This window comes from Macaca thibetana, chromosome 2, assembly GCF_024542745.1.
Source record: "Macaca thibetana thibetana isolate TM-01 chromosome 2, ASM2454274v1, whole genome shotgun sequence".
NCBI lineage: Eukaryota > Metazoa > Chordata > Mammalia > Primates > Cercopithecidae > Macaca > Macaca thibetana.
The window spans coordinates 160,657,615-160,799,733 of NC_065579.1; the positions used below are offsets into that span (position 1 = coordinate 160,657,615).

A 142,119-nucleotide genomic window follows, 5' to 3' on the forward strand; every position below is an offset into this window, starting at 1 on the left:
TCAGTGACTGATTGGGTTCATGAATATCCAGCTTGACTATTTCATAGTAATGTTTTTCAAATCAAGTGAAATAACACACTCATTCACTTGTTCATTCAACAATTATTTGTGTACCTCCACCAATCTGTAAACCACAATGCTCTTCAAAAGATATGGCACTGACCGCAGTTCTCGAAAAGTAAAATATATACACACAAACCAATGTAGCAGGAGGTGTTCAGAATCGCAGGCGCCCCTCCAATAAAAGCGGGGTTTCATCCTGAATATTAATAAGAACGCTTTTGTCAAGTAAGGTAGTAAACAAATGACAAAACTAGACTAGTTGAAATCAAAACTTGGCTGACAGCACAGTGATTTAAACTATCCGGACGCCTGTAACAGGGCTGAGAATGAAAAGAAGGGGACGAGGCTGGAAAAACGTGACACTGGGTCAGAATCACGACCATGGGGCCTGACCCAAGGGGCCTGGGACTGAGACATCCGCACCAGGACATTTCGGGATCAAATTCAAGCCCTCAAAGCCCACAGGGAAGCAGATGTCCCCACCACCGCCCGTAGGGAAAGCGCTCGCAGAGGCACTGGAAACCGTTTCCTGCGTAACAACTTTCCACATTACTCCCAAGAGCACGAAGGAAAGGGAAGGGAGGAATTAACTGTAATCTGAGAAGGTTCCAGCAATCACCGTGAGAAAAAGTCGGGTAAAGCCACCGATGGGAACCTACCCCAGCGAGGCCCGCTTACCTGGCGGACAGTCGGAGCGCCCTCCATCGCGGCTCCGTGCGCCGCCGCGGCACCGCCCCGCGCCCACCTCCAGCGCGCGCTGCGAGCTACGGACTCCGCGCGCCTTCTCCGCCGGCCCTCCGAGTACTTCCAGCCGCAGCTCCTTGCGCCCTCCGGCGGCCGTGAAGGACTCCTGACGAGGGTGTTATGGGTTAGCCTGGAGGCTTGTCTTTCTAGGGGTCACAAGGAGCCTTACCTATTCCCAACCACAAACTCCTGTGCCTCCCAGGAAATGGCGTACCCTGCCCCGATGTAGGAAAACGTGAATTGCTCGGGAAACTTTTTTTTTTTTTGAGACGGAGTTTCTCTCTTGTTGCTCAGGCTGGATGGAGTGCCAAGGCTAACTGCAACCTCCGCCTCCCAGTTCAAGCGATTCCCCTGCCTCAGCCTCCCGAGTAGCTGTGATTACAGGCGCCTGCTACCACGGCCGGCTAATTTTTATATTTTTAGTAGAGACGAGGTTTCACCATGTCGGTCAGGCTGGTCTCGAACTCCCTACCTTAGGCAATCCGCTCGCCTCGGCCTCCCAAAGTGCTGGGATTACAGGCGTGAGCCACCGTGCCAGGCCAGGAAACTCTTGGTCCTTCCAATAAAGGATTGAAATTACTGATTAACTGCTGTAAGTATTGCAGATTCTTGGTTCTGTAAACTAAAAATAAAATGCTAAGACTCCCTACAGCCATCTAAATGGACCTCTCCTCTTGGCCAAGAGCATTCCAGATTTAACCTGAAAATCTAGTTCAGGCCATGATGAAAGAGGGGATTGGACGTGTCTTATTAACATCAACACAGACCTTAAGTCTGGTAAGAAATATTTATCATCTATTCCCTCGGAAGCCTGCTACTTGGAGGCTGCATCTGCATGATAAAACCTTGGTCTCTACAACCCCTTATTGTAACCCAGACATTCCTTTCTACTGTTCATAACTTTTTTTTTTTCTTTTGAGACAGGTTCTGGTTCTGTTATCTCAGCTGGAGTGCAGTGGTGCAATCTCTGCTCACTGCAACCTCCACCTCCCAGAGTCAACCAATCCTCACACCTCAGCCTCTCCAGTAGCTGGGACTACTGGCGCGTGCCACCATGCTTAACTACTTGTTTGTTTGTTTGTTTGTTGAGACAGGTTTTCGCCATGTTGCCCAGACTGGTCTTGAACTCCTGGACTCAAGCAGTCTGTCCGCTTCGGCCTCCCAAAGTGCTGGGATTACACGTGCAAGCAACAGCTCCCGGTCAATAATAACTCTTTCAACCAATTGCAAATCAGAAAAATTGTAAATGTACCAATGACCTGAAAGCCCCCCCTTCTCCCCCTTGGAGTTGTCTCCCCTTCCAGATTGAAACAATGTAAATCTTACATGTGTTGATTGATGTATTAGGTCTGCCCAAAATATATAAAAGCAAGCTGTACCCCAACCACCTTGGGCACATGTCACTGGGACTTCCTGAGACTGTGTCACAGGTGTGTCCTTAACCTTGGCAAAATAAATTTTCTACATTAACTGAGACCTGTCTCAGATATTTGGGGTTAGGAGTTCTCAACCAAACAGCTATAAAAAAGACATTCTAGGCCAGGCACAGTGGTTCACTCCTGTAATTCCAGCACTTTGGGAGACTAAGGTGGGAGGGTTGCTTGTGTCCAGGAGTTCAAGACCAGCCTGGCAACATAGCGGGGCCCCATCTCCAGAAAAGAGAAAAAGAGAAAGAAAGAAAGAGAGAGTGAGAGAAGAAAGAACGAGAGAGAGAGAGAGAGAGAGTGCGTGGTGGCTCATGCCTGTGATCCCAGCACTTTGGGAGGCTGAGATGGTAGGATCATCTGAGGTCAGGAGTTTTAGACCAGCCTGACCAACATAGTGAAACTCTGTCTCTACTAAAAATACAAAAAGTAGTCGGGCGTGGTGGTGAGCACCTGTAATCCCAGATACTTGGGAGGCTAAGGCAGGAGAATCGCTTGAACCTGGGAAGTGGAGGTTGCAGGGAGCCGAGATTGGGCCATTGTACTCCAGCCTGGGAACAAGAGTGAAACTCCGTCTCAAATAATAATAATAAATAATAATAATAATTTGTGACTATGTTGCAGGGTGTCTTTATTATTAGAAAACTCACACTAAAATATTTAGGAGTTCCCTGTTATCCATGGGGATGTAAAAAAAAAAAATTTAAGTATGTAGGAGTGAAGTATCCCCATGTCTGCAGCTTGCCTCCAAATGCTTCCATGAAGATGAATACACAGAGAAAACAAAATAGCAAAATGTTTATTACTGGACCTAAGTGGAGGGTATACTACTATTCAGTTATTCTTTTACTGTTTACATATATTTAAAAATCATAATGTAAAGTTGAAGAGATGGAAAAGAGTTGAATCTAGTTCCACAAAATGTCAGACACTGAGTATATTTCTTTTTTGTTTTGTTTTGTTTTTGTTTTTGTTTTTTTGAGAGAGTCTCGCTCTGTCACCCAGACTGGAGTGCAGTGGCACAATCTTGACTCACTGTAACCTCTGTCTCCCGGGTTTAAGCAATTCTCCTGCCTCAGCCTCCTGAGTAGGTGGGACTACAGGCGCCCACCACCATGCCCGGCTAATTTTTGTATTTTTAGTAGAGATAGGCTTTCACCATGTTGGTCAGGTTGATCTCAAACGCCTGGCCTCAAGTGATCCACCCACCACAACCTCCCAAAGTGCTGGGATTACAGGCATGAGCCACTGCACCCAGCCATAAGCATATTTCTTAAATATATATGACATACTAAAGAACAAATTACTTAATAAGATAAATCAATAAAAGACAGGTTTCCATCCTCATTCTGCAAAACTTTGCATAAACTGTGTTCTGTTAAACATAAAAAATGTCACAGAACACCAATATTAAGCAAGGCCACTGTATGATCATGATAGAATAAGACAGAAAGAAGGCCACTGGGTAATCATGTCTAAACACAGACAAAAATGTGGACATCATTCGAACCACAGAAATGACTGTGTCCCTATGCTGCGTAATATGACTGACTGCTGCCTCTTTCCCAACCACAGCTTTAGTTTCACTTTATTCCACCTACCTTCTAGATAAGAGGTATTAAGATACCCAATCCGAATAACCACATCTTATTGACAGTATGTAATCCGGGACAAAGCTCCACTTCTTGAATCCTCCTCGCAAAATCACTGAACACAGACCCAAATCCTGTAGTAAGATCTTTCTAACACCCTTTCACTGAGATGTCCTCATGGTTCTCCATGGTGTTCTTTCACCCTCATTGCAATGAGTCAATAAACACAGTGTTGTCCAACTACAGCTGTGGTTCTCCTGGACTTTGGCTGAAGAGCATTGATATATTTTGCAGTGAAATAGAACATAAGGTGAAAGTGAATGTGGAAGAAAAGTTGTTAGAAGTTTGAAGAGAAAGGAGAAATTATGAAATACTTAGGAGCACAGGAGAATGAACTGACTAATGTTTTAGGAAAACAGTAAAACAGTAGCATTGCTGGGCAACACAAATGCCTACTTGAGATTAATGGTCATGTATTTAAAGTGAGATCACACTAATACGTAAACAGCTCCCAGAAAAACATATGGAAAAATCACAGTCAAGTTAAAATTGTTAAAGTATATGTCAGAAAGTTCATGAAAAAGTAAATACAAGTGTCTTTTTTTTTTTTCTTTGAGATGGAGTTTCGCTCTTGTCACCAGGCTAGAGTGCAATGGCACGACCTCAGTTCACTGCAACCTCTACCTCCTGGGTTCAAGCGATTCTCCTGTCCCAGCTTCTGGAGTAGCTGGGATTACAGGTGCCCACCACCACGCCCAGCTAACTTTTTTGTATTTTTTTTTTCTTTAGTAGAGACAGAGTTTCACCATCTTGGTCAGGCTGGTTTCGAACTCCTGACCTCATGATCCACCCTCCTTGGCCTCCCAAAGTGCTGGGATTACAGGCGTGAGCCATCGCACCCGGGCAAGTGTCTCTTAAAAATATAAAAGATCCTCAGTTTCACACAGAATAGCATAGAAATTAAAACCACACTGAAATACTATTTTTCACTTATTAGATTGACAAAAGTACAGAAATTTGAAAACGCATTCTGCTGACAAGACTGTGGGGATACAGTACTCTTATAATAGAAGTGTAGAGGCTGGGTGCAATGGCTCATGCTTGTAATCCCAGCACTTTAGGAGGCCAAGGCAGGTAGATCGTTTGAGGTCAGGAGTTCAAGACCAGCCTGACCATCGTGGTGAAACCCTGTCTCTACTAAAATGCAAAAATTAGCCAGGCATGGTGGCAGGTGCCTGTAATCCCAGGTACTCGGGAGGCTGAGGCAGGAGAATCGCTTGAACCCAGGAGGCGGAGGTTGCAGTGAGCCAGGATTGCACCACTACACTCCAGCTTGGATGATAGAGTGAGACTGTGTCTCAAAATAATAATAATAATAATGGAAGTGTAAAGTAATGTAGCAGATTTGGCAATAGCTACAAAAAGTACAAAATGCATACACTCTTGCAGCAATACCAACTTCTGCAGTTTTTCCTATAGATTTAATTGCATACATGCAAAATAATCCAAAGTTATTCCTAGAAGAATAGTTTGTAGTAGTAAAAATTGAAAACAAATCATCATCAATAAAGGACTGGTTAAATAAATGACATACCTCCATCCATTAGAATTTGAGATCCTATGTAGTTTCATAATAATTTTTAAAAGAATGAGGAAGAGCAACATCAACAAAAATGGCAGAGTGGGGAACTTCAAAAGTCTGTTCTTCCACGAAAGCAACAAATAAGGTGGCAAGAGCTGTCAGAAACAATTTATTCAGAACTCTGGAATGTCATCAAAACCTTACCACAATCAGAGGAATGCTTAATTAAGAGAAAACAGCTGAGTATCAGTAAGAGACTTTTGTGACATTTTATTTTAACTTACCCTGGTACCATCCCCCACTCTACAATAGCCCACATTCCTGGTACTGATTCCTAGTATCAGAGGTAGCAGTACAGACCTTATTCTCGAAGAATTGTTATCTGTTTGCTTTGACGTGTTTGGTGGCTCCCTGAAGGCTCAAGGACTTGTGTGCCTGATTTTATCTCAGAACTCTCCCAAGAGTAGGACACCTGCCTTGGGCAGGTGTTGGTGGGGGAAAGTTGGTAGAGGGGGCAGGTAGACTGTTTATTGAAAACATTTGGGCCAGGCACAGTGGCTCACGCCTGTAATCCCAGCACTTTGGGAGGCTGAGGGGGCGGATCACCCGAGGTCAAGAGTTCAAGACCAGCCTGACCAACATGGAGAAACCCCCGTCTCTACTAAAAATACAAAAATCAGCTGGGCGTGGTGGTGCATGCCTGTAATCCCAGCTACTTGGGAGGCTGAGGCAGGAGAATCGCTTGAACCCAGGAGGTAGAGGTTGCAGTGAGCCAAGATAGTGCCATTGTACTCCAGCTTGGGCAGCAAGAGCAAAACTCGTCACACACACACACACACACACACACACACACACACGAAAAAAGAAAAGAAAAGAAAACATTTGAAAACAAATATATTACCAGTATCACTTGGGGCAAGGGATAACAGTTCAGGCAAACAATGGACAATCTGAAAAGCTTAACAGGAATACCTGGGGAGTGAGAATCTTTGGGAAATAAGGGCTTTGAAAAACTCTCACAAATTCCTGGGAATCCAGAAGGCCACATCCATCCCCAGAGCTGGGAACATGCTCAGAAAAGACCTAAGAAGGCCCTAAACTTCCACCCTTGGCTGACTTTCTGCTCAGCTAAGGCAGAGATATGAATTGCCTGGCTGGGTGTTACAGGTATACCCAACACACAGAAAGCCAATCTGCACAGTCTGGAAGATAATTCCTTATTTCTGTATGTATTTTTCTTCTTCTGTTTTTATTTTTTTCTAATCTGACAGAACAGAGACTTATGTGGTCACATATAACAAAGAATGCAAACTTTACAAAATTAGTTCAACTTGTATGAGGTACCTAGAGTAGTCAAATTCACAGAGAAAGAAAGTAGAATAGTGGTTTCCAGGGGCCATGAGGAGGACAGAATGGGGCTTTATTTAACAGGTTCAAAGTTTCAGTTTGGGGTGAAGAAAAAGTTTTGGAGATGTGATCATTACACAATATAAATGCACGTAATGTCACTGAACCATACTTAAAATAGATAAAATGGTAAATTTTATCTTGTGTATATTTTACCGTAACATTAAAAAGTAGTTTATAAAAGATACTAGCAAACCACAAATAAATGCTAAAATAAGCAGCAACAATAAAACCTGGGGAGGTGTACAACCTGATTTTCCAAGTTGCTGCATTATGCCGGGTGCAGTGGCTCATGCCTGTAATCCCAGCACTTTGGGAGGCTGAGGCAGGTGGATCACCTGAGGTCAGGAGTTCAAGACCAACCTGGTCAAGATGGCAAAACCCTGTCTCTACTAAAAACACAAAAATTAGCCAGGCATGGTGGTAGATGCCTGTAGTTCATGAGGCTGAGGCACGAGACTTGCTTGAACTGGGGAGGCGGAGGCTGCAATGGATCGAGATCGCACCACTGTACTCCAGTCTGGGCAATAGAGTAAGACTCTGTCTCAAAAACAAAAACAAAACAAAACAAAGTTGCTGCATTGTAATATTCAAAATGTCCAGTTTTCAACAAAAAATAAAGTATGCAAAGAAACAAGAAAGTTTGACCCGTATACAGAGAAAAATAATAGAAACCGTCCCTAATGAAGCCTGAGCATTAGGCAGACAAAACTTTAAATCAACTATTTCATATATCCTCAAAGAGCTAAAAGAAATCGAATTCAAAAGAGACCCATGAGAACAATGTCTCACCAAATAAAGAATATCAATAAAGAGATATAAATTACAAAATGAACCACATAGGAACTCTGGAGTTGAAAAATACAATAACTGAAATGAGAAATTCACTAGAGTAATTCAAATAGACTTGAGCAGACAGAAGAACAAATCAGCAACTTGAAGGTGGGTCAATTGGGATTATTCGGTGTGAGGAGCAGAAAGAAAAAAAAAAGCAAAGAAAAATGAACAGAACCCATGAGACCTGTAAAATGCTACCAAGTAGACCAACATATACAAAATGAGAATTCCAGAAGGAGAGAAGAAAGAAATAATATTTGAAGAAATAATGGCCAGGAAAGAATGAGGAAACTCTTTATGTATTGATATATAAAGATCTACAAGAAATTTTGTCAAATAAAAAAAAATAAGGTGCAAAACAATATATAGTGCCAAAAATGCATACTCTGAATCTAATTGTGAGGAAACAGACAAACTGAAATTGAGAGACATTACTTGAACTCTTCAAAAACATCAAACTCATGAAAGGCAAAGAAAGACTGAAGTGTTGGTTCATACTAAAGAACAATAAAGACATATAGCAACTAAATACAATGTGTGATTTTGTCTTGGATCCTGAACCAGAAACATTTTCTTGTTGTTGTTGTTGTTATAAAGAACATTACTGGGACGACTGGAAAACTTTGAATAAAGTGTATATTACATTGACTCAATGTTAATTTCCTGTTTTTGTTTTTTGAGACAGTCTTGCTCTGTCACCCAGGCTGGAGTGCAGTGTTGCGATCTCAGCTCATTGCAACCTCTGCCTCTTGGGTTCAAGCAATTCTTTTGTCTTATACTCCAGAGTAGTCCCAGGTGCACACCATCACACCCAGCTAATTTTTGTGTTTTTAGTAGAGATGGGGTTTTTACTGGTCATGCTGGGTTTGAACTCCTAACCTGAGGTGACTCACCCGCCTTGGCCTCCCAAAGTGCTAGGATTATAGGCGTGAGTCGCTGTGCCCAGATAATTTTCTGTTTTTTATAATTATACTATGGTTGGGTATGGGGATGTGCTTGTTTTAGGAAGTGGAGTCATGCACTACATAACAATGTGTCAGTCACTGCACTCAACAGTGAACCACAAGAAAACAGTGTTCCCATAACTTTATAGTACAGTATTTTTACTGTACTTTTTGTATGTTTGGATACACATACTTTCCATTGTGTTACAGTTGTCTTCAGTATTCAGCATGGGAACACGCTGTCCGGGTTTCTAGCTCAGGAGCAGTAGGCTATTTCATATAGCCGAAATGTGCAGTAGTAATACAGGAGATAGAATTTAGGCAGATAGTAAGGGTAAAAGAGTCCTCGGTGGAACTCTCCTTTTAACAAAAAGCAGCCACCAAAACATTTCTTTTCTAACAAAGAGCAGCCTGAAAAATCAAGCCACAAACATAGATAAGCAAGCTAAAAAGCTTGCACAGGTGAATTCCGGCCTCTGTGCCAATAGAAAAGGGCTATCTGGAAGCCAGGCATGTTCAACAGGGAGGGTCCGTCTTCTCTTTTCTTTGTCACCATGTGTACAGTAAAGAGGCAGGTAACATGGTGCCTGGCCAGGTAGAGAATCCATCTGCATAATAAAAGGTTAGGGTGGGGTGGCCAGCTTCTTTGCACGCTATGCAAACTGCACACCTAGGCCTAACCAGTTCTTCGCGTGCTATGCAAATGACACACCAATCTTTTGTGCTCTATATAAATCAGATACCACCTCCCCAAGATCATCTATACAACCTTCTGCATTTCACCATGGAAGCAGCAACCCATATTCTCCGGGGCCCCTCTCTCTGCAGTGGAGAGAGCTTTTCTCTTTCTTTCGCCTATTAAGCTTCTGCTCTGAACCTCAGTTTTCTCTGAACCTGCTCTGGTTTGTCCACGTCCTGGTTTTCCATGACCATGGGACAACGAACCTCAGGTATTACCCCAGACAACATCACTTCAGTAGGCTCTACCATTTAGATTTCTGTAAGTATATTCTACGATGTTGGCACAACAGCAAAATTGCCTAATGATGCATTTCTCAGAACATATTCCAGTTTTTAAGTGACGTATGACTTTGTGCACTGATATATTTGATCTAGCTCACTCAAATGTTTCAGAAAAAAAAATGTGTGCCAAGAGAGAATAATAAATAAAGCAAACATGAAAATCTGAGTAAAGGTTTTATGGGAAGCCTTTGCACTATTCTTGCAACTTCCTTATTTCAAATAATTAAAAACTATTATAACTCAATAAATAAAGTGAAGTCAGCCTCCACAAATGTGTGATTTTTTTTTTTTTTTTGTAGTTGCACAAATGCAAACGCAGAATGGACACAGTTGGATTTAATTAGAGGTTTTGGAGGGTTTCTTGAGACAGGGTCTCTCTCTATTACCCAAGCTAAAGTACAGTGGCATGATCACTGCTCACTGCAGTCTTAACCTTCTGGACTCAAGTGATCCACCTCAGCCTTCCAAGTACCTAGGGCCACAGGCCCACACCACCATACCCAGCTAGGTTTTGGGGAGTTTTGTTTGTTTGTTTTGTAGAGACTGGGTCTCCCTATGTTGCCCAGACTGGTCTTAACTCCTGGCCTCAAATGATCCTTCCGTTTTGGCCTTCCCAAGTGCTGGGATTACAGATGTGAGCCACTGCACCAAGCCTAAGGTTGATTTTTACCAGGCAAGTATGCTAAGTCACAAGAGAAGCAAGGGAGATAAGTATGTATGCAAGGGTTTGGCAATAAGGATTGCCCCTGGAGTCCAAGCAGGGTTAAGAAGCAAAATAAGGTCATAAGAGTGTGAAGGCTAATGAAAGTGTGAGGATTAAATGTTGGTAAATCTAGTTGAAATTAAAGGACTGCTGGTGATAGAAGTGATGAGTCGGAAAGACACAAATGGTACTTGAAACTGAGATTGTGGACAAATTACAGTTGTAATGGTAAGTTCTGTGATATGAGCATGAGAGTGGGTGGCTGACTAGAGTGGTGGTTAAGATTGTTGGGGCAGAGGTCAAGGCCCTAGGAAACCAGGAATTGAAAGTATAACATTAGTGGCTGTTGAAATCACCAAGTACAGAAGAAGAAGTGTAGAAGAAAGTGACCATGAGCAAAGAGCAAAAATCTTCAGTGAAAAAGGGAACGTGAATTGTGAGTTTATAGATGACTCCAATAAGAAAAGGCAACGGGTGGCATAGTGTTCCGACATGAAATCAAAGCTAGAGTATTAAGAGTGAAGGAAAAGAGCCTGGAAGTACCAGGAAAAAAGACAATCACTTTTTCTCGGGCCCATTGGTGCTCCAGCTACTATAGTTGCATGACAAATCACCCAAAACCTTAGTGGCTGAAAACAACAATAATCACTAATTATTTCATGGTTTCTGTGGGTCAGGAACATGCAGCAGCTCAGCTGGTCAGTTCTAGTTCATGGGCTTTCAGAGGTTGCCCTTAATCATGTGGAGATCCAGTCATCAGAAGACCTGATAGTGGCTGAAGGATCCACTTCCACGGTGTCTCACTTACATGGCCAGGCACCTGGTACTGGCTATTGGTTTGGGACCTCAATTCCTCTCCACACGGGTGTCTCTACAGAGCTGCTTCAGTCCTCATTGCATGGCAGTGCCTTTCCTCAGAGCAGGTAATCCAGGATACCAAGGTGAAGACTACAGTGCCTTTTATGACCTAACCTTGGAAGTTATAGACTATGATTTACACCACATTCTATTGGGGTCAGTCAGCTCTGATTCACTGAGGGAGATGACTCCACAGGGCATGAATGATAGAGGCCAGGATCAATGGAGGCCTTATTGATTGGAGGCCAATGGAGGCCAGGATCAAAGGAGGCCAGATCAATGGGAAGTTACAAGTGATGTGACGGTGTGGGAGAGGAAACAGACACCACTTGAGAGGGCTTCAGGGAAAGCCGTTTCCTGTCAAGTTTCAGGGGAAAACCAAGTATCAGTGCGTTTGTCCAACCCGTGGCCCACAGGCACATGCGGCCTAGGACAGCTTTGAATGCAGCCCAACACAAATTCGTAAACTTTCTGAAAACATTATGAGATTTTTTTTGTCATCAGTTATCATTAGTGTTAATGTATTTTGTTTTATTTTATTTTATTTCATTTTATTTTGAGATGGAGTCTCGCTCTGTCACCCAGGCTGGAGTGCAGTGGCGCAATCTGGGCTCACTGCAACCTCCACCTCCCGGGTTCAAGCAATTCTCCTGCCTCAGCCTCTCTAATAGCTGTGACCACAGGTGCATGCCACCACGCCCGGCTAATTTTTTGTATTTTAGTAGAGATGGGGTTTCACTGTGTTGCCCAGGCTGATCGCGAATTCCCGAGCTCAGGCAATCCGCCTGCCTCGGCCTCCCAGAGTGCTGGGATTACAGGCATGAGCCACCACATCCAGCCTAGTGTTAGTGTATTTTATATGTGGTCTGAGACAATCCTTCTTCCAATGCAGCCCAGGGAAGCCAAAAGATTGGACACCCTTGAGTTAGAGCAAGATGAAGAAAGATTTTTAGAGAATTTTCAGAGAAAACTCAAAGAACTTAGGTTATAGAAGATTTTGTTAATGTCTGATCCTGAATTTCACAATGCACCAAGGAAGGAATTTTGGAGTTAAGGACGGGGTGGTGGGGAAGAAATGAGTGCTGGGGAAATAGATAGGGTGCTCAGAAGCACGCAGCAGTCCTAGGGTCACCTCTTTATTTTATCCCAAGGAGGCCCAGAGGCAGACTACGGATAGTATGCCACTTTTTGCCTGTTCACTAAGTAGAGTTTTCCTGAGGTACAGCTCTTTAACTTACATTTCATTATTAGAAAGAGCTTGAAGGAGTTTACAAACTTCACTCTTTCAAATTTTTTAAATGTTCAGTATGACTAGTTTTAGTATAGATCCTTAGGAAATGTCATTGTTAATTTTTATCACTTTTTTCTAGTTTTGCTAACCCATAAATGGTGCATTAACATATGTTTATAGACCTAATGAGGGGGGTCATGCCTGTAATCCTAGCTTTTGGGAGGCTCAGGTGGAAGGATTCCTTGAGGCCAGGAGTTCAAGACCAGCCTGGGCATCACAGCAAGACCCCATCTCTAGGAAAATTTTTAAAATATGTGTGTGTGTGCGCGTGTGTGTGTATGTGTGTGTACATATATGTATCTAATTTTGTTCCTTCCTGAAACCCACCCAAACTGCAATAAGAGGAGTTGTGGACAGAGAGAACAGGAGAGGAAACAAGAGCAAGAAATTTGTAAGCTGAAAGGCAGGGAAATGAATGGCAACTGAATTATAAAACTCACTCTCTCTGACCATATTTTTGCCAGACATCTAGTATCTGGTCCAGGTGCTCAAAGTCTGGTGAGTCCTAGGCTTTCCAGGACTCCCTGTAGGGCTCCTGCTCACTGACTTCCCAAAATGACCTCTAGGACAACCAAGGACCAAGCTGATTTATACCTCAGAATGCCCAAAAAACATGGGACAACACCAAAATACCTGTGAAACGGCTGATTAAGTAAGGAAAGAAGTAGAATAGTAGGTAAAATAAGGACTCAGGTCAAAGCTCTTTGTTTTATTTTTATTTTTTTATTTTTAAGATAGGGTCTCCCTCTGTTGCCCAGGCTGGGGTGCAGTGGCACGATCTTGACTCACTGCAGCCTCCACCTCCTGGGTTTAAGCAAGTCTCCCACCTCAGCCTCCCGAGTAGCTGGGATTACAGGGGCATGCCACCATGCCTGCATTTTTAGTAGAGACGGGGTTTCATCATGTTGGCCAGGCTGGTCTCAATCTCCTGACCTCAGGTGATCCACCCGCCTCAGCCTCCCAAAGTGCTGGGATTACAGGCATGAGCCACCACGCTGGCCAGGTCAAAGCTGTTTGGAAAGCAGTTATATCCCTAGGTCATCTCCTTGTCTCCAAGCTGCTAGGCAATTTTAATTTTCAGATGTATATGTCTCAAAAAATATTGCCACCCACCATGCTTAAGAAACAAGCTACCGGAGAAACAGCTCATTGAGAGACCAGTAAAGACAACATGTGGGTGATGAAAACCAAGCACCAGGATAGAGACAGCAATTCCCAAGTGGTAGATCCCAGAGTGACAGCTGCAGACTAGACATAGAAGGCAAGTAGTCCAGATTGGAGCCGTGCAATTCAAGAGACAAGCTGATTGAGTGCTGTCATCACCAAGATCCCTATTGCCATTTATCTTCTTTTTAGCTGAAGACAGAATTTCCCCATGAGCCATGTTCAGATTATTTTCCATACTTTGCTTGTGAAGTTCCTATTCTCCCTCCATGCTCTGCTGCTTCACCGCACGGATTTCTGGTTTGACTTACTCCTGAGAATGGGAGGTAGCTATAATGGGTTTAGAAGCAGAAAACACAGAACAGTCCACTTTCTCTGACCATATTTTTGCCAAACATCCAGAATCTGGTCAAGGTGCTCAAAGTCTATGGAGTCCTAGGCTTTCCAGGACTCCTGAAGGCTCCTGCTCACTGATTTCCCTAAAAAAGACTGTTTATTAACTCTCCGGGAACCTAAAGCCAGATTTTGATCAGTTTCTTTTCTCCTGAAAGGCTTTAAAAATCCGATAGTGACACCAATTGCCCTTTGCTTACACAGGAACATAGGTGACATATCTATAAATTAAGACAAGGCACTGATTAACTCAAAAATCACAGTAATGTTTATCTTTGGGGAAAGAAGAGAGATGCAGTTTGGGAGGGCTTCTATGTTACTCCAATATTCTATTTCTTTCTCTTTTTTTTTTGGAGATGAAGTCTTGCTCTGTCTCCCAATGGCATGTTCTTGGCTCACTGCAATCTTTGCCTCCAGGGTTTAAGCGATTCTCCTACCTCAGCCTCCAGAGTAGCTGGGATTACAGGCACGCGCCACCATACCTGGTTAATTTTTAAATTTTTAGTAGAGACCGGGTTTCACCATGTTGGCCAGGCTGGTCTCAAACTCCTGACCTCAGGTGATCCACCCGCCTCGGTCTCCCAGAGTGCTGGGACTACAGGCGTGAGCCACCCCACTTGGCCCCAATATTCTATTTCTTAATCTGAATGATGCGTACATACATATGTATTTTTTTAATTGTCCATGTTAACACTATATATTTTTCTGTATTCATGATACATATCAAAATATTTTAAGTAAATAAACAATTAATGAAAGTAATTATGTTTTTATTTAAATGTTGCTTATTGAGTGTTGGGTTGACAAACATTTTTGTTTTGATTTGAATAGTTTTTGTAGGATGAATGAAACTGGAATATATATGTATATATATCTTAAAAGGAAAAAGCCAATAGAGAAAAATAGGCTTAGGTTGGGTACAGTGGCTCACGCCTGTAATCCCAACACTTTGAGAGGCCAAGGCGGGAGGATCATCTGAGGTCAGGAGTTGGAGACCAGCCTGGCCCACGTGGCGAAACCCCGTCACTACAAAAAATACAAAAATTAGCCAGGCATGGTGGTGTGTGCCTGTAATCACAGCTGCTCTGAAAGCTGAGGCAGGAGAATCACTTGAACTTGAGAGGCTGGAGGCAGAGGTTGCAGTGAACTGAGACAGTGCCACTGCACCCCAGCCTTGGCAACAGAGCGAGACTCCATCTCAAAAAAACAAACAAACAAAACAAACAAGCAAATGGGCTTAAATTGGGTAGAGAAAGGGACACAATTTCCAGGGACTATAGAATGAGATCCACTGAACAGAACAAAGTTTAAGGCTGGTAAAATAAGGATATGTGCAAAATAGAAGCCAGTATTAGAGTGAAAAGAGAAAAGTACAAACTGAGAGAGTTCCTACGTCATTTGCTAAGGATATTAGGTTTCCAGATTCACATTTCATTAAACTATAAATTATTTAAATGCACCTTGTGTCAATTTCTGAAATGAGATGCCTTGTATTATCTAATGTTGCACTGTAACCCATGGTGTTAAATAAATTAACCTACCTAAATTTGACCTGCCATGTCTCTCGTTCCTCTCTTATCTTTCTGCCTCAATGATATCCATCGACCTCTCAATTTTAGCATTGCTATTTTAAGTAAAAATGCTTTGCCTTTACAAAGAAATAAGCAAATATTTTCCAATAGACTATTGATAGTGTAATTAAATTTAGAAATTACCAAACATGTTGAGACCATGTTTTCCTTTATACTCTTCCTGGAAATTAGACATTTTTAGAAATGACATTATCTATTTGATTGACCCTAATAGGTCACAGGAGTATTATTTAATAAAAATCTCTAGCAAGATTATTAATAATTTAGCAGTTATAATTCATGGATAAGTGTTAATTCAGCCAACTAAATGTAAGAATAGAAATCGTGTTCATTGTGATTAGAAACCCATGCTAAAAATATGTAAAATATAAAATGTGTAGTATTTTTTGAGTAGCTACGTTGGTTGGAAACAGAGGCAAGAATACAAATATTCATGAATATCTTTCCTTGGATCACACAATAGTGCGTTTAAAAATAAGTATAGGCCAGGTGCATTGGCTCACACCTGTTATCTTAGCACTTTGGGAAGCCAAGGTGGGGGGATTATTTGAGTCCAGGAGTTTGAGACCAGCCTAGGCAACCTGGCAAAACCCTGTCTCTACAAAAATACAAAAATCAGCTGGGTGGGGTGGTGGGCGCCTGTGGTCCCAGCTACTTGGGAGGCTGAGGTGGGAAGATTGATCACTTCCGCCTGAAAGGTGAAGGCTGCAGTGAGCCATCATCATGCCACTGCACCCTAGCCTGAGCAACAGAGTAAAACCTTGTCCAGAAAAAAAAAAGGGTTATCTAGGCAAAATAAAAATGATGCTAGGCTGGACGTGGTGGCTAATGCCTGTAATCCCAACACTTTGGAAGGCCAAGGTAGGAGGATTGCTTGAGGTTGACAGTTGAGACCAGCCTGGCAACATAGTTAGATAGATCCCATCTCTCCAAAAAAAATTTAAAATAACTGGGTGTGGCAAGTCCCAGCTACTCAGGAGGCTGAAGTGGGAGAATTGCTTGAGCCTGAGGTCCCAGGCTACAGTAAGCCATGATCACAGCGCTGCACTCCAGCGTGGGTGACAAAGCCAGAGTTTGTCTCAAAAAAAAAGAAAAGAAAAGAGAAGAAAAATTTGGTACTGTGATTAAGAAGCCTGTAATCCTAGCACTTTGGGAGGCCGAGGAGGGAGGATTGGTTGAGCTCAGGAATTTGAAACCAGCCTTGGCAACATAGTTAGACCCTACAAAAAATTTAAAAATTAGCCAGGCATGGTCGCGTGTGCCTGTAGTCCCAGCTACTCAGGAGGCTAAGGCATGAGGATCACTAGATCCTGGGAAGTCAAGGCTGCAGTAAGCTGTGACCACGCCACTGCACTCCAGTCTAAGCAAGACCCTATCTCAAAAATAAAATAAAATAAAAATAAGTACAACCTTTGGAAAACAGCATTTATATGTGAATCAAATTCTAGAATAGAAGAAAGACATTGGAGAAAAAGATGTGGGCCATCCTGGGCAACAAAGTAAGACCCTGTCTTAGAAAAAAAAAGTTTTTTTTAATTAGCAAGATGTGGTGGCGCATGCCTGAAGTCCCAGCTACTCGGGAGACTGAAGTGGGAGGATTGCTTGGGCCCAGAGCAAGCCCATGTCAAAGGAAGGAGGGAAGGAAGGAAGGAAGGAAGGAAGGAAGGAAGGAAGGAAGGAAGGAAGGAAGGAAGGAAGGAGGGAGGGAGGGAGGGAGGGAGGGAGGGAGGGAGGGAGGGAGGGAGGGAGGGAAGGAAGGAAGCAAGGGACTGACTTGAATTCTTAATTCTCTCAAAATGAAGGCTGACACGTTGAAGAAGCTTTCTATAAAATGATGCAAAAATGCTCAAAATGGGTAGGTATCTTAACGAAAAAATAATACATTCTCTCTCTCTCTCTCTCTTTTTTTTTTTTTTTGGAACACAATGTTTCTTTTTCCTTTTCTTTCTTTCTTTCTTTTCTTTCTTTCTTTTTTTTTTTTTTTTTTTGAGACGCAGTCTCGCTCTGTTGCCCAGGCTGGAGTGTAGTGGCTCTATCTTGGCTCACTGCAAGCTCCACCTCCCGGGTTTATGCCATTCTCTTGCCTCAGCCTCCCGAGTAGCTGGGACTACAGCGCTGCCTGGCTAATTTTTTGTATTTTTAGTAGAGACAGGGTTTCACTGTGTTAGCTAGGATGGTCTCGATCTCCTGACCTTGTGATCCACCCGCCTCAGCCTCCTAAAGTGCTGGGATTACAGGCGTGAGTCACCGCACCCGGCTTTTTTTTTTTTTTTTTTTTTGAGATGGAGCCTCGTTCTGTCACACAGACTGGAGTGCAATGGCACAATCTTGGCTCACTGCAGCCTCCACCTCCTGAGTTCAAGTGAGTCTCCTGCCTCAGCCACCCAAGTAGATGAGACTACAGGTGCCCACCACCACACCCAGCTGATTTCTGTATTTTTTGTAGAGATGGAGTTTCACCATGTTGGCCAGGTTGGTCTCCAACTCCTGACCTCAAGTGATCCACCTGCCTCAGCCTCCCAAAGTGTTGGGATTACAGGTATGAGCCACTGCACCCAGCCCAAAATAATATATATATATATTTTTTTCTGGAGACAGGGTGTCACCCAAGCTGGAGTGCAGTGGCACAATCTCGGTTCACTGCAACCTCCGTCTCCCCGGTTCAAGCGATTCTCCTGCCTCAGCCTCCTGAGTAGCTGGGATTACAGGCATCTGCCACCACATCCGGCTAATTTTTGTATTTTTAGTAGAGATGGGGTTTTACCATGTTGGCCAGACTGGTCTCAAACTCCTGACCTCACATGATCCGTCCGTCTCGACCTCCCAAAGTTCTGGGATTACAGCAGGCATGAGCCACAGCGCCCAGCCTAATACATTCTTAATACATCACTTGAAGGCCTTCTTTTAGTGAGAACTTCCTGGAACAAGACAACCCTATGATTCTGTTCAATGTAACTGTAAAAATCACAGTAGTTATTTCTGCTCAGTGAGAATTTTGTGGAAAAGGAAATGTCTTCAGTTCAGTTCCCTAGGAACAGAGCCTGAGAATGAGATTCCTATGAAAGTGGCTTATTGAGGGAGTGCTGCTTAGGTGAAATTCATAAGGGAGTGAGGAAAGTAGGAGAGAGACGGAGAAATAAGACGCTGATGTGGGTGCCACTGAAGTTTCTCCTCAGCCTGGTCCCACAGGGAGCTCAGGAACATCACAGACTGGCGTCACCTTGAGGCAAGAGGATTGGTCTTTGATACCCTCATATTGATTTGGGTGCAGTTGGGTGTGTGGGTGGGGGAAACAGAGGGCTTCAGTTTCCAGGCATCGCCAGATGTGACAGCTGCTGTTGGTTGAGGGCAAATACAGTACAGTACAGTAGAGTACAAATACGCTGCTGCGAATTCTTATCAGCCAACACTCCATCAGAATATGTGAACTGGCCTGGCAAAGGGAATATGTGCATTTCACCAGTAGGAGCTATTACAAGTAATATTTCTTTTCTTCTTTTTTTTTTTTTTTTTGAGACAGAGCCTCGCCGGCCAGGCATGGTGACAGACACCTTTAGCTCCAGCTGCTTTGGGGGCTGAGGTGGGAGGATCGCTTGAGGCTTCACCCAGGAGGGAGAGGCTGCAGTGAACCAACATGGCGCCACTGCACTCCAGCCTGGGTGACAAAGTGAGACCCTGTCTCAAAAAGAAAAAACAAACAAACAAGCAAAACCAAAAACTTATTTGGCAGTAGTTTAATCGAAGTTAATGCCAACAGGTTATGATTCAAATATCAAGAAATATGTTCTATTAATTTTGAAGTAGTTATTTCCTGAAGAGTGTTGCATTTGATGATGAATTTCTATATAATACAAGGCTAACATTTACCTTGAATCCTTTTAAAGGTATTCAGTAGGCACTTGTATTTTTTAAATTTATTATTTATTTATTTATTTATTTGAGCCAGAATCTCACTCTGTCACCTAGGCTGGAGTGCAGTGGCGCAATCACGGCTCACTGCAACCTCCACCTCCCGGGTTCAAGTGATCCTCCTGCCTCAACCTCCCAAGTAGCTGAGATTACAGGCATATGCCACCATGCATGGCTAATTTTTGTATTTTTAGTAGAGATGGGGTTTCACCATATTGGCCAGGCTGGTGTTGAACTCCTGATCTCAAGTGATCTCCCCGTCTCGGCCTCCCAAACTGCTGGGATTATAGGCATGAGCCACCATGCTCGGCCTAAAATTTTTTTTTTTAATAGAGACAGGGTCTCACTAGCCCAGGCTGGTCTTGAACTTCTGGATTCAAGCAATCCTTCCATCTCTACCTCCCAAAGTGTTAGGCTTACAGGCATGAGCCACTGTGCCTGGCCAGGAAGCACTTACATTTTAACTGATACTAAAACAGTCAGTCCGATTTTTGACTTACAAGCAGGGTTGCTGAAGTTTCTGTCATTTGAAAACTACCCTTATTTTTGCCATATCTTTTTACTTCTGTGATTTTATATACTTAATAGTTTTCTTTAAAAATGACTCACTTTTAAAAATACTGGTTTGACTGCTTCCTTAAGCAAATCCTTGAAATCATGGATTTAAAGTGCTAAATGTTTGCCTCCATACATTAAAATGCATACTATTCATCTGTCTCTTTCCTAAAACCATCTCACGGCACTGAAGTGCACTGTGCAGGTTTCCCTTTGTGGAAAGACTTGCTGCCCAGCTGCCAGGAGTGTGGTCAGCAGACAGCCTCCAGCTATCAGCGCCTTCTTGCTCTACAGTTGCTGAAAACCACCCAGTCTGAGATGACATTCTCACAGGTATCTTGAATCTGGGGACCAAGAGAGGCAGGGGTATAAAGGCCAGGCCATTTTAGGCTGATGCATGTCAACTCTGGCAAACTCCAGAGGTTCTGCCTAGGAGTGGACAAGTCTGTCAGGCCTGCTTTGTACTTTACTTATTTTCTGCCCATTCCTGCTTTTGCTCCCTTCCTTTCCAACTTGTTCATTGCTAATTAACAACTTGCATCCCAATCTCCACCTAGATGAGCTCTGGAAGTTCATCTGCTTCCAGAAAAAACCTGTAATTCCATGCTTGGGGAAATACTGTCATAAATCATATAAGGGTAAATGTCGAAAGGGCTTTATAAAGACTTTAAAATGAAACATGCGATTTAAAAAATTAAGGCCAGGGCCGGGCGCGGTGGCTCAAGCCTGTAATCCCAGCACTTTGGGAGGCCGAGGCGGGCGGATCACAAGGTCAGGAGATCGAGGCCATCCTGGCTAACACAATGAAACCCCGTCTCTACTAAAAATACAAAAAATTAGCCGGGCGCGGTGGCGGGCGCCTGTAGTCCCAGCTACTCAGGAGGCTGAGGCAGGAGAATGGCGGGAACCCGGGAGGCGGAGCTTGCAGTGAGCCGAGATCGCGCCACTGCACTCCAGTCTGGGCAACAGAGTGAGACTCCGTCTCAAAAAAAAAAAAAAAAAAAAAAAAAAAAAAAATTAAGGCCATAAATATGATTTTATGTGCCGAGTGCAGTGGCTCACACCTGTAATCCCAGCACTTTGGGAGGCCAAAGCTGGCAGGTCACCTGAAGTTGGGAGTTCGAGACCAGCCTGACCAACATGAAGAAACCTGTCTCTACTAAAAAATACAAAATTAGCCAGGTGTGGTGGCACACGCCTGTAATCCCAGCTACTCCAGAGGCTGAGACAGGAGAATTGCTTGAACCCAGGAGGCAGAGGTTGCGGTGAGCTGAGATCACACCATTGCACTCCAGCCTGGGCAAGAAGAGTGAAACTCCATCTCAAAAAAAATAAATAAATAAAATAAATAAAAATATGATTTTATGTGATTTAAAGCAATTTGGGACTTTTATACAAGGTGTCCCAAGACTCAGTACAATTTTAAGTCATCAAGGAAAAACTAAATGTATTAGCTTTTTGGGAGTTATAACAATGCAAGAGCTATTCTGATGATTTTTGAGAGTCAAACTAGGTCGAGCGTGATGGATCGTGCCTGTAATCCCAGCAGTTTGGGAGGCTAGGGTGAGGATCACTGGAGCCCAGGAGCAACACAGTGAGACCCAGGGTGGGAGGATCACTTGAGTCTGTGCAACATAGTGAGACCTCTGTCTCTAATAAAAAAAAATTAGCCAGGCATGGTGGCATGCACCTATTGTCCCAACTACTCGAGAGGCTGGGGTGGGAGGGTTGCTGGAGCCCAAGAGGTCGAGGCTGCCATGAGCTGAGATTGTGCCACTGTACTCCAGCCTGGGTGACAGAGCAAGACAATGTCTCAAAAAACAAAACAAAACAAAAAACAAACAAACAAAAAAACCAGAAAATTCAAACTAAAAAAATTTATCTTGATGGGTTAAAAAAATTTTTTGAATCCCAGGAAAAATGCCAGGTTTTTGTGTTTTTTTTTTTTTTTTTGAGACAGGGTCTCACTCTTGTCACCCAGGCTGAAGTGTAGTGGCATGATCATGTCTCACTGCGGCCTTGACTTCCTGAGTTTAAGTGATCCTCCCACCTCAGCCTCCCAAGTAGCTGGGACTGCAGGCATGTGCCACCATGCCCAGCTGATTTTTAATTTTTTTGTAGAGAGGAGGTCTTACTATGCATGTTGCTCAGGCTGGTCTTGAACTTCTGGGATCAAGAAATCCACCTGCGTTGGCCTCCCATAGTGCTGGGATTACAGATGTGAGCCACTGTGCATGGCCAACAAATGCTATTTTTTAAAAATCAAACTAAATTATACTCCTTTATAATTATGTTCACAAGCTATGTTGCAGAATTTTTATTCCTTTTTAAAATCTCCCATGTGTAGATAAATGGACAGAAAAAAACCTGTTGGTCCATTCAGTAAAATACCTGAAACTACTATAATAGAATCCTGTTTAGAATCCATAGGCATTACAGTTATTATTGCTAAAATTTCATGATTTAGGAAAACTTTGAGTGCCAGGCTATTCTGAGTCTAAATGAGTCAGAATACATGTGAATCAGCAGAGCACAGTTTAAGGCAAGTACCAAGGTACCTCATAAAGGATAAATTGTTCTGCAACATCTTATAATGCTGAGATTATGATAAAGCTAGTCAACATTTGGGAGAATGCTTATTTAAATCTAAGTCTCTCATGCTACTTTTTTTTTTTTTTTTTTTTTTTTTTTTTTTTTTTGAGATGGAGTCTCGCTCTGTCGCCCAGGCTGGAGTGCAGTGGCACGATCTCGGCTCACCGCAAACTTTGCCTCCTGGGTTCAAGCAATTCTCTTGCCTCAGCCTCCTGAGAAGCTGGGATTACAGGTGTGTGCCACCACGCCCAGCTAATTTTTGTATTATTTAGTAGAGATGGGGTTTCACAATGTTAGCCAGGATGGTCTCAATCTCCCGACCTCGTGATCTGCCTGCCTCAGCCTCCAAAAGTGCTGGGATTACAGGCGTGAGCCACTGCGCCTAGCCTCATGTTACTTTTCATAGCTAAGCATGGAATAAAGATAGCTGTTTCCCAAAACTTGCCACATGGCAAGAATCACTTGGAATGCTTGTTAAATCGATTCCCCTACCCTTTCCCTAGACTAGAGATTCCAATTCAGGTTGGTTTGGGGCAGGGCCTGGGAATCTGTATTAACACAATTCCACGTTTCTTACATTCGGACAAGTTTGGGTAACATCTAATTAAGATGTATAATTATTTAAAACATTAAACCTGTTTCTAACAGTCATCCATTGCTACTTTAGGGGGCTGTGATATGTATTGACGGACACCTGAGTACATATTTGTATGCAACTGGCTACAGCACTGTGAAGAGACAACAATTTATGCATTCTGTGTTCCAAGAACAGACTATTCTCCAAATTCAGGTCAGCTATCCGACAAAGCAAGCTATTGATTGCAAAGAGAATTGAAAGTGCCTGAACTGAAAATTTTAAATCTATTACCACTGCTAGGAAAGTGTAAGTTTAAAAATCAAACAAACAAAAACATAATTTTCTTATTAGGTAAAACCTAAAAGTATTTTTAAACCACCACTATATATTTCTTAATGCAAAAAATACTTTAAATATAAACCTCTTAAGTATAATCATTACTTGTTTTTGTAAACTTATTAGTAAAGTATGACATATATACAGGAAAGTGCTTGAATTGTGTGCATGAATTTTTACAAAGTGAACCCATCTTTGTTATCAGGACCCACATCAAGAACCAGAACATATCAGCACTCCAGAAGCTCCCCTTCTGCTACACTCCTGTTATTTTATTTACTTATTTTTTTGAGATGGAGGCTTGCTCTGTTCCCAGGCTGGAGTGCAGCGGCATGATCTCAGCTCACTGCAACTTCTGCCTCCCAGGTTCAAGCAATCCTCCTGCCTCAGCCCCCCTAGTAGCTGGGATTACAGGCATGTACCACCATGCCTGGCTAATTTTTGTATTTTTAGTAGAAACAGGGTTTCACCATGTTGGCCAGGCTGGTCTTGAACTCCTGAACTCAGGTGATCCGTGCGCTTCGGCCTCCCAAACTGCTGGAATTACAGGCATGAGCCACTGCACCCGGCCTACCCTCCTGTTATTAACATTCCCCTCCCCACCATGTGTAACTGCTATCCTGACTTCAAACACCATAGATAAGTTGTTTTTTTTACATTTTATATAAATTGAATCATTCGCTGTTGTCGGGCTTCTTTAAACATTATGTTTGTGAGATACATGCATGTTGTTGTGTTAACTTTCATTTTTGTATAGTATTTCATTGTGCAAATATACCACAACTTACTTCAGTTCTTCCAAACTGTTAGCCAGGTGGTTCCCAGTTTGGGGCTTTTACTAATAGTGCTGCTATGAACATTTTGGTACATGTCTTTTTGTGAACATACATGTATGCATTTCTGTTGGATATAGACCTCAGAATGGGATTTGTGAGTCATTATTTATTCCCAATTCAATTTTGTAGACTCTGTCAGAATAGTTCTCCAAAGTGGTTGTACAAATTTATACTCTTGCCAAATATGTATGACAGTTCCTGTTGCTCCACATCTTCACCAGTACTTGGTATTCTGTCCTTTCCATTTTAGTCATTCTAGTGGGTATGAAGAGGTATCATATTGTATTAATTTGCATTTCTGATGACTTGAAGTTGAGCAACTTTTTCACATAATTGGCCATTTTTTGAGGCATCTGTTAATTCTTTTATCTATTTATAAAGATCTCTGCATTTTTTGTTTGATTTCTTTACATATTCTGGATATAAGTCCTTTATCAGATATTCATTATTTTTATATTCTTGTTCTTCCCCTCTTTAAAGACCTCTATACAATTTTGGTAAAAATGGTTATCTATTTCCAGATTCATCTTCTTCAACTCTGGCTCAAACTCGAACAATTTTCCACTCACATTTTCCTTCTTAAGAAAAACAAATTGGGCCAGGTGTGGTGGCTCACACCTAATACCAGCACTTTGGGAGGCTGACCAATGCAGGTTGATCACCTGAGGTCAGGAGTTTGAGACCAGCCTGGCCAACATGGCGAAACTGTCTCTACTAAAAATACAAAAATTTGCTGGGCATGGTGGCACATGCCTGTAGTCCCAACCACTTAGGGAGGCTGAGGCACAAGAATCACTTGAACCCAGGAGGCAGAGAATGCAGTAAGCCGAGATCATGTCATTGCACTCTAGCCCGGACAACAGAGCAAGACTCCATCTCAAAAAAAAAAAACAAACAAAAAAAAAAAAAAAAAAAAAAAACCTTGGCCAGGCATGGTGGCTCATGCCTCTAATCCCAGCACTTTGGGAGGCTGAGGCAGGAGCACCTCTTGAACCCAGGAGTTTGAGGCTGCAGTGAGCTATGATCATGCCACTGCACAGCAGCCTGGGTGACAGAATGAGACCTTGCCTCTCTAAAAAAAAAAAAAAAAAAAAAAAAAAAAAAAAAGGATGAGTGGGCCAGACGTGGTCTCACGCCTATAATCCCAACACTTTGGGAGGCTGAGAAGGGCGGATCACCTGAGGTCAGGAATTTGAGACCAACCTGACCAACATGGTGAAACCCCATCTCTACTAAAAATACAAAAAATTATCCGGGTGTAGTGGTGCATGCCTGTAATCTCAGCTACTTGGGAGGCTGAGGCAGGAGAACTGCTTGAACCTGTGAGGCTGAGGTTGCAGTGAACTGGGATCACACCACTGCACTACAACCTGGGCAAAAAGAGAAACTCTATCTCAAAAAAAAAAAAAAAAAAAGATGAGTGAATCATATTACCCATGTCCATGTCCACTTTGTCTAGCCGGTAATTTCTCACTGGTTTTTCTCAGGTTACTTTAGCTCATATTACTTGGGTCTGAATGAAAAGTACACATGTAAGGAAAAGATACACAGTATGATTTAGTGGAAACAAAGAAACACTAGGAATCAGGAAGCCAGGATTTTGCTATTAAGTAGCTCTGTGACAAGGGCAAGTCAGTTAACCTCCTTGAACTTCAATTTCCTCTTCTACATAATGAGGGGGTGGGAATAAATGATCAAAATCCCCATTGATCCCTTTACTTTCGGGAGCATTAAATCACATCTGTCTCCTTATACCCAAAATAGTATGTGTACTCTCTGCTCTTTCTCAAACATCTTGCCTCCAAGTCTCCTGATCTTTTTACATGGTGTTTCCTTATTTTGCAGAATGCCTTTTTTTTTTTTTTTTTTTTTTTTTTTGAGACAGAGTCTTGCTCTTGCCCAGGCTGGAGTGCCAGTGGCACAATCTCAGTTCACTGAAACCTCAGCCTCTTGTGTTCAAGCAATTCTGCCTCAGCCTCCTGAGTAGCTGGGACTACAGGGGCGCACCACCACACCCAGCTATTTATTTATTTATTTAGAGACAGAGTCTCACTCTGTCGCCCAGGCTGGAGTGCAGTGGTGCAATCTCGGCTCACTGCAAGCTCCGCATCCCGGGTTCACGCCATTCTCCTGCCTCAGTCTCCCAAGTAGCTGGGACTACAGGAGCCCACCACCACACCTGGCTAATTTTTTTTTTTTTATTTTTAGTAGAGACGGGGTTTCACCATGTTAGCCAGGATGGTCTTGATCTCCTGACCTCGTGATCCGCCCGCCTCAGCCTCCCAAAGTGCTGGGATTACAGGCGTGAGCCACTGTACCCCAGCCCACACCCAGCTAATTTTTGTATTTTTAGTAGAGACAAGGTTTCATCATATTGGCCAGGCTGGTTTTGAACTCCTGGCCTCAAGTGATTCACATACCTTGGCCTCCCAAAGTGCTGGGATTACAAGCGTGAGCCACCTGGCCCAGAGTAACTTTTCAGTTACTAATTGACTAATTTTTTTCCTGGATTTGTAAGAAGTCTGCAGTGGTTGCTAGTAGTGTCCTACCTCTGTCTCCTCAACCATGACCACCATTTCAGTGCCACCAGCCTGACCTCCCAACTGCCAGTACCTAAATTATTTTGCAGAGGGTTTTCTGTGGCCACCAGGGCCTGATCTACCTGTATGCATGTGCTGTGTATTGACTCTCCCCATCTTTATGCGCACAGCTTTCAAATTTTAAATCGACAGGAGCTGGTTGTCAAACAAGTTACCACAGTTTCCTCGCACCCTGGTGGGAATAACTGCGATGTGCATTGTTCACTTGTTCCCCAAACTCCCCAGCAGGATTGTGCTACATAGTCCAAAGTATTAACTTGGTTGGTAATGAGTGCTTTAATTGGCTTCTTTCCATTCTGTCTCAATTCTCTACTTTCCTAATGGTGTTTCTTGATACCATCTCCCAAATAAACTACCTAAACTCAATTACTTGTCTCAGAGTCAACTTCTGCGGGAATTCAAACTAAGCTCTTAGAACAACTTCAGTAGCATTTTATCACCCCATTTGAGAAAGCTGATTCCCTTCTTCATATTCCTATATTGTAGCAATACAGTAAAGCTAATATGCTGAAGATATTGGGATATTACCTAATGGACAAAAAATTACCGACTCTATAATGAAGAAGTCTTCTCATGATTTTAAAAATTTCTCTCCATAAACTTCAGACTCAATGGTAATATACAGCTGTTTATTTGACACTGCTTCTTCACTCCTTTGGAAATTGTTAAAAATATAACATTTAAGGAAATAAAATATATCCTACGTAACATAATGAATTGCTACAAAGGATGTTGCTACATTATTATACTGGACCTTAAATTGGCTTGCAAAATCATAAATTACAAGGCTTTAGTTCACTTGTTAAAAACTGAAGAGTACCACTGATTTCCTTGCATTTAGAAGTGAATTTATAGAAACCACTCACTTTCTCAATTTAAAGTAAAATTCAGAATGGGATGGGATTCTGTGTATTATATTTCCAAAACATAGTGTGATACAATTATGGGCCTTTTTGCAGGCTATAGTGAGGGCTCCAATTCAATTTCATAATCTTAAGAAACAATCTATAAAAAGGAAGGAAAAATTTTTAAAAGGTCATACCAAAACAGTAAGTCAAGATACAAGGTACACGTTTTCTAGCAGAATGTGCCATAAAAAAGAGAAAAAGAAAAAAATGTTAATTTAAATCCACTTTTTATTCTTTCACAGATTTTAACAATTATACACAACTTTTAACATAAACATAGTGAAATCTCAAGGATAAGGAGGCAATATATATGGCCTCTTCTATTCGTTATTCAGGATGGAAGGAAATTTTCGAAGTACAATGTGTGAGATTTAACACTGGAAAAATACATAGGAAACTTGTTTAACTGGCTCCACTTAGGACCAGACACAGCACAATAAATATAGAACCGCATCATCTTTTTAAAAGATCATTGTAATTTTAACACATTCTTACTAAAGAAATACATACTATCAATGACCAATCTGAAATTCTGTAACAGGTGAAGAGAGACTTACGATGAATCTCTGAGCGTAGGTTCGCTAGCATCTTCACACTCATACATAAACATTCTTAAAGGGAATAAGAATGATTTCAAATTCAAAACAACAACAAAAAAAACAAATTTGGTCAAACTTTCTTCATCATACCATTCATTGCTATCACAATCCTAGCTTGCTGGTAGGTTTAAGAAAGGAATAGAAAGTTTTTGAAATCCTTTTAATTTCTACTAGTCTTAGGGCCTCTTGGGTAGGCCACTTTGGAAGCAAACTGATTAAACAGCACCATTAAGTCCGCATCTCAACAAACCATTGCATAATTTCTGTCAATGTTCTCAAAGGTTAAAACAAGTTGTATGGAAGAAAACCTTTCCTCAATAGCAGGCCACTGTAAAAACATGTAATCTGCAAGAATTTAAACAAAACTATCCTGAATTCTCTACTGATTGCTTCTTTCCTTAATAGATCAACATATAGGCATTACCTAAAAAATTAAATAATAATATACTGAGGCATAAAATAAATACTTCATTTATGCTATCACAATTTGGGTATTTGAGATTGTTAGCCATGTTCACACACCCTTTCCTCTACCCAAAGAGGAAGCAATGGTGCCAGCACTACTGGTCAGAAAGAGTTAATGGGAAACTGTTGCTCTCAGAGCTGTTCTGCAATATGCAGACACATAAATTATTATTTTAAACATATACTTAAAAGATGGATAAAATGATCTTTTTTTTTTCATGTGATGCAGATTCTGTTATCAGTAGATACAAAATTAATTTCATTCCTATTAGGATGGAAACTGGTATGCTGCTGTGGCCATAGATAGTCTGAGAAACCTCTTAAGCCAGTGAACCAAAAACCATATGAAAGAAAGTAATATTTTCTGTGATTGGTTAACTGGCTGTTCAAAAATTCAACAAGCAAACAAACATGCAAACATGTGACACGTCATTATTTCGTAAAAACATAATGCCACTCTGGCCCCAGGAATCACTATAGCCCAGCTGGTCCTTAAAGGTGCAAACAGCCTTTAATTGCTACTAAAATCTCTGCTATTTTACTGCCCATCACACTTGCCACATGATTCTCAGAAGCTTAGGCTTCCAAGATGTTTAAGGAAAATAAAGAAGGTGTGATGTAGATCAAGTTTTCAGTGATTGTTTTAAATGTAATTTTAAAAAGAACTTCTAGTAATGAAGTATATAATAGTCCTTGATACTAAATTTTTTCTAGTGAAATAAACTATGCTTTAATAAGACAATGTTGCTCTAAGTTTGACCGCCTGATTCTTTTCTTCTCTTTTTTAGAGGGTACTGTTTCATATATTGTGTGAGCCCCACAAATGTCTATTTTAAAAAGAGTATAGTCCCCGGCCGGGCGTGGTAGCTTATGCCTGTAATCCCAGCACTTTGGGAGGCCGAGGCGGGCAGATCACCTGAGGTTGGGAGTTCGAGACCAGCCTGACCAATATGGTGAAACCCCGTTTCTACTAAAAATACAAAATTAGCTGGGCATGGTGAAGCATGCCTGTATAATCCTAGCTACCAGGGAGGCTGAGGCAGGAGAATCGCTTGAACCCGGGAGGCTGAGGTTGCAGTGAGCCAAGATCGTGCCATTGCACCCCAGCCTGGGCAACAAGAGTGAAACTCTGTCTCAAAAAAAATAAAATAAATAAAAAATAAAAATAAAAAGAGCATAGTTCCCAATAGTTTCTCACAAATATTCCTGATTTATAGTGGGGGAAGCGATGCATAATTGGAACATTAATCATTATGTTTTTGAAAATTAAATATTTCCTGCAAAGCAATTCCTCTGCAAAATGCTAAGCTGCCAATGAGCTTACCACAATAGATATTGAGTCATTTCACAAAGTACCTGTTCAAAAGTTATAGAAACCTGGCCTTCCATTCCAAATTCACTGCAAAGAGAGTACATGCAGTAGTCCTGTTTACAATTTAATAGAAATAAGGGCACACCTAGGACAAAGAGGGTCATCACCCTACATACAAGTTTACAGTAGTGTAACCATAATATATATTTACTACATTCACCACTTCAGATAGAGGAAGACGGAGGCCCTTCACAACACTAGAACAAAGGAATGTTAGTTTTATATAAGACCTACCAGAAAAACAGGGAAACAAATAACACACATAGGCACTAGTCTCAAAGCTGCACAATAAAGAAGCAAAGGGTTTGAGATGAGAAATTCAGGAAAATATACACATAGGAGCTTGTTGAGGAAAAGGAAATCACAGTTCTAATCTTCAAGGCTTCTAATCTTCAAGGCTACGGAATGCATTCTGCATATCTTCAAGAAGTTGTGCATAGTCGCTCTTGATCTTTGCCTCACCATCTTTCAGTGGATCCTGAAAGAAGACATTACAAATTCAACTTGCATTTGGAAAATAATTTTCATTATGTTTAGTAAGTTACTTTTTTTTTTGGAGACAGAGTCTTACTCTGTCGCCCAGGCTGGAGTGCAGTGGCACGATCTCGGCTCACTGCAACCTCCGACTCCTGGCTTCAAGTGATTCTCATGCCTTAGCCTCCCAAGTAATTGGGATTACAGGCACCCACTATCATGCCCAGCTAATTTTTTCTTGTATTTTTAGTAAAGACAGGGTTTCACCATGTTGGCCATGCTGGTATTGAACTCCTGACCTCAAGTGATCCACTTGCCTCGGCCTCCCAAAGTGCTGGGATTACAGGTGTGAGCCACTGCACCTGGCCCAAGTTACTTGTATTTTATATATTTTGAGTAGTAGGTGGTAAACCACAGGCAGGAGATAAAACTATACTCATTTTCCCTTTTTCTTAAGGATACAAATCCAACCAAACAGAAAGAAAACAAAATTTAAATTTTGCATTTTGCTTGATCACCACATTCGGTGACCAAAGGCTTTATCCTCAACAATGTGCACAATAGTGGGAAATTATGCCACTTCATATATTAGATGAATATGACTTAATGCACGATAATTAGGAATTTAATCAAAACAGAATTTGCTCAACATCTGGTATCATACTGGGATGGAAAAGTAAAATTTAGGATATAATGTTAAAATGCACCATTATTTAAAATCCTTATGAAAAGCAACTTACTACTATGTATAAATGAGACTTAACAAGGCTTGGTGCCTCACGCCTGTAATCCCAGCACTTTGGGGGGCTGAGATGGGCAGATCACTAGGTCGGGAGATTGAGACCATCCTGGCCAACATGGTGAAACCCTGTCTCTACTAAAAATACAAAAAAATTAGCTGGGCATGGTGGCGTGTGCCTATAGTCCCAGCTATTTGGGAGGCTGAGGCAGGAGACTCACTTGAACCCAGGAGGCGGAGGTTGCAGTGAGCTGAAATCCCGCCACTGCACTCCAGCCTAGTGACAGAGTGAGACTCCATCTCAAAAAAAAAAAAGACTTTAAAATGTTCCAGTTCTCTAACCCAATAATTCCACTTCTGGGACTCCATACTAAGAAAATGCACAAAACCAACTACATACAACTACATGGTCATCCACGCCAATAACGGGAAATTTTCTTTTCTTTTTTTTTTTTTTTGAGACAGAGTTTTGCTCTTGTTGCCCAGGCTGGAGTGCGGTGGCGTGATCTCGGCTCATCGCAACTTGCACCTCCCGGGTTTAAGTGATTCTCCTGCCTCAGCCTCCTGAGTAGCTGGGATTATAGGCATGCACCACCACGCCTGGCTAATTTTGTATTTTTAGTAGAGACGGGGTTTCTCCATGTTGGTCAGGCTAGTCTAGAACTCCTGACCTCAGGTGATCCATCCTAAAGTGCTGGGATTACAGATGTGAGCTGCCGCGCCCGGCCAATAACTGGAAATTTTCTAAGTGTCTATGAATAGAAAAATATTACTGTCCAGCCACAAAACAATGCTACAGAAGAGTAATGACATTAAAAAATACCTGTGATGTTAATTTGACACAATAAGCATGTAAATAGAAATTATTACTACATACTTCCTATGAATATATAGTTTTTTAAGACATTATTTGGATCAAGTTACATTTGGAAGTTTTTTTACTCTGTGACATAAGCATTTCTCCATGTCTTTGAATATTTTTGACCAAAATGGTAATGCCTTCATAATATCTATCTTATGGACACACCATAATGTACTGTTGGCTCTGTTCATTCTTGGGTGACATTTAAGAAATTTGGCTTAGTGTAGTGGCTCATGCCTGTAATCCCAGCGCTTTGGGAGGCCGAGGCAGACAGATCACCTGAGGTCAGGAGTTCGAGACCAGCCTGGCCAACATAGAGAAACCCCCGTCTCTATTAAAAATACAAAAATTAGCCGGGTGTAGTGAATGCACCTGTAATCCCAGCTACTTGGGAGCCTGAGGCAGGGAGAATTGCTTGAACCTGGGAGATGGAGGTTGCTGTGAGCCAAGATCGTACCACTGCACTCCAGCCTGGACAATAGAGCAAGACTCCATCTCAAAAAGAAAAAAAATAAAATAAAAGAAATTTAATAAACAACCTTGTATATCCATATCAAAATTCTGGTTACTTCCTTTGTTTTATGTATCTCAAGGTGAAATGACAAGACCAAAAAGGTGTAAATGTTTTTAAATTCTCAATATAGTGATTATTTGTACAGGTTTACTTTCAATCTATAGTGTAAACACACACATAAAATGTATGTACTATCTTAAAATTTTTATATTACATATACACTCAGAGAATCATTCTCAGTAGATGGTTAGTAAATATGCCTGGATGTCATGACAGAAATAAATACAATTCAACTGATCAAATATTTAAAAAACAATCTTATATATTTGAGTTCCTACTAATAATTTCATTTAATTATCTATTTTTATCTTGTGTACTTCCAAAAGAACAAGAGGCTACTTAAAAGTTAAAAAATGGCCAGGCACGGTGGGTTATGCCTGTAATCCCAGCACTTTGGGAGGCCGAGGAGGGCGGATCACATGAGGTCAGGAGTTCGAGACCAGCCTGGACAACATGGTGAAACCCTGTCTCTTCTAAAAATACAAAAATTAGCTGGGCGTGGTGGCAGGCACCTGTAATCCCAGCTACTTGGGAGGCTGAGTCAGGAGAATCGCTTGAACCCAGGAGGTGGAGGTTGCAGTGAGCCGAGATCATGCCACTGTATTCCAGCCTGGGTGATAGAGCAAGACTCTGTCTCAAAAAAGAAAAAAAAAAAAAGAGTTAAAAAAGGATGTGCAGTACATGATATTTAAAAGAAGTAAACAGAGATGTCATTTCAGAAGAACATGTGGGCTAGAGGTTAATAGGCACTTGGAGTAAGGTAATTGTTGCTCATCTATGAAGCAAGCTCTAATTTGCCTGGCAGCTAAGACAAAAAGGAATACACATCAGCATTTATTTTAGACGTGACATAATTTTTTTTTTTTTTTTTTGAGACTGGGTCTCACTCTGTCGCCCAGGCTGCAGAGTAGTGGCGCGATCATGGCACACTGCAGCCTTGACCTCAGCCTCCCAGGTAGCTGAGACTACAGGTGTGTGCCCCACACCTGGCTAATCTTTTGTATTTTTTGTAGAGACAGGATTTCGACATGTTGCCCAGGCTGGTCTTGAACTCCTGGGCTCAAGTCATCCTCTTGCCTCAGCCTTTGAAAGTGCTGGGATTACAGGCATGAGAACCACTGTGCCTGGCTGATATACTAATTTTTATCATTAGAATTCCTATTTGAACATAACTTTGAGGCCTCTACTGGTTTTACAAAACCTGAACATGTGTGAAAATAACTAAGTTTTATAGCCCAGGTTTGGGCTCAAAATAGCTAGAAAAATTAAACAGAAGCATTGCACTTTGGGAGGCCGAGGTGGGCGGATCATGAGGTCAAACGATCGAGACCATTCTGGCCAACGTGGTGAAACCCTGTCTCTACTTAAAAAATCCAAAAATTAGCTGGGTGTCATGGCACGTGCCTGTAGTCCCAGCTATTCGGGAAGGTTGAGGCAGGAGAATCGTTTGAACCCAGGAGGCAGAGGCTGCAGTGAGTGAGACAAGATCATGCCACTGCACTCCAGCCTGGCAACAGAGCGAGACTCTGTCTAAAAAAAAAAAAAAAAAAGAGAGAGAGAGAAAAAAAGAAGCATTTTCAAATAAAAAAAGTTACAGCAGAAACAAAATATACCTTGAATTTCATGGAGGAAAGTTTATAGAGGATGTCTCCCATGTGTTCACGAATAATGGACCATGTGATTTTATTGTCACTCTGGGCAGTGGTTTCAACAGCTCTACGAGCCATATCGTAAAATGCAATCATGTTGGACAGCATCCCTACTGTCTTGTAGAATGGGCAGAACCTAGAATAAATGACGGTCAAAAAAGTTAACAAAAATAAATTCCAAAACAGGTTCATAAAACTACTAGAGCATTCGTTTCTTTATCTAAGTATGCAGATTGCTTACTTATTAGACGATACATAAGGAATAAAAAAATAATAGTGAAAAGACCAACAGCTGCTTAACCAGAGTTTTTGGACAGAGATGTCTCAGGATATGGGATAGAAGAAGATATATATTCTTTTATTTATTTTAAGGGTAAATTTTACTTTTCTCTGTTAAAATCATCAAGTTGGAAAACAATGAAACAGTATTGCTATAATCTAATGACTCTCTGAGGGTTTGTTTTTGTACAATGCAGTTAAATAAGTAACACAAATGGTAAAATAACTGAGTTGTAAAGACTCCCTTGTGATAGTGGATTAGGTTTAATGAGTAATAAGAAAGCAGGAAATTGCAAGTTCCTAAAGTTAGTAGTAGCCCCTTTTTTCTTAATGTGTTCATTTTCATTTGCCACTTTTTAAATAACAGACACAAGAACAAATACTCAATTGCAGTCACATACATTCTTACAACTTTTGGACATGTTTAAACACATTTGCGTACATAATTTCATGCATACTCCTATTACACCTTTTCCAAATAATTTTTCCCTTGTTATCTCTGTGTAGGTGGTTCCTAGAAGCTTCATAAGTTCCCAACAGAGCAAATTTCTGGGGCTTACTGATAAACTGGCATATTTACTGCTTGCCCTACATTCCGGTAATCCTTCTATTGGCTCAGTTCCTTCTTCAGTCTTGTATGGGGCCAAATATGATTTAAGGGAGAAAAGATAATCTGGCATGAAAGGGCTAAATTCTCAAAGTTGAAAAGAAATGAGAACTTTAAACAAGCCTCAGTAGTAGCATTGATAATGATGGAAAAAAGAAAGCACTGAGTAGGAGTTGGAGTGCTCTAACAGAGACCTTGGTAGAAAGCAAGCAATAGGACTCTTGGGAAATGAGGCATGAAAGCAGAACTATTAATTATTTAGGAAAAGAGTAATAATTATTTAGGAAAAGAGTAAAAGAAGCCAGGCATGTTGGCTCATGCCTGAGTCCCAACACTTTGGGAGGCCGAGGTGGGTGGATTGCTTGAGCCCAGGAGTTGGAGACCAGCCTGGGCAACATGGCAAAACTCAGTCTCTACCAAAAAAAAAAAAAATTGGTGGTGGGCACCTGCAGTTCTAGCTACTCAGGAGGCTGAGGTGAGAGAACTGTCAGGAGGTTGAGGCTGCAGCAGCTGAGACTGCGCTACCGCACTCTAGTTTGGGTGACAGAGTGAGATCCTGTCTCAAAACAACAACGTAAGAGAGTAAAGGAGACATGGGCAGTGGAAAGAAATGAAGAAGGCTTCTGCACTAAGCCACAATTAAATCTAACTATAGATGAATGTATGAGTGAAAATACTGTTGTAATTGGACAAATGAGCAAATCAAGATAGGGGACATATTAGATCATTAGATGTCTACTACAAATATACAAATAAACCAATCTACTAAATCAGAGTGTATGAGCCTGTATGAGAATAAAAAAAGGTTTTTATGTGTACCCCTTCATCAAAACACAATAGAAAATCCTCAAATAAAAAAAGGAAATCAATATAGCTTACCTGTCATAAGGAGTATATCCATTTTGTTGTAGGAAATCATCTTTGATAAGTTTTGCTACCTCCAGAGTGATTTTATCTGTTTCTGCCAAAGAAGCCTAGAAGAGAAAAAGATATTTTTAGACATTTACTCTAAAATGTAAGATCGATGGTGGCAATTAATTAACAAGCAGAAACTATATAATTCACAATCACCTATTGTTAATAAATTTACTTATAACTGCTTTCTGATTGCTTTTCTTTTTAAACTGTGGTTAAAAAGCATATAACATAAAATGTACCATCTTTGCCGCTTTTAATTATATAGGCAGTAGTGTTATATATACTCACATTACTGTGAAACAGATTTCTAGGGCTTTTCCATGTTGTAAGTCTGAAACATTACATCCAATGAACAGTAACTCTCCTTTCTCTCCTCCCCCAGCCCCGGTAACCACTATTCTACTTTCTGTTTCTATGAATTTGACTATTTTAAATACCTCATAAAAATGAAATCATACAATGTTTGTCCTTTTGGGACCAGCTTATTTCACTTAGCATAATGCCCTCAGAGTTCATCTGTACTGAGGCATGTGACAGGATCTCTTTCTTTTTTAAGGCTGAATAATATCTCATTTTATATATATATATCACATTTTGTTTATGGATTCATCCATAGATGGGCATTTGGGTTGCTTCCACTTCCTGGCTATTGTGAACAGTGCTGCTAAGAACATGGGTCCGGGTGCAGTGGCTAACACCTGTAATCCCAGCACTTTGGGAGGCTGAGGCAGGAAGATTGCTTGAGTTCAGGAGTGCGAGACCAGCTTGGGCAACATGGTGAAAACCTGTCTCTACAAAAAATACAAAAATTAGCCAGGTGTGGTGGCACGCGCCTGTAGACACAGCTACTTGGGAGGCTGGGGTGGGAAGATTGCTTGAGCCTGGGAGGCAGATGGAGGTTGCAGTGAGCTGAGATCGTGCCACTGCACTCCAGCCTGGGTGACAGAGCGAGAACTTGTCTCACACACACACACAAAAATCCCAAACAAACATGGGTGGCAAAAAGCTTGCTGTTTTCGCCGGATGCTGTGGCTCACACCTGTAATCCCAGCACTTTGGGAGGCCAAGGTGGGCAGATTGCAAGGTCAAGAGATCGAGACCATCCTGGAAAACATGGGGAAATCCCATCTCTACTAAAAATACAAAAATTAGCCAGGTGCGGTAGCGCACGCCTGTAGTCCCAGCTACTCGAGGGGGCTGAGGCAGGAGAATCCCTTGAACTTGGGAGGCGGATGTTGCAGTGAGCCGAGATCGCGCGACTGCACTCCAGCCTGGTGACAGTGTGAGACTCCCTCTCAAAAATACATATACATACATACATACATACATACATACACACACACACACATAAGCTTGATATCTTTTTTTGAAATACCGCTTCACATCTTGGCTTGCTATCTTAATTATTTGTATTCTCAGTCTTAAGTTTGTTTAATAAAAATCTATATCTCATAAATAGTTGAATTTTAAAAACATTACAAAGTATTTAGAACTATGAAGTACAGTAAGTATGTACTATTCTATGTCTGAGTGCTATTTTACTAGTATAGCTAAGTTACAGAGCTTCATCCTTTAAATATCACTACCTCAAAAGCCCTAACTTTTATAATCGCCGTAGCAGCCTTAAGAGATAATATCAGTGTTGCTGGGATCACTAACAGGTAAAGATTTCTTGAGAGTGGAAAATGGACAAGCCCAATGAGTTAACTACATTCTTTCATTATTTATGCGTGCTAAGTTCCTTAGGTAAGGATCAGGTCTCCAGTTTTTTTTTGTAAATCCCCTTTATCCGTAGTCCTCTTCAACCACAGGTAAATATTAAACAATGTTTTATGTGCATTCTTTTATTTGTATAAATTCATGTACAATGTGTATTTTATTTTGTGCAAGTGTCTTTAATTATGTAAAACATTCTTACTTGTGTCTTTGGTTTGGTACTTTGTTTCGATCCACCCATGCTGCTGTGCCACATGGTCTGCAGCTTCCAGCTCTCATATATTTCATCGTCTATGGTGTGCACCCTCCCTATTTTACCTTCCATCTTTTGCTCACAGTAGAGGACCTTCAGATTTCTTCTATTTCCCCACCACCACAAACATCCACTTAAGGACCTGTTTGAGAATTTCTTTGGGGATAAATATCCAGAAACAGAATTGCTAGGTCCCAGGGTATGTAAGTCAGTCCTATCAGACTGGTCTCCACAATGGCAGCACCAGACAATCCGCCCACCAGTTCCTCTGTCTCCACAACACTGGCAATATTTGACATTTTAACTAGTATAATGTGGTGTTCTCAGTGTTGTTTGAGCAATTCTCCATAGGTCTTAGTCTTTTGGGATTCCTTTTCTATAATCAGTCTGTTCTTTCTTTTGGCCACATTTCTGTTGAAGTTCTAGTCTTCTTATTCATTTACAGAAGATCTTTGTACATTTTAGACATTAGTCCATCGGTGTTTTCTTTAATTTTTTAAAAAGTATTTTTAAAATTCAAATTTTTCTAAACATTTTTATCTTATTATGTATTTACTTATTTTTTAATAGAGATAGGGTCTCACTCTGTCACCCAGGATGGAGTGCAGTGGCGAGATATCACTTCACTGTAGTCTCAACCTCCTGAGCTCAAGTGATCCTCCCACCTCAGCTTCCCAAGTAGCTGGGACTACCGGCCTGCACCACCACACACAGCTGATTTTTATATTTTTTGTAGAGACAAGGTCTCGTCATGTTGCCCAGGCTGGTCTTGAACTCCTGGAGTCAAGCCATCCACTCACCTCGGCCTCCCAAAATGCTGGGATTACAGGTGTGAGTCACAATGCCCAGCCAGTCCATGAGTTTTAGACGTCACAAACTTCCCTCCCAATGTCACTGGTCTGTTACCCTTAACCAGGATAGGCCTTTGCTAAACATAAATGCTTACTTTTCATGTAATCAAAAAACTCCTTTTATTGTTTTAAGGCTAATGTTAACGGGTTTATTTTAGAATTCCTTTTCCAACTCTAGATCACAAAGATATTTTCTTAATATTTGTTTTCTATTAAACTGAAAGTCTTACCTTTCCCATGTAAATTGTGAATCTATCTGGATTCTAACTTTGTATGTGGAATTAGAGAACAATCCAATTTTGTTTTTTTCCTCCAAATAGTAAACAGTTTTCTATCACAGACTAAAACAATATATCTTCTCCTCACTTGATTTTTGGTACCATCTTTGCATTATCAATGGTTTATACAATCATAAGTCTATCTCTATTCTGTTCCACTGGTCTGCTGGTCTGTTATTTTACCAATACCACACTATCTTTATTATTATGGTTTTGTATTTCCCCTTATCCAATAGGGGAAAAGCTCACACTTTACTGTTCTTATTTAAGGTTGTGAATCTTTGTGAAATCAAATGAATTTTAGATTGGCGTTACATTGAATTTACAGATTAAAGAGAAATGGCTTTTTTTTTTTTTTTTTTGAGATGGAATCTTATTCTGTCGCCCAGGCTAGAGTGCAGTGGTGCGATTTTGGCTTACTGCAGCCTCCGCCTCCCAGGTTCAAGCAATTCTCCTGCCTCAGCCTCCCAAGTAGCTGAGATTACAGGTGCCCGCCACCATGCCCAGCTAATTTTTTGTATTTTTAGTAGAGATGGGCCAGGCTGGTCTTAAACTCCTGACCTCGTGATCTGCCCGCCTCAGCCTCCCAAAGTGCTGAGATTACAGGTATGAGCCACCACGCCTGGCTGAGAAGTGGCATCTTTTTAATAAGTCATTCCATCCAAGAGCATGGACTGTTTCTATTTTCAGATCATCTTCTGTTTCATTTATTAGTTTAAAAGTGGTTTTCATAGAAGAAATACATATTTCTGGTTAGTTCCTACACTCTAGTTTTTGTTGCTATTGAGAACATCTTATTTTTACTTTTATTTTCTAGTTGGTATTGCTAGTGTAGAGAAATTCTCTTGATTTGTGTTTATCTTGAATCATAACCCCCCAGTGAACTCTTACTTCTGTTTCTCTGTTAATTCTGTTATATTTCTAATATAAGAGCACATTATCTACAAACAATGACATTGTTATTTCTTTCTTTACAATTTTTCTTTTTTCTCTTCTTACACCATTGGTTATAATCTCTGGTATTCGACTAAACACAGTGATGAGATTAGGCATGCTTGTCTTAATCCCAGTTTTTAAATGAAATGCATCTGAAATTTCTCCAGTAAGTAAAGTGGTTTCCCTAGGTCTTAGTATATTACTTTCAACACATTAAGGAAGTTCTCTTCCATTCCTTGTTTGCTGTTTCTAAAAATTGTAATAAACTTCAAATATTTTTCTACATTAATAGAGATATCCTTTTCCGATTATTACTTTAGTGAATTACAATAGATCTTCTGTGTCTAATATGGACATTCCTGAGATAAACTTGCTTATGATGTATCATTTTGTTGTCTTTAATATCCTACTGGACCTCATACTCTAATATTTAATATTTTATTAAGTATCTACATTCATACCTACATTCATCAACAATATTAGCCTATATTTTTCCTTTCTTGTATTGCCTTTATCTGGTTTTACAGTTCTTCTTGTTTCTTGCTTCTCTTATTGGGCAGATAAGAGAATATTTTTATTCTACAAATAATAAGTAGTAATACATGCTACAATGTTAGCTATCTCCAAATATTAACCTTTTTTGGAATAAATTAGGAGGTGACTTTATAACATATAATAAAAAGAACAAAACCAGACAGAGAACTCTGAGTACTAACTAGCATTGCATACTACCTGAGAAGTCTTCATTCTGGCATTTAATTTGCCTAAATTTAATTACACCATCTTTCCTTGAAGAATCAAGATACAGACACAAGAATGTAAGTCACCTGGTTAAGGCCACATAGCTAATTAATGGAGGAACTATAAGCCAATCCTTCTGGTACCTAGCCCTAGCATTCCTACAAAAATGTATGTTAACAAATCCTAACTCTACCACCTCTAATTTGGTTGGTGATGGGTATATTCCATTTCAAGATAAAAGTAAATCAAGTGTTTCTTTCTCACCTACAATATACCCAAGAACCATGCTAAGTAGTGTAATGAATTAAAAATTTCAATTAAAAATATTTAATAAATATTTATTTTGCTAGGCAAGAATCTGCAATATCTAAGGCTCTATCTGTTCTTGTAACACCCCAGTGTAACCCACAGATCTATTTTCCATGGAATTTAACAACTCACCTTTCCGACAAGCTGTACAATTTCTGCCAGGTCTTCTTCTTCCTGCAGAATTTCCTTAGCTTTGGTCCTCAGAGGAACGAACTCTGTGAAGTGTTTGTCATAGTATTCATCCAAGGCACGCATATACTTGCTGTAGCTGATGAGCCAATTGACAGAGGGGAAATGCTTACGCTGAGCTAGTTTCTTATCTAAGCCCCAGAACACCTGATTAAAAAAAAACAAAACAAAACAGTAATTTTTCTTAAAAAACAAAGTTAAAAAAATTCTGAAGCATATTTGTCCTAACCATGCAATTTTTTTTTTCTTTGAGACAGTCTTACTCTATCACCCAGGCTGGAGTGCAGTGGCATGATCTCCGCTCACTACAGCCTCTCCCTCCTGGGTTCAAACAATTCTCCTGACTCAGCTTCACAAGTAGCTGGGATTACAGGCATGCGCCATCAGGCCTGGCTAATTTTCGTATTTTTAGTAGAGATGGGGTTTCACCACGTTGGCCAGGTTTATCTCGAACTCCTGACCTCATGTGATCCTCGGCCTGCCAAAGTGCTGGAATTATAGGCATGAGCCACCATGCCTGGCCCCTAAATATGCAATTCTATAATTCACTGGTCAAATTATACATCGTTTTAGTATATACTAAGTAAAATTAAGACAGAATAAAATTTGCAGAAAATGACAATAATCTATTTCCTTTTATTTTCAAAGTGGGTAATACCTACAAATCAAATTTAAAATTTACCTGTATTTTCTTAATAGTGTGTCAAATCCAACAGCAAAAAGAAAAATTAATTTACTCTTTTGAAAATTATTATGGTACAATAGAACCAGAAAAAGTTTATGTAGATGGAATACACACTTTACTTTGATTAAAAACCTCTAACTGGCCAGGCATGGTGGCTTACACCTGTAATCCTAGCGCTTTGGGAGGACGAGGCAGGTGGATCACCTGAAGTCAGGAGTTCGAGACCAGCTGGCCAACACGGTGAAACCCTGTCTCTGTTAAAAATACAAAAAATTAGCCGGGTGTGGTGGCAGGTGCCTGTAATCCCACCTACTTGGGAGGCTGTGGTAGGAGAATCGCTTGAACCTGGGAGGTGGAGGTTGTAGTGGGCTAAGTTCGTGCCATTGCACTCCAGCCTGGGCAACAAGAACGAAACTCTGTATAAAAACAAAACAAAACAAAAATATCTAAGTGTTTCGATTAAATTTAGCTCCCTATCATTCACAGGGCCAATCCAATAACAACTGACAGTGATTTTTGTAAGGGCAATCATTCACAGATATTCCATGCATTTCTAACTCTAGCCCTCTTCCCCCAAAATTTGAAACTCAGAAGTTTAGCAAATGTTAAAGAGCTTGAGAGTTGTAAATTTAGCCTCCGCCCTTTCCTTTTATCTGATACTGTCATAAACACAAGTAAATATTCTGTTTTTCCCACATGAATAATACACATATATCACTTTTTTTTTTTAAACTATAGCTCTGATTTGAATACATCTTTTATTTGGGCTTCTTTTAATAGTCAAGCTGGCTACCTATCCACTAAACTTCATGTCTTGTCACTGGGAAGCAAATGCTTAGGCAGAAACTGCATTTTCCAGCCTTGCTTTCACCTGGATGTGGCTAACAGAATGAGTGGAATGACTGTCACTTTTGAATCCAAGGTTCAAAAAAGGTGGGTATGCCTTCTCCTCAAGGCCTAGCTCACTTGTGTCAGCTAGATGCAGATGATCACCAGGCCAGGTGACAGTGGAGTCACAAGATGGAAGGAATCCTGGACTCAGAATTATTACTAAACAGAAGAGAGCCTTGGACCATACTGTGAAGAGAAATAACTTCTGGGTATTACACATTTTTGGGCCGCTTTGTTTCTATAACTAGGGTTACTATGACTTAAAGGATAGTATTACTCTAATACTAATCAAACCTTTGCTACCTAGATATATTTTCCACTTATATATTATTAAGTTTATTAAATATCCTACGTAAACAGCTAAGAAAAAAAACAGACAGTATTAAAGGCTCTGTGTTGAGAGTGTTTCTAAAACAAACTTTACCATTGCCTATACTTTAGAGACTAAATTAAATAATTTACAATGATTACATTAGATCGCATTAGAACAGCAGGGGCTGCAGAGAGGAGGAAAGGCTCAGAAGTTGACTACACTAGGGAAAGACATACCTGAACGATACCAAGAGTGGCAGATGTAACTGGATCAGAAAAATCACCACCAGGTGGAGAAACTCTAAATTAAAAAAAAAATATGGTCATTACAAAAAAATACAGTCATTAGAAACGCTTATGAAAAATAACATATATATAAATGTTAAATTTTTTTGAAAGTCAATTTTAATGTAAACAACTTTTTAATGTAAATAACTTCAGAAATGACCTTTGGAAAGAAAATCTTACCTAAAAATCTTAAAAAAAAACCAGTATTTAAGTTGTAAATAAGAATGGAAACTACAGAACACTTTCTAGTATGAGACATGAGATAGATATTTTATTATAATCAATTTTATTATTCTAACCAAATAGATGAAGCAAGAAGGAAAAGCTCCAAGAAAAAAAGTATGGCTTTACATAGTGATCATGAATCTTCACTTTCGTTTCACCAAGATGCAATCTCACCTTATTACGTCTATAATTTTCTAAATTCCAAAAATTAAATAAGTATCTAAATTAAACATATATAAATTAAAGTCAAACCTATGGTACCTAGAACATGTAGAAATTGCCTAAACATATGCATCTTCAAAGAGCTCCTTAGGTGACTCTGGAGTGCAACCCTCCTTAAGAATCGCTGCTCCCAGTGGGAGCTAAATATTCTCTTTACAATAAGTGACTTTTTTTCTCTGTTTAATACATCTGTAACTTTTTTCCTTTTATAAAGTACATAGTTTGGGTGCTTACGCTCCTACAATGCTGACACTCCCTTCTCTTTCAGGATTTCCAAGACATTTCACCCTGCCTGCTCGTTCATAAAAAGAGGCCAGACGGGCACCAAGATAGGCTGGATATCCACTATCTGAAAAAGGAAAAGATATTTTAAAACAGAGTTTCTAAGCCAGCCCTGAAAATCCTATCAGCCTTGTTTACATGATAAGCAATACACAGACTTACCTGCAGGCATTTCAGCTAAACGACCAGAGATTTCTCTAAGGGCCTCAGCCCATCTAGAGGTAGAGTCAGCCATCATACTGACATGATAGCCCATGTCACGGAAGTACTCGGACAGTGTGATTCCTAAATTGGGAAGAATATTATTATAAGTTACAAAGCTAGCATATAAAATCCTCGATCTTTCCACCCTTAAGAAAACTTTAAAGCAAAAAGCACACAACATAGACTGCTAACGGCTCCCTCAAAGCTGGTCTTCCTCTTTTTCTGGGCACACACTGAACTGTTTCCTAGCATCCTGTGCATTTAGATATGGCCAAGTAACTGATCTCTGGCTAAGAAAACTCAAGTCAAAATAATGTGTTCTATGGCCAGGCAAGTCACATACTCTTCCATACTCTTTCTTCCTTCTGGCCTACTGAAATGGAGAGAACTCCCAGTAGTCTTGGAAGACATGTGTTGAAAATGGTAGAGTTCGTTTCAGCCTGGATCGTGGCCCAGGATGACAGAGTAAAGAGTCTCCTGAACACTTGAAATAAACATCTATTATACTGAGCAAATATACATTTGGAATTATTTGATGCCATAGCCTAGCTTACCCTAATATAATGCACATTTTAGAAAGCAGGAAATGACTTTCTCTATTTGTTGAAATAATTAAGTCTGAAATTAATTTTCAAATGTAGCTTCTCTATATATATCACATACACACACACAAGCATGTATGCATGCAAAAGTAACCCTTAACCAATCAGCTTGGGTGGTTACTTTTCAAAAGTAACAAATGTTATTAAAATGAGTAATATCTCAATTGTCCAGATTATTCTGCTATGCAGATCAGGTCCCATCCTGTAAATTTAGACAGTAAACCACTTATAAGCAGCTAATATACAGAAATGGGTGTTGGGTTCTAGTTCCTATTCTGTCATTAACCTTAGCAAAATAACTCGATCTCCCAGTGTGGCTTCCTAACCTATAAAAATGGAATAATGCCTGCCCTATATACTTCTATATAGCAGATGAAGTGAATTAAATAAATGTCATCTAAAAAGTACAAAGTGTTATGAAACTCTAAGATACTAGGAAAAATGTATAGTTATAAAAGCTCCAAAATCTAATGCCTTGGTTTCTTTATTTTACTGGTAAAGAAACAGAGGTTTATATAAGTAAAATTAACATAATTAATGGAAAATTCAGCGCTTTACTATTTATCATATTGCATTCAGAATAAAAAATACTGACTGTTGAGGCATCCATAAAATGGTCTCATGAAGAAAGTCTTTAGGAAACATTATCAATATTAAGGCTTCAACAACACAATGATTACCACATATTCCAATCTAATAAGAACAGATCCTTTCTTACACAAGCACGCTGTGTTTTAAATCTGTGATGAAATGTCACAGATACTTGTGATACTAGAAAGAAATGGCAGAAAAGACAGATACACATGAGTAAGTGAGAATTCTGACAGACCTACAGGTTTCAGATAAAGCTTCTTCAAACTTGAAGGCACATCCTGAGGAGCAACAGTGCTTTGTTTGGAACACTGCAAAAAGCTACATGGCCAGTTGCAGGAGTTCCTTGTACCCAGTTTGGCATCAAAGAGAAGCAGGGAGATGGGGATGAATAAAACAAAAGTAGGTACTCCCTATTTTCACTAAGTGAAAAGTGAGTGAGGCAGAGGGGAAGAATTCACTGTGAATGGTCTTACAGCTGCTAATTTCTGGTATTAGGCAAGAGTAAAATAGCTTTTTTACACAGCTGCATGCCATAGTAAACTTCACAAGTTACCATGAAGAATTCCTACTACCCAGGACACAGTCACAGCCACCCCTCCCATCTCCTACAAAGATGAGTAACAGTAATAATAAACATCGGTATACAATATCTAAACAAAGATAAAATAAGAAAAAAGACAGAAGAGAAGAATACAATGATGGTCAAATAACTTGCCAAAGAATAAATGAAAACTGTGACCACAGGTTAAAAACAAACAAACAAACAAACAAAAAAACCCTATAATAATGCAGCCTACTACAAAATAAAATCTCAAGGCATATGGAGCAAGATAAGAAGAGTTATTTCATGAGCTGGCAGAACAAAAAGAAATAGAAGTGAAGGTTTCATTAGAAGCAACACAAAGAATAAATACCATTTATCCTGTGAATAGACAAAAGGCTAAATAAAAAGGATCAGAGAGGAAATAACGCACATGGAAAACAGATAACAAATATCTAATATGTCCAGTTGGTATATTTGAAGAAGATAGCCATAATGAAAGAGAAAAAGTTTCAGATGCAATTTTCTAAATTTTTCCAAAATAAAAGACATATTTCATAGATTAAAAGGGTACATTATGTCTCCAGAACAATTTAATGAAACTACCAATATTGGGATATATCCTAATAAAGTTAAGAGACTTCAAAGTTAAAGAGAAAGTCTTTTGGGAAAAGAGAAAAATCACCTACAAAAGGAAAAAAAGCAGGCCAGCCTCAGCTTTTAATGTCCCCAGCATTTAATACTAGTTCTCAAAGAAAGAAATATTGATCAGGAATTTTTTTTTTTTTTTTTGAGACGGAGTCTCGCTTTGTCGCCCAGGCTGGAGTGTAGTGGCCAGATCTAAGCTCACTGCAAGCTCCGCCTCCCGGGTTCATGCCATTCTCCAGCCTCAGCCTCTGAGTAGCTGGGACTACAGGCGCTAGTTTTTTGTATTTTTTAGTAGAGACGGGGTTTCACCGCGTTAGCCAGGATGGTCTCGATCTCCTGACCTCGTGATCCGCCCATCTCAGCCTCCCAAAGTGCTGGGATTACAGGCTTGAGCCACCGCGCCCGGCTGATCAGGAATTTTATACTCAGCCAAACTACTATTAAAGTTTAAAGGCAGTAGAAAAAAAAATCAAATTTATGAAGAAACAAGAATTCAGAGAACATAGTTGCCAGAAATCTTCTTGAAGAAACTTCCAAAAGTCAAATCTTAGCCAATAAAGAAATGGAGAAATTATAGCCAAGGACTGCTAGCGAGCATTAACTCCATTTTAATGTAGGTCTACAGTTAATTCAAATATTGGCTTTATGGCTACGGAACAGAATGTAAGTTTTATAAATCCTGAAAATGTAGACATAAAAGCTGGGATGGAAATGGAACCAAAGATGGAAGGTCATTAACACATGAATTGTCTTATCTTTTATATCCCCAGACAAAATATATTAATTCAAAGCTGATAACTCAAGTTACAAAGGTACAACTATATTTAAAACTAGATCAATGATAAAATATGTAGTGAAAAAAGGTAGTATAAGATCATTTTATGATCATTAAAAAAATTGAGGCAGCTCTACAAATGTCTTATATTCATTTATTCTGAAGATATAATACATAATTTCTTTTCTTTTTTTTTTTTTTTGAGACAGAGTCTTGCTCTGTCACTCAGGCTGGAGTGTAGTGACGCAATCTTGGCTCACTGCAACCTCTGCCTCCAGATTCAAGCGATTCTCCTGTCTCAGCCTCCTGAGTAGCTGGGATTAAAGGTGCCCACCACCACGCCCAGCCAATTTTTTGTATTTTTAGTAGAGACAGGGTTTCACTATGTTGGCCAGGCTGGTCTTGAACTCCTGACCTCAAGTGATCTGCCCGCCTGGGCCTCCCAAAGTACTGGGATCACAGCCATTGAGTCACCGCGCCTGGCCAAGTAAAATATTTTTTAAAAGCTAGGAATGTGCTTATATGTACAGAGACATTTTAGAATGAAAGCAAAAAGTTCTTTAGAAAAGTTTGGTGCCAGCTTTACACTTAAGAACAGATATTAACTGCTTTTATTCCAATTATATACTCACCAGTATAAATAGAGGCTTCTCTAGCAGCAACAGGCATATTGGAGGTATTGGCTACCAAAGCTGTCCTCTTCATAATTGACTCTACCTTACCATCAACCTCCATTGTGAGCTAGAGGTAAAATACATATTAGTGAATCTCCAATTTTTAAGGTAACATTTTAGCCCTCCATCTTTTTCTTTTTTTTTTTTAAACTTTTGCCCATATTTAATGCCTCTTATAATCAGTGTCCCTAAAGTAATATTCCGAACCACTCCAACCTCTCTTCCCTGTTCCACAGTGCTATGAAGAAGATAGATATTATTTCAATTTCATAAATAAAATAAATATTTTATGAAAAAAATATTACTATAATAATCTAGATCATAAATCATATGCAAAGTTCACATCTATAAATGTTTTATTTCATCTTTCTCTCAATAAGTAAAAACCACCAGACCATAAAAAGAAACTTTCAATTGTTTGACTTAGGAATTAAAATTCCTGGCCAGGAGCGGTGGCTCATGCCTATAATCCCAGCACTTTGGGAGGCTGAGGTGGGTCGATTACTGGAGGTCAGGAGTTCAAGACCAGCCTGGCCAACATGGTGGAAACCCCGTCTCTACTAAAAATACAAAATTAGCTGGGCGTGGTGGCGTGCGCCTATAATCCCAGCTACTCAGGAGGCTGAGGCAGGAGAATCGCTTGAACCTGGGAGGCAGAGGTTGCAGTAAGCTGAGATGGTGCCACTGCACTCCAGCCTGGGCAAAAAGAGCGAAACTCCATCACACACACAAAAAGAATTAAAATTTCTTTTCTTGAATATACAAATTAATTACAAATATAATTTTAAAATTCCTTAAAGATCCTTGATGCATGACAGCATTGCTCCAGACCCAACACAAAGCTTTATTAATTGTCAGTGAACATTGATTAGTGGTATTTTCTCTAGGATATTATTTGAAGCTTTATACAGACCTCTGGGAAGTCCCGGAGGACTTCAGACATCTCATTTCCTCTTTCACCACATCCTACATAGATGATTACATCACTGTTAGAATACTTGGATAGAGACTGTGATATCACTGTCTTTCCACAGCCAAAGGCTCCCGGGATAGCAGTAGTTCCTCCCTGGACACACCTAAAGAAAGAAAACAAAGTATGGATTACTTGACTTGCTAATAGATATTAATAAATAAAGTAGGGGCTGGGCACAGTCGCTCACGCCTGTAATCCCAGCAGCACTTTGGGGGGCCGAGGCAGGTGGATCATCTGAGATCAGGAGTTCGAGATCAGCCTGGCCAACATGGTAAAGCCCCGTCTCTTCTAAAAATACAAAAAAAAAAAAAGAAAGAAAAAGAAAAATTAGCCGGGTGTGGTGGTGGGCACCTGTAATCCCAGCTACTCTGGAGGTTGGGGCAGGAGAACTGCTTGAACCTGAGAGGTGGAAGTTGTAGTGAACTGAGATCGCGCCTTTGCACTCCAGCCTGGGTGACGAGCAAAAAACTCCATCTCAAAAAAAATAAAACTAAATAAAAATAAATAAATAAAGTAGGTAAGGAACACAAAAACACAAGATAGAAAGCACTATGAAATATATTCCATAAACTGGAGAAGAGAGATATAAGAAAATAATAAGATAAAATAAGGCTAGGCATAGAGGCTTATGCCTGTAATCCCAATGCTTTGGGAGACTGAGGTGGGAGGACTGCCTGAGCCCAAGACTAGCCTGGGCAAAAGAGCGAGACCCTCTCTCCACAAAAAAATTTAGAAATTAGAAGGTCATGGTGGTGCATATCTATGGCCTAGCTATTCGGAAGGCTGGGACAGGAGGATAACTGGAGCCCTGGAGTTTGAGGTTACAGTGAACTATGATCTAGGCATTACATTCCAGCCTGGGCCACAGAGTGATAACCTGTCTCTTAGAGAGAGAGAGAGAGAGAGAGAGAGAGAGAGAGAGGAGATGGTTTATGGTTTTTTAAGCAGTCGTAGAAAATGGAAAGAGCAGACAACAAATTAAGAAAGATTGCTGGGCAGCAGAGAGAGCCCAGTTGATTTTATTTAGTCAGTACAAAAATAATGACAGTTTTTACCATTACTTTTAATAGAAATCATCAATTTATGGTGACATAAATCTACTGTTTTTTTAATTATACCACAATTCTTTGTTTTGAAAAAGTTACACATGCAAATAAATTAAATACACACTTTATACTGGGAAATCTATTCCTGTGCATGCTTTTGGTTTACTGAGTGACCTAATAAATTGCTTGGTAATAATTTATACTTAAATCATTTGAACTTTGTACATCACAAAACCAGTTTACCATAAAATTATACAATTGGTTACAGAAAGGCTTAAGCCAAAAATTTACATCAGTTGAAAGCTATAGATATTGGAGTATTTACTTCTTTGCCATGAAATAGGGCATCTTCCCCCTTGCTCTGTCATCTGAATTATTTAATAATTTTAAATCTAGAAGCAGATCCAGCATCAAACTTAAAGTTAGGTATTCATGTTGCTTGCTTCTCAGTTTGGGATGGAGTTTGGGACTAAATTGATCCCCTGGATCACGTGATGACTGCAGAGATTTCCTTCACCAAAAATCAGATTAAAGCTGTGTTTCTGCAGAGGTATGGGTGCACTAGAGCATTTAGAAGCACATTCTGTACTATTTTCTTTCCCTCTTCCAAATGTTATCCCAGTTATTTGGGTGGGGCTTCTGTCTTGGTTTCCAGTCTAGGATAACTTAAGAAACATGGTGGCCAGGTGCAGTGGCTCACGCCTGTAATCCTAGAACTTTGGGAGGCCAAGGCAGGTGGATGACTTGAGCTCAGAAGTTTGAGATCAGCCTAGGCAACATAGTCAAACCTGGTCTCTACCAAAAATACAAAAAATTAGCTAGGTGTGGTGGTGCATGCCTGTGGTCCCAGCTACTCGGGAGGGTGAGGCAGGAGGAGGATCGCTTGAGCCTGGGAGGCAGAGGTTGCAGTGAGCTGAGATCACGCCACTGCACTCTAGCCTGGGTGAGTGAGATCCTGTCTCAACTAGAAAAAAAAAGAAACACAGTTATACTGTTTTGGTACAGATTTTCTTCAGCAAATTTAATTTTTCCAGAAAAGTTTCAGAAATAATGCTTTCTGTGGGCAACCATGAAAAAAGTAAATCTTCAATGGTTTGAATTTATAGTAAGTGCTAGCAATAGAAAAATATTTAATTCACCATTATTACTCTAGATAATGTATTACAGTGTTAAACACATAAACCCTTTATCTATGAACATAATAAAAACATAAGCACATATAATAACTCTGAGGGAAAATCATGGGACACATCTCAAACTTACGGAAAAAGGGCATCAAGGACTCTCTGGCCAGTCAACAGAGGATGATTGGCTGGCAGCTTCTCAGTGACAGGTCGAACTTGACGTACAGGCCATACTTGCACCATGGTGAACTTTTCCTTTACACCTTCAAATTCAAGCTCCAAGACAACATCCTATAAAAATACAGTACGATTTTAGTATGGTCAAATTTGTGAACATTTCTTCCTTCAAAATCAAAGTAACCCGATTCTCCTTGGGGTTAGGAAGGTGATACATGTAATCAAAAAGGTAACGAGTAATACAATAACATTTGTGAACATTGAGATGCTTTCAAACATTCACAAATAGCGCCAATGTCCATGGCCCTACAGAAATCTCTAATTTTGTTGAAATACGAATTTGAATTATCTGCTTTAGGGGGGTTGCTCCATTGGGAGTGAGTCTCCAAACTAGTGTGCAAATCTAGTTGATTTCCCCAAATCCCTGTCTTAACTCTTGTTCTCCATAACTGATAGAGCACAGTCTTACTCTTATGAAATGATTAAAAAATTACTATTTCTTATCACATTTTATTGGGAGAAAATTATATGCTATGATAGTCTTTTCAATAAAGTTATCTTCATACCCATAAAGATTACGAGCCTAATGTGTATTATGTGACTGTAAATAACATTAAAGGTCTAAGTTTTAATCCAGTGCCAGGCATGGATTACAGCTTACGCCTGTGATCCCAGCACTTTTGGGAGGCCAAGGCAGGAGGATCACTTGAGTACAGAAGTTCAAGACCAGCCTGGGCAACAGAATGAGATCCTGTCCCTAAAAAAAATTTTTTTAAATTAGGCTGGGCACGGTGGCTCACGCCTGTAATCTCAGCAATTTGGGAGACTGAGGTGGGCAGATCACGAGGTCAGGAGATCAAGACCATCCTGGCCAACATGATGAAACCCCATCTCTACTAAAAAAACAAAAATTAGCCGAGTGTGGTGGCAGACACCTGTAATCCCACCTACTTGGAAAGCTGAGGTAGGAGAATCGCTTGAACCCAAGAGGCGGAGGATACAGTGAGCAGAGATCACCCCACTGTACTCCAGCCTGGTGACAGAGTGACAGAGCAAGAGTCCATCTCAAAAAAAAAAAAAAAAAAAAATTAACTGGGCATGTGCCTGTGGTCCCAGATACTTGGGAGGCTGAGGTGATAGAATTGCTTGAGCCCAGCAGGTTGAGGCTGCAGTGAGCTATGATTGCACCACTGCACTCCAGTCTGGGCAACACAGCAAGACACTGTCTCAAAAAAAAAAGAAAAAGAAAAAAAGATAATTCAAATAATCTTATATAATATATATGATTATATAATAATAATTACATAATAATATATAATAATAATTATATAACAATTATATTATTATTATTTTTTTAGATAGAGTCTTGCTCTGTTGCCCAGGTTGGAGTGCAATGGTGCAATCTCAGCTCACTACAACCTCTGCCTCCCAGGTTCAAGCGATTTTCCTGCCTCAGCCTCCTGAGTAGCTGGGATTACAGGCGTCCGCCACCACGCCTGGCTAATTTTTGTATTTTTAGTAGAGACGGGGTTTCACCATATTGGTCAGGGTGGTCTTGATCTCCTGACCTCGTGATCTGCCCGCCTCGCCCTCTCAAAGTGCAGGGATTACAGGTGTGAGACTACGCGCCCAGTCCTATTACATAATTATTATGTGAATATTAATACACCATTAAAATCAAAGTCTATTCTATGCCTAAACAATTAGGGCTTTAAATAAATGTAGCATCAGTTAAGATGGTAGAAAACTGTTACATTCTTTAAAAAGAAATACTATGTTCTGCTTTTTTATCCCTGAATCCAAGTTAAAAACAAACAAAAAAACCTTCAAAAATTATAGGAGTTACTCAAAACTTACATATTAAATATCAATTGTTTAATTACTTAGGGCACTAAAACTGGGCAGCTGTCATATAAAAATAGAGCCATTCTGCAGGATAAAGTTCAAATGATACTTACAGAGGTATCATAATTCCCAGGTGGAGCAATATAAGTTACAGTTCCTCTGTTTCGTGGGGGTAACATGATTTTGTGTTTGATAAGCGAGTTCTCATTGACAATTCCATAAATGTCTCCGCCGGTGATATGACTACCAACCTAGAGGATAAATGTATTTGCTGTTTAATTTTCAAATAAATGTCAAGTAGACTTGCCCCTGCTGCTATAATTTAAATCATTTACCTGACTTATCAATAAAACATTAGTTCTAAAATCCCACAAAGTAGAGTTAAGAAAAAATTTAAACTATGCTTCTGTAGTCTATTTTTACTTGGACTAACAGTACAATGTAGTTTACTAAACATTCATTTTATATTCTTTCAAGAACTTCAGAAATTCTTGGTTACACAGACATACCCGTAGGTTTTTGCAAGGTGTAAAGTCCCATTTGATATCTCTGCTAAGAGCAGACACGTTTACTCCTCTGGGGATGTAGATGCTTTGGGTCTGACTGCTGATATCCGACAAAGGTCTTTGAATACCATCAAAAATGGCTCCCATAATGCCAGGACCAAGCTCTACAGAGAGGGGTTTACCAGTGCGAAGTACAGGATCTCCAACAGAAACACCAGCTAAAAACAGCAGCTAAGGAAAACCTACTATGAAGGTTTAAAGACACTATTAACAGGAAATACCACAGTTTAACAAGGAAATGCCACTCAAGAAGTGAAAACAGAAGTTCCCAAACTTTCTCAGTTCACAGGATTTGTAGTGTTTTCAGTAATTTTTTTCAGTGTCCCAGGACAAAAGATATATCTAACACTTGCATTTATTAAATAGTTATGTCTAAATAACCTAATATGTATATATGTCCTAACAACTGAGTAGCAATTTGAGAAAAATATATGCATAAGTTGAAAAAAAAAGAATATTAATTTCAGTTCTAAATATCCATAATTCTTATGAATGTATATGCCCTTGGGGAACTATATAATTTTCCAATCTTGGAATCAGATTGGAAACCTGTTCCATTTTGATTTTCACATTATACTTGCTTTTGTAGCTTAGCAACTGCCAAAAACTCAGCTTTGCAAAGATATGACATCACTGACAAAAATATAGTACAGCAACATAATGAAACTGTTTATTATCTCAAGCTACTAGTTCATGTGGTGTCTGACAATATGTCTAACATTCCTGTGTTTGCCTCAAAAATTTTAAATATCCTGGCACCACATGAGTTTGCTGCAGCTTCTCAGAATGCCTCTGCAAAGTTTGGAAACCACAGGGCTAAAAATAGAAGCAAAACCCTCTCGTTAATACATTGCTTCACATATACGGCTAAGGAATCAGTCCCCTGATAAGGGTATTAGTACTGGGACAAAACCTAAAATCTTAAAAATAAAGTTATTTTGAAAACATACAAATAAGAATAAAACATATAAATAAGCATAATGAGTCCACTTTATTCTCACACATTTGTTGACAGGAGTAAAATCAGTACAACTTTTCCTGAGAGCAATTTAGCAATATTTATCAAAATTCAAAATGGGTAAGTCTTGACCTAGGAATCCAACTTCTGTGAATTCTTACTATACTTACACTGTAGCACTGTTTATAACAACCAAAGACTAGAAACCAAAACTTCTATCATTAAGATATTAAGTAAATAATGGTACATTTATATGATGGAATTATTATATGGCTGTAAAAAAAAGAACCAGAGTTATCATGAATTCCTCTAGAAATATCTCTAAACTATGTATTTTCATTTCCAATTTTGATTATGAAAATCTTCTGAACAACAACAAAGTTGAAAGAATTTTACAGTGGACTTCCAATCTCTACCAGTTAGAGTCTACCTTTAGCATTTTACTATATTTATCACATATCTATTTATCTTCTAGAATACATATACTTTTAAGTGAAAAAAAGCAAGGTGTATAACAGTACATATAATATGCTATCTTGGGAGGCCGAGGCGGGTGGATCACGAGGTCAGGAGTTCAAGACCAGCCTGGCCAAGATGGTGAAACCCTGTCTCTACTAAAAATACAAAAAATTAGCTGGGTGTGGTGGCACACGCCTGTAATCCCAGCTACTCGGGAGGCTGAGGCAGAGAATAGGTTAAACCTGGGAGGCAGAGGTTGCAGTAAGCCGAGATCGCTGCACTCCAGCCTGGGCGACAGAGCAAGACTCCATCTCAAAAAAACAAACAAACAAAAAACAAATACATATAGAGAGAGAAAAAGGAAAGAAAAATACAAATATTTGTATTTGCTCGTGTCTGTAATTACTAAACTAGAAGGATATACAATAAAGGGAGCTATAAATGTGGTTGCATGTGTGCATGGAAGTGTGTATGTGTTTTGATAAATGGCTAGATACAAGACAACAAAGGCAAGGAGGGTTGTCACTGTTTACATTTTCATTTATTTTAAATCTTCAAGCCATGTAAAAGATTAAACAAAAGATAAAAGTAACAATAGAAAAAATATTTCTGATTAGTTACAATTTCATAGCTACAAAAACTTGTTTTTATTTAAAATTTTTAGATGATTTTGTTTTAAATTGGCACCTAGTACTATAGAGAGACTAGTTAACTGCATGCATGTGTTTTAGAATGGCAAAAACATCATACCAAATAAATCTTGATTAAATACTCAAATAATTAATGCTAATTTTGAGAATCAAAGTAAAACACATATAGAAGCACTAAAAAAGTGATTCTTCTTCACTAGGCTTAACCCTTTATGCTTATTTTTCATAGAAAATTGAAAATAAATACTATGTTTAAAAGCCAAAATTATGATAACCAAATAGTAAAGCTTTCCTAGTAATAAAACTGAAATGTAATACGTCACTCGGTGCTATTATGGTGACCAATTTATTTGTGGACTTACTATTTTAAACCGAAATCATAATTGGAGAATTTTAACTTCACAAATCAATATTGTTATTCTGTTTACGCTTTCTTCCACAGTATGTGTCCCACTGAAGAAAAAGTTCAGTTGATCCCCCTGAAGTTCATGAATTACTGAAGCAGTAAGAGCAATGAAAGTTCAGAAGATACTAATTTCTTAAAATAAGAATATTAATTCATAGTACCTTTCTCTCTTTCTTTAACGTACTCCAGTATAATTTAGGTCTCTTCACAACACCAGCATTTCATGCTTCTAATAACATTAGTTGTTGCTGCTTTGCTGCTTCTACCTTTGGCTTAAATCCTTACTTTTTTTTTTCTTTTCTGAGACAGAGTCTCACTCTGTCACCCAGGCTGGAGTGCAGCGGTGCAATCTTGGCTCACTGCAACCTCCCTCCTCCGGGGTTCAAGCAATTCCCCTGCCTCAGTCTCCCGAGTGGCTGGAATTACAGGCGCCTGCCACTACGCCCAGCTAATTTTCGTATTTTTATTAGAGATGGAGTTTTACCATGATGGCCAAGCTGGTCTCAAATTCCTGACCTCAGGTGATCCGTCTGCCTCGGCCTCCCAAAGTGCTGGGATTACAGGTGTGAGGCACTGTGCCTGGCCTAAATCCTTAAATTTTGAAATATAGAAAGTGGCAGGAAATTGAGCCAAAAAGGATACAAGTTTCTTCATACACCTGAATAGTAGCCATGTCACCCTCCAATCGAATAATCTCTCCAACCAACTCGCTGTGGCCCACTCTCACCAGCTCATACATGGCTGCACCCGCCATGTCACAGGCTGTAACCACTGAAGAGAACAAAAGACTATTTTGATGACTTAAAACTCTAGTGTTCTGTGAATAGTCACAAATTATTAAAACACCCAATAAACCCAGTATCGTGCCTCTCTCATATATTCATAAGAAGCATAAAAACCTACTATTGAACATACTGGTAGTTTCACATAGATACATTTTTAGTGTATAATATAAACAGATAAGCCAAAGATTATTTATTTACATAATATACATGAAAACTTTTCAAACATTTCAAGTTCTGCACGGCAAACTTACCTGGTAGGATTCAAGTATGTTCTGAGAGTTGCTATGATATATGGAGTGAAGGCTTTGGAACAATAAAAAAACTTTTAAAAGTAGAAATTGGAATAAATGGTTTGGCTAGTAGTATGGTGGAATGCCACACAATTATCACTTTGCTATGCTGTTACCATTTCCTTTGAGAGACAGACCTAAAGGAACATCTTTACTTTCTAACAACTTACAGCAGTGGTTCTTAAAACTATTCTGGGACATGGACCCTTTTGAAAAACTAATAATAGCTCTACTAGAAAAACTCACACGCACATCTACAAAATTTTTTTCATAGGCCATAAGGATATTTACAATCAGTCACCACCATTGGGTAAGAAATTATCAATGGAATTCCATTTACTGAACTTACTATTTTGGACCATGTTGTCTAGTAAGCAAAACTTACTTTTCTAGCAGGGAGGAAAGGAAAGGTTGCCATATTTTTAGACACGTGTAAGAATAAACCAATTTTTAATATTTAGCCTTGTGATACAACTGATTAGAACTATATAACAGGTAATACTTCAGTGGAAACTATTAAAGTTTTATGAGTTAATTAACCTGTGTTAAAACAATGAAGACTTATTCATTCTGTAAATATTTCCCTCTATACTGATTACTTAAGAATTAAGATGCACTGAAATACCAGAGATAGTGAAATTTAAAAATCATATTTCATAAGCCAAAAAAGGATGCCATTGTTCCATTGCCTTATTAAGTACTTAAGAATTAAAAATTGCAGGAGGCAAGGGGAGGGAGAGCATTAGGACAAATACCTAATGCATGTGGGGCTTAAAACCTATATAACAGATTGATAGGTGCAGCAAGCCACCATGGCACATGTATACCTATGTAACAAACCTACACTTTCTGCACATGTATCCCAGAACTTAAAAGTAAAATCTAAAAAAATTTTTTTTTAAAAATTGTTTCCAGGAGCAGTTTACTACACAGTTTCACAGAGTATTTTTTCCTGAACTCTTTGATGTTCTTTTGCTTTTTCTCTAAAAGTTCTTGGGTTTAGCCTGTCCTTCCTAAAGACCCTTATGATCATTGAGAGGACAATTATTTCTCTGCATGGCAAAAGATACTGATAACCTTTTAATGACTTGCCAATGAAATCAAGCTCAAACACCAAGTTCTTGGGGGAGAAAAAAGGGGACAGTGACTGACAGTTTTCATTTGCATAAACATCAAAAAACTGTCATCACCACTACTGTAACTGGAACAAGAAAAAGACTATATAGCATGAGGTTTGAAGGATAATACATCACTAAGCAGGCTTTACTTAGAGAAACTGTGACTGTGAATCACATTTTGTAGAGGGAGTATTCAATAACAAAACAAATACTGGCGCAAGATTTATTATTTAAAAAGCAGCACTCCACATTTTGGCAGAATGGACACAAAGTTTGGGTACTAAAACTTCTTTCCCACAGGTAGTTAATAAGACACTTAACCATTCAAAAAGTTTCATAAATGCAAAAGGCAAAAGCTAATATTACTGAGAAATGCTCTGAGCATTTGAATTATTAAAGTTCAAAGCAAATTAACATTTACTGAATGTCTGCTATATGCAAGATATTACATATTAAAAGCAATATACTTCATAGTTTTTTTACCTCAAATTTAACAAAAAATTAAGACACATAAAACTGAACACTGGTTGAACATTTACATAATTATAAACAGGATATCACAAAGCAGCACCTCAATAATTATCAAATTTAGATAATCAATGCTAGATGAGCCCTTATGATACAGATTCTACTTAAGTCTTACAGTCACTATGAGATCTCCTAATGACAAACGGAATTTATGCAGGTAAACAGAAAGTTGTATATTTCTATGTAAAATATTTTGAAAAGACATTAATCAAAGTTAGATATCCTTATTTTGAGATTATGATGTATTACTTACCAGGTCCTGAGACCCCATGCACATAACCAAATGTGCTTTCTTTATCTTCATCGAGTATTTTGGGTAGCTTGGAAAAATCCATGTTAGTTTACCTATGGTAAATAAATAAATAAATAAGTTATAATTATAAACCCTAAAGCAAAAGAACCAAAATACAGGCAGTCCACTAAGATGAGACCACTCTCATCCTTGGTGTATTCTTGAGTTATTATATTTCTTCAAAGTAGAATATAAAAATTTCCTTTTTCTTAATTTGAAACAATTTTTAAGAGGCTCTCTGTCACCCAGGCTAGAGTGTGGTGGTACAGTTATATCTCACTGCAGCCTCAGACTCCTGGACTCTAGCAATCCTCCTGCCTCAGCCTCCCAAGTAGCTATGACTACAGGTGTGTGCCACTACAGGACACACCACTACAGGTGTGTCCCAGCTAGTATTTGTTTGTTTTGTTTTTTGTTTTTGTTTGTTTTTGAGACAGAGTCTAACTCCACCACCCAGGCTGGAGTGCGGTGGAAGGATCTCTGCTCACTGCAACCTCTGCCTCCCAAGTTTAAGCAATTTCTGTGCCTCAGCCTCCAGTGTAGCTGGAATTACAGGTGCACGTGACCACGCCTGGCTAATTTTTGTATTTTTAGTAGAGACAGGGTTTTGCCATGTTGGCCAGTCTGGTCTCAAACTCCTGACCTCAAGTGATCTGCCCACCTCAGCCTCCCAAATTTCTGGGAGTATGGACGTGAGCCACTGAACCCAGCCAAAATTCCCAAAATGTAGTTAAAACTACCCTATTCCTGGATGCTTAATGGTTATATCACAACTGAATTATATCTCTATGTGAGGTATTTCATAGGAAATATCGATAAGTATAACAAAAAAGTAAAGTTTTTTCAAAGATTTATCCACCCCTACAACAAGCCCATCCTCAATGACCTCTCTGACTTATCCAACTACTCTTCCACTTAATCATGCTGCAGATACATTCTGAACTCTTTGTCAGTTCTCAAAAACACAAGCACATTCTACCTCAGGGCCTTTGAACAGGTTGTTCCATCTGCTTAGAATGTTCTTCTCCAAGGTATCTGCTCCTACACCTCCTTCAGGTCTTTTTTTCTAACACGGTCTGGTTCCGTCAGCTAGGCAGGAGTGTAATGGTGTGATCATGGCTCACAGCCAACTCAACGTCCTGGGTTCAAGAGATCCTCCCACCTCATCCTCCCTAGTACCTGGGACCACAGGTGTGTGCTACCACATCTGGCTAATTTTATTTTATTTTCTGTGAAGACAAGGTCTCAGTATGTCACCTAGGCCGGTCTTAACCTCCTGGGCCCAAGTGATTCTCTGGCCTTGGCCTCCTGAAGTGTTGGGATTACAGGTGTGAGTCACCATGTTCAGTATCCCTTCAGATCTTTACTCAAACATCACCTTCTCCATGAGGCTTCTCTGTCCATTTATTTAAAACTGCAACATCCTCCCTCCTTCCCTACTTTATTTTATACCACAGCATTTTTTACAATGTAACAAATTATATATTTTACATTTTAAAAGTATCTATTTATTACCTATCTTTAAATTTTAACTAGGAATGTTTTTCCTTCTTTTAGTGGAACACACAGAATAGTTTAAGAAATTCATTTCAACCTCTTACTTTATAGATATACAATCTAAAAAACATGAACTATCCAAGTTCACATTGAAAACTGATAACAGATTCCAAAGGAGAAAGTTTATTTGTGACTGCTGGTCTACCTTAATAACTATTACCAATTGAATGAGGGAGATGAAATACATGTACACTTGAAAAGCTAAATAATGTCCAAAAATAACCACAAAGAGTCACAGATCAGTAAGTGATAAAGTACCAAATAATATACCCTTATTTACTAAAAGTTCAAAGATTAGAATGTTTAGAGAAGACATCTTGAAGGTCAGGTAGAATTTGCACACAGTAAAAAAAGAAAGGTAGCAAAGACACTGCGGAGGGTAGAGGGGGTGCCAATAACAAAAGAATGGAGAAAAACATTCAGGAATAGTGAACAGACCAGCCTGACTGGTATAAAAGACTTATATTAAAGCAGCAGTGGGAAACAAGGATGTAAGGGTAAAGACTAATTTGTGGATCTTGAACTGACTGCCAAAATAAGTGGACTTTATTCTATAAACACAAGGAAATCAGTGAAGATTGAGGGAGAACTATTATAAAAATGGTATTCAATTACTTTAACAGAATTAAAGTAGGGTAGGCAGGATAAGTTGAAGCAGCTCAGGAAATAGGTAAGGCTTGAATGTCAATGGAATTCCATTTATTATATGTTTACAGAGCTTTTGAAGCTTTAAATAGCTGTATAGTAAAACAAAATGACTTAAATGCTCAACTGAGGGGCAAACACCACCTTGGGAACAGAGGAGAAACTGATTCCAACTTGAAGAAGACCAATGTGGATGAAGTATAGTGAACAAGTAGCTGTAAAGTAAGTTTTTGTTTCTTTTTTTTTTGAGACACGTTCTCGCTGTCACGCAGGCTGGAGTGCAGTGGTGGGATCACGGCTCACTGCAGCCTTGACCTCCTGGGCTCAAGTGATCACCTCAGCCGCCCCCGTCCCCACCCCACCCAGTAGCTGGCAAGACAAGCACGTGCCACCGCACCCAGCTAATTTTTACATTTATTGTAGAGATAGGGTTTCACCATGTTGCCCAGATTGGCCTCAAACTCTTGGGCTCAAGTGATCTGCCTGCCTCAGCCTCCCAAAGTGCTGGGATTACAGACATGAGCCACTGCTCCTGGCAGAAATTTATTAGGTTTTTTGGCTTCCTGAACACACAGCAGAAGAAGTCATTAAGAGCAGGCATGGGACTGTAAAACATTGGAATCTAAAGAGACAGAACGAGACTTTCTAGAAACTATGAGATAATAAGGGGGAAAACAGAAAGAAAATTTAAAGACAAACATATTTAATTGGACAACAGGTTGGGAGGAGTCTTCAAAGAAGTAGTGAACAAGTGAATGAGGTGAAATTTCAATCTTCAGAAAATCAAAGATTTTCAAAATCAGAAGAAACTGACAATCATACATAGTCTAAGTTCCTCCCCAAATATGGGTATTTCCTCTATAGCATTCATGATACATGGTCATCTGCCTATTAAAGTGGAAACAGCATGAGATCATGGGTCAGCAGACTTGGGATCACATTCTGGTCCTACCGATAACATGCTGCAGAACATCTTGGACAAATCAAAATCTCTTAATATCTGCATTTGAAAAACAGTAATAATGCTACCACCTACCCCAGACTTGTGATTGCCTTACAAATTTGCTTAAATGTTCCTTGTGTCTGGGTGAGGTGGCTCATGCCTATAATTCCAGCACTTTGGGGGGCTGAGGTGGGCGAATCACCTGAGGTCAGAAGTTCGACATTGGCCTAGCCAACACGGCAAAACCCCGTCTCTACTAAGAATACAAAAATTAGCCGGGCGTGGTGGTGGGCACCTGTAATTCCAGCTACTCAGGAGGCTGAGGCAGGAGAATTGTTTGAACCTGGGAGGCGGAGGGTGCAGTGAGCCAAGATTGCATCACTGCATTCCAGCCTGGGCAACAAAAACAAAACTCCGTCTCAAAAAAAAAAGTTCCTCGTGAAATGTAATATGCTTACAAAAATGTCATCAGTAACACTATTTGAATATAGGTCCTGAATTTGGAAAAAGCCATTCTGTTTTTAGAAATACTATCTCATATCCAAACTAAATCTACTTCCCTTTACTTCTATCCTCTGGCCCTATTTTTTCCAACTACTATAGCCACACAAGGTATGTTTCCTCTCCAAGCAAATTCTCTTTAGTGCTTTCCACTGTCCCTCAAAGCATAATCTTTTCAGATCCCTCACTCCTGAAACTACCCTTTTCTAGAAGTATTTCACAAGGTCAGTATTTCTTTTAACTAGTACAAATAAAACAACATTCTAGATGCTGTATGATTGAGTACTGAAGAGTACTACTTCATCTATTCTGAATGCTGCCCTTTTTTTTTTTTTTTTTTTTGAGACAGGGTCTCGCTCTCACTCTGTCACCCAGGCTGGAGCACAGTGGTGCAATCTCGGTTCACTGCAACCTCCACCTCCGAGGTTCAAGCAATTCTTGTGCCTCAGCCTCCTGAGTAGCTGGGACTACAGTGTGCGCCAGTACGCCCAGCTAATTTTTGTATTTTTAGTAGAGACAGGGTTTCACCATGTTGGCCAGACTGGTCTCGAACTCCTGACCTCAAGTGATCTGCCCACCTGTAATTCCAAAGTGCTGGGATTACAGGCATGAGCCACTGTGCCTGGCCCTGAATGTTTTTTTTTTTTTTTTTGAGACGGAGTCTCGCTTTGTTGCCCAGGCTGGAGCGTGGAGTGCAGTGGCACAATCTCGGCTCACGGCAAGCTCTGCCTCCCGGGTTCACGCCATTCTCCTGTCTCAGCCTTCTGAGTAGCTGGGACTACAGGCGCCCGCCACCATGCCTGGCTAATTTTTTGTATTTTTTAGTAGAGACAGGGTTTCACCATGTTAGCCAGGATGGTCTCGATCTCATGACCTCGTGATCTGCCTACCTCGGCCTCCCAAAGTGCTGGGATTACAGGTGTGAGCCACCACACCTGGCAAATGCTTCTTTTTATTGAGAGACAAATGCCACGGTTTGAAGACTGTGAATTTATAAGTTGTGTCCTTAGGCAAATCAAATTCTTTCATCCTTTTGAGCCTCAGTTTCATCTCTAAAATCTAATGGGGTTTTTGTGAGGCATCTAACAGTATCCCTAACAGAAAAGTAATACTGATGACTACTAATTTTATTCTGTTAATATAAGCTAAGATAGCCTTTTTCTAAAGTGTCCAGTGATTCTTATCTTGCTACCAAATCTAGTAGTTCTTATCTTGAACCAAATCTAGTCACTCAGCTAGTTTTTTTGGATTTCAGAGAATATACAAGAGCATACCAAGAAATTTCCCTGCTTATAGTAGACTGCTATAGCATCCTGTTTCTTGTTCACATTCTGGGATGGGGTACATAGTTCTTATCTTGAACCAAATCTAGTCACTTAACTAGTTTTTTTTCCCTAGTTATCAGGTGTATTTTATCATAACTTTATTTTCTAAGACCAACTGTATTTTTTTTTAAGCATTGATGATGTGCCACCTGCTATATTATAGATAGAAAATATAATGACGTAAGACACAATCTTTCCCCCAAGGATCTTCTGGCATAGTGGGATGAAAAGACAAACAGGTAGTTATCATAAGGTGATATATGTGCTCTCTTAGGAGTACTATAGGCTGGACATCTAGAAAAGCATAAAGCAATGGTATCTAACCTAGACTTGGGCAAGATGAAAGTGACTTAACAGGAGGTTAAGCAGAGACTTGGAGGGATGAACAAAGAGGCATCAAAGTATCTAATAAACCTTCCCTACAGATGGTTGAAACCTGTGGTTCAGGAAGGTATTCTAAAGTTTATGAGGGAATAATGATGTCTGTTCTGGGTTTTTAAAACGAGTATTTATATACTTTCCCTTTAAGACTAAACAGTGCATGCCTCCAAATGTATGAGCAATGATTAGCGGAAACCAAATGAGTTTGTTCATGACTCAGCTGTCTTGTGGGTTTAGCAGTCAGCTGGAAAATCCTAGCCAACATGAGAATTTTAATGATTCTATACTTTTTAACTCTCTAATTTTTAGGCACATATTATTTAATTTATGCCAAAGACAGCAGACATTAGGAAGTGACATCATACTAACAAGAGAACCTAGAGTCCTAGTGATAATTCCACAAATTTACATAAAGATAATTGTCACCAGATCCATAAATTTGCATTAATTTGGTGAATATTATTGTATTAGCAAACCAAGATGACTGTCCTTTTTAAAAAGCCAATATTGGCCAGGCGCAGTGGCTCACACCTGTAATCCCAGCACTTTGGGGGGCCAAGGCGGGTGGATCACAAGGTCAGGAGTTTGAGATCAGCCTGACCAACATGGTGAAACCCCATCTCTACTAGAAATACAAAAAAATTAGCCCGGTGTGGTTTCGCGCACCTGTAATCCCAACCACTCAGGAGCCTGAGGCAGGAGAATTGTTTGAATCCAGGAGGCAGAGGTTGCAGTAAGCCAAGATCACACCACTGCACTCCAGCCTGGGTGACAGAGAAAGACTGAATCTCAAAAAAAAAAAAAAAAAAAAGGCCAATATTAAGTGGAGAAAAAAATGATGATGATTCTGAGTAATTTAATTTTCTCTACTCCATTGTGTTTATACAGAGAAGTGGTTGTAAATACATCCTGAAATCTGCTCTTACCACATCTTTCATAATAATTATGAAAACACGAGTTTTAAAGTGTAAAATTCCAAGCATTTTTGTCCATTTTGATGTTTTAAAATATTTACATTTTAATCTGCTACAGCAACATGGATCTTTTATATTTCCTGTGCTCCTGCCTAGAACGTTCTTTTCTCTAGGATTCATTTATTAACATCATTCATGTCTCTGCTCAAATATCCCCAGTCCAAAAAGCACTCCCATAGTGTTACTGAATAACTAACAGCTGTCAGCCCTTCAAGGTCAGCCTCAGATGCTGACAGCTGCCTTGCCTGCATTCACACCACTTGCAGAGCAGTGTGCACCTGCTGAATGGACACAATGAGGTACAAAGGCCCAGCCATCTCAGCCTGATGCAGGACACTCTCACAAGCAACACTCACTCCAGATCTCTCCCACTGGGTAACTGAGGCTCTGTGGGACTTGCACTGCATTTCAACTTCTTCTTCTGCCCAACTCTGCTTCCACCCCCTTCCTTTCAAATGTATTGATTCAAGTAAACATCGACGTGAATAACCACTCTATCTACTCCATCCCAGAATGTGAACCAGAAACAGGATGCTACAGCAGTCTACCGTAAGCAGGGAAATTTCTTGGCATGCTCTTGTATATTCTCTGAAATCCAAACAAGTTTTATACTCTACTTCATCTCATACAATAAATTTTGTAAGACAAATATGTACCTCGTAAATATATACACTTATGTATCCATAAAAATAAGAAACTAAAAAAAACTGAAGAAAAAAAAAGAAAGAAAAATATCCAAGTGTTTTCTCCCCACAGTGAAATAAAAATTACTCATCAGGCAGACATACTATAGTGACCTGATGACTGAATATGGCTAAACATAAAGCATTTTGGTAAGCATGGTCATACAACATACTAATTTGTTTATAACTCTTCCTTATTATCTGTGAATAGTTAAAAATACCCCACTAAAACCTTCTGCTTCATCACTGAATGCTCATGCTTCTCAGTGAAAAAGAATAGGCTTTTAAAAATATTAAAACAATCTCCTAAAACACCAACTTTCAAAAAGCAAATTATACTGCAAGTTAGATTATATTGAAAGTTAACTTTTTTTTTTTTTTGAGACCGAGTCTCCCTCTGTCGCCCAGGCTGGAGTGTAGTGGTGTGATCTCAGTTCACTGCAACCTCCGCCTCCCAGGTTCAAGCAATTCTCCTGCCTCAGCCTCCCAAGTAGCTGGAATTACAAGCATGCGCCCCAACACCCAGCGAATTTTTTTTGTATTTTTAGTAGAGACGGGGTTTCACCTTATTGGACAGGCTGGTCTTGAACTGCTGACCTTGTGATCTGCCGCCTCAGCCTCCCAAAGTGCTGGGATAACAGGCGTGAGTCACCATGCCTGGCCTGAAAGTTAATTTTATCCCAAATCTCTGTAAGGTCCAAACTATGATATGATTTAATGCTACATAAAATAGCTTTACAGGCTATTTAATAACTCCTTCTTAAGACAACATATACCTACTGATTTTTTTTTTTTTTTTTTTTGAAACAGGGTCTCAGTCTGCTACCCAGGCTGGAGTGCAGTGGCACAATGTCGGCTCACTGCAATGTCCACCTTCTGGGTTCAAGCAATTCTTGTGTCTCAGCCTCCCAAGTAGCTGAGATTATAGGCACGAGCCACTATGCCTGGCTAATTTTTTGCATTTTAATAGAGACCGGATTTCGCCAAATTGACCAGGCTAGTCTGGAACTCCTGACCTCAGGTAATCCGCCCGCCTTGGCCTCCCAAAGTGCTGGGATTACAGGCATAAACCACCGTGCCCGGCCTATACAACTATTGTTGTTCTCCAACATTTAAAAAATAAAAGCATGAGGCCAGGCACGATAGTTCATGCCTGTAATCTCAGCACTTTGGGAGGCCAAGGCAGGTAGGTTACTTGAGGTCAGGAGTTCAAGACCAGCCTGGCCAACATGGTAAAATACTGTCTCTATCAAAAAATACAAAAATTAGCCAGGCGTGGTGACGCAAAACTGTAGTCTCAGCTACTTGGGAGGCTGGGGGAGGAGAACTGCTTGAACCTGGAGGTGGAGGTTTCAGTGACCGGAGATCGCGCCACTGCACTCCAGCCTGGGTGACAGAGTGAGAGTCTCAAAAGTAGATAAATAAATAAATAAAAGCAGCAATACTTATTACATACTTTCGTGAAAGCAGTGTGGTATGCACAGATGCACTCATAGAAAAATCAAATCAATGATTATATTAAAATGTTGCCTTTAGCTGTTATGACTTCAACCTTGTTTAAGGGTAAAAAGTAAACGCAACTTACAACTAAGATTCTTTGGTTACAAATTATAGGAGTGCCCCTCTCCACCCCATTTGTGAAAGATTTAAACAAAAACAAAAACCCTGTGGTAGAAGAGGAAAAATCCAGAAAGGCAGCATAGGCAACCCATCTGAGTTAATGAGTCATCAGTCTCTCCCCAACAAGCACTGCAGAACACTGCAGTGGCAAATAACACCAGAGGAAAAAATTTTTTTCTATAAGGTCCACTCCAAATTGCTGGTAGTTAATGCAACTGGTAATTTCATTATTTCAGAAATTATTCTTTTTATTACCAGAGTCTTGGATGATATGGCTGCTGGGGGCAAAGAAGAGGTGATACATAAAAGTTAAACACTAAGATTCCAAGGTAATATTTACTCACATACAAAATCCTGGGGCACTTCATTGATAATGAAGCATTATTTTGATGTAACACTTGTTACATTAGAGTGTAATGAAAAAATACATTCTATCTAATTGATTAAAGACTATCTCTGGAAATCACAGATTTTTTAAAATAGGTTCAGAAGAATCTAATGGATTATAACCACTTACTTATTTTCACACACTGTTAATCTTTTTATAGAAAGGTGTCTCAAATCTGTTTAATAGTTTTATGTTTGGTCAGGAAGTTATAGAACAGGTGGAATTCCAGCAAATAACATTACCTTATCATATTTTTAGAGTATCGTACTAGTCATTTTGTGACACTCTCTATTCATCTCCTTCAATCCACCTACCTAGCAACCCTATTAGAATGGCTTATGTGGCAGATTTATTTCACTATGTATATTTAGTTTCCTGATTTTTCCTTGCCAACCAAAAGCCAACTTTGTTCAAAATTTGGTAAGTCTACTACTATAATTCCAGTTCCCTCGACTGCTTTGGAAATAAGCACATAATAAATGATGTTCTGACCAACAAGAATTAAGGCAAAATCTGTTGGAGACGTTCTGGAAATAATTTCTTTGTTCTTTTAAAAGATACAGGCAGCTGGGTGCAGTGGCTGTAATCCTAGCACTTTGGGAGGTCAAGGTGGGTGGATCACCTGAGGTCAGGAGTTTGAGACCAGCCTGGTCAACATGGCGAAATCCCATCTCTACTAAAAATACAAAAATTAGCCGGGCATAGTGATGTGCGCCTGTAATCCCAGCTACTTGGGAGGCCGAGGCAGGAGAATTGTGTGAACCTGGAAGGCGGAGGTTATAGTGAGCCGAGATCACGCCATTGCACTCCAGCCTGGGCGACAGAGCGAGACTCCATCTCCAAAAAAAAAAACGATGCAGGCTATGAGAAACAATATTCTCCTTTGGGATTTGGTCATCTGCCTGGGACATCTGGAACTGTGGCAGCCATATTAGGACCTTGAGGGAGCTAAGCAGGCAGCCCACCTTGCTAAGGATGACAAAATAGAAAGACAAAAGACATCTGAGTCCTTGTTGCCTTCATTGGCACACTCAATTAACCAACACAACAAGAAAGGACTTTCAAAAATAAATATTTTTATATTGTACATATTTCATAGTGCTTTTTTAAAAATAAATAAACCAAAAGGTTAAGAACAAACATAAGGTCATCAGTGAAGTAGTCCATAACAATTACTAAGGTGGACTACAATGAAATGTGTAGAAAAAAGTAGGAATCAAAGAGTAGAGAAGAACAGCAAAGTCACAGCTGGCAAACTGGACTAACAATCAGGAAAAATTTATTCTTATTGGAATAAAATTATTTGAGGACACACACACACACTCTTCTATTTCAACTGTGTATCAAAAACAAACGCATTCCTGAAAAAGAAATAGTGACGATAAAAGCTAGTCTGGACACTTAAACTGGGAATGGAATTTAAATTGTGTCAGCTAAACATACTTAAGGTTCGTCAACAAGCTTGTCCAGAAATGATTTTTATGTCACTTTTAGAAATAGATTCCTTTCCAGCCAGGCACGGTGGCTCACATCTGTAATCCCAGCACTTTGGGAGGCAAAGGTGGGTGAATTACGAGATCAGGAGTTCAAGACCTGCCTGGCCAAGACGGTGAAACCCTGTCTCTACTACAAATACAAAAAAAATTAGCTGGGTGTGGTGGCAGGCACCTGTAACCCCAGCTACTCGGGAAGCTGAGGCAGAGAGGAGGTGGAGGTTGCAGGGAGCTGAGATTGCGCCACTGTACTCTAGCCTGGGCAACAGAGCAAGACTCCATCTCAAAAAAAAAAAAAAAAAGAAGAAGTAGATTCCTTTCCCTTCAAATTTTTTAAAATAAAATTGTGTGATATTAGGTGAAACAGTAACAAAATACTGTACTGAGTGTACAAGTTCCACAGTATCAATGTATAGGCTAGAAGCCTATGGTCAATGGTAAAACTGATGTACAGATTCAAGTATCCCTGCCCTCAAGGTGCATATTATATCATTTTCCTACTTCCTCCCTTTCATATGGCATAGTGTCTTATACAGCAGTAACTCAGTAAAATGTTCTGAAATTAAAAAGAGATAACATCAGGCTGGGCGTAGTGGCTTACACCTGTAATCCGAGCACTTTGGGAGGCTGAGGCAGGTGGATGAGGTCAGGAGTTGGAGATCAGTTTGGCCAACATGACAAAACCTGGTCTCTACTAAAAATACAAAAATTAGTCGGGCATGTGCCTGTAATCCCAGCTACTCGGGGGGCTGAAGCAGGAGAATTGCTTGAACCCAGGAAGCTGAGGTTGCAATGAGCCAAGATCACGCCACTGCACTCCAGCCTGGGCACCAGAGCAAGACTCCGTCTCAAAAAAAAAAAAAAAAAAAAAAGACATAACATCAACTACTATTTGTTAAGTACATATCACACTCCAGGCTTTATGTTAAAAAAGCAAACATCTCTTTAGCTCTTAACAATAGTCCTATGAAATAGGTATTATTTAATTCAGAAATAGTGGACAGAACTAAAGACTGATGATGACCAGATTTAGTCTGATCACAACACCTAGGCATTTAATAAATAATTCAAAAGACCTTATTTAGACAGTTTTCACCTTTAGCTATTAGGTTGGTGCAAAAGTAATTGCCATTTTGCCATCAAAAGCAATGGCAAAAACTGCAATTACTTTTGCACCAACCATACCATTTTTTAGAAAAGAAAGCCATGTGTCATGGACTAAGTGTGTCCACCCAAAATTCACATTTTAATTCCAACCCTCAACGTGATGGTATTAGGAAGTGGTGCCTTTGGGACATAATTAGGTCATGAAGGTGGAGCCCTCATGAATGGGATTAGTGCCCCTCTAAAGATGATCTCTGAGCTTGATGCAGTGGCTCATGCCTGTAATCTCAGCACTTTGGGAGGCTGAGGCAGGAGGATTGCATGAGTCCAGGTGTTCAAGAACAGAATAGGTAACATAGTGAGACCTTGTCCCTACAAAAAAATTAAAAAATTAGCAGGGCGTGGTGGTGTGCGCCCACAGTTCCAGCTACTCAGGAGGTTGAAGTGGAGGACTGCTTGAGCCTGGGAGGTTGAGGCTGCACTGAGCCATGATCGCACTGCTGCACTCCAGCTTGGGTGACAAGAGTGAGACTCTGTCTCAAGGGAAGCAAAAAAAAAAAAAAAAAAAAAAAAAAGAGAGAGAGAGAGAAAGGGAGAGATGATCTCTGCTCTCTACCATGTGAGGATACAAGAAGATATCCATCTACAAGCCAGAAGGAAGCAGGCTCTGACCAGACACAGGATCTATAGGCACCCTGACCTCAGACTTCCCACACTCTAGACCATGAGAAATGTTGCTGTTTAAGTCACATAGTCTATGGCTATTTGTTATAGCAATCAAACTAAAGACTTTTTTTGTATTACTTACTGACCCTATGTTAGAATGACAATGGATAAGATGCAGGCAAAAGGGAGAAGATGAAAAAAAGGTTGGACATAATGGGTCATTCACAAACTAAGGAGTAATTAGTAGAACAAGAATTGACTGTTCCTAAATTACCCATCTCCTTTTTTTTCCGAGATGGAGTCTTGCTCTATCACCCAGGCTGGAGTGCAGTGGTGCGATCTTGGCTCACTGCAACCTCCGCCTCCTGGGTTCATGCGATTCTCCTGTCTCAGTCTCTCGAGCAGCTAGGATTACAGGTGCATGCCACCACACCTGTCTACCTTTTTTTTTTTTTTTTTGGTATTTTCAGTACAGATGGGATTTCACCAAGTTGGCCAAGCTGGTCTCGAACTCCTGATCTCAAGTAATCTGCCCACCTCGGCCTCCCAAAGTGCTGGGATAACAGGCTGAGCCACCACGTCTGGCCACCCATCTTTCTCTCTCTCTTTTTTTTTTTTTTTTGAGATGGAGTTTTGCTCTTGTTGCCCAGGCTGGAGTGCAAAGGCGCCGTCTCGGCTCACTACAACCTCCACCTCCCGGTTTTAAGCTATTCTTCCTGCCTCAGCCTCCCAAGTAGCTGGGATTACATGCATGCACCACCACGCCTGGCTAATTTTGTATTTTTAGTAGAGACGGGGTTTCACCACGTTGGTCAGGCTGGTCTTGAACTCCTGACCTCAGGAGATCTGCCCACCTCGGGCTCCCAAAGTGCTGGATGAGCCATTGCACCTGGCCCCATCTCTTACAGAACTAAGATTTTTTAAAAACGTAATGCTGTATTTTGCTAATACCTAGCTTTACAACACAAACATAACTGACTATATTAGCCAAAAAAAAGATAAAACATCAATGTGACTACAAAGTAAATGGACATATCTAAGAGGAAAATGGGCATATTTGAGGATAATCACAATATTGATGCCCACAGACTCAATACAACTTTGCTACTACTAAAAATAGAGAACAGTAGTGGGAAATTTCTGGTCAATTATTTTAAGTTCAGAACAACGAAGCTACCTGAAACAGAATTAGGGTAAGAAATTTCTGCTTTTTTTTTTGTTTTAATTAAGACATGGTTTGGGTCTGGCTCTATCACCTATGCTGAAGTACAGTGATGCAATCTCAGCTCACTGCAACCTCCACCTCCAGGGCTCAAGTGATCCCCCCACCTTCGTGCTGGGATTACAGGCATGAGCTAGGATTACAGGCATAATTACAGTGCTGGGATTACAGGCATGAGCTACTGTGCCGGGCCTTATTTTTTTTATTTCTTAAACTTGATAAACTAAAGGGAGAAAAGTAATTGTAAAGCTCACCTTAATATCCCACATTTGAATTTTTAGGAAATTTTCCTGGTTTCAGGTTACAAAGAAAAAACAAGACACCAAAGAAGATCCTATCGATTTAAAGCTTAACTTACCTATGATGTAAACAGCCAAGAAGACAGCCAACAATATAAATAGTAAAGAAAGCATTTGTTACACATCTTTCTTTAAAATCTGCTTTCAGAAGCAATATGCTTATAATTTTAAAAATACCTAATGAAAGGTCTCACCACTTGAATATGATTGACTTATTTCCCCACAATTTTTTTACATAATTGTAATCAATACTAGAATACAATTATTTTACTTCAATTTTTCTATGTGCTACACAGTCTTTGTGTCATCTTAAACTGTATACCATTCCATTAAATAGATACCATACTTTATCTAACAACAGTAACTCTCTATTGCATAACAAGACTGCTTCCTATTCTGAGCTGTTTTTAACATTTTGCTAACACACTTTTTCTTTTTTTTTCTTTTTTTTTTTTGAGACGAGGTCTTGCGCTGTCCGGCAGGCAGGAGTACAGTGGTGCAATCAAGGCTCACTGTAACCTCAATCTCTTGGGTTGAAGCAATCCTCCTGCCTCAGCCTCCCTTGCTGGGACCACAGGCATGTACCACCACGCCAGCTAACTTTTTGATTTTTATGTAAAGATGAAGTCTCACTCTGTTACCCAGGCTGCTCTTGAACTCCTGGGCTCAAGTGATCCTCCCGCTTCAGCCTCCCAAAGTGCTGGGATTACAGGTGTAAGCCACTGCACCCTGACACTTTAATTCATTTTAACTTACTGACTAGGTAAAGACAAGGCAAGGCAACTACCTAAGAATCCATGCTGATGTCTCACAAGAGCAATTCTTACGAACACACAGACCCCTATTTAGAAGTTAATACCATATTTCACCTAATCTAATATCAATTTTAATAAACTCCTTTATTTGATGTACTACTAAGGAAAAAAACCTGACATATTATGGCATTCCAGAAATTGCAGGACAGGCACTAATTTCAGAGCTGTTAAAAATATGGGAGAAAAATGTCCTACAAACAACAAAATATGGTATTAGAACTAATTACAGTACAATATTTATATACACGAGAAGTCAAACTTGCCACCTTCAATAGAAATAAAGTGAAGACTTAAGAAACAGGAGAACAAAAGATCTCTGAACTGGTATAATGACAGTCTTAAAGCTTCTGCACATGACAAAAGACCTTCATACAGTCTTGGGACTCAATTTATGCACAATTAAAAATTATTATCTAATACTTTGGACCACTGCAGATTTAAAGCAGCAAATCATTAAAGAGTTACTCTATAAGAATAAATGGAAGGGCTGGGTGCAGTGGCTCACGCCTGTAATCCCAGCACTTTGGGAGGCCGAGGCAGGCTGATCAAGAGGTCAGGAGATCGAGACCATCCTGGCTAACATGGCGAAACCCCGTCTCTACCAAAAATACAAAAAAATTAGCCAGGCGTGATGGCGGGTGCCTGCAGTCCCAGCTACTCGGGAGGCTGAAGCAGAGGAATGGTGAACCCGGGAGGCAGAGGTTGCAGTGAGCCAAGACTGGGCCACTGCACTCCAGCCTGGAGACTGAGCGAGACTTCATCTCAAAAAAATAAATAAAAAATAAATTAAATAAATGGAAGGTGAAAAGGAAAGAGATGTGAATTGACTAATGGTAATAAGAATGACCCATAACCATCAAGAAAAGGTTAATTTGGATTTATTATTTTCTAGGAAATGTGGGGAAAAAATTGGTAATATGCAACTGAGTCCTTAAAGATGTTCAAGCCTTTTGATCCAAAAATTGTATTTCTGGGAATATATTTGGCATGTGGATAAGGACTTATTTATATATGTGTTTACTGTTATACTGCAATATTAGAAAAACCTTTAAAATCCAATAATGACAACAAAATGTAGTATTAAATTATCTGAAATCCTATAGTATTCCCCCCACACAAAATGTCCTTAAAAATAATAATGAAATTTCTTATGTTAAATAGTCTACAATTCTAAGTTCATAGTGCCAAGAGCTGTCATCAGCAAATTCTCTTCTGGAATCATCAACCTTCATGGCGTATTAGCATTGCAATGACTGGCTTTTGGATAGGCTTTTGTCAGATTAACTGCCTATGAAATGACTTTACCAATTTTTTTCTTTTTTTTTTTTTTGAGACAGAGTTTCATTCTTGTTACCCAGGATGGAATGCAATGGTGTGATCTCAACTCACTGCAACCTCCACGTCCCAGGTTCATGCGATTCTCTTGCCTCAGCCTCCCAAGTAGCTGGGATTGCAGGCATGCGCCACTACGCCCGGCTAATTTTGTATTTTTAGTAGAGACGAGGTTTCTCCATGTTGGCCAGGCTTGTCTCGAACTCCTGACCTCAGGTGATCCGCCCGCTTCGGCCTCCGAAAGTGCTGGGATTACAGGCATGAGCCACCGCGCCCAGCCGACTTTACCAATTTTTTTAAAATTCAGGCAATCATGCAGGAAAATTATCACCTTCAAAAGAAGTCAAACTAGAAACTGTATAACTACTTTAAAAAGGTAATTGCTTAAAATACTTACAAACTTTATTTTTCTTTTTTTTGAGACGGAGTTTTGCTCTTGTTGCCCAGGCTGGAGTGCAATGGCACAATCTCGGCTCACTGCAACCTCCACCTCCCGGGTTCAAGCGATTCTCCTGCCTCAGCCTCCAGAGTAGCTGGGATTACAGGCATGTACCTCTATGCCTAGCTAATTTTGTATTTTTAGTAGAGTCGGGGTTTCTCCATGTTGGTCAGGCTGGTCTTGAACTCCCAACCTCAGGTGATCTACCCGCCTCGGCCTCCCAAAGTGCTGAGATTACACGTGTGCGCCACCACGCCCAGCTGAAACTTATTTTTAAAACTTTACAATTACCATATTACTCTTGTTACTGAGCAAATTTTGATGGCTTTGCCAAAAAAAAAAAAAAAAAATCATGAGCAGCTAAACTAGCCAAATATAAGCAATGTAGGCATTTGAGACTGATGCACATACAAGGAACAAAAAAGAGACAGCATCAAAACTAAAACTGTTGTACTAAAACTGCTATTACGCTTATATTATAAAATGATGCTGTCCAGGTACAGTGGCTCACACCTGTATTCTCAGCTACTTGGGAGGCTGAAGCGGGAGGATCGCGCTTGAGCCCAGCAGTTCAAGACCAGCCTGGACAACATAGTGAGACCCTGTCTCAAAAAAAAAAAAAAAAAAGAAAAGAAAAGAAAAGAAAAGATGATGTCTACATTTAAATGAATCCATCCTGTCATTTATTTAATGGCTGGAATAGAAGAGGACAAAGGTTCACAAACTGTGCTCAGGTATATTAACCCAATGTTTACAAGAGAGTGTCATATAAATAGGTTCACATTTAATTCAGGAATTCATAAAATCTCTGCAATAAAAATATATCCTAAAGCACAAAGGATAAAAGAGGAAAAGAATACTGCCTAAGATAGGTGAAAAAACACCTCACAATGTGGATTTAAATAATGACTACAGTCAAAAGTCCAGACATTCTCAATTCAGAGGACAAGAAATCTGTGTTTCTAACAGTTTACCTAGTATACTATGATTAACAACCAGCGTTTATTTAACTAAATTAGTTGTGGGGAGAGGAGAGGTTTTAAATAGTATGGTTTACTAAGAAATTAACTGCCTGCTCCCTGGTATGTGCTCAAGGTCTTTAATATTGCTCCTTAGTAGTACTTACTACTCTTGTGATTAAAAAATGTGAAAGAAGCTGTTCAATGTCTGTCTTCACTTCCAGACTGTAAATGCTAGAAAAACAGGGACCACCTCTGCTTTGTTTATTGAGAACTCCAATTATCCAGTAAAGTACCTTGCCACATAGTAGGCAATTACTAAATGTTGCTCAGTGACAGTACCAGCAAGGGTGTGAGGGGAAATAGAAACTCTCATCGTTAAGTGAAAACTGATAAAACCCTTTCAAAGTACGCTGAATACACATTTTGGCCTAATGCTTGATGGCCAAGATTTTTAAAATATTCACTTGAGGTCAAAGCTGAATCCAAATATTACCATCACAGAATGACCTTCTAAGATCAAAAATTATTGTCAAATATTCTTAAATATTAAGAAAATAATAAATTTGATTCAATTTATTAACTTTAAGTTATAATTTTATTAATAATTTTAATGGTCATTTTGTTCAATCTTGTGAACAGTAAAACACATATAATTCTATAATGAATAGATAAAATTTAATCTCTATTAATCTGCCTGTTATTATTATTTAAAATTTTACAAAATTTATTAGCTCAAAAAGGCTCTACTCCAACACATATATGGAGAACTGGCTTTTGACAAAAGTGCAAAGGCAATTCAGTGGAGAAAGCATATTGTCTTTTCAACAAGTGGTGGTAAAAACCAATGTATACATAAATGAAAAAACAAACAAACCCATAACTATATACAAAAATCTAAAAATGGATGGTAGACCTAAATGTAAAACTTAAACTATAAAACTTCCTTTGTGACCTTGGATTTGACATAACACTAAAAGCACCATCCACAAAAGAATAAAATGGTAAACTGGACTTCATGAAAATTTAAAATCTCTGCTCATCAAAAAACATTGTTAGAACAAAAAGACAAGGTAAAGACTGGGAGAAAATATTTACAGACATAATCCTGACAAAGAACTTATATCCAGAATCCACAAATATCAAAACTCAATAATAGGAAAACTCAATTAAAATAGGCAAAAGATTTGAACATTCACTTAACCAAAGAAGATAGATGGCAAAGTACATGAAAAGATGCTCAAGCTCATTAGTCACTAGGAAAATGCAAGTTAAAACCACAATGAAATGCCATTCCACAGCTATCAGAATGGCTAAAAGTTTAAAAGACTGACAAACGAAGTGTTGGTAAGGATGTAGAACAACTAACACTCTCACATATTGCTAGGAGAACTGTAAAATGGTACAACCACGTTGGAAAACATTTTGGCAGTTTCTTAGAAAGTTAAACTTACACGTACCATATGGTTCAGCCATTCTACTCCTTGCTATTTCCCCATGACAAAGCTTATGTCCAAAGACTTATATGAATGTTCATAGGAGCTTTATTCATAATGGCCAAAAAGTGGAAAGACAACACAAATCAATGGGTGAATGCATAAAGAAACTATGGTATATCCATAAAATGGAATAATAGTCAGCAAGGAAAAAATGAATTATCAATACATGTAATGCAAATTAATCTATAATGATAGAAAATAGATCAGTGGATGGCTAAGGATGGGAGGTGAGGAGGTATGGAAGGACAGGATTAAAAAGAGGCACAGGGAAACTTCTTTTGGGTGTGATGGATATGTTCACTATATTGATTATAGTGTTGGCTTCATGTGTATATACATATATTAAAACTTATCCAACTGTATACTTTATGTGCAGATGTCAATTATATCTCAATAAAATTATTTTTAAAAAAGCACAAGTTATTGCCAGCATGACTCCTATAAAGGCATGCTTCCACAGAACACATACTCACTTTTGCTTTTATTTGTTGACTAATAGAATATTTCTTTTTTCTTTTTTCTTTTTTTGAGACAGAATCTCACTCTATCGCCAGGCTGAAGTGCAGTGGGTGTGATCTCAGCTCACTGCAACCTCCATCTCCCGGGTTCAAGTGATTCTCCTCCCTCAGCCTCCTGAGTAGCTGGGACTACAGGCACACACCACCATGCCCAGCTAATTTTTGTATATTTAGTAAAGACGGGGTTTCACCATGTTGGCTAGGATGGTCTCAATCTCTTGACTTTGTGATCCGCCCACCCTGGCCTCCCAAAGTGCTGGGATTACAGGCGTGAGCCACTGGGCCCAGTTGACTAATAGAGTATTTCTAAAGGACTATTTGGCCTATGCAAATTTGTTAAGATAATTTTAACCCTAGAAACAGCATAGGGGGAACAGATGAAAACTTAACCAAACCAGTTTTTTGTCTGTCTATTTAGAATGAATATATGTGGCTCTGGATAAGGTTGTGTGGGCACCCTCTGGTCCTGCTAAGTTTAGCTAATTCTGGGAATTTCCAGTCACTTAATAGCTCAGGAGTATAGAAGTCAGATATGCCTCTTAAGTACTTTATGCATCTATATTTTCAGAACGGGGCTAATGGCCTATCAGCTTATAATATCTTGAATGAGAATTTAGGAAAATACTAACTCCATGTTGAATACACTTTCGTGCCATGAGGCATAGAAGGGTTTGTTGTCCAAGACTCAGATTAACCTCTAATAATTTGGACATCAAAGTTGATATGGCTCAATGGCTCACTTGTAGGGCGGAGGTATAGGGAAAGTTATTTTCTGTTGCTTTATACTGTGAGGTAGAATTTGCTCACAATAAAGAACTTTTTCTGACAGCCTGTTTCTCTATTTACAGCTACTTTCCAAGCTGTCCCTATCCCCAGTAGAGTATCTGAGGGAGAATGAGGTCATATTTAAAACACACACACACACACACACACCCCCCATTGTACAATAAGCAGGTACTATAGTGGCACATTCAGGCACTGCAGGTATACTAGGTTGGGACCTGAGAAGATTCTGTATTTTAAGTGTCTGGTTTGGATCACATTGAAGAGTTTGGTGTCAGTCAACCTGCTTCTTAGATTGGCAATAAGAGATATTTTTTCCTTTTTTGAACAAGTGAAATATTGGGCACTGAACCCAAGTGTGTTATACTCAAAATAATTTGTGGATTTTATAACTCATCTAAATAAAGCTCCTCACTACCTAATTTTGCATTACGTAAGGCTAGGACTCACAAATTATCAAAAACTCACTTTTCACAAGAAAGGACACAGTTATTCCTATATTTAGCTAGCTATCACACTCTTAAATGTTCAAATGCAATCTGATTCACTATTTAACTATTTGAACACTCTTACATAATTGCCTTGGTACATAAAATCAGCAACTTTCACAATTATTAACAATTATAGCATTTTACTCTTTCAACAGTATCTATTTAAACTTCGATTGATAGAATTTCAGTGTATAAATCACATTAAGGAGCATTTCAAGTTATATCTAAAATATTTACTATTATTTGAAAGTAGTAAGTCCAAAGGTCACACCTTTTTCTCATACTGACATTGTTATGTTAATTCCATATGACAGTAACTTAAGCTATTACATGATGGTAGATCACACACAATTCAGGGATGCTAGAAATGTTAAAAGCACACCTTTCAAAGACTCTAGCTAAATGGCAGGTTTTGGCAAATTACTAAGGACAAAGGTGAACTTCTGAACATCCCTAAATTGGAAAGCAATTTGGCAGTGCCCACCAAAATTCAAATTGTACTTACCTTTGACATGGCTAGTCCATTTCTAGGAATTTACTGTAGGTGTACAAAATGTTCTATTAACAAAATATTAACTATAGTACTGTTTCTTAAGCAAAAGATTGGAATATTCATTAATATGAAGGCTGGTTAAATACCTTGTAATATTATGACAGGCTACATGTTTAGTGGTATTACGGCAGCAATTCCTGGAAAGTGACTCCCTGCGCTCTAATCCTGAGCCCTACCACTTATGAGCCATGTGACTGTTGGACATTTAATCATCCCGTGCCTAGTTTTCCTCATTTGTTAAATATGGAAAAATAGTGCCTATCTCATAGGTTGCTATGAGGCTTCCATGAGTTAATAAAACTAAAGTATTAAGAAAGCATCTGGATCAGGAGTAAGCGCTCAATAAATGTTACATGATGATGAGGGTATATTAATACAATTGAATACTAAACTATCATTAGAAAGGAGGCAGCTTTAACTGTATCAATGTAAAAAGATCTCCAAGGTAATACTCTTAAGTGAAAAATGTAAGGTCCAGAATAATATGAAGAGGTGCTACCATTTGTGGATAAATATATGGCAGAAGAAAAGAATAAGGATGAGGGGAGAGAAAACACACTTGTATGAATATATAAATTTTACCATATTTGTACATGTATTACCCATTCTACTGAATTAAAAATATTGGATGAGTCAATGAATGTTAAAACAATTGAGGCAAGAAAAACTATTATAAATTATACCTAATTGAGCAAATAATAGCACATATTTATATTATTCTAATATATATATTTTTCTGAGACAGGGTCTGGTTCTGTCACCCAGGGTCTGCAGTGGCACGATCTCAGCTCACTGCAACCTTTGCCTCCCAGGCTTAAGCAATCCTCCCACCTCAGCCTCCCGAGTAGCTGGGACTAGAAGTGTGCGCCACCATGCCTGGCTAATTTTTTTTATTTTTTGTACAGACATGGTTTGGCCATGTTGCCCAGGCTGCTCTTCAATTCCTGGGCTCAAGTAATCCGCCTGCAACGCCCTCCCAAAGTGCTGGGATTACAGGTGTGAGCCACTGCATCCAGCTGGCAAATATATATATGGCTTTTATGTGCCAGTTATTATTCCAATCACTTCTCTTATATTATTCACAACATCCAATGAAGTTAAATACTCTTATTATCCTTAAAGTTGAGAAAAATGCAATGCAAAAAGACACAAGTAACCCTCCCAAAGTAACACCACTAGGAAGCAGAGCCAGGATTTGACTCACATAGTCTGGTGTCCTTCATTTCTTTGCCATGTTAATACTACTCTAAAATTATTTTTATTTACATATATCCCAACTCTTGTAAAAAAGACTTTGGACAGCTTACATTAAAGCACATATATGCAATTAATAAAACTGGTAATGAAAAGGGGAAGAAATACCAACGTGAGAAAAAAATACAGCTACTTTAAGCATGCAACAAATCCAACTCTAAAGCATCTGCTATTTTCTACCAAGGCTTTGAATGATGTATTCTATTCAGATACTTTTAAAAGGGCAGAAATCAAGAATTAAACAATTATAAATACTTTCTATTTTGCTTCTTTAAAGAAGTTCTTGCTTAGAGTTTTCTTAAGGCAAGTTAATCTTGTGATCCAGTTTATATGCCAAAACCCAAATAGGGACTTTTCTTATGATTCTGCCATATGATTAAGTCAGGTGACAGATCCCACACTTGTGCAATGTGCTCTACATCTCTAAGGCAGAAAGTGTGTCTAGAGCACTGACTATCCATACCAAAAATAACATGCCAATTTGTAATCCTATCTAGTAATCCCTATCATTTTGTGGTACATTTTTCTTTCTTCTTTTTTTTTTTTTTTTTTTTTTTACTTTAGAGACAGGGTGTCACTCTGATGCCCAGGCTGGAGCGCAGTGGAACATTCACAGTTCACTGAAACCTTGAACTACCGGGCTCAAGTGATCCTTCCACCTCAGCCTCTTGAGTAGCTGGGACTACAGGCAGGTACGTGCCACCATGCCCAACTAATTTTTTATTTTTTATTAGTAGAGAGGGGGTCTTGCCATGTTGCCCAGGATGGTCTCCAACTCCTGGGCTCAAGTGATCTACCCATCTCAGCCTCCCAAAGTACTGAGATTACAGGCGTGAGCCACCATGCCCAGCCTGTTTCTCCTAATTACAGAAACACTTCATGTCCACTGTAAAAATAAAAACATATAATGTAAAGTGTAGGGAAGAAAGTAAATCACCTTAATGCCCATTGTCTCCTATAATCCATTTTATACACAGACATGTACAAACATGTAGTTTTATATAAATATGTTACCATGGATATTCTCTTTCCTTTTTCTGTTTATTTCCTCTTTCCAATGGTGACAACCAGGTAAAAATATACAAAACTCATGGTGCTTTTCAACTGGTTTTATAAAAAATGAGACATCATTACAAATGTTTCTCTGTACTTTGTAATTTTTTTTTTTTCTTAAGATACATGACAGACAGCCTGGGCAATAAGGTGAAACTCTGTCTCTACCAAAAATACAAAAAATTAGCCAGGTGTGGTAGTGCACACCTGTAGCCCCAGCTACTCTGGAAGCTGAGGCGGGAGGATCACTTAAACCTAGGAGGAGGAAGTTGCAGTCAGCCAAGACAGCACCAGTGCACTCCAATCTGGGTGACAGAGCAAGAGCCTATCTCAGAAAAAAAAAAGAAAAGATATATGATAGAAATTCTTTCAGAATGTACTTGGAAACCCTTTCTAATCACCAGTAGATTTAACTCCTACCATTTAATCACTTCAGGACATTCCATAAAATGTCTAGGCCATAATTTATATAACAATACCTCTATTAACAGGCATTCTCTTTGTTTCCAAGTTTTTTGCTACTACTAACATTGAAACATTGAAACAGTGTTGCAACTAACACTCATGTAAACTCTTACTGGTGCTTTTATTTCTAAGGAAAATATTACATGGAGTTAGACTGATGGGTGGAAATACATGTATTCTCAGTATTAACACATGCTGCCTGATTGTTTACTAGAAAAAACTCTAGCACTTCACATCTCCACAAGCATTTTATGAGATAATCCTTCTCCACATATCCCTGCTAACAGTAGGTTTACCACTTAATTTTTGCTTGTCAGAGAAGTAATATTTCATTGTTAGTATATTGATTACTAGTAAGGTTACACACCCTTTTATGTTTGTTGAATGTTTGGATTTCTCTTCTGTGAACTTCTGGTGACATGTTTTATCTGTATTTTTACTGGGTGAACTTTTTCTTAATTGGTAAGAGTTCTTACAACGGTTAACTCATCCGTTACATACATTTCAAGTCTTTCTTTCCCCCTGATTTTGTCTTTGGTCCTTTATTTTTGCCACTAAAGAATCCTTCGTTTCTATGCAGTCTCACATATCTATCTGCACTTTTATGACTTTTAGGTTTTCTATCTTGGTTTAAAAAACTACATCTAGATTGTATGTATAAAGAAAATTTAGGAGATTAATATCTTAAATATTTTATTGTTTACATTTAAGCCTCTAATCCATCTGAAATCAGTTTTTGCATATGTTGCAATGTATTGGATTATGTTTTCTTCTAGATGAGCAAGTTGTATCAGTTACATTTACGATATATATGTGCTTTTTTCACCATTGTATTGAATTATCCCTTTCAAATGTGGTTATACACTGAGATTTACTCTGCTTTTTAAAATTCTGCTGCACTTAAATACTTAAGATTAAAAATATATCCACACACCTATAAAATTAAATAACTTACTCAGCTATCTGGATAAGACAAAACATTTTCACTTAAGATATCCTAGTAGTTAAGATGAAAGAATTATTTAGGTGCCTTAATTTTCCATATCAAATTAAGAAATATTTTGCAATATCTATTGATATTATGAATTCAAATATACAGAAGGTATACTAATAAATTTTAATTTTTTCTTTAATGCATCAATCTAGAGATAGTAACTTATTCTGATGCATTTCCTTACAACTTTTTCCATATGTATATACTATTATTATTACATATATGCCCTTTTTTCAGTTTTATAGGTATTTTCCAATTCAATTAGTCTTCTCTATTTTACCTTTAAATAAACATTAAAAAAATTAAACTAAGAACTAAAAACTTATAAAGTCTAGGTGCTTTTCATTGCTCAAGCACATCTGAAACTCTTCTATATCTTATCATATACCACTTATTTTCCGTGAAATAAGTTTAATTATTTTTCACAAAAGAAACAAAATGTGGCATATTGCAGATAAAAATTTTTTCTAAAGGCTTATCACCAAGAGAACAGTTTCAACAGATAACATTAAGATCCAAAACTGGAATTTTTCTTGTAAGTTAGTCATAATAACAATACGAAAAATAATAGTGATTTTTAAAACCTTGATATAAGAAAGTGTTTCCTTCTAAAATTTAAATCTGAAAATACTTATGATACACCATTAATTTTTAAAAACTGCTAATCACAGTCGTAAATTTATTAACTAGAGCTAACTACAAAGAAATATACAGAAAGACGAGTTTCAAATGTAAATAAATCATTACATAATTCTAAAGATCACTTCAATAGTTTCAGGTAAAAATAAATATGTTATTATGAAGGTACATATCCACTTCAGCTGCCTTTATATGTACATACACACACATTGTGCACTTTATACACAAATATTTACTTTATATATAGTATATACATAATATGTATATACTAAATATAAATGAATACCCTTATAAAAATCAAAGTCGCTTTCATTTCCCCATAGGGGAAAAAGAGAATAGCAAAACTTTAATATTCTCTTCAGAAATTGTATGGAAAACATTTTTATTGCTCACTATTTATTTACAATAAACTTATTTAGTATAAAGAATAAATTCATTCATAAATCAATAAATACATTTGTTATAACAGACAATCAACATTAAAGAAAAGTCAATAAACTCCTAATAAAATCTTCCTTAGGACAAATGAATAATTTTTTTTTCAGGATTAAAGTGATTCATAAACTCATGATAGCTATACTTAAATTATTGTTTAATTTACTGACATTTTCCATTGCAAAACTACTAATCCTTGTGAATCATGAATTTAAGAAGGGAAGAATTTTACTCTAGTTTACGTCTCCATTATGTTCCCTACATTTCTTTGTCTATTTCATATAAGGATAAAAATAAGATATAAAAACACTTAATTTTTTTAAAAACACAAAATTTTTCAGCTTATAAGCATTAACTCAAAAGTCCCTGCTCTACAATCTGTACAATTTTAACATACTTCTATAATCCATTGCAGGAATAAAAACTTCAAAATTGAAAAATTGCCTCCTTAAATTGATTCCATATATTAATGATTACAAGCTTTGGAAAATCTTTACATTGAAAATATTAAGACACTGTAGTTGCCCAAATAAGGGACTTTATCTTGATATTTTTCAGATACAATTAATAAATCTGTTTTAGAATCTTTGCTACAAGTACATTTTTCTTATTCCCCCATTTTTTGGGTAATAGCTTCTTTTCAAATTCTACTCCCTTCTTCACGCCCCAAACCTGCTGCTCACAGCGACATCAGTCAATTCTGTGGGCTGTTTTAAGTCTTCTTTAGAAATTAAGTATTTAAAATCAAAGTAGTTATCAGTAAAATTAATTAAAAATTTTTTTTTACAAAATATGTTCTAGGCATTATACATTCATGATCTAACTTAATAGCACCTATGGTATAGATTTAAACATGAGAAAACTTAACCTTACTTAAGTACACTGTCCAAAGTCACATAGTTATTAAGTGGTAAGGCCAGAACTTCAACTAGGTCTCTATAACTGGGAAATCAATTCATGTAAAGTCTGAGCTACATTGCTTTACCATTTTACACACCAGTTTTTTTTTTTTTTTTGAGATGGAGTCTCACTCTGTCGCCCAGGCTGGAGTGCAGTGGCGTGATTTTGGCTCACTGCAACCTCCACCTCTCAGGTTCAAGCGATTCTCCTGTCTCAGCCTCCCAAGTAGCTGGCACTACAGGTGCGTGCCACCATGCCTGGCTAATTTTTTGTATTTTTTTAGTAGAAACAGGGTTTCAACATGTTAGCCAGGATGGTCTCGATCTCCTGACCTTGTGATCTGCCCGCCTTGGCCTCCCGAAGTGCTGGGATTACAGACATCACTTAGTTTTTAAGATATTTTCACATAGATTACCTAGGGACTATGTCACAGGAAGGTTCCTAAGTATCAAAACTGAACCCCTCCCCAGCATTACTTAAAAGGACATATAACTAAAGTGGCAGAGCTGAATGAAGATCCTCTGACTTTTAGTCTAGTGCTAGTCCTCTTCCCTTCTCTCCCATATTTTGATGAGAACCATATTTACTAGCAAACAAATATGTTGTGAAAATAAGGTGGTCTTAGCCTTAATAAAGTCATCTGAGGTTTTTATCTATTGTATTGACCATAAATCTGGAAGGTTATTACCAGTTTATATTTAAAAGCTAACATTTAGTGCACAACTTTAGGAAGAGTTATGATCTGCAAAAATTAAAGTGGTTTAATTTCCTTGTCTAATTTTCCAATATTCATTCAATAAACAATTTACTGAGTACCTATCAGGTACTTCAGTATTCTGGTGCTGAACACACAATAGTACTATAGTTCACAGTCCTGGAAGCTTTATGATTTGCTGAGGAACAGCTCAGGAACAGCAATTAAATACAATGTAGAAGAATAGAAAAGATGATGATGATGATGATGATGATGATGATGATGATGATGATGATTAGAAGTCTATAGGACTGAGTGGCTACCTCTGTCTATGGGGGAGGAAAGCATTCTTAGTGGTGGCAAAAATCTATAAAGGCACTGAAAACAAGAAAGGCCTCAGGAAAAGAAAACCAGAAGTGCCAAGGGCCCTAAAACAAAACTAAACCCTTATGTTTTATGTAATGGTGGACTATAGCACAATGCCCTAATAAATGTTAAGATTTCTACATGTAACACTCGAAAACTGATAAGGCAAGTCTCAGAAATGTTTTCCAGGCTTCCAATCCTGTGTATGTGCGTGTGAGATCTGTGTATAATGTCAAAGTTTTTTTTCACATTTAACCTTACCAGCAATGTAGTCACCAATTCCCACTACTAATCTACATTTCATCAGTGGTCTAAGTTATTGCTTTCGCAAGTTCTCTAAAACTGGGGGAATTGTGAAATAAAACTGCAGACTCATCCAACCACTTTCATACTGACATTTTTCCCTCTAGTAGCCAATGCTTCTAGCTGGTTTTCCCTTTCCCATTTTGGTCTCAGCCAGACAGGACTAGTTAGGACTTCCAGACCACATGGAACCTTACTATGGAGAAAATTAATAGATAAAACTACATATATATATCTACAGCAGGCATGGTGATATAAATGTATCAATATATTAGTCTATTGCCCAGTATGCGACTTAAGTACGAAATGTTAAAATGGTAAATCCACAAGAGATAATAGTAATCTTCATTACTTGGGGAAAGCAACATCTTCGAGGTTTTTTCTATTAAGGAGCATCAAAATAAGGCAGGTTATGTATTTTGAACTTACCATAAAAATACTTTGTTAAATTGCTACTACCGTAGAATTTTAACTTTTTGTTCTCCTTAACAAAATAAGACCAGTTTATTGTACAGAATTTGGAAGACACAGAAAAACAAATCAGTCACATCCACCACTCAAAGACGATTCCATCTTCCTCATTTTTCAGCAGTCTTCCTTAATTACCTTAGTTAGAAAACTACAAGATTTAACTGAGCATATAATTTTTCATATTAAGGTGTAATTTAAATTTCAAAAATCAAATTTGTAACATTTGTAAGACCTCCAATTGAAAAGCAGCATGGAATTTTCTGAGTTTGCAGTATAAATAAAAGAGTTTAACCACAAACTGAAAAACATTCTTCCCTAAAGCACATTGTTTGGGGTCAAAACATTGGTAATACATTACAGGAACGGGAGTACTTGGGTTGGACAACACCTATATTTTCAATTGGACAACAATTTCTGTATTTTCACAAAATACTATTCATCAAAATCTGAAGAGGGCACTGGGAGTTTTACAAATGGGGAAAGCTAAAGAGGGATACAAATGCTACTTAACCTAAATTTACCACAAAGCCGGTCAAGGAATAGATTGGGAGTGTCAATTAAGTTATATTTTAGGGAAAAAATAACAAAAAGGGAAGGATTGAAGGCAGAAAACATGTGCAGACAGCAACATCTCGACTTGATTCTACCTTTCAGCATATGGCCAAATAAATTTGGTTTAACAGTATTTCCGACCCAATCAGTTTCTTATTTTGGTTTCAGGGAACCCTACTCACTTTTCCCTAAACCAGCCTGGGCCTCCTACACACCACGACACCACAACACCATCTTTCAACGCCTCCTCATTCAATCGAGACTGTCGCATTACTAACACCTCCCGTTTTGAAGACAGTACTCCTTCAACTGTCCTCTTCCTCAGAGAAGAAAAAGTAAAAGCCCTTCTTTTACCCTTCCAGTCCCATCCGAAGCACGTGAACATCTCCGGAACCTTCCCTGCAGGTCTGTCAGATAAAACCCTTAGAATTACTGAGAAAGCACCTTCGGAGGGAAGCTTCTCAGTGACTCTGCAGTGAGGGCCGTATCAGTGACAGTCCCTCCCAAGCCTGTCTCACTGGAGACGCCTCTGCCTCCAGGGTTTTTGCTACCTCCCCGCTCCTCAGCCCTGAGCTGAGGGCAAGGACAGTGAGGACCCTGGCCAAAGAACGGGCTTTAAGGAATGGGACCTAATGTCTACTGCAGACCCTGTGAAATGGCTGAAACGATCTGCTACCCGAAGCCCCAAAGGCTCTGAGTAGGGAACCATAATGGCCGCACTCACTTCCAACCCTGGGAAAGGTGGACATCTCAAACCCCAAGGAGCGGGAACGACCACACTTGGGGGAGCGGGGGTTAAGGAGAAAGGAGCTCCTTGCCGGTGCAGGGTGACAGCGGGGAGGAAGCCTCAGGCAGGGAGGTCGCCGTTCACACTCTCCCTTCTCTCCCCTCTGCCTCCTTCCACCCCCTCTATCCCCACCACTCGCCAGTTACCGGCCGCCGCTCACCTGCTGGGGCGCGAGGTGCAGAGACCGTACCGACCGAGGACCGAGAGGCTCTGTCACCACGGGGGGAAGTCCTCAGCTGCACAGGGTTGGGAGGGGCGGGCCCAACCAGTCACGTGACGTCGAGCTCCGCCCTGCCTCCCCCATCCCGGCGCGCTACATCTCGGGGGGCTTGTATTTTTACGTATCCCTTGAATATTAATCTTCTTGAATTAAAGAAATAAAAGATAAATTTTCACAAGGACTATGTTGTAAAGTACAACGTGGAAAATGTGGACAGCAAGAGTTAGAGCGCATTGCTAAGGAAGTGACGTTCACGCCACGATCGAGGGACAGGAAATGGCGGTGGGGTTCCGTCCCTCTGGAGTTCGCCGGTAAAATTCCAGGCTCTGAGGTTTGGGCAAATCACGTGATCTCAAAACTTGAGGCGTGCTGGAGGGTAGCCAATCTATCCGGCCGATTGTTAACCACGTTTGCTTTAAAACACCTAACTTACTTGAGCTTTACACAGATTTCTTTACATTTGGAAGAACCAGCTTTATAAAACTCTACTAGGAGGCAAGTGCGTTTGAAGGTCACTCTGGAGACCACAAACCGGGAAGAACAGGGCCGAGAAAACCAACCTTGCGGATATGGGATAGAAGAGGGAGGGGTGGAAAAATCTGGATTTTACCGCCAGGGCTTACCGAGCCAGCCCCACAAGCAGTGTCGTAAGGGGGTGGGAAGGAGGAGCATGACGCCAGAAGGCACAGTCCGGGAGAAAGATGGACGTTCCGGAGTGGAGGGGGCAGGGTGCGCGGAGGCTGGCAGTGCGACTGCGCGCGAGGCGGCTGACGCGCCGGCGCGCGAGGGGCGGGGTGAAAGGTCACAGCGCGGCAGCGGGTCTGGCTGGCGGCAGCGGCGGGAGGGAGCTGAGAGACCCGAGTGCACGTGTGGAGTAGCGGCAGCACCAGCACGGCGGCGGGAGACACTCCCGCCCCCACCAGACTCAAGCCCGCACTCGACTCTCGCGGCCTTCGTTGCTCGCCCAGCTCCCTGCCCAGGCTAGGAGGCCAGCTTGCGGGGTTGAGTGGCCCGAGCTGAGGGCGCGGAGACCTGAGGGCGGCGACTACGACGGCGTTGATATCGGTGTTAACGACGGCCTCAGCAGGCGGGGAAGATGAAAGGGTGAGGAAGGGCAGCCGGGCAGGGCCCGGCCGGCGGGGTAGAAGGGCCCGGGCCCATGTAGAGGGGGAGAGCTGCGAAGGCGAGGAGAGATTCAGGGCGAAGACCGGCGGAGGGAGATTTCTCGCCTTCTCAGTTTCCTCGGTTCCCGGAGGGGGCGGAGGCGAGGCTTGGGCTGTTGGCGGGCTGAAGGGCCAGCGGAGGCAAGACCCGGTGGCTTCAGGGTTTCGGTTCGGAGGACGATTGTGGGTTGAGTGGAGAGAAGCAGCTGAGTGGGGCAACATGGAAAGGCTATTATGAGGCGCCCGGGGCCTCCTTCCCGGGAGCGGACCTCTGAGCCACGCCGGCCCGCCGCTCCAGGTGGAGTGGTTTGGTTGTCTTCCACCTCCAGACTCAACTCTGGAACTGCGGTGTTTGACACCTTTCAGTTTTATTCACGCTTGGGAGCTGTGCAGAACCTTCTGGAGGAAGAAGAAATTGGAATAAAGAGCACGGGGATGAATATTAAGAGCTAGTGACTCAACTAGATTTGGGTTGGGTCACAGCGAGTGGAGGAGGGGGAGAGAGCGCGATCGCTGTAGACTTGGGGTGCCAACATGTTTAAGGAAGTATAGGGTGGATCAGTAGGTGGAGCTATTGCTTCAGTGGTTCACTATTGCCCCTGAGTGCTGATGCGGTCCTGGGTAGTTTTACCACGCTGCTCCTTTCAGGTGATTGGCAAAGTTAATGTTCGGTCTTTCATCGTTTGCCTCTTAGGTAAAATCAGGAATTATTTTGGACCGACTGTTTAAATTTTTATGAAATGTCTCCTTACCATTAAGTTGTATAGTTTTAATATATTAATTACATAACATTTTTCCGAAGCATTGCATCAGTAAGCCGTTTTGGAACTTGTCTTTACCCTCAAAGAAATGAAGCTCGTAAACGTGAAAAGCTCTCTGCGATGCCGTAGTTTGTTGTTTCTGTAAATCGATTAAGAAATCGTAACTATGTTTTAAGTTAACGAAGTCATTCCAACTATTCAACAGCCCTTTTGAGGATGAAATAAAAGTCACTTTCATCGTAATCTCATACATCCCCAAACAAGGACCTAAATAATATCTCTCTGTATCGGTGTTTGAGGTTCCTGAAGAGATTCAAAGAAAGTTTGATTTGGTCTTAGGTCTGTAACATGTTTCCTTACTCTTAATTTTCCTTTAAATACTGTGTATTTATTCTAATGTTGAGTTGTATGTTTTGTATTAAGAATCTTTAAAGTTTAAGAACCGTGAACTATTCACAATACCTGCATTGTTTCACATCAAGTTCTAAAGAGTTCCAGTTGGGGAAATAAAATTGACGGGTATAAGAAGTATTTGCCCCACAGGAATCATGATCTGGGAAGTTCGGCTATTTCAGATGACAATCCAACATATTTGGAGAATGTTGTTTTTCTGCTATACTGCACTTCTTTTTCTTCTTTTTTTTTTTTTTTTTAAATGAGACAGGGTCTCGCTCTGTTGCCCAGGCCGGAGTGCAGTGGCACGACCTCGGTCCACTGCAACCTCTGCCTCCCAAGCTCAAGCAGTCCCCGCTCCTTAGCCTCCCGAGTTGTTGGGACCACAGGCGCGTGCCACCACGCCTGGCTAATTTTTGAATATTTTGTAGAGACGGGGGTCTGACTGTGTTGGCCAGGCTGGTCTCAAACTCCTGCTCAAGTGATCCACCTACGTCTGCCTCCCAAAGTGCTGGGATTACAGGCGTGAGCCACCAAGGGTGGTATATACTGCACTTCTTGAGCATAGCTGCTGACTCTTACTCATTTTTGTACTCATTGTCAGGCACTCAATACTTATTTGTCATGTTCTGTTAAGAAAAACGAGGCTGAAGAGTTCCCAGTGTTGAAATTGCCATGGATTTACAAAGGGGGATGCCAGGAAATTATTCTGTATGTTTCGATCCAAAATCTTCAATCTAGTTCAGACTCTATAGGGTGTGATGTTCTTTCTGATACCTAACTTGGCGATAGAAATGGAGCTGAACAGTCATATTATTCACAATCTACCTTTAATTAGTATATTCATGGAGCAATTATCTCTGTTTAAAATGGATATTTACATGTAACCTGATGAAGGCAGATCCCTAGAAATGGGTAACTGGCCGAATTTAGAGGAAACTTAAAATTATTGAATCTGTACCTTTATGCCAGTAACTATGCCTGTGAAGTTCTTAATACTTCTTATGATTGGGAGCTTAGAATTTTATTCTTTACTGTAAACCTTTAAGATGATTTCACAGGAATAATCCCTTTAACTTAACAAATGAACTCTCAGGTGAGATGAAACTTTTTAATTTTTTTTACTTCTAAGTCTGTATTTAAGACACTCAACAAATGAGTTGCGTGAACCTTGTGTTTGGATACCGAACCTACAACAGTATAGGTTTAAAGTAAGTTAAGCGCCTTCAGTTCCAAAACTTGTACCACCGTGCACAGTGTGGTCAGTTTTATAGTCCTGACTCTTAATGTGGAATGACCTGTAAAAATGAAACAGTGGTCCTGATTGTGTGGCTTTTGTATGGAATTTTATTTGCTAAGTGTTCTGTTGTATATTGAGCTAAGTAAACAGTAAATTGAAATATCTAAAATTGGAAACTGCAGAAGTCCCAACACAAAACCAGTTAAATATTTAAAATTGTACACTGTTGCCTATATTGCCTATCATATTGAAACTTAAAACGTACCTGGTTTTTCTTCATATTTTTACTATGAGTATTTTTATTAGTAGTAGCAGTAGGACTTTCCATTGTATTGGCATGTCTTTCCTCCATAGAAGATAAATTTCTGGTTATTAACTACTGTATGTAATTTATATGCACATCTAGAAGTTTGAGATATACTGGGAGATGTTACTTCCTTTTGAGGTTGGCTGTTTTTGTGAACCAGGGACATTGTAGTTTGAATTTGTGGGTGGCATTTTTATCTCCTCTTTTCTAGGGAAGGTGATTTCAAGCAAGAAGGTATGCCACAGATAACCATGAATGAGGTGGCAATCTAATTAGGCAGTGTAATGGAAAGTATAATAAAACCAAATCATTTAGCCTTCAATTGTAGTAAAGAGATGCAAATTAGTCCTAATAAAAAATGTCTTTAACAAAATATGAGTACGTGACTAAGATGGGAAAGTAGGTAGCAGTAATATAAATATGGAACAGTGCAGATTACTAATTGGAATAGTAAAGGGAGCCATTTTACCAAATAAAATTAAAATGTAGGATTCTGCAGTCAGAAACAAAACTTTAAGAACTCAGAACAGTGGTTACCTCTGACAGCATATGGACTGGGAAGAGGCAGAAGGAATATTTCTAGCATCTCAGCATAGTGAGACCTCGTCTCTACAAACAATAAATCAGGCAGGAGAATCGCCTGAACCTGGGAGGTGGAGGTTGTAGTGAGCTAAGATCACGCCACTGCATTCCTGCCTGGGCAACAGAACAAGACTGTCTTTAAAAAAAAAAAAAAATCAGCCAGGCATGGTGGTGCAAGTCTGTAGTTCCAGCTACTTGGGAGGCTGAGGCAGGAGGATCACTTGAGCCCAGCAGTTCAAGGCTGCAGAGAGCCGTGATCTTGTCACAACATTTCAGCCTGGGCAACAGAGCGAAACCTAGTCTTGAAAAAAAAAACGAAAAACTTTTTTTAAAGGTTGTATTGCTGTTTTGTTTTTCAGCAAAACCAAAAGCTAGTCAGGCTGATGTAGCATTTGACACCTTTTGTAAACCTACAGTTTATACTCGTTCCTTCTGTGAAACAAATAATTTGTGGTTTGTTGATTGAGATAGTGAATTTTAACAAAAACTTTGTAATGTGCCCTTGTGTTGAGATGAATTCATATAAAATATAACCTGCTTACACCGTAAGTTTTTTTTTAATCAATGTACTGTCGTCTCCAATAAAAGAAAAATAAAAGGGAAGTAAATCATAATAAAATTTATTTCAGTATTTAATGATGTGGCACAACTATACCATAGTTGTATAGTTAAACAAAGCATCAGATCAAGTGTTTTCATCTATCTGTAAATAGAATCATTGTGTAATTTAGCGTATAACTGCTGCCTATACAGTTGTGTGCATTGTTGACTCATGTGTTGCCATTAGTGGTGTGATTTCTTCCTGAAATTGCATACAACTCTTAGTAAAGCTCTAAACAAAGAATAATCAATACTTTCTGGGTTGGAAAAGATTTTTAAAAGTCACTTAGTCCAAGCACTCATCTTATTGAATCAAGATATATTCCCTGTTTATCATAATTTCAAAGATCCTGACTTCTGTTATGTGAATATTACTGCACATATCAGTAGAATGGGAACTATTATTGGCCTAAATTATATATTTCCTGTTACTGCAATTTATGGTCAAATTAATTTTACATTATTGGACATTATCTGTATTGTCAATTAAAATCTCTTTCTAAATCTCATAAAGCTCTGCCCAGACCAAACTAATATCTGTGTTAAATTTTACTTCGCCACATCCTCCATTTTGGCCTGTGGAAATCTTTTTGACTCCTGATTTTTTCTTCCAGGTACTCCCTATGGCTTTCAGCCGTGTGACATCTGAAGAGATACTCTTTCTCAATTATTCAAATGATTGGCCTTTTTTTAAACGAAGCCTGCAGTAACCAGTAGAATACCAGTAGTAACCCAGTAGAAACATTCTTCCCATCGCGAACATGAGAGTTATATTTAAGTCTGTTCAATGCCTAACTTAATGGCAAAATGTTATTGTTCTGTCTACTACAGTCATGACTAGCTACAATTGGCAATTGAACAGTTAAAATGTACCTTGTGGTCTGTGGCACAGTTGCCATTTCCTGGGTAAGATGGCTGTAGTCTGTGTGTTGACCTGGAGCAGGAATGCTGGGTAGCTGATTTGTTTCACTGTTTCCCAACATGTAGTAATGTTCATGTTTTGAAGCCAAATTGTGTGTATTTCTTTGATTATCCTTCATTCAAGTATAGTCATCCATATCATTTTCTGAAAACATCTAATGCTGTATGTGGACAGGTTCAGTTCAGACTCTCAGACAGGGAAGAAAGGATTAGAGAAGTAACTGTTAATGTTATGTAAAAGAAGGAGATACAGTGTCTCAGTTTGATAACATCTGTGAAGTTCAAAGTGATAAAGTTTCTCTGTTACCATCACTAGTCCTTATGATGGAGTCATTGAAAACTCTACTATAGTCTAGATGATATTGCCTATGTGGGGAAGCCATTAATAGAAATAGAAACAGAAGCTTTAAAGGGTACTGTTAATCTGTTTTACCAAATTGATTATTGTTCACCTTTTGTCATTGAGTCTCAAAAACGACCTTTAAAAAACAAAAAAAATGTGCCTTATATGACAGAACTAAATTTTAAATTTTATAGTGTGAAAACTGATTCTCAGCTGGGTACTGTGGCTCACACTCGTAATCCCGACACTTTGGGAGGTCAAAGCAGGAGAATCACTTGGGCCCAGGAGTTCAAGACCAGCTTGGCTATAACATAGTGAGACCTCATCTCTACAAAAAAATAATAATTAGCTGGGTATGGTGGTGTGTGTTTATAGTCCCAGCTACTTGGGAAGTCAAGATGGGAGAATCACTTGAGCTCAGGAGGTTGAGGCTGCACTGCAGTGAGGCATGATAATGCCACTGCACTCCAGCCTGGGTGACAGAGGGAGACCCTGTCTCAAAAAGGAAAGAAAACTCACAGTCAGTTATTGGTCAGTTTTTAAGTATGTTTGAAATAACTTAGATACGTAAATCTACTGCAGGTTTTGTGAAATGTAAATACAGATCAAATATTTCTAAGGAAAATGAGTAGCTGAATTGGGCCATGCTGTGAGTGTAGTAAACTGGATTTAAAGACTTGGAATAAAAAAATTTTTTAAGGTAAAATAAGTTTTATTTTGACTACAGGTTGAAATGATTTCTCCCCATTGTAAATGTGGATACTAAACTTGAATGAAAAAAAAAATTTAAGGTAAAATAAGTTTTATTTTGACTACATGTTGAAATTATTTCTCCCCCTTGTAAATGTGAATACTAAACTTTTTTTGTTATATCAAGGAAGTCTTCCCAAGATATTAAACATTTTTAAATTTTGTATGTCATTTGTATATCTGTTGGACAGTCCTGTGTTAAACCCATAAAAAGCCAAAGTTGTATAAAACATGAACTTTTCCTTTAGCATCTACTTCCCAGATGATAGATATTTCTAAATGTTTCAACTTGTGGGCCAACAGATAGTTTATGGCTGTTTATACCTCTGTGGTGAAGGATTTTGAGGCATTCTGGTTTTTGATTAAAGTGTTGCCGTTTAGTCACTTGGTCTGCTGTTGAAAGGGTAGGGAAGAGACAATTGGAAGTATTCGTCTTTCTTGAGCTAGTGCAAGCTATATTCTGCCTCTGTCAGAAACTGTTCTTAAGAGAAAATCTTGTTCTCCAATTCCAGAGGCTTCTTACCTCAGTCCCCTATAGTGCTGTGGGGAATGCTTGTTCATAAAACTACCTGACACACATCCTTAATTACTTCTTTTGGATAATTTCCTAAGAATTAATTTTTTGGATCAAAAGGTACTGACTTTTTTAAAGCTCTGATGTTTGTTGCCAGTTGACCTCCAAAAAGATAGTAGCAATTTATTCTGTCAGCAATGTATGAGAATGTCCTTCTCTTTCCAAGGGCTAATGAAGGGGAAGGGCACTTGGAAAAACCTCAAGAAAACATACTGTGGCTGACATTTCAGCCAAGAATGGTATAAATTTTCTTTGGGATGCGTTCATATTGAACACATTTTTAAATGATAGAAATAACTAATAGCTTCCTTACAGGTTGTCTTTGAGTAAATATTCACATTTTGCTTTAACTCTAGTTTTACTTTGCTAATTAGGTGATAAATGGCATTTCTTTTTTTAAAGATTTGATGATTACTTGGTGAAGTTTGAACATATACCATTTTTACTGGTCATTTTGTGATGTAGGTTGTTTATAACTTACCCAGTTATTAATTGAGATGATGATTGCCTTAACTTTAAATTACAAAACAAAGATGATGTTCTTTAGAGAGTGGGGGTGAGACATTAGGGCCCAAGGCATTTGAAATATAAATTTTTGGCCGGGCACGGTGGCTCACGCCTGTAATCCCAGCATTTTGGGAGGCCGAGACAGGCAGATCATGAGGTCAGGAGTTCAAAACCATCCTGGCGAACACGGTGAAACCATGTCTCTACTGAAAATACAAAAAAATTAGCCGGGCGTAGTGGTGGGCGCCTGTAGTCCCAGCTACTCGGGAGGCCGAGACAGGAGAATGGTGTGAACCCAGGAGGCGTAGCTTGCAGTGAGCCGAGATCACGCCACTGCACTCCAGCCTGGGCGACTGAGCAAGACTCTGTCTAAAAAACAAAAAAACAAAAAAAAAAACCAACATTTTTTAGAGGTGGAACTTGTTAAATAAGGGTAAGCAAGGAAAATATTTTGTACTTAGGAGCATTTCAAACACTTCTCTTTCCAGAAAATTAGGGTATATTTAAAGGTATGTTTGGGTTCCCCTGCTTCTAGTATATATTGTTTGTTGTTTATTGTAAAGGAAACTTACTATAATGCAAAAAAATACTGAACTAAAAACAACCAAGTTTTAGTTTTATGTACCACAAATGATAGCTAGCAGTAGGGTCACTAATAAAGGTGTTTAAACCTCTGAGCCTTGGTTATCTTTAAAGGGAATGGCTTGAATCTGAATAGGAATGGCCAAAGATTCCAGCTTGTGAGCCAATTCTATTTTGTAGGTATCTGGGGAAACAGAATTAACAGAGATTAAAATAGGACATAAAGAATACATAGAAAACTAAATTTCTCTGTTGGATGAACAGTGGGCTCTTCATAGATTGTAGAGGTAGTCCTAATTTCTTATGGAAAGTGATGCTGTCACATTTGGATATGTTGAATTTGAGATTCTTGTGGAGCTCATCAGTAACCAGTCAGAAATATTGGCTTGGATTCAGAGATTTCTAAATAAAAACATTAATATATTAGATAGCAGTGAAAGAAAAGCCATAAGCTGGCAAGGAGCTTTCTTAACTGAATATGTGGGTGACAGTGGAAACAATTTTCCAAAGAGTAATTTGATTCTTTTTAGGTTATAGTCTTGAGCAGATTGTACCCATGTGTGTATTTAGCATTAGTAACCAACCAAATAATTACTGAGATTTTTATACCTCTGATACTTGCAGGCATACAATTTGGAGAGCTGGTCCACACCACCTTCACTTTTTTCAAAGAAATAGAGTCAGGGTTTTGTCATGTTGCCCAGGCTGGTCTTGAACTCCTGGACTCGAGGGATCTGCCCAGTTTGGCTTCCCAAAATGCTGGGATTACAGGCCTGAGCTACCAGGCCCAGCCCCACTTTCACTTTTAAAATTATAGCCAAACCTCTAGAACAGTGACTGCCAACTGGGGCAACCACCACCCCCTCTTCCCAATTATTGGTAATGTCTGAAGACACTTTTGGTTGTCCTAACAGGATGTAGGAGAGTTCTGGCACCTGGTGGGTAAAAGCTAGAGATGCTGCTGAGTATACTACAGTGCGCCAGAAAGGCACTTCACAACAAAGAATAATGTAACCCCAAATGCCAATGTTGAGATTGAGAAACGCTGCTGTAAAATCTAGGTGAGATGGAACTTACTAAAAGTAGTTTAGTAATTCCCTGAAATATTTGAGATCCTGCCCTAAGTCTTATAGTTTTATAGAAGAGTTAAGGTATAAAAATAAATGTTTGTAGCAGGGCAGAGGTGCCTTGTAAGGACAGAAACGGTAATATCGTTCATATGAGGTAGAAATCTCAGTGGGTGACAGGTTAAGACCTCCTGACCCAGTTAGTGTTGAAGCTGTGTGATAAATTTTGAATGGGCTTACTTTCAGGTTGAAGGACTTTATTTTCCAGAGGAATCACTCTTTCATGTAATTTACTGCAGGGTAAGAGTTTAGAAACATTGCTGCTAGCTAAGAAAAAATTACCTCCCTTCTAACCCCTTGACATTTGATCCTTACTAAAAGGACCATTTGATCCTTACTAAAAGATGCTTTGAGTTTTATGCAAATGAACCTTTATCAGTATACGTCAGAAAAATGTTTACCAATAGATCTCTCTCCCTTTTTTTAAAAGGTGACCTTGAGGGGTAAAGATCACTCCTTTGACAGAACGTGGTGTGACTGATCTTGTGCTACAATGGAAATTAATAGACATGGGCTTGATTCTAGCTTTATCCATAATTGTCTGTATAACTACAGGTACATTTGTCTCTTGGAGGTTTAGTTTCATCATCTGTAAAATGAAGGGGAAATAGATCCAGTCCAGATCAAATACTCTGCACAACAAATGAACAGGCAGTTAAAATTATGTGCTACTCACTAAAGTATAAACAGGCTTTAAGCTTTCTCTAGACTTCATTTTCACTTTTTGTTATATAACTTAAAAAGTCACACTTTGAGCCTGGTGTGCTGATGTGGTGCCTGTAGTCCCAGCTGCTCAGAGTCTGAGACTGGAAGATCACTTAAGCCCAGGAGTTCAAGGCCACTGGGCAATATAGTGAAACCATCCTTCTTAAAAAAACTTTTTACGGAGACCCAATTTTGTGGAGTCATATCCCCATCTTGTGGCCTTTCAGAATATTGCTACTAAATGTTTTTACAATTATGAGCGTAATTGGCAATAAGTTAAATAGCTAAAAACATTTGCGTCCATATTATCTGACATTGCTGTGCCAAAATTTAGTGTGCATTATCTCGTCACACTGCTTGATTTATAGGCCAAGAGTAAAGTTTTCCTACTAGCATATTCTAAGCCCAGAAGTTACGTACATGAAATTACAATCTTGTGGCACAAATTAATAGCCAATGGGGGTCTATAGAGGCACACAAGTAACTGCATGTTTCACATTTAAGGACTTAGTATAAATTGTCTGTAGGCACTTTGGCAGTAGCTGTTTCTTACTTACATCACAGTCTGTCCCACTTTCAGTTCCTTAGTCTAAAAATTCTGGTATGAGAATGCCTTGGGGTTTGATTGTTATGGATCTGAAAAACAAGAAAAAGTAGCATGTCACACCAATTTACTTGAGCTGAGAGAGTAATTTAGTTTATTTAATAACAACTGTCTTCAGTTTTCTACAGGTAGGGCCATAAACTCTACTGCCAACAGGGACCATGCAGATAAAGTAAATCAGTAAAGCAAGAGAAGCTGCAATTTGAGACTTTATATAAAATCATTTAATTTAAATATTAGCATTGAACTTAACGTAAAAACCTGAAACAAAAAGGAAAAACTGAGTCAGGCCAGGGACGGTGGCTCGCGCCTGTAATCCCAGTACTTTCGGGGCCGGGAATTCGAGACCAGCAGTTTGAGACCAGCCTGGCCAACATGGCAAAACCCCATCTCTACTAAAAATGCAAAAATTAGTCGGGCATGGTGGTGGGCGCCTGTAGTCCCAGCTACTCGGTAGGCTGAGGCATGAGAATCACATGAACCTGGGAGGCGGAGGTTGCGGTAAGCTGAGATTGTGCCACTGCACTCCAGCCTGGGCTTCTGAGGGAGACTGTCTCAAAAACCAAACAAAAAACTTGTGGGTCAAACAGATGTGACCACATGGCTGATTTAACTCTTAGGCGGGCGATTTGTGTCTTATATGCAGAGTAAAGGTCTTAAACTGCTGATAAATTAAGGTAGTCTACATTGTTACGTTATATTACATTCTTACCAGAAGTAAGCAAACAATTTGTGATCCTTTGTGATCGTATAGCATAGTTTTTCCAATGACCCATTCTCTGTGTCCATCCTTAGCTCTTGTTTCCCTCACCAGATTTCTCAGATTTAGGAATTTACACACATGCAGTGGGAAATTTAATTTAGTTGGGTGTTAAATTTGGATGATGATTTACATAACAAACTTAATTACAAAGGTAAAGCTGCCAAGGTGGAATTTGAGAATCTGAATTTTTAACTGGCAGGATGATTCTGGTATATAACCAGGTTTGGGATTCATTCTTTGATTTTGTAACACTACTCTCCAGGTTTTTTCCCCCCTTCTCTTGAAAATCGTTTCTTAGACATCTTTGTAGGTTCCTGTTCTTTTACCTCTAAAATTCAAGTGTTTCTTATATTCTTTTCTTTGACCTTCTTCTTACTACAGACATCCTTGGTAGCCTGATACAGTCCCATAATCAAAGGTTATACGCTATGAACTAGTTATGTTTCAGGAAATAGCTGTCAAAGCGATATATTTTAAAAGAGAATTCTTTCATTTAAAAAATCCAAGTGCATTTCCCTTTACCACCTAGTTTTTAACACTTCAGTCTCATTGGGTAACTTTTAGACTGCATCATATAAATCATTTTTAAAATTGCTCGTTCATACCTTAAAAGCATTTGACACTAGTTTTGATGGGGGGGGAAAAACTATCAGAACATGTATTAATAGGTGTTTATTCCAAAGGCAGAGATGATAACAGACTGTCTGGACACTGCTGAAATTTGGAAGAGTGATCTGGTACCCAAATGGAAGGCTCACTCATTCAGCTGTCTTTCAATTTCTGTTCTATATTAACTGAAGCCTTGTACAGCTGGGGATTGAGAAATTATAGTGTATTAAAGGTTTGAAGGTCTTGCCTCCTTTTACTTGTTCATACAGTAAGAAATAAATGAGGAATCATTTACTTTCTACTTTGAGTTTTAATGTCAAGAATAACATGCCTGGAAAGTACTGCAGCTTGTTGTGCCTGACATAATGAGTAATGTTTGTATTTTATTTTACTTTTTGTTAGGGATTCTTTTTCAACTTTTAGGTACAGGGATTACATGTACAGGTTTGTTACATGGGTATGTTGCATGATGCTGAGGTTTAGTGTGCAATTGATCTTGTCACCTGGGTAGTGAGCATGATACCCAACAGGTAGTTTTTCACCTTTAGCCCCTCCCTCCCTTCTCCCTCTTCTCGTAGTCCACAGAATTTGTTGTTCCCATCTTCATGTTCATGTGTACTATGTGTTTAGCTCCCACTTACAAGTGAGAACATGCAGTATTTGATTTTCTGTTACTTTAATTTACTTAGGATAATGGCTTCCAGCTGCATCCATATTGCTGCAAAGGATGTGATTTTGTTCTTTTTTATGGCTGTGTAGTATTCCATGGTGGATGTGTGGAAATCTTTAAACATTTATGAAATGAAACAGTAGAATGAGCCCCATCAATCAACTACAGTAAGTAGGATCGATTCCCATTTTATTTCGTCTTTGCCTGACCTATAATTTTCCCTTTTCACTGGGGCACTTCCAAAAGAAACTCTGGATGTATTATCCTTTTCCATCTATAAATGCTTTAATATTTAATATGAATCTTTTTTCTTTCTTTTTTTTTTTTTTTTTTTTTTTTTTTTTGGAGACAAGTCTTGCTCTGTCACCAGGGCTGGAGTGCAGCGTTGCAATCTCAGCTCACTGCAACCTCTACCTCCCAGGTTCAAGCGATTCTCCTGCCTCAGCCTCCTGAGTAGCTGGGATTACAGGTGCGCGCCACCACACCCGGCTAGTTTTTGGTACTTGTAGTAGAAATGGGGTTTCGCCATGTTGGCCAGGCTGGTCTCAAACTCTCAAACTCAGGTGATCCACCCGCCTCAGCCTCCCAAAGTGCTAAGATTACAGACGTGAGCCACCATGCCTGGGCTTTAATGTGAATCTTTAACAGAGAAAGATTTTTTAAACAATTGCAATACTTTATATTATGATCTGATATCCAGTTTGTACTTAGTTTTTTTCTGTCTTGTAAATGTCTTTTAAAAATACATTTTTTTCACATTAGAATCCAAAAAGATTCACAAATTGCAAGTGGCTGAAATGCCTTATCATCTGTTATGCTAATAGTTTCTCCACTAATTAAAAAAAAGAAAAAATTGGTAGTTTTAGATTTACAGAAAAATTGCAAAGATGCTACAAAGAATTCCCAGTTTTCTCATATTACTAACATCTTATGTTAGTATGATACCATGGTAAGAAAATGAAAAGGCAAGCTAATAATTGAGCTTAGTTGCAAAGTCATATATCTAATAAAGGACTTGTATCCAGAATATATAAGGAACTCTTACGACAGTAAGACAAGCAATCCAATGTAAAAATAGGAGTACAAAATTAGTGGAAAAATTCTAGGTTTATTCTCAGGGCTACACCATGGGCAAGAGATTTAAATAGACATTTTACCAAAAAAAAAATAAACATATTGCTAATAGCCATATGAAAACATACTCAACATCATTAGTCATTAGATAAATATGTCCAATGAGATATCACATCACACTAGTAGAATGGCTATTAACAGAAAGGCAATAAAAGGTGTAGAGAAACTGGAACCCTAATACATTACTGATGGAATATAAATGTCACAGCCATAGTTTAGAGGTTAAATGTCTAAAGTGGGTTTCACTGGGCTAAAGTCAAGGTGTTGGCAGGTAGAGTGATTTTAAATACTGTCCTTCAAAAATTCTTATCTACCTGGAACCTCAGCATGTGAGCTAAGTTAGAAATAGGGTCTTCATAGGTATAATTGAGTTCATACTGATTTAGAGTGGGTCCTAAATGTAATGAATAGTGTCCTTATAAGAAGAGGAAAGGAAACAGACACATCACAAAGACCATGTGAAGATGGAGGTAGGCTGCCCCAAGCCTGGGGCCACCGAAGCTGGAAGGGGCAAGGAAACATTTTTTCCTAGAGTTTAGAGAACATGGCCCTGCTGACAGCTTGATTTTGGACTTCTAGCCTCTTGTACTATAAGAGAATAAGTTTGTTGCTTCAAGCCACTGAGTTTGTGGTAATTTTTAAAGATAGCCTAGGATACTAATACAGCAGGATTGTGTTTCTCCTAGAGGCCCTTGAGGAGAATCCGTTTCCTTGGCTCTTCCAGCTTCTACAGACAACCTGCATTCCTTAGCTTCTGGCTCTTCCTTCATGTTCAAAGCCAGCCATAGAGCATCTTAAAATCTTTTTCGTCTGAATCGTATTCTGTTGTCATATCTCCTCTGTTTATTAAGGACTTACGTGATTATATTAGGCCTGTCTGGATAATCATGGTTGATCTTCACATCTCAAGGTCTTAATCACATCTGCAAAGTCTGTTCTTCCATGTAAAGTAACATATTCAAGATTCCTGGGATTATGACATGTACATCCTTTGGTTGGGGGTGGGGGGCATTATTGTACCTACCACAGGCAGTTTCTTTAAAAGCTAAACATATTTATCATACAACCTAGCAATCCCACTTCTAGTTATCTACCAGAAAAGAAAACTAAGGCGTATGTCCACACACAGACTTATGCAATATACATAGTAGCATTATAATAGCCAAGATGCACATACAGCCCAAATATCCATCAACTGGTGAATGAATAGACAAAATGTGGTATAAACTATACCAAAATAGAATACTATTCAGTAATAAAAAGACCAAACTGCTGACATGTATTAAAACACAGGTGAACATCAAAAGTATGCCACATTAAAAAAGCCTAGTGCAAAAGATCACTTTTCTTGTGTGCTTCCATTTATATTAAATGTCTAGTAAAGACATTTGTAAAAAGAGAAAGTAGATTTAGTGGCTGTTTAGGGGTAGTTAAGGGGATTGATTGCAGATGCACCTAAGGAATTTTGAGACTGTAATGAGAATGTTCCGAAACTGAATTGCAGTGACAGTTGCACAGCTTTATAGTAAAAAAATCACTGAACTGTGCATTTAAACCATGGTTTTTATGGTATATAAATTATACTTCAAGAAAGCTGCTTAAGGAAAAAAAAAATGAGGGGGATTTAAGAAAGAGGGAGTTCATACACCTAAATGTAAAACATCTAGAAGAAAACAAACTCTTTGTGATCTTGAGTTAGGCATATTTCTTGAATACAACTCAGAAATACAATCCATGAAATAAATTTGTCAAAATGTAAAACTCTCCCAAAAACAATAAGAAAATGAAAAAAGCCATAGACTGGTAAAAATTCTTTGCAACATACATAACTTACAAATGACAAGTATCCATAATACACCCAAAACTCAAGAAAAACCAGTTTTTAAAAAATTGACAAAAGATCTGAACTGATAGTTTATCAAAGATGATACATGAATGGCAAAGAAATACATGAAAAGATGCTCACTTCATTTATTATTTAGAGGCATGCAAATTAAAAACCACAATAAGTTGTCACTATATACCTGTTAGAATAGCATAAATTTTAAAAGTTAATGCCAAATGCTGATGAAGATGCAAACCAGCTGGAACTCTTATGCACTTAAGACCCAGCATTCCCACTCCTAGGTATTTACTAAGAGAAATAAGAACTTATGTTCATACCAAAACCTATAGGTAAATGTTTATAGGAATTTTACTCATGATCTCCAAAAATTATAAATAGCCGCCTTTCAACAAGAGGATAAATTTACAGTACATCCACATAATGGACTACCATTCAGCATTAACAAGGAATGAGCTATTGATACGCACAACACTGTGGTGAGTCTCCGACATTATGTTAAATGAAAGAAACCAAACAAGCAGATATGTGATTCCATTTATGTGACATTCTTGAAAAGGGAAAACTATGGAGAACAGAAAAGAGATTAGGGGCTGCCTGGGAGTTGAACTTTAAAGGGTCATGTGGGAGGTTTGGGGAGTAATTAAATTATTGTATATTTTGGTAAGGGTTACATGATTATTTGTAAAAGCTCAGAACTATACACCACAAAGATAAATTTAGTTTTATGTAAGCTTTAAAAAGTTTTCTTTCCAAAAGCCAAGGGATCAATCAAAATTGATCCCCATAAAAGGCAGGAAAATGAAGAACAGTTAATACTTGGTACAAATAGAAAATGGCAAGCTGATGGACTTGAATCAACTAAATCAGTAATTCAATAATTACATTAAATCTTTTTTTGAACAATCTCGCTCTGTGACTCAGGCTGGAGTGCAGTGGTGCGATCTCGGCTCACTGCAGCCTCTGCCGTTGGGTTCAAGCAATTCTGCTTCAGCCTCTCGAGTAGCTGGGACTAAAGGCACGCACCACCACACCTGGCTAATTTTTTGTGTTTTTAGTAGACAGGGTTTCACCATGTTGGCCAGGCCGGTGTTGAACTCCTTGCTTCAAGTGATCCACCCAAGTCAACCTTCCAAAGTGCTGGGATTACAGGTGTGAGCCTCTGTGCCTGGCCCATTAATTTTTAACAGACCAGATATTCCAATTGTCAGATTAAAGGAATAAGATCCAACTATATGCTATTTACATGACACACACTTTAAGGACACAAGAAAATTTAAAAAAAAAAAAAAAAAGGTTAAAGAACATGAAACTTTGATTGGAAGGAAGCTATAAGGCCAGGCCTGGTGGCTCATCCCTGTAATACCAGCACTTTGGGAGGCTGAGGCAGGTGGATTGCTTGAGTTCAGGAGTTCAAGACCAGCCTAAGCAGCATGGTGAAATCCTGTCTCTACCAAAGATACAAAAAAATAATAATAATTAGCTGGAAGTGGTGGCATGCATTTGTGGTCTCAGCTACTTGGAAGGCTGAGGCACGAGGATCCCCTGAGCCCGGAAGGCAGAGGTTGCAGCGAGCCAAGATTGTGGTACTGCACTCTAGCCTGGGCAACAGAGTTGAGACCCCCATCTCAAAAAAAAATAAAAGAAAACTGTGTGTATTGATGAACAAAGTAGACTTTAAAACAAGGAGTATTGCCAGCAAAAAGGAGGGATATTTCAAAATGATCAAAGGGTCATATTATCTACAGTAGTCCTAAATGTTTATACCCTTCCTAACATAGTTTGAAAATACCTGAAACTTTCTATTTATTGATTGAATGAAACAGCAAAAAGGAAGAAACACTTCCAAACTTTCTTTGAGGCCAACATAACCCTGATACGAAAATGTATCAAGAATATTACAAGGGCTAGGTGCAGTGGCTCACACCTATAATCCCAACACTTTGGGAGGCCAGGGTGGGCGAGCCTATCTCTTGAGGCCGTAAGTTCAAGACCAGCCTGGCCAACATGGTGAAACCCCGTCTCTACAAAAAATACAAAAATTAGTTAGGAACGGTGGCACATGCTTGTAATGACAGCTACTTAGGAGGCTGAGGCAGGAAGATTGCTTGAACCCAAGAGGTGGAGGCTGCAATAAGCTGAGATTGCACCGCTACACTCCAGCCTGGGCAACAGAGGGAAACACTGTCTCAAAAAAGAAAGAAAGAAAGTGTGTCAGGGTAAGCCTTTTTGAGATACCATTTGAACAAAGACTTGAAGGAGTTAACATATTCTGCAGCCGAGGATGGAGAGGCCATCAATTGACAGGAAATACTGCAAGCAAAGCAGATTTTGGAATGAAGATTTGAAATTGTTTGCAGTATGTTCACTTTGAAGTGTCTGCTGGAGATGGCTTGGATCTAGGAGTGTAGAGTTCAGGAGTGAACTATAGGCTAGAGACAGAAATTTGGAAATTTGGCAGCATTAAAGCCACAGAACTACAAGATTGAGTGAGATCAAGAGAATAAGTATAGAGAAGATAACCAAATGTGCCGATATACGAGGCCCTCATAAAATTGGTTCTTTTTCAGCTTCCACGTTTGTACACAAGCACACTTGATGTTTTAGCCATATCAAACTGACTAGTTTTCGGACTACATCATTGCTATTTTGTTCATGTTTTATTAGACTGCGTCTATTGCCCTTCCACAGGATAAGCTATCATTCTTCAAAATGTTTCCCATTGTCACCTTCATTCTGGTATTATTTTTGTACTATATGTACATACAGTGTTAGTAGCACATTGTATATACCTGTCTTTCCTACCAAATGTAAACAAACACCTTTGCATTCCAGATGCATAAGACAGATATTCAAATATTTATTGAAATAGAATTGACTTATGCTTTAAATAGGCAACTCTATTATGTTTGTAAGAACTTTAGAAAAATTTAGATTCACAGAATTCTTAAAATCTCCATTAGATTAGTTTTTTAATAGAGACTTTAGACTTTCTTTTAACTTAATTTTTTATAAGCTATTTTAACTAAAAGCTTGGTTGTTTACATTCAAGTAATATTATCGTTTTCTTGACATGTCTACATATCCGTTACATATGCTTATGCCTTTTTTTTTTAACTACATGTTCCTTGCTAACTTATATTTACAAGTTGATTATATTACTTTGATATATTTAGAAAATCCACGTCTTAAAATAATTTGGAGCTAAGTGATCAGGATTACAGAAGTATTCCATTTCAGTCAGACATACCATGTTAATGAGAGTTAAACTATATTTGAAGCTTAGTTTTGCTGACAAGGTTACATTAAGTGAACATTTTGAAATTGTTCTAGCATATTTTTTCTTGCAAAAATCAAATTAATTTCTCTGAAACAGCTTAATTTTTCCAATAGCTACCAAACAATATTTATATCTCAAATTTGTCTAAAGCGTGTGTGTATGTATATACACATAACACACGTATATATACGCGCATAGAAAAATATGGGAAGACTATCAACAAACTTATTTCTGGCCATGTTATGGCAGGATATTTTCCCTTTCTACGTCATTTCTATGGTGTGCCTTTTTAAAAAAAAACAAAAAAAGACATGTATTGTTTTAATTAGTTAGGGAAAGATTAAGCTGCCTATTCCCTAATGGTTCAATATTGTTTTCTGTATTTAGGCTTTATCTGGCCACCCTGATGGAAACTTTTTTTAGTAGCTAACTTTTATTAGACTCAATCTAGCACAGTGCACTATAACCACTTTTTCTTCTTGTACGAAGTCAAGAAATACCTGGTATTATTCTTTCAAAATTATAAATGTGCTTGAAGCCTAGTTATTATTAGCTACAGATGATTCCTAAAATTTTAAAAACCTCAAGTTCTTTCATTTATACTTTAGAAGCTTGACTTTATGGGTTCTTAAGTTACCATTATTATTCATACTTAAACTTCATAATGTAATTTTAAATCACTTTTTAAATACTAAGACTCTTTTTTTAGTGATGTGCTCTAAATTAATATAAACCATATGTAAAAAAAATTACACCCAACTTGTGGCACTGTGGTAAGTTAAACAGCAGACAATGTAGGTAAGATGTGATCCCTGTCAGCTACAGCATTTTTAAAGGATCCTGTATTTTGGCCAGGCACAATGGCTCATACTTGTAGGCCCAGCACTTTGGGAAGCCGAAGTGGGCGGATCACTTGAGCTCAGGAACTGTAGACCAGCCTGGGCAACATGGTGAAACCTTGTCTCTGCAAAAATTCAAAAATTAGCTGGGCGTGGTGGCATGTGCCTGTATTCTCAGCTGCTTGCCAGGCTGAGGTGGGAAGATCACGTGAGCCTGAGAAGTGGAGGCTGCAGTGACCTGTGATTATGCCACTGCACTCCAGCCTGGGCAACAGAGCAAAACCCTGTCTCAAAAAAAGAAAAATAAAGGATCCTATATTTTACAGAATTACAGTATCCCCAGAATTTTTTTTTTTTTTTTTTTTTTTTTTTTTTTTTGAGACGGAGTCTTGCTTTGTCACCCAGGCTGGAGTGCAGTGGCACGATCTTGGCTCACTGCAGCCTCTGCCTGCCAGGTTCAAGTGATGCTTCTGCCTCAGCCTCCCGAGTAGCTGTGACTACAGGCGCATGCCACCACACTGGGCTAATTTTTGTAGTTTTAGTAGAGACAGGGTTTCACCATATTGGCCAGGCTGGTCTCAAACTCTCGACCTTGTGATCTGCCCTCCTTGGCCTCCCCTTTTTTTTTTTTTTTTTAAATGTGAATGGTAGATAGTGGGGAAAGTGAGTCCGGTAGATTTTAGTCAGAAAAGTGTTATGAAGAGTGGGAATTCTGTCAATGAGATGTAATCTACTTAAAGAAAACATGAATTTCCTACAGGGAATTCATTATAGTTGTCAAATATTTGGGATAAGAAAAGGCTATGTGGCTAAAAGTTGGAAGAGACTATAACAAGAAAATCTCTATTTTTTTATTTTTATTTATTTAACCTCTATGGTGCTGAGGGGTTTTTTAAATATATAAATCTCTTACCCTTTTACTAACATGTTTGTTTATTTAATCTGTGTGGTTGCTAAGAAACTATGTTCAGATTTTAGGAAGACATACAAGACATGCAAAGATCATTGGTTGCAACAAATAATACAGATTAGTGGTATAAAAATTAAATAATCAAGGCAGGACCGCTAAATGAGCTAAGCCTTTCAAAACTGCTAAGTATGGCAGGAAGAATGCTTTATGCTGTCTTTTGTGTTCTTCATACAGACTACTTAAATAGGGGGTAAAGTCTCCTGTTTTTGCCTAACTCCTTAGCAAGCAGAATGTTCTCCAAACTGGGCATTATGGAGTAATACATCTTAGAGAACTTTGTACTATCAGATAAAATATTATATCATATTCCTCTCTATCCAGATAAATCAACTTTAGAAATTTCTTTTTTTATCTGTAATTGTTGCTGTTTTTTGTTTTGTTTTTGAGACAGTCTGTCACCCAGGCTGGAATGCAGTGGTACACAATCAGCTTACTGCAGCCTCGACCTCCCAGGGTCAAGCAATCTTCTCACTTCAGTCTTCTAAGTAGCTGAGACCTTAGGTGCAAGCCACCACACCTGGTTAACTTTTTTAAAAAAATTTCTGATAAAGTTTTGCTATATTGCCCAGGTTGGTCTTGAACTCCAGGGCTCAAAGGATCCTCTTACCTCGGCCTCCCAAAATGCTGGGATTACAGACCTTTATGCCCAGCTGTTTCTTTGTTTTTGTTTTTTCTTTTTTTTGTTTTTTTGCTTTTTAATCTGAATTTTAACATTTCAAAATACAGTTTTTAAAATTACAATTTCTGGGCCGGGCACAGTGACTCATGCCTGTAATCCCAGCACTTTGGGAAGCCAAGGCAGGCAGATCACTTGAGGTCGGGAGTTCAAGACCAGCCTGACCAACATGGAGAAACCCCATCTCTACTGAAAATACAAAATTAACTGGGCATGGTGGCACATGCCTGTGACCCTAGCTACTAGGGAGGCTGAGGCAGGAGAATCGCTTGAACCTGGGAGGTGGAGGTTGCAGTGAGCCGAGATCGCACCATTGCACTCTAGCCTGGGCAACAAGAGCAAAACTGTGTCTCGAAAAAAAAAAGAATTACAATTTCTACTACACATTAAAATCCTTTCAAGCATGTTTCTGTATATGTTAACAAAAGTCCGTTGTGTTTTTTTGTTTTGTTTTGTTTGTTTGTTTTGAGACGGAGTCTCAAACTGTCACCCAGGCTGGAGTGCAGTGGCGCCATCTTGGCCCACTGCATGCTCCGCCTCCCGGGTTCATGCCATTCTCCTGCCTCAGCCTCCTGAGTAGCCAGGACGACAGGCGTCCACCACCACGCCCAGCTAATTGTTTTTGTATTTTCAGTAGAGATGGGGTTTCACCATATTAGCCAGGATGGTTTCGATCTCCTGACTGCGTGAGCCACTGCGCCCCGCCCAGCAAAAGTCCGTTGTTAAATATGGTTGAAATGTGCTTTTTCTCCACAAAACAATATACTACAGTATCTTTTTTGGGCAAATAATACAGATGGAGTAAGAAAATTGTAGAATGCTGTCAGGTTTGCCTTATCACATTTGATCCGCCTTTAATAGTAGTGAAGTTCACTTCAGCTATTAAAAATTGTTTATAGCTCTGCAGGCAAAACAACTTTGATTCTTTGTTAAAAGTTAGAACTGAAAACTTTTTAGCTTTAATCTTCTTTTCCATGGAACCAATTGTTTAGATTACAGGTGGTTTCTTAGAATGCTCCTTTTATTAGTCCTTTCTCACGCTGCTAATAAAGACATAGCTGAGACTGGGTAGTTTATAAAGGAAAGAGGTTTAATTGACTCACAGTTCCGCAAGGATGGGGAGGTCTCAGGAAACCTATAATCATTTTGGAAGAGGAAGCAAACACGTCATTCTTCACGTGGTGGCAGGAAGGAGAAATGAGAGCGAAGCGAAGGAAAGGTTCTTTATAAAACCATCAGATTTTGTGAGAACTCACTATCACGAGAACAGCATGAAGGCAACTGCCCCCATGATTCACCAGGTCTGTCCCATGAAGTGGGAATTATGGGAGCTGCAAGATGAAATTTGGATGGGGACACAGCCAATCCATATCACTCCTGTTGCTTTCTTAATGGATAGTTTTCATACTGGGGTGGTTTTCACAATGTGGATTCCTTTGTTTCGTTCCAGCGACTCTGGTTCTGAGAATGGGGTATGTGTGTCCAGGAATGTGAATTTTGAGTATCGCCTCTGTGACTCTGATGTAGGTAGTTCATAGACCACGGTTTTCAATGAATAGAATGTGCATGGTATTGCATACTTCCATTGTTTTCTTAGAATAAATTACTAGAAGTAAGATACTTGGACAAAGGAACTGTAATGTTATCAGAAATAGGTATATCTAAATTTTTCTGAACTATAAACTACAAGGAAAATTTTGACACTTGTAGAATGTTATTCTAGCCTTTGTAGTAGTTGTTGTGTGCCATATTTGTCCCTAAATGTGCGTAATTGTATGAAAGCTATGAGTAGAATTTGTATTGAATGATGTCAAAATTTGCTTATAAATGGTAATTTGCTTATAAATCAAGTCTGAAAGAGTTGGATTTATCAATCATGTAAAAAAGACTTGGTTCCCCTTTCATATGTTCATATTAAAAATGAGGCTAATTATGTATTATTGAGTACATTTTGATTTGTTCCAGTAGCCGGATCGAGCTGGGAGATGTGACACCACACAATATTAAACAGTTGAAAAGACTGAATCAGGTCATCTTTCCAGTCAGCTACAATGACAAGTTCTACAAGGATGTGCTGGAGGTTGGCGAGCTAGCAAAACTTGGTATTACATGGTTTTTTTTTTTTTTTTCCTCCCTTTTCCTTCTTTCTGTTCTTGAGCCCTATTTTTTAGAGAGCAGAAAGAGTTAACTAATTTAGTTTGCTTATTTTGTAAGTGAGGAAATGGGAGTGGTCTAGGTTGGGAGAAAAATCTCAGAAATCAGTTGAATAAAATAGTTGAATTTTAAAAAGAAATGCTTAATGTTCTTATTTAGTGCATGCCTGTGTGTTTTCACTTTTTAAGCTATACTGGAGGAGGCTTAAACTTCCTAAAATGGCATAAGAGCTTTGAGGTCATTGATATTCATGAGATAGTTCATGAAATTTAATGTTGATAGGAACAATGTAGTCCTTTAAAAGGGAAAAAGATTAAATAAAATGTGTTACTCTGTCTGTTCAACATTATATCTTTATATTTTCCTTGGCAGCCTATTTCAATGATATTGCTGTAGGTGCGGTATGCTGTAGGGTGGATCATTCACAGAATCAGAAGAGACTTTACATCATGACACTAGGATGTCTGGCACCTTACCGAAGGCTAGGAATAGGTAAAAAATTGTGGGTTTTTTTACTTCTTCAGAGAGGCATAAACATATTCTTTGTTAATGTGTCTGACCTAGTAAGTTAATTTGGGTCTTTTTAAGGAATACTGAGAAAGGGTTACTGAATTATGTAAAATATGGTGAGAAATAACTAATGTTTATTAACATAATTCTGCTGGAATCCCTACATAGATTTGCTATTTACGTCCCCTTCTGCTTTTTCTGTTTTTCTTCTACCTGGAAGTGCTTGTTTAAAAAGGTTAGTCTTCTGTTAACAGTTTTAAACATATGTAGCTATTGTAGAGAGAGAACACAACTTTGGAAAATAAGAATAGTCTATACCTCATAAATTCTATTAGGACCCAATAAGTAGTTCAGATGGCAGGTGGATAGATACATAATTTAAAGGTTGATTTATGAAGTCACATGTTATTTGTTTTATTAACAGGAACTAAAATGTTAAATCATGTCTTAAACATCTGTGAAAAAGATGGTACTTTTGACAACATTTATCTGTAAGTAAATTAATATTTTATGTTCTTATCAGAGGGGTTTAATAAGTTGGCAGGAGAAATCTTGACTAGAAACTTTAAAATCTGGTCACTTATTGTGCCTTTGGAAACACTGTGGAAGTAGTTGTTACAAAGTATTCGAGTAGTTGTTTTGTTTAGTTTTGTTTTATTAATAATAGTAGATTAGGGACCTGAGATAGAACACATTGCTTTATTATATTAGGATGAGAGCTCCAAAATCATAGGGAAGAAATCAGGATTAAAACTCAGGCCTTGGCCAGGCGCAGTGGCTCACACCTGTAATCCCAGCACTTTGGGAGTCCGAGGCAGGCGGATCACAAGGTCAGGAGATAGAGACCATCCTGGCTAACACAGTGAAACCCCGTCTCTACTAAAAATATTTAAAAAATTAGCTGGGCATAGTGGCGGCCACCCATGTCACAGCTACTCGGGAGGTTGAGGCAGGAGAATGGCGTGAACCCGGGAGGCGGAGCTTGCAGTGAGCTGAGATCACGCCACTGCACTCCAGCCTGGGAGACAGAGCGAGACTGCATCTCAAAAAAAGAAAAAACTCAAGTCTTCAGAATTCAAAACCATTAATACTACTTTTCTCGTGCATAACCTTGTGTGTTTTGTTCAAGGCTATGTTGGATAGCCTTGAACATTGTAGTAGATCATTTGTAGTAGAGTTTAATAATCAAAATCATAGATTACCTAGCTGAGATTATACTTGAATCTCAAGAGGCTGTACATAAAGAGCTATGACTAAGATCACAGTCATGGATGTTCATAATTTAGTTTGGCTGTGTGAGATGCTGAATTATACAGTGTTATTTTTGGGAGTAATTGAGAAAGCTTGCATTTTTAATTTTTAAAACATACCATGTTTTTTATCAATCAGAAGGAAGATATATCTTCAAGCTTTGAGACCCTAGTTTTTTATTTTTCATCATTATTTTCTGTGTGTTAATAGGGCCTTTTAATAATTTATCCTCTTAAAATGAAAAAATGTTGATAGCTGTGGTACTTTTCCATTTGTTGACTATAAGAATAAACACTGTGAGCCTTCTAATCTTAACCAGCTGTCTTACAAATGTAAAAATTAGATTAAAAGTGTAAAATTGGGCCAGGCGCAGTGGCTCACGCCTGTAATCCCAGCACTTTGGGAGGCCAAGGCCAGGCAGATCATGAAGTCAGGATATCAAGACCATCCTGGCTAACACGGTGAAACCCCATGTCTACTAAAAAATAGAAAAATTAGCTGGGCTTGGTGGTGGGCGCCTGTAGTCCCAGCTACACGGGAGGCCGAGGCGGGAGAATGGCATGAACCTGGGAGGTGGAGCTTGCAGTGAGCCAAAATCACGCCACCACACTCCAGCCTGGGCGACACAGAGAGACTCCGTCTCAAAAAAAAAGTGTAAAATTGTCATCAAAAGCTTTTAGGTAAGCATGCCTAACCTTTGTTGATTAGTGGTAATTGTAAAGAGAATGTAACAAATGTGCAGCATTCTAGCTCCAACCAATTTGGAGCTATCTGTGGAGAATGCTTAAAACTTGATGAAACCTTAATTTTAATTTTTTTCTGATACTCTCTTATACCTCAGGCATGTCCAGATCAGCAACGAGTCGGCAATTGACTTCTACAGGAAGTTTGGCTTTGAGATTATTGAGACAAAGAAGAACTACTATAAGAGGATAGAGCCTGCAGATGCTCATGTGCTGCAGAAAAACCTCAAAGTTCCTTCTGGTCAGAATGCAGATGTGCAAAAGACAGACAACTGAACAAATTACAAATGAACTTTCTTGCACTTGCTTGTCGCCAAATAAAAGAGAGGCCCATTGATACCCCCTCCCCCAACACTTTTCTTTTAAAGCTTTTCTCCCTCCTTGTTCTTGTTTTTCCTTCTTCCTTTCCTTTTCTCTAAGAGTTATAATACTTTGAAGGACTTCAAAAAAATAATCATGTTTGAATTGTTTTCTCTTATTTTTGTGAGGTGGTTTGAAGGAAGGAGAAGGTAGATCTGTTTAATTTTGCAGTTAAAGCTAGATGGTCCTAAAAATTTAATTGTCAAATTTCAAATTTAATGTCCTGCTTTCACATTGAAGGGCAGAGCCTACAAAACATTGTATATTTCAAAAGACAAAAAGAAGCAGCAGCAATATCTTGTTCTCTAATGCATAGACTAGTTGAGTGTGTTTGTGGTACTTTGGGTTTTTTAAGACTGGGATACTAATCCCTAGACGTTGCCTTCACTCCACCTTTAGTCCTTCTGAGCACTCTCTCGGGAGTTGAACATCGTTATCCTTGTAAGAAATACTAAGCTTATTTTGATTTTTAAGCAATTATATCTTCTCTTCTTGCTGGTGGGTGGGGCAGTTTGGTTTAGTGTTATACTTTGGTCTAAGTATTTGAGTTAAACTGCTTTTTTGCTAATGAGTGGGCTGGTTGTTAGCAGGTTTGTTTTTCCTGCTGTTGATTGTTACTAGTGGCATTAACTTTTAGAATGTGGGCTGGTGAGATTAATTTTTTTTTAATATCCCAGCTAGAGATATGGCCTTTAACTGACCTAAAGAGGTGTGTTGTGATTTAATTTTTTCCCCTGTTCCTTTTTCTTCAGTAAACCTGACAATAGTCTAACCTTAAAAATTGAGTTGATGTCCTTATAGGTCACTACCCCTAAATAAACCTGAAGCAGGTGTTTTCTCTTGGACATATTAAAAAGTACCTAAAAAGAAGCTTAGATGGACTGTGACACAATAAATTCAATTAATGTCATCTAATGCCAGCTGTTAAAAGTGTGGCCACTGAGCATTTGATTTTATAGGAAAAAATAGACAGTATTTTTCAGAATAACATAGCTGTGCTATTGCATATCTGTTGGAGAACATCCCAGATTTGCTTATACTCAGTGCCTATGATATTGAGTTTAAGGATTTGAGGCAGGGGTAATTATTAAACATATTGCTTCTATTCTTGGAAAAGTAGAAGTGTAAAATGTTAATAATACAAATGTCACTGTGACCTCCTCCACTGAGAGGACTGGTTTATGCCAGATCATTTTCTGGCACATAGAGAGTGGCTTTGACAGGTTGATAACTTTGTAAGATGGGAGACATCTGAAATATTCATGTTTTCCTCTTATAGTCCCATCTCCACTATTTAGAAATGTTCTCAGACTTTGAAATAATGCACAGGGCTTGAGCTTTCTGTCATTTGACTTTGAAAGGAAGTTTCATTCATATTTATCCTCTTGTGTAAAATTCTAGTATAAAGTCTCATCTCCAAATATGTTAAATGACAAAATTATTTTATAAAATGTTTATGCACACTTTATCACCTTAAGTTTTTATTTGAGAATGTGAAAGTACAAGGTGCAGTAGACTTCAACAATCTTGAGTGCCAAGAAAAATACAGAAAAAGAAGACAGTTGATGAATGCATTTATAGGTTTCTAATCTTAAGATGGTAAAAATGTAGAAAGACCTTGCTGGTTTTTTGAGAGTGTTCGTTTCTTAAAACAATCCAAATCTAAGCTTAGAAGAAAAGTTTAGCATTAAGCTCATTTATCTTCATGGATAAGCTTCAGCTTGCTCTTGGCAAGAGAAGAGTGCTTGAGTTACAGAAGGCATAATTAGTTTGAAGAATGCAGCAGCCTTTTTGTAAACTTCCCAGATATCAAAATCGACTTTGATATATAAATGGTTTTCTGAGATGACACTGCCTCTATTTCTATAACCATTTCACCTGGACTATCTAATCAGTCCTATGAATGTATCCCTAAATGTGGTTATTGAAAACCGAATAGCTGCCTCATGACAAGTATGTGTTATTTAAGGAGGAAAAAATATTAAATTTTGAATTGAGTGTGTAGGCTCCCTATCATTATATAGTTTCTTTTTCCATGGTAGTCAGTGACTTAACCTAAATTGTAAATGTTTGTAAAGGGTTAATTGTCCTACATCAAACTTATGTTAAATAATTCCATCCACTTATGGAGGAGGAGGAGAATGTGGAAGAGGTAAAAAGCTGGGCACAAGTTCATATGCCTATGAGTCAGTAAAGACTGAAGTAATGTCCTATGTTGAGCTGGTTATTTTGATATATGATAATTATCTTTAGAACAATTCTGTTAACTGGAAAATCACAGGATATATCCATCATATTTTTCAGGACAGATAGTTTTTACTGTGGGGCAAATAGGTTAAAATTACACTGTATGGTAGTTGCATTTAGGTTTTAAAGCAAAGAATCTGTAGAGAAATCTATGCAATATATAGTTTGTCCAGATTAGCTTTCGTTTGGGGAATGAAGTTCTGAAATATCTAAAGCAGTTTACTCATCAGTTGAAAAGTCCTCCAAAAAGAGAACTATTGGGAAACCATGGTGTGTGGTGGTGGAAAAGAAAAGCTCCCTCAGTTTTTTGGAGGGAATAACTTAAAAAAAAAAATACTTAAATGGCTAAGTTTTCTTGGTGCAGTTAAGAATTAAACTTGTCAATTTTAACATTGCTGTTACATCTGAAATAAACTTATGTGATGTTCTGGTAGTGAGCTGTGATATCTATAAATGTCAAAACTGTATTGTTGAATTCTGCAGCCAGCAACTGTACATACTCATTGTGTAGTGTTTCCCTTACTGCTTTTATTTACTTTCACATTTCTTTAAGATCTAATTTTAAAATCATTAAAATAGGCCAGGTGTAATTAAGGCATCCTAATTCAGATCTTCTGTGACTTGCTAGGTACTGCCCAATGTCTACAATTCAGTTCCAGTGAGAGGGAAAAAACAAGATCCAAGGAACTGTCTTGCTGCTATATTCTTAATGTAATTGTTAGAAATACTTGACACTTCAGGCTGCAATCTGTTTAGTAATGTGTATTGGCTACAGATAACATATTCAGGTGTTCTGGTTTTTTTCCTTGTAAGGAAGGAGTATAGTAGTTCAATGAGTTGGGAATTGGCTTTTAACCTTTTTCCTGAATATCAAACATGAATTTAATATTTTTTCTTTAACGGAATTAATTCAGTATTTAATATTTCTAGTCAAAATTGTTATAATTAGAGTTTTGCTTTTTTCACTTAAGAAACAATGGGTGATCCTTGTCTAATGTGTCTTAGTTATTACTGTAGTTTAAAACAAGTATTATCTTCCACAGTTCTGGATCAGGAATCTAGGAGCTGCTTAACTGGGTGGTTCTGTCTTGAGATCTCAGAAGGTTGCAGTCAAGCTGTTAGCCAGGACTGTACCATCTTGAAGCTTGACAAGGCTAGAGGAGCCATTTTCAAGATGTCTTGCTCACGTGGCTCTTGGGCTTCAGTTCCTCACTGTGTGGGTATCATCATGGGGCTGCCTGATGGACAACTGGCATGTGGCTTCCCCCAAAGGTGATACAAGAAAGTAAGCAGAAGCCACACTCTTTTATGATGTAGCCTCAAGTGACATAATTTCTGCCGTATTCCATTAGTCACACAGACCGACCATTGAATCACTCTGGTATAGTGTGGGAGGGGACTACACAAGGATGTGAATACTGGGAGGTGGATGTCATGGGGCCCTCTAGGAGACTGGCTGTCACTGCTCAGAGAAGATACTGGGCTTTGTTGACTCCCAAGGTCAGGGTAGTTTTGGTGAGGTTGTGTTTTATTAGTCTCTAAAAGGAGTAGTTTTCTAAATGAGGGTTAGAAAGCACTGCACTTTACAATTAGGATATAAAAGAAAGAGAGAGTGGGCCTAAAGGCTGTGCTCTTGTGATTGGGTTTTCAGTGGGGAAGGGAGACAAGGCTGTCTCAGACTGACGCTGTTCTCACTGAGTGATTTGAATATTTCTGGGAAATTGGATACTACAGTCACAAATAGGAACAGTAAGCCTGTAGAAATTTTTCAGGGAGTAAATATTTTCTATGGCAGTGTCCTGAATTGGTTCTCCCTTGCAAGACTGAACTGTAGGAACTTAGTCCTAGTTTATGATACAGCCAAATAACATAGTCATATGGGAAAAAGGGTTTGAGTCAGATTTCTTAATGTATGTGTAGTTAACTTGGTAGAACATTGAGAACTATCAAGTCAGACAACAATCTGTTACTGGGGCAGAAATTCCCAACCTTTTCAGTTCTCCAAAATTTAAGATAACTTGATTTCTTAGGTAAAATGTTTTTGTTTTGGCAACAGAGTCTCGCTCTGTCGCCCAGGCTGGAGTGTAGTGTGGCACGATCTTGGCTCACTGTAACCCCCACCTTCCAGGTTCAAGCAATTCTGCCTCAGCCTCTCAAGTAGCTGGGACTACAAGGCACATGCCAACATGCCCGGCTAATTTTTTGTATTTTAGTAGAGACGAGGTTTCACCATGTTGCCCAGGCTGGTCTGGAACTCCTGAGCTTAGGCAATCCGCCTGCCGCGGCCTCCTAAAGTGCTCGATTTCAGGCGAGCCACCGCGCCTGGCCAGTAAAATGTTTTCTATCTGGAATGAATCGAGGTCTTTCCCTTGCTCAGTAGCTTCTAGAAGAAGAAAAAATAGCATCAAGATCTGATTCAGAAATAGTTGGGAGCAGAAAGTTAATATGAAGGAGTTGCTACTTGTTAACAGCCTAGCGTTTAGATCTAGAAGAATTATTACCTTTTTAAATTTGTAATGAAAGCTTAAATTCAGCATTTGGGAAGTTTACTCTTGGCTGGAATATTTTGGAGTTTGTAAACAGTGTGTTAGATATTCCTGATTTAACTGAAACTAATTTGCCACATAGATTTAATTTCATTCCAGTTTTACTTGTTTTATTTACTGTCCTCAAAAACTCAAGACATCTGAAAGGATCTAAGCAGTATAAATTAAAGCACATATTGAATCGCTGCTTTCATAGGACATCTGATTATAATGCTTTTCTTTGTTGCTTTGTCCATACTGAACTTGTCTAGTTTATCTTTGAGAAACCATTTGCTAGTATCAAAAAGTCTTCTGTAAAGATTTGAACAATCTTGAGTTATCCTTGTCACTAGCAATCTCTTCCCCTAAAGTATAATAAAACTGTCAGGTACTGTATGTGTAATTACTTATGCAGGTGAAATTTGAATACACAGTAAAACCCAGTTCTCTTAGTAAGATGAGGGCTTTGTTGTAGCACCTTTAAAACAGTTTTACAACATCCTTCATTCTTATCACCTTCCTAAGTTAGAAATGATCTTCCTTTAGTGGATATAAAAGTTGTACGTTGTTTCTACAAACTTATTGGGTGCCTACTATTCTGAGCTCAGGATATAGCAGTGAGCAAGGCAAATAATGTCTGTAACCTCATTAAATAAAGGTAAGTAAAATTCTAGTTGCAGAATTCATGTCTAAGTGAAGGTCATCCTCTTTACTAAAATGAATCAGCTCCTTCAAGGATCTTGATTTTACCTTAATTTTGAATTCCCTATATTGACTTGTTTTCTCTTACATTGGCTCCAATACAAACAAAAAGCCTTAATTCCCATAGGAGAACTGAGACTTAGAAGTGGGAAAGGGAGTGCAAAAGAGATATAAGTTCAGAATGTATACAGGAGAAACAATGTAACATTGTAGAGGTTCTTTTTTTTTCTTTGAGACGGAGTCTCTCATTCTATGACCCAGGATGGAGCGCAGTGGTGCAATCTTGGCTCACTGCAACCTCCGCTATCTGGGTTCAAGCAATTCTCCTGTCTCAGCCTCCTGAGTAGCTGGGATTACAGACATGCACCACCATGCCCGGCTATTTTTTGTATTTTTTGCAGGGACGGAGTTTCACTATGTTGACAGGCCTATTCTCAAACTTCTGACCTCAGGTGATCCCAAGGTGCTGGGATTACAGGCATGAGCCACTGTGCCCAACCTAACATTGTAGAGGTTCTGATTCCATCATATGTAGCTTGTGTCTGTGGACTCATGCAGCTTATCTCATTCTAAATGGCCTTTTTCATGCTACAGTTTAAAAAACAGACTAGCTCAGCTCTGGTGACATCTCAACTAGAGATCGTATCATCAGACAAATGAGTGACCTACTTCACAATTTGACCTTTTGCATCGGGATCCAAAGAGTAAATTCTTTCCTTCATTTTAGTTTCTGATTAACAGTTTTTCCCCAGATGATGTACTAGCAATGACCTCCCTCTGGGGACTTGATTCAGTTTGTTTCACATATAAGCAAATCTGTATGACCTTGGTTACAATTATCTGCAAGTATCCTGATTCTGTGTCTGTCCTGCTTTGTTACAGTTACAACACTGCTAACTCCTTCAAGTGTAACGTCCACAACTGCTCAGTGCCTACTAGCTTGGTCTTTTCTTGCCAAACCTTTCTTCCTCTTTCCCTACATAGAAATGTCTAGAGTCCCTTCACAGCAAATGGAAGTTTAGCCTATATTATGTACCCTGGGACAAGTTTAGAATGTGGTTCCTGGATTATCACAATCATTGACAAAAGAAAAAAAAAAAGGTGCTCCTTGTAACTTGCAGGGCATAGTACACTGGCTTACATGAAATTTGGTCATGGAATGTACTCATAAGAGATCAAGTGCTGACAGTGAAAAAGATGAGTATGGCCCTTACCTGGAGATGCTTAGCAGTCTAGTAGAAAACATTTTTTTCAATTCCCATGAGATACTGTGTTGAGATGAGAGGTATAAATTTACAGAATTTTGAAGAAGACTTAATTAGTTTTGAGTTTGGTTCTATTACTACAAACAAAATGAGTAATTATTGTGTCATATGGTTATCTAGACATCTAAGAGTGAACAAAAATGATAAGTGTGCTTAGAGAATTAAATATCTCTACTGAGGTATGGTAGCGCCACAGGAAAGGTGTGTCCTGTAGCAGATATCAGATAATTTAGCTATTGGAAAAATAATCTAGGACTGAAGTAATTGATCAGAACAAAAATGGGGTAAATAATTGAACGTGTAACCCAACGCCAGAGCTTTGCAAATTTATAAGAATCACAATGCTTAAAAAAATAGATCTAATGTATGCATTTAAAAGGACAAAAATTCTGCATTAAGAACTTGGGAGAGGGGTTAAAAAACTCAAATTTAACTCTAAAGAGCTCCTATTCTAAGAAAAGCATTGCGGTATTTTGATAATGAAAAGATCAAAAAAATTCTAATAGTTTTTTAAAATATGGCTTTACTTTTGCCTAATGTTGCATTGGGTTCATTCATTACAATAAAACTTACTGGCCGGGCGCCGTGGCTCACGCCTATAATCCCAGCACTTTGGGAGGCTGAGGCGGGTGGATCAACCTGAGGTCGGGGGTTCAAGACCAGCCTGACCAACATGGAGAAACCCCGCCTCTACTAAAAACAAAATTATTAGCGCATGCCTGTAATTCCAGCTACTCGTGAGGCTGAGGCAGGAGAATCGCTTGAACCCAGGAGGCGGAGGTTGCACTCCAGCCTGGGCAACAAGAGCGAAACTCCATCTCAAAAAAAAAAAACTTACTGAGCGCTTACCACGTATTAGGCACTGTGATTGATGCTACCATCCAACATAGTGCTTATAAGTAACAATACTGTAATATATACTTAAAATTTTGCGAGAAAGATAAATCTTACATGTAAGTTTTTAAATCACAAAACAATAGAGGCTGAGAGGAAACTTTTGGACATGATAGATATGTTTATGGCATTGTGATGGGTTAATGGGTGTATGCTTATCTCCAAACTCATCAAGTTGTATACTTTAGATATGTACAGCTTTTTGTATGTCAATCATACCTCAATAAAGTGCTTTTTTTAAAAAAAATTAACCAAAATAGACCATACTGACTTGGGTTATAAGTCAAAATACTAGCACTTCAGGAGGCCGAGGTGGGTGGGTCACCTGAGATCTGGAGTTTGAGACCAGCTGACCAACATGGTGAAACCCTATCTCTACTAAAAATAAAAAAATCAGCTAGGCATGGCAGCTTGGGATGCTGAGGTAGGAGAAACGCTTGAACCCGGGAGGCGGAGGTTGCAGTGAGCCGAGATCAAAAAATTAGCTGGGCATGGCTACTTGGGGTGCCGAGGTAGGAGAACTGCTTGAACCCGGGACAGGGAGGTTGCAGTGAGCTGAGGTCATGCCATTGTACTTCAGCCTGGACAAGAGCAAAACTCAGTCTCAAAAAAAAAAAAAAAGTCAAAATATATTTAAGAAGCTTGATATCTGGAAAATAATCTGAAAATTAAACGTTTCTAAATCATGCCTAAGAAGTTGTTGCAAGAGAAATGAGAAATTTCGAACAGAAGGAAAATGAAAACTGTATCAAAAGCTGCAGCAAGCAGCTAAACGCTTAAAGGGTAATTTACAGCATTCAATGTGTGAGGAAAAATGTCTTAAATAAAGGATCTTAAGTTCCATCTTAAGAAACTAGAAAAACAAGAACTAGTTAAACCTAAAGTAAGCTGAAAAGGAAAAAGAGCAGAAACCAGTAAGATTGAAGACAAAACAACAAACAAAGCAACTGCCACTTTGAAAAAGTAAGATTGATAAACTTCTAGCTAGACTGATCAAAGAATAGAGAAGACACAAATTACTGATATCAGTAATGGCAGGGGACAACACTACACAACTTAGAATAAAAGGATAATCAATTCATCCAATACAACAACTTAGATGAAATGGACGTTTTTTCAAAAAATATGTCCATTTCATCTGAAAGACAAATTACTAATGTTATTCAAGAGGAAAGTCTGAGGTTTGCAAAAGGTTAAACAGTCACCATATGACTCAGCAACATACACATCAGAAATGAAATGTCCACATGACAACTTGTATTCATAGCATTAAGAATAGCCAAAGGGTGAGAACAACCCAAGTGTCCATCAACTATATCCACAGAAAGAGCTATTGTTCAGTCATAATAGGTGAATCGTATGGTATGCAATAATATCAGTAAAGCTGTTTTCATAAGAAAAATAAGAAACCTGAAATAGTCTCATATATATAAAGAAAATTGAATTTGTAGTTAAAATCCTCCCTACAAAGAAATCCCAGGCCCTATGGCCTCTTTTGTGAATTCTATCAAATATTTAAGGAAGTTATGATACGAATCCTACATACTCTTCAAGAAAATAGAATATTGGTCAGTTCATTTTATGAGAACAGCATTATGCCAACACTAAAACCAGACAAAGACATTATAAGAAAACTATAGGCCAATATCGCTCATGAATTATGACTGGAAAATCCTTAAGAAAATATTAGCAAATCAAATCCAGCAATATATTAAAAGGATATATTATGATCAAATAGGATTAGTCTCAAGAATGAAAGGTTGATTTAACAATTGAAAACTAATTTGTGTAATTTATCATATGAATGATCTTAAAAATAAATGATTATCTCAATAGATGCAGGAAAAAAATATTCAACAAAATTCAACACCCATTCACGATTTTTTAAGAGTTTGAACAATATAGGAATAAAAAGGAATTTATTTAATCTGAAAAAGTTATCTATAAGAGCTTTCACCATACTTGATAGTGAAAGACTGAATGCCTTACCACGAAGTTTGGGAAGAAGGCAAGGATGGCTCTTCTCACCATTGCCATACGATATTGCACTGGATTTCAGTAAGTGAAAAACTGTATATTAGACTAGCCAGTCCAATAAAATAAGAAAAGTATGCAGATTGTAAAGTAAAATGGTTTTATTTACAGATGATTAAGTAGAAAACATTAAGATGATCTTTTTTTAAAAAAAAAAAAAGCTACTAGAATTAATAAAGAAGTGTAGTAAGGTCACAAAATACAAACATCAATTGTATTTCCAGCAATAAAATTTGAAATGGAAAAATTTTAATAATATAACAATGTAAAAATATTTAGAGATACATTTAACAAAATATATGCAAGACATGTATACAGAAAGTTATAAAACACTGCTGGGAAACATTTGTAAAGACCCAAATAAATGCAGAAATATAACATGCTCATGGATCCCAAAACCCAATATTGTGACTTGTCCTCAAATCGAATTATATATCTCAGTCAAAAGTATTGAAGGCTTGCATTTTCCTGTTTAAATTGATGAGCTTAAGTCTACATGGAAACGTGAAGAAAAGAGTTAATACAATTTATAAAAGAAAAACACAATCGGAGGACTTACACTACTTGACTTTAAGACACATAAAGCTGCATAAAGACAGTATGGTGTTGGTGTCAATGCCCACAAATATATCAGTGGAAAGGAATAGAATTCAAAAATGCATCAGTGAATATATGGTCACTTGATTTTTGTCCCAGATACAAACAATTCAGTGGAGGAAAGATAGTCTTTCCAACAACCAATGTTGGAAGAAATGGATTTTCCAATAAAATATATAAACTTTGATCCACACCTCCACGATATGCAAAATTTAATTTAAAATGCAGAATGAATCTAAATATAAAACTAGAAAACGTCTAGAAGAAAAACATGAGAAAATCTGTGTGACCTTGTGTTAAAGATTTCTTAGCTATGACATCATAAGCATAATCCATAAAAGGAATAATTGATAAATTGGATTTAAAATTACTATATGAAAGACAAGAAAATGAAAAGACAAACTAGGAACTGGGAAAAACCACTTGAATAACATATATCTGAAAAAGGTTTTGTAATCAGAATGTATAAAGAACCCTGGAAACTCAGTAAACAACAAACAGCCCAGTAAAAATGGTCAAGACATTTGAACAACACTTCATCAAAGACATATAAATCATACAAATGGCGGGGGAGGGGGGAGAGATTGCACTGGGAGTTATACCTGATGTAAATGACGAGTTGATGGGTGCAGCACACCAACATGGCACAAGTATACATATGTAACAAACCTGCACATTATGCACATGTACCCTACAACTTAAAGTATAATAATAATAAATAAATTAAAAAAAAAAAGTTCCAGAAAAAAAAAAAAAAGTCTAACTAAGATAATTCAAATTAAGTTATTAAATGTTTGATGTAAGTTAAAAAAAAGAATCTACTGGGAAATTTCCATGCGGGGAATGAAACCTTCAAGCTATAAATATCAGTGTCAGATTTGGCTTTATGATTTATGTGAGAAACTCAATGACCTTATAGCAGAACCCATTGGGCCTGAGAGTCTGCATGCAAGTAAGCGATGTTTAGCAGAAGCTCTTTCCATATGTAGCATGTACTGTCATTTGATTTTCAATGTTCAAATACTATGAGGTACCCATTTTCTTGGTGGTTTGAATTTATCCAGGACTTAGGTGTTGCAATGTTTTCATTGCAGACTATCAAGTCACAGATGTGACTAATTTTGCTCAAGAAGAAATGCTGGACTTGGCCAGATACAATTATGTTTGCCAGCAGGTGCGATGTTATAAAATTAGTATTTTTGTCTTTTTTCCATTGTTGTAGTTGTAAGCTGGTGTAATTTAAAATGGGCTTTACTTGCAGTAGTTGTCCAACAAACCATTGTTAAATGTTATTAAATATCTGCCACCATTTTCCCAATTTTTTTTTCTTCCAAATAAACTCAACTTTATGGAGAAAAAAAAAAAAATCATACAAATGGCTAATAAGCACATGCAAAGATGTGTAGCATCATTAGTAAATAGGGAAATGCAAATTAAGGTCATAATGAAGTATCATTATGTGCCTATTAGAATGATGAAAATTTAAATAGACTGATCATGGCTGAGCGCGGTGGCTCACACTTGTAATCCCAGCACTTTGGGAGACCAAGACAGGCAGATCTCTTGAGCCCAGGAGTTCAAGACTAGCCTGGGACATGGTGAAACCCCATCTCTACTAAAAATACAAGAATTAGCCAGGCATAGTGGTGTACACCTGTAGTCCCAGCTACTCAGGAGGCTGAGGCGAGCAGATCACCTGAGCCCAGGAGTTTGCAGTGAGCCGTGATCATACCACTGCAATAAAGCCTGAGCGAGACAGCAAGACCCAGTCTCAAAAAAATAATAATAATAAGATGAAAATTAATAGACTGATCATATAAAGTGTCACCAAGGATGTGGAAAAATTCAAACTCTTATGCACTACTAGTGGGAATACAAAATGGTACCGGAATTTTGCAAAGCAGTTTGGCAGTTTTTGTAAAACAGAAAATACAGTCTGGGCATGTTGGCTCCTGCCTGTAATTTTAACACTGGGAGACTGAAGGAGGAAAATTACTTGAGTCCAGGAGTTGGAGACCAGCCTGGGCAATATAGCAAGTCTGTCTCTACAAAAAAAAAAAAAAAAAAAAAAAAAAGCTGGGCATGGTGGCATGTACCTGTAGTCCTAGTTACTTGGGAGGCTGAGGTAGGAGGATCTCTTGAGCACAGGAGTTCAAGGCTGCAATGAGCTATGATTGCGCCACTGCCCTCCAGTCTGGGCAACAGAACATGACTCTGTCTTTAAGGAAGGGGAAAAAAAAGTAAGTCGACTGAATGAAAGAAGATAGACAAAAAGAGACAAGAAGGGTATATACTGAATAATTTCATGTATATAAAATTCCAGAAAATGGAAACTAACGTATAGTGACTGAAAGTACATTAGTGATTGTCTGGAGAATAGGATAAGGCCAGAGGAGGGAATTAATTAGCATGAGGTAATTTGAGTAGCAAGAAAGATATGCTCATTGTTTACTGTGGAAGCGGTTTCACAGGTGTATACATATGTTAAAGCTTTATCACATTGCCCATTTTAGATATGTTCAGTTTGCTGTAGGTCAATTATATCTCAGTACAGCTATAGGAATATCTTGTTGCATTGCAGTTTCCTTTATTGAGCTTCACAGATATTGCACTTTTTTCACTGTGTCAACACTGCATGGAGCAAGCCTGTCAGTGCCATTCTTCCAACGGCATGTGCTCACTTCCTGTCTCTGTACCATATTTTGGTAACTCTTGCAATATTTTAAACTTTTACTAAGATTTTTTGGGGGGAGTTTGGAACTATTAACCACAAAGAATAGTCTTTCCAGGCCAGGCATGGTAGCTTACACCTATAGTCACGGCACTTTGGGAGATGGAGGTAGCCAGATCACTTGAGCTCAGGAGTTTGAGACCAGCCTGGGCAACAGGGTGAAACCCTGTGTCTACTAAAAATACAAAAATTAGCCGGGTGTGGTGGCACCCGGCTAATAGTCCCAGCTACTTGGGAGGTTGAGAGGTGGCAGGATGCTTCGAGCCTGGCAGGCAGAGGTTACAGTTAGCCGAGATTGCGCCACCACACTCCAGCCTGGGCAACAGAATGAGACCTTGTCTTAAAAAAAAAAAAAAAAAAAAAGTCTTTCCAGTGTTTGCAGTTGAAGGTGTAAACCCATTGGAGGATTTTTCAAAGCATGATATATGTCCCATGGAATATAATACACTGTGATAGATAATGTAGTATCAGAAGAAAATAATGGATTTCACAGAAAAGGATAATGTATCTATATTGGTGTCATATTGCTCTTTTCAAAGACAAGGAATACATATTCAGTTTCTAGCAGGAAAGCTGACAAGGATGAACCGTTATTGCTGAACCATTCTCATTGCTGGTTATCCAAATGTCATAGTAATTTGAGTGCTTTATTTTATTATTTATTTAAACAGTTATTTTAGGTTCAAGGGTACCTGTGCAGGTTTGTTATATTGGTAAATTGTGTGTCCTGAGGGTTTGGTGTACATATTGTTGTATTACCCAGATAATAAGCATAGTACCCCATAGGTAGTTTTTGGATCCTCACCCTCCTCCCACCCTCTACCCTCAAATAGGCTCTGGTGTCTGTTCCCTTCTTTTTTTTTTTTTTTTTTTTTGAGACAGAGTCTCGCTCTTTCGCCCAGGCTGGAGTGCAGCGGCATGATCTCGACTCACTGCAAGCTCCACCTCCTGGGTTTATGCCATTCTTTAGGTTCGCGTGTACTCAACGTTTAGCTCCCACTAAACTAATGTTCCCACGTGAGAACATTCAGTATTTGCTTTTCTGTTCCTGCGTTTATTCACTTAGGATAGTGGCCTCTAGCTCCATTCATGTTGCTGCAAAGGACATGATCCTTTTCTTTTTTATGGCTCCATAGTATTCCATGGTGTGTATGTATCATATTTTCTTTATCCAGTCCATCACTGATGGGCATTTAGGTTGAGACCATGTATTCGTTATTGTAAATAGTGCTGTGGTGAACAAAGATGTGCATGTGTCTTTATGGTAGAACAATTCATATTCCTTTGGGTACATACTCAACAATGGGATGCTGGGTCAAATGGTAGTTCTGTTTAAGTTCTTTTTTTTTTTTTCTTTGAGATGGGGTCTTGCTCTGTTGCCCAGGCTGGAGTGCAGTGGTGCAATCTCGGCTCACTGCAACCTCCTCCTTCCAGGTTCCAACGATTCTCCTGCCTCAGGCTCCTGAGGAGCTGGGATTACAGGCGCGTGCCACCACACCCAGCTAATTTTTTTACTTTTAGTATAGACAGGGTTTTACCATGTTGGGCAAGCTGGTCTCGAACTCCTGACCTCGTGATCCACCCACCTCGGCCTCCCAAAATGCTGGGATTACAGGCGTGAGCCACCGCGCCTGGCCCTGTTTAAGTTATTTTAGAAATCGTCAAACTGCTTTCCATAGTGTCTGAACTAATGTACATTCCCACCAGTAGTGTGTAAGCGTTCCCTTTTCTCCACAACCTTGCCAGCATCTGTTATTTTTTGACTTTTTAATAATAGCTATTCTAGGGCCAAGTGAGGTGGCTCATGCCTGTAATCCAGTCATCTTGGGAGGCCCAAGTAGGCAGATCGCTTTAGTCCAGGAGTTCAAGAACAGCCTGGGCAACATAGTGAAACTCCCTCTCTACAAAAACTACAAAAATTAGGCTGCTGTGGTAGTGTGCACCTGTTGTCCTAGCTACTAGGGAGTCTGAGGTAGGAGGATCCCTTGAGCCCAGGAGGTCGAGCTGAGGTCACACCACTGCACTCCAGCCTGGGTGACAGAGTAAGACACTGTCAAAAGAAAAAAAAAAGTCATTCTAACTGGTGTGAGATGGTATCTCCTTGTATTTTGGGTTTACATTTCTCTAATGTTTAGAGATGTTGAGTATTTCTTCACATGCTTGTTGGCTGCATGTATGTCTTCTTTTGAAAAGTGCCTGTTCATGTCCTTTGCCTGCTTTTTACTAGTTTTTTTTTTTTTACTGTTAATTGGTTTAAGTTCCTTGAAGATTTTTGATATTAGACCTTTGCCAGATGAATAGTTTGCAAACATTTTTCCCATTCTGTAGGTTGTCAGTTTACTCTGCTGATAGTTTCTTTTGCTGTGCAGATGCTCTTTAGTTTAATTAAGTCCCATTTTTCAATTTTTTTGGTCAAACTTTTGTTAATATTATGTTGGTTAGGTGATATGTGATCAGTGATCTTTGACGTTGCTATTGTATTTGTTTTGAGGCCCCACAAATTGTGCCCATATAAGATGGTAAAATTAATTGGTAAATGTGTGTGTTCTGACTGCTCCACTGACGGGCCATTCCATCATCTCCCTCTCCTGAGGCCTCCCTGAGACACAGCAATATTGAAATTCGGCCAGTTAATAACCCTAAAATGTCCTCTAAGTGTTCAAGTGAAAGGAAGAGTCACACATCTCTCACTTTAAATGTTCTTTTTGTTTGTTTGTTTGTTTCTTTTTTTTTTTTGAGATGGAGTCTTGCTCTGTCGCCCAGGCTGGAGTGCAGTGGCGTGATCTCGGCTCACTGCAAGCTCCGCCTCCCGGGTTCACGCCATTCTCCTGCCTCAGCCCCTCCAAGTAGGTGTGACTACAGGCGCCTGCCACCACGCCCAGCTAATTTTTTTGTATTTCTAGTAGAGACAGGGTTTCACCGTGGTCTCTATCTCCTTCCCTCATGATCCACCCCCCTCTGCCTCCCAAAGTGCTGGAATTACAAGCGTGAGCCACCGTGCCCGGCCTCTCACTTTAAATTAAAAGCTAGAAGTGACTAAGCTTAGCAAGGAAGGTTTGTTAAAAGCCAAGATAGACTAAAAGCTAGGCCTCTGGTGTGAAGCAGCCAAGTTTTGAATGCAAAGGAAAAGTTATTGAGGGAAATTAAAAGTGCTACTCCAGTGAACACACAAATGGTAAGAAAGCAAAACAGCCTTATGGCTGATACAGAGAAAGTTTTAATGATCTGCATAGAAGATCAAACCAGCCACAATATTCCCTTAAGACAAAGCCTAACCCAGAACAAGGTGCTAACTTTCTTTAATTCTATGAAGCCTGAGAGAGGTGAGAAAAGTTGCAGAAGAAAAGTTGGAAGCTAGCAGAGGTTGGTTCATGAGGTTAAGGAAAGAAGCCATCTCCATAACATAAGAGTGCAAGGGGAAGAAGCAAGGGCTGATGTAGAATCTGCACCAAGTTATCCAGGAGATCTAGCTATGATCATTGATGAAGGTGGTTACATTAAACACCACGTTTTCAATGTAGACAAAACAGCCTTCTATTAAAAGATGATGGCTTTTAGTACTTAATAGCTAGAGAGGAGAAGTAAATGCCTGGCTTCAAGGCTTCAAAGCTTCAAAGGACAGGCTGACTCTCTTGTTAGGGGCTAATGCAGCTGGTGACTTTCAGTTAAAGCCAGGACTCATCTACCATTCTAATGATCCTAGAGCCCTTAAGAATTAGGCTAAGTCTACTCTCCCCATGCTCTATAAGTGAAATAATAAAGCCTGGATGTAAACAGTGCATCTGTTTACAGCACGGTTTACTGAATATTTTAAACTCACTGTTAAGCCTACTGCTCAGAAAAAGGATTCCTTTCAAAATATTACTGCTCATTGACAATGCACCTAGTCATCCAAGAGCTCTGTTGGAGATGTGCAGGAGGTTAATGTTTCATGCCTGCTAACACAGTATCCATTCTGCAGTCCATGGATCAAGGATTAATTTCAACTCTCAAGTCTCATTATTCAGGAAATACATTTATAAGGCTGTAGTCACCAAAAACAGGGGTCTTCAAAAAATTCATGGAAAATTCATATTATGAAAAACTATGCACATGGATTTCAAAAAATTTTCACACCAAAATAAACCAGCTTGGGCAACATGATGAAACCCTACCTCTTACAAAAACTACAAAACTTAGCCAGGCGTGGTTGCATGTACCTGTAAGTCCCAGCTACTTGGGAGGTTGAGGTGTGAGGAACCCTTAAGCTGGGAAGGTCAAGGCTGCAGTGAGCCGTGTTTATACCACTGTACTCCAGCCTGGGTGAGAGAGTGAGATCCTGTTTCAAAAAACAAACAAACAAAAACACGATTTTTGGTGACATTTGGGTGGAAGAATGGTAAAATCATTGTCATTGGTGCTTTACAAGATGTTTATGGGGGCAATGCCTCAAAGAAATCAACAGTTTACAAATGTATAACTAATTTTAGGAAGGGATGATATGATGTTGAAGATGAAGCCCACAGCTGCAGACCATCCACATCAATTTGTGAAGAAAAAATTTCGTTCATGCCCTAATTGAAGAGGACCAATGATTTAACAACAGAAACAATAGCCAACACCATAGACATCTCAATGGATTCTACTTACATAATTTTGACTGAAAATTAAAGTTGAGGCAACTTTCCCTTTCCTGATGGGTACCAAAACTGTTGTGCCCAGATCAGTTGCAGACAAGAGCAAAGTTTTCAATGGAAATTTTAAACAAGTAAGGCAAAGATCCTGAAGCATTTCTTCAAAGTATTGTTAACAGGACATGAAACATGGCTTTACCAGTGTGGTCCTGAAGACAAAACACAATCTACGCAACGGCTACCGAGAGGTGGAAGTGATCCAGTCAAAGCACAAGTGAACTGGTCAAGAGATGCTTAAGGCACTTTGCTTGTTGACTATCTGGAGGGCCCCAAAATAGAAACATCTGCTAATTATGAGAATGTTTTGAGAAAGTTAACCAAAGCTTGAGCAGAAAAATCCCCCAGGTGAGCTTTCACTGGAGAGTCCTTCTTCACCACAACAATGCTCTTGCTCATTCCTCTGATCAAATAAGGGCAATTTTGCATGAGTTTTGATGGGAAATGATTAGGCATCTACCTTACAGTCCTGGTTTGGCTCCTTATGACTTCTTTTTGTTTCCTAACTCACATTTCTTCAGTTAATAATTAGTAAAAAAGACTGAATTGACATGGTTAAATTCCCAGGACTCTCAGGTCTTTAGGGATAGGCTAAATTGCTGGTATCATTGCTTACAAAAGTATCTTGAAGTTGATGGAAATTTTATGTTAAGAAATCATGTTTATGGTCTGGTGTGGTGGCTCACACCTGTAATCCCAACACTCTGGGAGGCTGAGGCAGGCAGATCATGAGGTCAGGAGATCGAGACCACCCTGGCTAACACGGTGAAACCCCTGTCTCTATTAAAAATTTAAAAAATTAGCCAGGTGTGGTGTTGGGCCCCTGTAGTCCCAGCTACTGGAGAGGCTGAGGCAGGAGAATTGCTTGAACCCGGGAGGCAGAGGTGGCGGTGAGCCAAGATCACACCATTGCACTCCAGCCTGGGCAACAAGAGCAAAACTCTGTCTCAAAAAGAAAAAAAAAGAAAAAAAGAAAAAAAAGGAAAAGAAATCATGTTTATATTTTCAATTTTTATCTTTTAATTCCATTTTTCCACAATTTTTTTTTTTTTTTTTTTTTTTTTTTTTTTTTTTGAGACAAGGTCTTACTCTGTTACCCAGGCTGGAGTGCAGTGGTATGTACTGGCTCACTGCAGCCTTGACCTCCTGGCTCAAGCAATCCTTCCACCTCAACCTCCTAAGTAGCTGGGACCACAGGCACGTGCCACCATGCCCAGCCAATTTTTAGATTTTTAGTAGAGACAGGGTTTCACCATGTTGCCCAAGATGGTCTCAAACTCCTGGGCTCAAGCAGTCCTCCTGCATCAGCCTCCCAAATTGCTAGGATTACAGGCATGAGCCAGCGTGCCTGACCTTCCACTAACTTGGTGAAGTCCCGTAATATAGTGATGCCTCTGATGGATCTGGGCAAAGTAAATTGAAAGCCTTCTTGGGAAGGCTTCACCATTCTACAGGGTTTTTTTTTTTTTTTTTTTTTTTGGAGATGGAGTTTCCCTCTTGTTGCCCAGGCTGGAGTGCAATGGTGTGTTCGTGGCTCACTGCAACCTCTGCCTCCCAGGTTCAAGTGATTCTCCTGCCTCAGTCTCCCGAGTAGCTGGGATTACAGGCATGCATCAACACATCCAGTTAATTTTTGTATTATTAGTAGAGACAGGGTTTCACCATGTTGGCCAGGCTGGTCCCGAACTCCTGACCTCAAGTGATCTGCCAGCCTTGGCCTCCCAAAGTGCTGGGATTACAGGCATGAGCCACTGCACCTGGCCTCTAGATGCTATTAAGAACATTTGTGCTGGGCGCAGTGGCTCACGCCTTTTACCCAGCACTTTGGGAGGCTGAGGCAGGTGGATCACAAGGTCAGGAGTTCAAGACCAGCCTGACCAACATGGTGAAACTCCATCTCTACTAAAAATACAAAAATTAGCCGGGCATGGTGGTGCCTGCCTGTAATCCCAGCTACTAGGTAGGCTGAGTCAGGAAAATTGCTTGAACCTACGAGGCGGAGGTTACAGTGAGCTGAGATCGTGCCACTGCACTCCAGCCTGGGCGACAGTGAGACTTCATCTAGAAAAAAAAAAAAAAAAAAAAAAGAAGAAGACATTTGTGAGTCATGGGAAGAGGCCAAAATATCAACATTAACAGGAGTTTGGAAGAACTTGATTCTAGCTCTCATGGATGACTTTGAGGGAAGAATTCAAGACTTCAGTGGAGGAAATAACTGCAGATGTGGTGGCAATAGCAAGGGAACTAGAATTAGAAGTAGGGCCAGAAGATGAGACTGAATTGGTGCAATCTCATGATAAAACTTGAATACATGAGGAGTTGGTCTTTTTTTTTTTTTTTTTTTTTTTTTTTACATGGAGTCTTGCTCTCTCACCTAGGCTAGAGTGCAATGGCGTGACCTTGGTTCACTACCTCTGCCTTCCAGGTTCAAGTGATTCTCCTGCCTCAGCCTCCCACGTAGCTGGAACTACAGGTGTGCGCCACCATGCCCAGCTAATTTTTGTATTTTTAGTAGAGATGGGGTTTCACCATATTGGCTGGGCTGGTCTGGAACTCCTGACCTTATGATCCTCCCGCCTTGGCCTCCCAAAGTGCTGGGATTACAGGTGTGAGCCACTGCGCCAGCTGAGGAGTTGCTTTTTATGGAAGAGCAAAGAAAGTAGTTTCATGAGATAGAAAGTACTCCTGGTGAAGATGCTGTGAACACTGTTGAAATTATATAAAAGGATTTAGAATAGTACATAAACTTATTTGATAAGGCAGTAACAGGGTTTGAGAAGACTGACTCCAATTTTAATTAAATTTAAAACATTTTAAATTTAAAATTTTATCTATTTATTTAACAGATGGGGTCTCACTCTGTTGCCTAGGCTTGAGTACAGGGGCATGATCATAACTCATCAAAGCCCCAAACTCCTGGGCGCCAGCAATCCTCCCACCTCAGCCTCCCAAGTAGCAGGGGCTGTAGGTGCTTGCTACCAGCTAATTTAAAATTTTTTATTGTTGGTAGAGACAGGGTCTCTTTTTGTCACCCAGGCTGGTCTGGATTTCCTGGCCTCAAGTGATTCTCCCATCTCAGCCTCCCAAGGTGTTGGGATTACAATTTTGAGCCAATGCACTTGGCAAGCATAACTTTTTTTTTTTTTTTTTTAAATGAGACAGGGTCTCACTGCTGTTGCCCAGGCAGAAGTGCAGTAGGGAGATCATAGCTCATTGTAACCTTAACCTCAGGCTCAAGTGATCTTCTTGCCTCATTTTTTTAGAGATGAGGTCTCACTATGTTGCCTAGTCTGGTCTCAAAGTCCTGGGCTCAAGCCATCCACAGGCCTGAGCCACAGCGCCTGGCCCAACATAACTTTTATATGCACTTGGAAACGAAAAACGTGTGTGACTTGCTTTTTTGTAATATTCTCTTTATAGTGGTGGTCTGGAATCCAACCCAAAATATCCCTAAGATATGCCTGTATTTTTTTTTTATTTTTATTGACACTCTTAAGCAAATAAAAAGCAAGCTGTTGACTGGCTGAAAGTATTTGCACAACACATATCTGAAAGAGAACTTTTATCCAAAGCACCTAAATATTTTTACAATTCAAAAGACAAACATATTGATTTTTAAATGGGCGAATTGTTATTATTATTTTTTGAGACGGAGTTTTGCTCTTGTTGACCAGGCTGGAATGCAATGGTGCAGTCTCAGCTCACTGCAGTCTCTGCCTCCCAGGTTCAAGCGATTCTCCTGCCTCAGCCTCCTAAGTAGCTGGAATTACAGGTGCCTACCACCATGCCTGGCAAATTTTTGTATTTTTAGTAGGGACGGGGTTTCACCATGTTGCCAGGCTGGTCTCGAACTCCTGACCTCAGGTGATCTGCCAGCCTTGGCCTCCCAAAGTGCTAGGATTACAGGTGTGAGCCACCACACCTGGCCAAGAAATGGAAATTAAAATCACAATGAGATACCATTTACACTCACTATAATGGCTAGAATTAAAAAGAGTGACAACATCAAGTGTTGGCCATGCTGTGGAATATCTGGAGCTCACATATACTGCCACTGGGAATGTGGAAACAAGTGTTATGACTGCATTGGGTAAAAGTTGGGCAGTTTCTTTTGGGAAATATGGAAGTAGATTTCAAGAGCTGGCCATTTAGGCCAGAGTGGTTTTGCTCATGTCTATAATTCTAGTCGTTTGGGAGGGCCAGAAGAAAGGACTCCTTTAGGCCAGGAGTTCAAGACCAGCCTGTGGAACATAGTGAGACCTGGTCTCTACAATTTTTTTTTTTTTTTTTTAATTAGCCAGGTGTGGCGGCAAGTGCCTGTAGTCCTAGCTACTTGGGAGACTGAGGCTGATCCCTTGAGCCCAAGAGTTGAGGTTGCAGTGAGCTATGATCACACCATTGCACTTCAGTCTGGGCGACAGGGTGAGAATCTCTAAAAAAATAATTTAAAAAAGAGAGCTGGCCATTCACTTACTCTATTCGGAAAGCAAAAGAATGGCTTCTAAAGAGAAAACACAAGCCTAACACTTCGACAGAGAAGTGAGAGTTAAAAAGCGACTGGGCGCCCGTGGCTCACGCCTGTAATCCCAGCACTTTGGGAGGCCAAGGTGGGCAGATCACGAGGTTAGGAGTTCGAGACCAACCTGACCATTATGGTGGTCTCTAGTAAAACATACAATAACAAAAAATTAGCTGGGCGTGGTGGCGCACGCCTGTAGTCCCAGTTACTGGGAGGCTGAGGCAGGAGAATCACTGGAACCCGGGAGGTGGAAGTTGCAGTGAGCCGAGATGGCGCCACTGCACTCCAGCCCAGGCGACAGAGCAAGACCCCATCTCAAAGAAGGAGGCGGGAAAAAAAAAGGCCGCCGGGCGCTGTGGCTCACGTCTGAAATCTGAAATCAGCACTTCAGGAGGCCGAGGCGGGCAGATTGCCTGAGGTCAGGAGTTCGAGACCAGACTGGCCGGGCAAAGGCCACCTGGTGTAAACCTGGCTGCCCAGCTCTTTATGCACTCAGGGCAGCATGGGAGCCCTGTCGCCCCGCGCGCATCTACGGGCCTGGCAACCGGGGACGCGGGGCGGGCGGGGAAAAGAAGGGTGCGCACCCTATGGGCGCTGGCACCCCCCAGGTACCACATACAGAGATCCCTAGGAAGGAGGCGCACTTTGCGCAGTTCTTGCCTCCTGGAGCAGGATGGAGGTGGGTGGAGCTGAGTCCGGGGCCTCCCGCAGCCTTGGTCACCGCCCCAGGCTCTCAGTGGCCTCTTCCCGCAGTCAGTCATCTCTAGTAGTAGGAAAAAACGGAGGTCTTGATATGAAACTGGGGATACAAGGAAGTGCTTATGTATCATGCAAATAGTCTTTCAGCACCATTGAAAAGTCTCAAGAATGTGGGTGAAAATCAGATTCATTCTGTCCACTTGAAAAAAAATGAACTAACAGCCCTATACACCAGTTTCACTTGGCCAGTATATTTTACCACCAATATAGGTCACTGAAGCACTGCCAGCTAGTTCGAAAATAGGACTGGTGTGATTATCTGAAACGGATGTTGAATGGGTAAAGCCAAGAAAAAGATTCTGGGCTTCAGCCCAGGAGTTGAAGACCAACCTGGGCAACATAATGTGACCCCCATCTCTACCCAAAAGAAAACTGCCGGGCATGTGGTTCCAGCTACTCAGGAGGCTGAGGTGGGAGGATCGCTTGAGTTTGGGAGGTGGAGGCTGCAGTGAGCTGTTAACAGTGCCACTGACCTTCAGCCTTGGCAACAGAGGGAGACCCTGTTGCAGGAAAAAAGAAAACAAAGAAAACAAAGGAAAGGAAAATAAAGGAAAGGAAAGGAAAGGAAAGGAAAAGGGAAAGGGAAAGGGAAAGGGAAAGGAAAGGGAAAGGGAAAGGGAAGGAAAGGAAAAGAAAAAGAAAAAAGAGAAAAGAAAGGAGAAAGGCTGCACTTAGGAAATAAGGATTAATTTAAAAAGCTAATATTGTGATCTTTATCAAACAGAAATTGCTCTTCTTTTCTATGTCTATATCGTGCCAGAAATATATTAATGTGTATTTTTAAAGGTGATCTAAAGAAACGGTTAAATTCTGTTTCATGATTCATCAAAACTATTTGTGTGGCTTTACTTTAGAATTGATGCATTGCAGTTGTTTAGGAAATCATGCATACCCTAGATATATTTGTTAACGGGAAATGCCTGAACACATTGGAAATTGTTTCCTATGGCTGAGCATACCAATACTATACAATTTTATGGTGATGTTATTAGCATTGTTATTATGGCTCTGACTCGTAGAATCTTTCTTATCTGCAGCTTTGATTTGGATGTGCCAAGTCTGTTCAAAGGCTAATTCGAACTTCGTGTGCCTAGATGGATGAGTTAAAGATTTCTAGCCTGTTTATTAGTACCCCAGTTTATAAGCAACACTACAGGCCTTCCGTTTCATCATAGCTTTTCAATCCACTGTACAAACATAAGACTCCGTTACTGTTAACCTTTACCCTTTTGCTCAATGCGATTTCTGCTGCTTCAGTATACAGGCTCAAGTAATTCCCATTATGCCATGCCCTGTGTGCACCTTCTGGAAGTTACCTGATCTGGAAGTTAGCCCATGGACAGAAGTTAGCCCATGGACAGCAAAGATCTGGGATATTTCCAAATCTGGTTGTGGAAGGGCTTGGAAATCTATAACCACAACCAGGTGGAGGACACCTGTTTCAGGAGGGGGTTATAAAATATGAAGCGAAACTAGGGAAAGGGAGTTGTGATCACGGTTCCAAGGGCTCCACACCCATCTTGGAGTTAAGGGGCACTCAGGTCTCCAATTCGTGACCCGTAGCCCTACTTCTGCTAGATCCAGGTCTTTAGTAACCCAGGCTTGAGATTTCAAACCCCATCCCCCAATGCCAAACTCCCTTGTCCCAGCTGGGAGGCCCCCAGGGCATTTCTGAACATGGCCATCTCCAGTTCGCAGAAATCTGTGTGTTGCTGCAAATAAAGGATGACAAGAGACCACAGCCTACGAATGCGAGCAGCATCAAGTCAGCAACAATCTTCCAGTTATCGAGATGTCGGAGACGTCTGATTCTCTTTCTTCCTCACATTTACTAAGAGGTATCTTCTTGTCTCCCTGCCCTCCACGTTAAGAGGGGCTATTCCGAAAGACTTCCTTGCCCCCTTTCTTTTCAATTTTTCCACTTCCAAACTCCTACTGAAAGACGAAGAAAAGAGACCACAGAACAAGGTAGAAAGAAGTTTCTTAGAACA

General features: G+C 39.3%; 3 protein-coding genes across 8 annotated transcripts in view; 1 reads left to right on the forward strand and 2 right to left on the reverse strand.

Annotated features, from left to right (window-relative positions):
• Positions 1–873, reverse strand: part of GRAMD1C (GRAM domain containing 1C) — a 105,506-nt gene extending 104,633 nt beyond the window's left edge. The window contains exons 1-2 of one of the 2 annotated variants that reach the window (XM_050778793.1): positions 742–811; positions 200–259 (exon numbers count right to left, since the gene is read on the reverse strand). Coding sequence is in view for 1 of the 2 variants with exons in the window: in XM_050778792.1 (XP_050634749.1) it covers positions 742–768 (27 nt within the window). In the remaining variant the exon portion in view is untranslated. Of the gene's footprint in view, positions 1–199; positions 260–741 lie in introns of both variants that reach the window. The other variant, XM_050778792.1, reaches the window with a different exon arrangement.
• A 27,267-nt stretch (positions 874–28,140) lies between these two features.
• Positions 28,141–90,935, reverse strand: ATP6V1A (ATPase H+ transporting V1 subunit A). 2 transcript variants are annotated; one of them, XM_050778798.1, is made up of 15 exons: positions 90,848–90,935; positions 59,863–59,954; positions 57,531–57,659; positions 54,359–54,573; positions 53,963–54,100; positions 51,967–52,118; positions 49,598–49,760; positions 48,643–48,751; positions 44,809–44,931; positions 44,599–44,713; positions 43,867–43,930; positions 41,685–41,888; positions 36,430–36,524; positions 34,629–34,800; positions 28,141–30,844 (listed from the first exon to the last, which is right to left on the reverse strand). In XM_050778798.1, the coding sequence occupies exons 2-15, from the start codon at positions 59,942–59,944 to the stop codon at positions 30,752–30,754; spliced, it is 1,854 nt and encodes a 617-aa protein (XP_050634755.1). In that variant the 5' UTR covers positions 59,945–59,954; positions 90,848–90,935; the 3' UTR covers positions 28,141–30,751. The 2 variants fall into 2 exon arrangements, with proteins under 2 accessions (XP_050634755.1, XP_050634754.1); XM_050778797.1 differs by lacking the exon at positions 90,848–90,935 and adding an exon at positions 90,165–90,689.
• A 34-nt stretch (positions 90,936–90,969) lies between these two features.
• NAA50 (N-alpha-acetyltransferase 50, NatE catalytic subunit) lies at positions 90,970–119,865 on the forward strand. 4 transcript variants are annotated; one of them, XM_050778805.1, is made up of 6 exons: positions 91,008–91,328; positions 103,445–103,592; positions 114,133–114,269; positions 114,694–114,813; positions 115,256–115,322; positions 116,924–119,865. In XM_050778805.1, the coding sequence occupies exons 2-6, from the start codon at positions 103,570–103,572 to the stop codon at positions 117,099–117,101; spliced, it is 525 nt and encodes a 174-aa protein (XP_050634762.1). In that variant the 5' UTR covers positions 91,008–91,328; positions 103,445–103,569; the 3' UTR covers positions 117,102–119,865. The 4 variants fall into 4 exon arrangements, with proteins under 4 accessions (XP_050634765.1, XP_050634764.1, XP_050634762.1 ...); XM_050778806.1 differs by having other exon boundaries at positions 114,136–114,269; XM_050778808.1 differs by lacking the exon at positions 103,445–103,592 and having other exon boundaries at positions 90,970–91,328; positions 114,136–114,269.
• Positions 119,866–142,119: the final 22,254 nt, after the last annotated feature.

What these genes read in the sequence shown, in the direction of transcription:
- ATP6V1A (XM_050778798.1), bottom strand. Translation starts at nt 59,944, where the DNA reads ATGGATTTTTCCAAGCTACCCAAAATACTCGATGAAGATAAAGAAAGC. An exon ending in TTTAGCTGAAATGCCTGCAG is followed by an intron (nt 44,714 to 44,808) that starts GTAAGTCTGTGT and finishes TTCCTTTTTCAG; the next exon opens with ATAGTGGATATCCAGCCTAT. An exon ending in TTGTACAGCTTGTCGGAAAG is followed by an intron (nt 36,525 to 41,684) that starts GTGAGTTGTTAA and finishes TTTCTCTTCTAG; the next exon opens with GCTTCTTTGGCAGAAACAGA.
- NAA50 (XM_050778805.1), top strand. Translation starts at nt 103,570, where the DNA reads ATGAGCCCCATCAATCAACTACA. An exon ending in TGGCGAGCTAGCAAAACTTG is followed by an intron (nt 114,270 to 114,693) that starts GTATTACATGGT and finishes TTTCCTTGGCAG; the next exon opens with CCTATTTCAATGATATTGCT. An exon ending in TTACCGAAGGCTAGGAATAG is followed by an intron (nt 114,814 to 115,255) that starts GTAAAAAATTGT and finishes TTTTATTAACAG; the next exon opens with GAACTAAAATGTTAAATCAT.